A 114,976-nucleotide genomic window follows, 5' to 3' on the forward strand; every position below is an offset into this window, starting at 1 on the left:
GGTCTCGGCTTCTCCACCGACCTCAGCGCTGGAACCGGAGGCGTCAGCTTCCCCGCTGACCCTGGAGCCGGACCCATCGGCTTCACCACACACAATGTGTGTGGCCACTTAAAACCAGTGGTCATCATTGTTTTGTCATGTCAGTGTTTAAGATCTTTTATTGTGGATTTCATTCTCTCACCCTGACCTGAGCAAGACTTTTCGTATCAGACGGTCTGCTTGCTGACCCCTCCATGTACAGAATCAAATCAGAATTTGGTATTGGTGTCTGCAACAAGTCTAGTCTCTGGTTTAATAACCACAACACTGTCATGGTCATCATGGTCATCATCTTCATCCATCATAGGAAGAAGAGTGTCTGGTTTTAGAAGTGGTGAGTGCTTTAATTTTAGGTGGGTGACTTCACCTCATAGCCAGAGTGACAAGCTGCTGTCATATGCTGAGTTGCAGAAACGTTAGAGATATGCAAAACTGAATGGGGAACATAAACCACATAATCATTATCCAAAACAATGGGTGACAGTTTTTTTTTTTTTCCAATTTTGAGAGCAACAGCTACAGCCCTGAGACATCCGATCATGCCAACAACAGGAGACAAGCATGATGCAACAGGAGGATAATGAGACTTATGTTTCTGCACCACGATACCTGTTGCATAACTTTTCCTCTAACAAACCTACAGGCAGAATTCAATACAATTTTATTTGTACAGCACCAAATTAATATATGCATTATCAGTCAATCAATCAAATTTTATTTGTATAGCCCATATTCACAAATAACAAATTGTCTAATAGGGCTTTAACAAGGTGTGACATCCTCTGCCCTTAACCCTCAACAAGAGTAAGGGAAAACTACCAAAAAACCCTTTTATCAGGGGAAACGGGAGTAATTACAGCATTGGTTAGAGTAAATAGTTTGTAGCATGATGGAAGATATATTCTCTCAAGGCACTTAGAAGGTCAAGAAAACCAACAGTTCCCACAATGAGCAAGCACTTTGAAGAGAAAAAAACTCCCTCATTAACTAGAAGAAACCTCTAGCAGAACCAGACTCAATGTGAGCGGCTATCTGCCTCGTCCGGTTGGGGTGGGAAGGGAAAAATGGGGAGGAGTGACTTATAATAAGTGCATTCAACTGAGGGTACAAATCCAGAACAACAAAAATCATGTAGGTACATTAACTTCAAAAGTCAACCACAAGTGCTAAACGAAAGTGCAACTAAACTAGATAATTTTTTAAAAATTGGTTATTGGACATCTTCTTAACCAAGATGTAGTCAGAAGAGATGTGTCTTTAGCCTGCGGTGGAAGATGTGTAGACTTTCTGCTGTCCTGATGTCAATGGGGAGCTTGTTCCACCATTTCGAAGCCAGAACAGCAATCAGTCATGATTTTGTTGAGTGGCTAGTTGAGGAAGCAGCAAGCTGATTGGCAGATGCAGAGCAGAGTGGAATGGCTGGGGTGTCAAGTTTAGCCATGTCCTGGATCTAGACTGGGCCCGATCTGTTTGCAGCACCGTATGCAAGTACTAGTGTCTTGAAGCGATTGCGAGCAGCCACTGGTAACCAGTGAAGGGAGCAGAGGAACGGTGTAGTTGGAGTGAAATTAAGAAGGTTAAAGACCAGTCAAGCTGCTGCATTCTGGATGAGCAGCAAATGTTGAATGGCACTAGCAGGCCGACCAGCTAGTGCATCTCCTGAGGTTGTGCAGCATGTATCTACACTAGCAGGATGTAGCAGTAATGTTGGTGGTAATGGAGAGTGGACTGTCAAACCTGTGTAAAACCCAGGTTCCTAGTGTGGTGTCTGAAATACCATGTGTAGTTTTCCCTTTTAAGGAAAAACTTATCTTTGGGTTTGAGGCCTAAATATATATGTTAGGTCATTAGGTCAAGGCTCTAAGGGTCACTCTAAATTTTAGCCGGCACCTTTCTCTCCCTGTTACCAGGCAATTGTGGAGGGCTCAAGAAAGCCAGGTGTGTTTTCTTTAGATTTACGGCAACTCTCTTATATAAACGAGGAGTTGAAGCTGCCCAGCAGAAGAGATTCACATTGGCCCGGATCTCTCTCCAAGCAGACTGCAGTGCTTGTATTGATGCTGAACTTTGTGTGGCTCATCGGTAGAGCAGGTCGTCCAATATGGGTGGGGGCTACCACAGAGTTGTCAATGGTGAAAGTAAGGTCATGGGTGGGAGAGTCTTTCCCTGGAAGGAATAGTAGTTCAGTCTTGTCAAGATTGATTTTCAGGTGGTGTGTGGACATCCACTGAGAGATGTCAGTCAGACAGGCAGAGAATTGTGCTGCTACCGGTGTACAGAGAGAATAGGAGAGGACCCAGGATGAAACCTTGAGGGACCCCAGTAGTGAGAGGAAAAGGTTCTGATACAGATTCTCTGCAAGTTACCCAGTAAGTGTGGTCTTTAAGGTAGGATGAGAGCAGGGAGAGTACAGAGCCTGCAACCAGATCCTGAAGGGAGGACATAAGTGTTGTGGAAAATCTGCTGATCAATGGTCAACTCATCAGTGAAGAAAGCTTTCAGGAGCCCTTTGACATCTTATGGTGAAATATTTATTGAAGCTTGGCCAAGGAGAAAATCAGAATTCATCCATTAAACATCTGTGCATGATGCACTCATATTCTGAAGTCTGCTTTCCTGCAGTTACACTTAAAACCCCAACAGATCATTTAATCTATGGGTGTGCTTGTTCCTAAACAATCAAATGTATTTTCTAGTTATGGAGACGGTATTTCCTGCTTATGCAGTCTCATATCTGTGATGTCTAGGGAGTAAAGGCTTTGACCTCCGCCAAGCTCTCGCACTTCCCAAACACAACAGCCTGTTGCACTATGCCCCAGAGAGGACAAGAGACAATGTCTATGAAAATTCCATAACAATCCCCTCTTATTGATCATAAGATCAATCCTGATTAGCATTAACCTTAATTATTAAATTTTCAGACTGCCAGGAGCCCCTTCAGAACAGATCCAACATCATGCATTACGAAATCCTTCTCAATTAAACAACAAATCAAGAGAATATACGAATCACAAATTATTCTCATTTAAACAACAAATCAAAAACATTTGAATCACAAAATCAACAAACATTATTCTTTTTATTCTCTTCGCACAATCAGTGGGGTGAATGAAAACCCACTTTTGTACCACCCTTAACACTTGACCCATGCGTTCAGTCTTCTGGCCAACAAGGGCATTTATGAAGCAAACCTTAATTTAAATGATGATCCCCTGAAATACCAAGGCGTTAAAGGAGCTCACGATGGAGGTCACAGATCACATGCACCTACTGACAGAGGCCAAAAATTTCACTTATTCAACTAAAAGTGAAACAAAAAGACCCTGCGCTAACTACTCTACTCTAGACAGGTGCAAAGGCCAAACCTCAATGATGGGGAGGAGAAAAACCTATTTTTGCCCTGTCTGATATTAGATGAAACCCTAACAACTGAGAGGGTGTTAACATGAAAATACTTGATTTCATTAGCAAATAAAACAACTGAATAAACATACTTGATTCAACAACTTCAATCAAAATCAAAACTTAAGCACATTGAACATCATGGCTTCTTATCCTCGCAGCATTATCATTTCAAATTTCCAACCACAACACACATATATACATTTAGGGCTGTTCTGGTTCTGGTCAACAACACTTGGTAGGGACCTTTCCACCTGGTAGCCAGAGATAACTTTTCCAAAAATTTGATTAGTACAAAATCTCCTTCTTTAAAAGGATGAGTTTTTTCGACTCCCTATCAGCCTAACTCTGTGGGTGATGAGGAACATGTATCTGCCATTTAAATCCTAAGATAGCTGACAGACCTTGAGTGATTTTTGACACAAAGGCTGGACCTCTGTTACTATCTATTTCCTGTGGCACTCCATACCTAGGGATCAGATCTTTTAGCAGACATTTCACAAGTTTTCTTGCATCTTCTTTTGTGTTGCAAAATTCTCCACCCATTTTGAGAAGCGGTCTGTTATGACTAACAAATATTTGTAGCCTTGACAACTTGGTACATATGTATATAGTCTATTTGCAAATTTACAATAGGCCCTGATGGAGGTTCTAAATGGTCATGTTTGACTGTGCTATTCTTCTTTCTGGTCCATTGGCATATCCTACAACTATCCACAAGTGTTTGGGAGACTTTTGTGATGCCTGGTGCAAACCATTGCGAGCGAATAACATAATTTATTACCCCTCTTCCGACATGTGCTGGTCCATGATCAATGTGTGCCAGCACATGTAGGAGAGCTTGAGGGCAAAAAGGTCGTCCATCAGGGTGGAGCCACAAACCGGATTCCCTATTAACTGCACAACCTTTACGCAACCAAAGATTTCACTCCCTGTCATCAGCGTGATTTTGTATTGTCACAACATCATTAGGGGAAGGTACTGGAATTTGATTGGTGGGTCGTGTGGAGGCACATTGGTGTACCATGGAGGAAGAGAAAATCCCGCCCTGTTTGGCTGCAGTGTCAACCATTGCATTTCCTCGTGAAACAGAATCAGATTTGTTAGTGTGAGCAGCACATTTAACAATCTGAGATGGACGCAAAATAGCATCTAACAAGTAATTTATTAATTTGTGATGCTATAGTGGTTTGCCAGATGATGACATAAAGCCTCTCATCTTCCATAATTGGCCAAAATCATGAGCGGCACCGAATGCGTAGTGTGAGTCATTGTAAATAGTAGCGACCTTTTGGAAGCTAGAATACAAGCTCCGGTGAGGCCATATAGTTCTCCCGCCTGTGCTGAAGTTCCATGGGGGAGAGCCCTCGCTTTGACCACTTCCCAATCATTTACTACTGCTTATCCAGCCAGATGTATCTTATCAGATGGTCTGCTAGCTGAACCATTAGTATAAAGAATCATATCTGAGTTGTGGATTGGTGTCTGCAATAGGTCTGGCCTTGGGGATGTACACATGTCAATCATGGCGACGCAATCATGCTCGTCATCTGTGTCAGTCAATGGAAGGAGAGTAGCTGTATTCAATGGAGGTGAGTGCTAAAAAGTTATGTGGGGACTGGAAAGAATGATTGCCTCATAACCTGAGCGATGTGCTGCTGTCATGTGTTGTACTACACAACAGGATGGAAACGAGACTCATGTTTTTGCACCTGAATGCCCGTGGCGAAGCCATCTCTTTCATTCACATGCAGATGGAATGGCTGATGCAGACCCAATGCCAGAGCTATTGTGAGAGCATGCTTCAGATCTTGAAAGGCTTTGTGCATGTCATCCGTCCACTGCACCATGGGAGGGGCTGAATGCAGTGTGGCAGTTCGCAAAACAGAGTCCATAGCTGCATACTCAAAAATCATTGGCCTGCAATAGTGAGCCGTCCCTAGAAATAAGACCAATTCTTTCTTGGTAGATGCTAATGTGGTGGCAATTTCTGTGAAACAAGCACAAAGTCAAACACTTCTTTCTGAAAGTTTAATTCAGCATCTGCAGATGGACTCATCAGTACACATCACCTGAATGACATGCACAAATGAGCAAAGAACACAGGAGAATCTGTGTTCTTATAACTCTCTGCCCCCTCCCACTAAGCATGCAAAGGTATTTATTACCCTCCTGTAGTTTCACTCAGTGGAGGAGACATCCTGTCCATTTGTTTACATGTTCTGTGGATGACCCCCTCCTGTGAGACCCCTGGTGTGAGATCCCAATCAGAGATACCATGAGACACCATAAAGTTTTGGTTTCTCGAGGCCATACAACTCAAGTCTCTTAAGCCACCATCGTAAACCTTAAGGTTGCCCTTTCAGATAAACAATTTGGTGAACCATTTGGTCAGTCATCCACATACATGTCTGCTCATGCAATTACACATTCACAAATGTAAAATTTCCATTACATTTCCCCCCTTTGAGCATTTCATGCTCACTAAACAACTATCATTTTTAGACAAACGCATCATCTTGAAATTGAGAATTTCATTCTAGATGAGGGCCCGGAAATTTAACATATCCAATTGCATTCTTGATTAAAGTACACAAATAGTACACAATCAATACACCAGACCAACAACACTTAAATACAAACAAAAATCTGAATCGATGTCAAAATTCCAATGACACATTTTTCACATTTAAAATTCACTATGACCACCAATTCCATGCTTCAGGAATCTGTGTGTCCTTGTTCTTTCCCTCAAACAATAGGCAATTTAAATGAAAAACAATATGCATCAAATTGTCAGATGTATGTATGTGCAGCAATCAGATCAGATTATGTGACCAACACCTCCTTGGCTGGTGAGCATAATGTCCAAAGCCATCCTATTTCGCAGAGCCACATTTCTGAGGCCCTGAATATTGGGAGAAACAAAAATGAAAACCCAACCCCCACTAAGTACAATCCCATCTATTCTGTGTGTGTTGTTCGCACATTTCCCCACCATGGGAAGAGTCCCTCAAATCCTTTGAAGACACTTTCAATGTGGAACACTCATATCTTCATAATAGTGAGTGTATGGAAGTAAGTGAGGTTAGGTCTCTCATTGATGATCTTTCCTCGCAGTTGTCTTCATGGCTGCATACCATGAATTGACTTCAGGCTTTGTCAGTTCAAACAAGAGTTTCCATTTTTTTTTTTCCTATGATGCTCAGTTTAGTTTGGTGTTGTTCTTCCTGCCAAGGTTTCACCTGCCATAGCAATGTTGGCAGGACGATGATGACTGTGAGCAAGGACAGGGAACACATCTTTTCCCTCGAACTGCATCCCAGTCGTCCCATCAGGTGTCACTTTTTGTCTGTCGGCGTCATCGTTTATCAGCAGCATCACCCTAGCCAACCCCCTAATCAATGTGCCGCCTCTTCGTGAGATTGGAGACGTGTGGTCCTAGAGATTTCCACCCCCTCCTTGCTCGCGGACACAAAGCAGTTGAAGGCTGAGGTGCACTCACTGACATCAATGCACGCTGTGTTCTGAAGAATCCACTCCTTGCTCAGGAACCTCCCTGCAATGGCTTGCAAACATCCAAGTTGATCTTTCAGCAGCCTTCACTGCCATCTATGGATTTTGGTAGGGCTTCCTTCACCTATCTGTGGATCTCAAAAAGCATAGGGGACAGGTTGCACAATAAAACATTTCCCTGAGCAGTGCCTTTGCAACTGCTGAAGAGTCCTGTTTAAATGTGGAGAAACACACATGTCAATAAAATCAAGACAGTATTGCTTTCCCTCACTTTGTTCTTCCATAAAATCCCTCAAACAGTTCACTTTATATAATCTGGATTCCTCTTTGTATGTTATTATAGTACCAATTATATAACTCTAATGAAAATTTAAAAATAATTTGTGAGTAATTTGTGAGTTTGACAATTCTTTTGTAAACCAATATATCTGTATCTCTTCCTACATTTGGCATCCCCCCTTTGACACTTGGTTCTGACCATGTGTCAACTATGAGGAAACAGATATCTTCCTAAACAGGATTTCCCATTTGTTCCAGACCAAAATGTATGGCCACCAAACAATCCACTTTCCTTCAAACAGTTATTTTTTGTTTGTTTTTAACTGAGCTGCCCTTATCTGCAGCTCCTGTAAATCTGTATTTAAATGTTAATGACCCATCAAATACATTAGGTGTTAATGACCTATCAGATTCAGAAACGCCTCGGACAAGCAGACTGTGCTTTGCTGCAGCTTTTGCAGCAGCTTCTGCTCTCACATTCCCCTGTGAAACTGAAAAGTCTTTAAAAAATGCTTCACATTTGCAGACAGCAATTAGTTTGAATAACAACACAGCATCAATCAGAACAGCAACCAATGTATGGTAGGTAATGGGTTTGAGAATTTACCTTTAGCCAAAAATCTGCCAAATCATATACCACTCCCAATGCATACCTGCTACCAATGTATATGTTGACACCTGTCACTTACATATTTGCATTTCTCAATCAATGCAACCAATTCTGCAGCTTCTGCAGAATAATGTAATGAGTGATTCAGCCAAATTTGTCATACAAAGTTGTAACGTCAAAACCCACTTAGCTTCTACCAGTTGCTGGATCTTTTAATGCTGAGTCGTCCACAAACAGCTTCATATCTGCATTTATCAGCTGTACTGTATCTGAGTCACTTAGCTTTTGAAAAGTGTTCAGTCTGACAATAATAAATTCCACAGTCCTAATTGCATTTATCACTGCAGAAATCTTTTGTGATTTACCTCTAAACCTCTGATTAAATTATTTTTATTATTGGGATCAGATGTTTTTTTTCCCTTCCCATAACCCCTTTTGGTCCAAAGTTCCAAAACTTTCAATACCAATTGTTTTTGTTCTCCTTTGCTTAATAGAACATGGAGATCAGAATTTGATACCTTAAACAATTTGTCCAGTGAGTCAATCTAAGCTACTGAGACAACACAGTGATTACTTTTCTAGTATAACCAACCTAACCTATCGTTAATCTTTAATCTAACTTTCTCTATCACATTCTTTAACTACTTACTCTAACCTTCTCTACCATCCTTTGTGTTAGCATAACATCTGTAATTACATCTGGGTGAGTACCTCAGCATCTCACAAGAAAGTGTTACTTACAGAGGTGAGGGAAGAGTTCAGAATCTTCCATTGATATGCATATATCAAATCCTCTAGTTACATCTAGTTACGCCTTGTGATGTTAAAATTAGCATATTACTCAATGAACACATCAAATCTCTACCAATAATATCTATCAGCCAGCGTGGTGACAACAAAAATTAATGTTTAAAATTTCCTTAACCTCATTTTTTTTTTAAAACAATGGTACAGTGTATCTCTCTATCACTGTCGTACCTGTTGCTTCAATTGTTTTAAAACATCTCTAACATTCATTTTTGGAGTTATAATAAACTCTTCACATTTAATGACTGATTCTGTTTTCACCTGAATCTACCAAAAATGTGATGTCTTTACCATTTACTTTGATTGTGTGTTTTTGCATATATGCATAAGTTCTAACAGTAATTCACATGGTGTGCGTGTTACAGTGCTCTTACGAATTTGGTGAGTAGGTTGAAACTTTCTCTCTGTCTCCGCGTCTGCACCAGATGAATCCTTCACTGTCCCCAGCTCCACCGCTACTCAATCGCACTATGTGTATTGGTTCTCAGGGCAATCCCTGATCCAATGTCCAATTTTGCCACATTTGAAACAAGCGTCAGTTCTTCCACGTCCCCTTCCTCTCCCTCCATGACCTTTCTTGTGCCCGCAGACTTGGTTTTGATATGCTGCCAGCTGTGCCATTCGCAGTCCCTCTGTCAACTGCATTGCCTTTTTCTTTTTCTTGCTGTTCAAGAGTTTTTCTGCATGATCAGCATGACCCCATGCTGGATTCACCATTCTCCGCTCCTGTGCAGAGACGGATCTTGCCACTTTCGAATACTGAGTCCCCATCTCAGTCATCAGCAGTCTCTGCTGTTCAGTGCTGGTTCCAGTTGCACTGCATACCGCTCCCCCACTTAACACTTGTGGGAGAGATGAAGTGGTAGGTTCTTTCATATTGGTGAATGTCCATGGTCTGTAGATCAGCTGAGTGTTTCCATCTCCTGCAGCCACCTCCACCATCGGTGCTTGCGGGGTTGCATTCAAATCATAAATTGCCTCCTTCCCGGTGCGCCGTGGAGTATGTGCTGCCAGATATGGAGTGGTGCATGATGGAGGCCTGTCCACCTCCTCTGCTGCAACAAGGTCGAGGTCTGGATGGAGGTTAGGGACGGCTGGAGCTGCCGCCTGCGCCCTCTGCACCGGTAGCAGCTGAGTGTCCTGCTGGTCATCACACTGCACCGCTGCTGGCTGTGGTTGTCCTCTCGGTGGAGCTGAGTCCAGATCAGGGTCTAGTCGGACACACTGAGACTTGGAGATTAGTTCAATCCCTACCTTTTGTAAACTGTCCCTGATATTCACTTCAGTTAACCAAAATTCACACGCTCCAGTACAAATATCCCTACATTTCTTTTTTCCTTCTAATTTGTCCTCACTAACTCGTTCCTCTCTAACTCTTTCCTCTCTAACTCTACGCTTACCATCACTTATTAACATATACTGAACATTAAGAAAAGAAAGCTGAAGTGGATTAGCATTTTCCTTATCTTTCTTTCCTTTACCGATGTTTAAACCCATTTCTCTAGTAGGTTGTCTCAGCAGTTTTAACACAACTCTTATTTATCAATTTAAACTCCCAATTTGTTCAACAAAATACAAAATTTGGAAGACCAAAGTTATGCTGATATGGGAAAAGACATTTAGAAATTCCCTAATTTATTTTAATCCGTTCTTTCTTTTTAATTTCCTTTTGTTAAAAATTTGTTTTTAGGATTTTAATTTTAGGATTTAAGTCTTTCTTAATAACCTCAAAAAGCCAAGTCCCAGTCACATCTCCAGTGCAAAACTCTATTTACTATATTATATCATAGTTTGTTAAATCATGAGCTCGACGTCAGAACCCAATATAACAAGTGTACTAAAATCATCAAACACTCCGTATATTTCTATTATTATATATCAATACTCCTTAACTCTGTGACCTCCTCTCAGATCACCAACCTGTTTACTCTAATACCATTTCCCAATTAACTATGTGACCTTCTCTAAGATCACCAACAGGCTTATTCTATAGTAACTCTGTGGTCTCCAAGACCACCCGTGACCTCCAAGATCACCCGAAGCTTCCTTGATTCTACATCGGTTCCAAACCTTGCCATGCAGACACGTCTGTCACTCACCCTGTGAGAGAATCGTTTCTCTTCTGAATTTGTCTTCCCAGAAAGACAGTGTCTCTGTGCTACTTGGTCCGCCGGATCACAGCAGTGAGAGCACTCTTTGGTTCTCAGGCATCAGGCCCTCACGTCTCTACCCTCTTTTGTCAGGGAGGTTGAGGTCAGAGTCCCAGACTCCCTGCGCAGTTTTACCTTTCAGCCTTGAGATCCAGAGTGTCCTCTCACACGAGTGATCCTGCCGACAACGCCAAAATTGTGGTGGCAATTTCTGTGAAACAAGCACAAAGTCAAACACTTCTTTCTGAAAGTTTAATTCAGCATCTGCAGATGGACTCATCAGTACACATCACCTGAATGACATGCACAAATGAGCAAAGAACACAGGAGAATCTGTGTTCTTATAACTCTCTGCCCCCTCCCACTAAGCATGCAAAGGTATTTATTACCCTCCTGTAGTTTCACTCAGTGGAGGAGACATCCTGTCCATTTGTTTACATGTTCTGTGGATGACCCCCTCCTGTGAGACCCCTGGTGTGAGATCCCAATCAGAGATACCATGAGACACCATAAAGTTTTGGTTTCTCGAGGCCATACAACTCAAGTCTCTTAAGCCACCATCGTAAACCTTAAGGTTGCCCTTTCAGATAAACAATTTGGTGAACCATTTGGTCAGTCATCCACATACATGTCTGCTCATGCAATTACACATTCACAAATGTAAAATTTCCATTACACTAACCAGCAGTTTCACCCTCTCTGGTGACAGAAGGCACTGTCCATCCCTCAAAACATGACCCAAGTACGTGATCTCAGGCTGGCAAAATTGCAGCTTAGCCAGTGATGCTCTATGGCCACACTCAGCCAGTCTCTGCAAGAGCAAAATAGAGTCAGTTCGACAAGCTTCTTTTGTCGGAGAAGCTACTAGGAGATCATCCGCATATTGCATGAGAGTGGATCCCCCTGTCAGGTGAAGATTGTCCAAGTCCCTCTTTACTGCTGCTGTGTACACTGTAGGGCTCTTGACAAAACCCTGCACTAACCGTCGCTATGTGTACTGCTTGCCCTTATATGTGAATGCAAACAGAAACTGGCTATCTGGATGCAATGGTATGGAGAAAAAAGCTGAACTTAAATCAATGACTTAGCAGTACGTGGAGCTGGATGGTAACAAAGCTAAAATTGAATTTGTGTCTGGCACAATCGGAGCTGTGGGCACTACAATGTTATTAATAGCTTGCAAATCTTGCACAAACCTCCATTCATCTGGACGATTTGCTTTTGGGATGGGTAGAATGGGTGTGTTACATGGGCTGGTGGTTTGAACCTGCACACCTTGATCCAATAGAGATTGAATGACACCTTTAATTCCTGCAATTGCTTCGTGAGGCAAATGGTACTGTCTTATCATTGGTAGCTTAGCATCATTCTTGAGTGTGACTTTATGTGGCGGAGCTGAATTTACAAAACCCACATGATTTTTATGTCTGGCCCACAAAATGGATGGAAACTCCAAAGGCTCTGATTGTCTCTCGTGCCCTATCCTGACAGCGGTGTAATGTGCAGTTTTAGGATAGGTCTGCGTCTGTGTTGTTTTTGGTGTCACTACATAGATAGATAGATAGAGTACTTTATTCATCCCCGGAGGGAAATTAATTAAATTAAATTAAATTACATGCTCTGCTTCAGCATTGTGTTCCGTGTTAAGCTCCTCCTTCTCCTGTGTGGCTCTCTGTTCCTCTGATTCTGACTCAGAAGTCTCGCTGCTGTCTTGTGCTCTTGCACCTTTTGCCCTTTCTTCTAGTCCTGCAGCTTTTCTGTCTCTTTCCCTGTCAGCTTTGCCCCTGCCATACATCATGGCTTTAGCACATGCTTCCAAATAATCAACATGTCAATGCTTTATTTTCATAAGCTCAATTGCTCATGTCTGTAACTCTGCCTGAAGCCTCGGCATATGACACTCTGTCACATTTTTAGCACTTTGTTCCACCATTTCTCTCAGTTCATCAGAACCCCATTTGTTGCCTTTGCTAACTCTGATTCCACATCGCTGATGAGCTACTGTTAACCACCTTTGCATACACTCCTTCATGTATCCAAAATTCCAAGACGGGTCACCAACATTAGGATTAACATTCATCTCAACCATCTGCAGCTTCTCTTTTTCAAACGACCCTTCATATGGCCATGCACCATCCGTCCATTCACACAATAATGAAGAAAGAGGGAAACCATGTTCCCATGCCTCCTGTCGACCAACAATTCCAACAGGCGTTTGTGGAGAAAACCTTGCTTTAAAATGTGATGTGGGATCTGATGTGGGTGTGTGTGCACCTGCTTCCGCCTGTGGCTTATCAATGACAGGTTGACCTCTCTGTTCCATATTACTATCTTTTTTTGTCTCAGATAAGTAGTTACATTTTTTCATAAATTTTGGTGAATTCCTTTGTTCACTTCCACTCACTGCTTTGGATGATTTTCACATGCACATTTAAGACATTATACATCAACAGATATCAATAAAACAAGTGGTGGTGGTCTGAAGTGAAAAAAATGGACGAAAGTCTGATTGGGTAAATTTCAACATATTTATTTTCAAGCCAATTAAAAGTAACACACAGTTTTTTAACAATCTCGTCAAACATAGACATGGCAAGAACAAAATATAATATGAATTTACCACGTCTTAGTTGTATTGAGATCCTGTTTGTGACCCCAATTGTTGTGGAAAACCTGCTGATCAATGGTCAACCCATCAGTGAAGAAAGTGTTCAGGAGCTCTTTGATGTCTTATGCTGAAATATTCATTGAAGCTTGGCCAAGGAGAAAATCAGAATTCATCCTGTCGATCGTGATCCCTGTGGTAACTTTTCTGACACCTCCTGCTTGAAACCCAAAAAGCCAGAAGGATCGTGAGGCCCCGCTTTCACGGTCTGTTTTCATACTGAAAATCAAGATCAAGCGAGCTTTTGCCCTTCTGCTCTACCAGTCAATCTCCGAAACTCTCTGGAATCACAGGCTGGGGCTGCTCCGCAGATCAGCTGTGTGTTGGTTGTCTGCAGTGTGTATGCTACTGGAAGCGGAGCTGCAGGTTTATCTACTGCACTTCCTTCAATACAAGTTGGATTATGTACCAAACTAAATGTCAGGACTATGGCACGAAGACCTGCATCTTCTGGTCCATCGATAACAATCAAAGCCCTGTTAGAACAAATTAATGGATTCAGAAAGTGAAACTCTTAAGTGCTTTTACTTTGAAAAGTGTTCAGTAAATGTTGTAAATACATTTGTGACATAGACAGATAAACATTGTGGTTCACAGCAGAATAAACAGAGAAAATTATCTTTCAACTGAGTTTTAATGTTTATCTGATGAATTTATGTCACAAACATAAATGGTTGCAACACTTTCTGTAGGTGATTCAAAATAAAAGCACTTCAGCATTTCTGTTGGCAGAATCCATTCTTCTGTTTAAAAAGTTTTTTTTATTGTGAAATATTTGCAGGAGTTGAAGATGCACAGCTTCATACTGTATAGTACTGTTATATATTTGAGTACAGAGGACTACTTTTTTTGTTTTTTAAAGAATATTTTTGGGCCTTTAATGATGGCACAGCGAGGGAGAGACAGGAAGCAGGGGGCAGAGAGGGGGTAGTAAGGGGCTGGCTGATGTGGGAATTGAGCTGGTGCCCACTGCAGTGAGGCCTGTAGCCTCTACACATGGGGTGCTGGCACAACCCACTACACTACCAGGCACCCCAACAGGACTCAGGAGGACAGCACCTCCTCTGCATAACATATTGTTGCCTTTCTTTGTGTATATTTATGCTTGTATATTCAGCCTTTAAGAGAAATTGCAAAAATTTATTTTTTAGAAGATATCAGGGTGGTAGATCTTGGCTTACATTTGGAATTAAAAAGTGATCTTGGGCTTGAAAAGGTTGGTGACCACTGATCCAGAAGGTTGACCACAGAGGAGAGAGAGGCTGATTTAGCAGTGTGAAGTTGCTCAGAGACAGCAAGGAGGGCAATCTCAGTTGAGTGACCTTCCTTGAAACCTGGTGAGGATCAAGAAGGTTGTTCTGGTGAAGATAGAAGGAGAGTTGATTGAGATAGCACGCTCAAGTGCTTTGGAGAGAAAAGGAAAAATAGAGACAGGGGTATAGTTGTTTAATTCAGATGGGTTGAGGGTGGGTTTCTTCAGGAGAGGGTTTGCTCTTGCCTCCCTCCAGGAAAGTGTTGGAGAAGGAATGGGGTCAAGGGGGCAGGTAGTTGGGCAGGAGGAAGTTACCAGGGTAAGAATATGATTGGGAGACAGTGGGTTGAAAGAGGAAAGAGAAGGGGATGAAGATGAAGTTGATGGAAAGGTAATTACAGAAGGTGGGTTGGAGAATGAGGAGCGTATGTCATCTATATTTTTTGTAAAATCGTTGACAAGGTGGCTTGGTAGAAGGGTGGAAGGAGGAGGGAGACTGGAGGTCGGAAAAGATGGAGGAGAGTTTTTTGGGGTTGGAAAATGAGGATTATATTTAAGTGTGATAAAAGGGAGCATATATAAGGTGAGAAGCATATACTGAATAAGGCAGAATGGCTACCCGTTATTTTGTCTTAGGTGGAGGCATATTATTCATGACTTTACGCCAGGGACACACCAGAGGAAGAAACGCAGCAAGTGAATTTCTGGTCAGTTGAAGGAACTGGAGATGTAGAAATAACATTCAATTGTAAGTTTTCATTCAGTAGTTGATGAACAGATGTTTGAATTAACCTCTCACTGAATATCTACACCTCATAAGGTAGCATAAATTTAGAAAGAAAAGGATAATGAAGGAGCGGCTAAAAGCATGCTATAGGCAAAGTATGAATGAGTTGACTTAAAACTTTAGGATTGGATGCTGTCTGTGCCTTTGGAATGATGCCAAAGTTCTGTGTGTCTGCGTAAGGTCAGCTGCCGAAGTTCTCTGTGTGTGTGTGTGTGTGTGTGTGTGTGTGAGCTTAGAGCGCTTGATTTAAGTGTTTTTTGTTGCTGTGTTGGTTTAAATTGAATAAAGCACATGTGGGTTGTGGTTGAGTAATAAAGAGATTTACTATTTTATAAAATTAGATATTTTGTTTTTTAATCTGTTAAAGAACATTCATGAGCCCTATTGATGATAAAGGGACTTTATGATTTGGTTAATTATATGAGCCTTTTTTGGGGACGTTTCAAATATTTAATAACCTAATGAGCCTCTAAAGGGGGGACTAAAAATTGGCTAAACATGAGCCCATAGGAAGGACGTTTATAATTATAAGAGAATAAGAGAAGTAAAGAAATCAGTAAGGATGTTTTGTGTGCATAAGAATGGATAAAACAAGAGAGTACTGGGAAACACTGACTGTGGATAATAATATACTATTAGAATATTTGAGATGCTATTAGGGTGAAATAAACTAAATTTATATATTAATGATGTTTGGTATGTGACTGTGCGCTGATGTTTAAAAGGTGGATGACATCTGTTATAGATAAAACAGATCTAAGTGTTGGCCAATGTGTGCGAATCATATTGAATTGTTATTGTGCTGTTATAAGGACTTAGTGGGTTAAAGATACTAAATTCCTCTCTGTTTTTTCCCTTATCCACCTATGGTGTGTGAGGGAGAGAGAACAGAGAAGAGAGACACAGACATAAGCAGAGAAGCTGTTCAGTGTGTCCCAAGGAGCGATACTTGCTGTGTGCAGCTCCTAATTCCAATCTGATCAAGGCCAGTGAGGTTTTATCCGCAAACTTTAACCAATACCTGCATTTGAACAAATGTATGTTCACTCATTTATAGCCATTATTGTTGATATATATTAGTCTTCTTTGACTTAAATGCTGTTATAAGGGTGTTTCTCAATTTGGGGGGTGTTAGAGATGTACCTCAGTAAAGTGAGAAGATAAATTGAGCGGGTTGGGAGATCGTTAAAGTGTCACTTTTATAGTTATGAGTTGGTTGTGATTGATGCTTGTGTGACCCTTCTTATGTTTGTTTGATCTTTTTAAAACATTCAGTGGTAGAACATCTGGCTTTGTATGGCTTGTTTATGAACTTCTGTCACTTCTCCAGCATCATGTGTTTCTCTTACACTAAATTGGCTTAGTTAAACTTTCCACATTGCCTGATATTCATTAAGCAACTTGAGACTCTCTGAGTTGTTTCTTTTTTAGGCAGAAAACTATTATTGAATACATTAGACTGATTTGAACAATCAGCTTTTGTACTTTTACATTTTTACGTTTAGTTCATTAGTACATCTATCTGTCTGCATATACATGACATATCCAACTCCCACTCTGGGTTCGGGAGGCAGACACCATCTCAGCATTTAAAGTTAAACTTAAAAGGTTCCTTTTTGATTAAGCCTATAGTTAGTTCTGGATCAGGTGAGTCCTGAACCATCACTTAGTTATGCTGCTATAGGTCTAGATTGCTGGGGGAACTCCCATCATCCACTGAGCACCTCTCCACTTCTCTCTGTCCCCCCACATTCACTCATTTATTTATTTTAATACATGTCAATGCCTATTTCAGTTTGTACTCCCATAGTCTCTCTCTCTCTTTTTTCTCTCTCATTTCAGATATCTCTGACCCCGGAACCTCAGGACAACAACCTCTCCTATTACTAATTACAATATCACAGTAATTCACTCTAGTGGTCATAGATGAAAAGAAGAGTTTAGAACTCCAAGTTGTTGGGGAAGCAACTAGTGTTAATACATTAACTGAGACTACTACTATAGCTACGGCTTTGGAGGGGACGAATACTACGACATCTTTGACGTCTACAACATTTTTGGCAGACCATAATGATAATATCACCTACACCCTACAGGGTTTTGTGAACAAAACCATAAGAGGTTTTGACTTTCTGTCAAATACTCAAAGAAGCCACAGATTGACATTGGTGAAACATGACATGGAACTTGACTACATTTTGGCCAAACAAGGTGGCCTGTGTGTGGCTTTAAACTTGACTGGTGATGCTTGTCACATTCTGATTCCTGACAGTTTTGAGGAAGTGATAGTAGGAGGAGAACTGGTGGAAAGTGTTTTTAGATATAGAGTGGAATGATAAAAGGGTGGAAATGGAAAGTGTGACTCATAATTGGGAACAATATGATGTTATGAATTTTAAATTTCTATGCATCTGTTGTTTCTGCAAAATATACTGTTTGGTGTTTTCTTTTCTTTCCTCCTAGAATGATATTGGGGGATATGCTGAAGGGATTAAGACACTCAAACATGGACAATAAGAATGGACTGAAGGACTCTGAGCAAGGACACTGTGATAACATGTCCAGAGTCACCAAACCATCGGCACTACACTGAGAGTCGACGCTACGAAGGAGCTGCAGTGTGATACGTTCTTATGTCTTTTCTTATATATTTGCATGTTTTTGAAGTCTGATTATCTGTGATAATGCTAATGATAATCTTAGTAAAATATAAATGTTTGACTTAGCTTTTTAGTTTTCTTTTATTGCATGAGTAATACTTAACTTCTATAATATTTTCTTTTACAACATTTCTTGAAGAATGATGTTTCTTGTTACTAGGTGAATATATTGGGACCTCAGATTTTTTGATTGTTTTGATGTCTAGGGATATTGGGACTAGGCAAGGACAGGTGCATTGGAAGGTGCGATGGGTCGACCAGCCTGAATTTGGACATCAAAAAATATTTTTCAAAGCTTGTTTGGTCAGAGGAAATAATAGTGGACAAGATAGACTTAAGGCAGAGGGTCAGTACTTTAGCAAGTATCATCAACGTTAAGAAGACTTTTTGAGAGCAGTAATCTTGTCTTTTTTTTAAAAGCAGGGATATTGACATCTGATGGAGGATAGCAGGGAGGTAGGAGGAATTGAAGCTTTAGTCAAATGCAGCTTGAAGCAATTGACTAAGTTTGTGGGAAAATGTCCTAAAAAAAATCTTGAACCTTGACACTTTCAATTTGCATACACTTAATAGGTTTTATTGTTTCATTCAAGGTAATAGAATTATCTATTGTCTCTCCTGAGTCTACATTCACAGTGGGAATTTCTAGACTTTCATAAAATGCATCCATGTGATTCAACTTAGTTGGATGTTCAGATTTATGCAGTTTAGAATAAAAGTCGTGAAATTTGGTCGATAACTTGCAGATGGCAGATGCATGTCTTAAATTATGGGCAAGGGCTCTACCATGCTTCTCTCACTGTTCATATGGCATATGTTTGGCCTTTAGGAGCACGTTCTGCTTGTCTAGTTGAAAGCCTGTCGAACTCTGACAGATACATAATGCGTGGTAACATGAACTATATCCACATCTGAGATGAGCTCCAATAGTTGTAGTTGTCTGTCTATCTGTGCTTTACGGACAGAGACATTATAGGAGATAATCTGACCTCTCAGACAGGCTTTTAAGGTCTTATAAAGTAAAGATGGCAATGTTTCTCTATTTGAGTTAGTTTCCAAAAATATGTCTATTTGAGTACTAATGAAGGTACAAAAGATAAGAGGAGTGAGTTAAATCTCCAGTGGGATCTATTGGGCCTATTGTTAGGGAAAGTCAATTCCAGAGTTTAAGCAAATTACTCATAATATAATATTACTGTAGATGTTTTAATTACATGGACCAAAGTAAGTAAAGTTTTATTCAGAAATAATCTATACGTGAAAAGCTATGGTGGACAGGTGAAAAGAAGGACAATTTCTGTATCTGTATTGCCATGGGTCAGACATCGAACATGACTAAAAAACTATTTCTGCACTCTGATTTTTATGTTGTCGTTCTTTCAGAAGACCTATCCAATAGAGGATAGGATAGATCAGCTGATGAGTGTCTCAGTGTAGTTTAGATGACAGAAATGTATTCATGAATTGAAAGTCATCCTAGTTTGAGGCATAAAACACAGGCAAGAATCACAGGTGTGTTAGGGAGTTACAACTGCTTCCTATGTGTTGGCCAACCTGCGGAGGACTATGTCACAGTATAAAACATTAACTTTGTTGTTGCCAGTAGGGGGCGCTATGACTATGAAGGTAGCACTATGTATAGACACAAGGTATTAATGTGTGTTAATGGGTGAATGTACTTTGTTTTTGGTTAAGATGACAAAAGGTGTTATTTAAAAGTACAGTCCATGCTCATAAGCTTGGCTGTTACAAACTAAATATGGATCATTTTGACAGAAAGTAGTAACCATCAATTTGTTCCCCACACAATTTGTTTCTTCCATTTTGAAATTGCAGTTGCTAAACACTCCTTTCTTTTTCTGTCTATCAGGTTGGTGATTCGATTCTTAGCTCTTCCAGTCCAGATGCTGAAATGTCCTTGGGCGAGATGACCAATAGATAGAAGCGTATATTATGTATCCATACTGGCAGATTGTGTATCAAAAACATTGAGTATTAAATCTGTCCTCAAAATTATGATGTCAAGCACACATTTATTGCCAAAAACTTTAACAACAACCAGTAACATAAACACAACAAGATAAACATGACAGAATGTCAATCAACATGTGTATGAAAATAAAGATATAACAATTACCAAGAATAATACATGAAGTTGCATGTCAGCTTACTTGGCTAAACTTTAAATCTTTTTTATTTTCTCCTTGCAGAGAGGTGATTGCACGTTCCACTGCCTCAGCCGAGAAGCTCTGAAACAAACAACAGACAGGGAAGACTGGGATCGAACCACCAATCTTCTGGTTGGAGGACAACCATTCTACCACTCACAGCCACCTCATAATGTAACAAACTCAGTTTGATATGTCTAATAACTAGGGGTGTAACGGTACATGTATCTGAACCAGTACAGGCCTTTCAGTTCAGGAGGCATGTGGGGGGGAATGCAATCACGCCAGGGTCGAGGGTTTGTGGGGGCTATTCTCATTTACATAGATGGTCGATGAACAACCAACATACAATACAATATGTACAGCAAATTGTTTACATGCTGTACCTTGATGGATATTGATTGTACTATTTTTAGCCATTGTTAACAAGGGTTGAATAAAAAGAAAAAACAAATCTGTTTGTTTTCTGTTCCTTGTTTCTATTGTACGGAAAAACGTACCGAACCATGACCTCAAATGCAGGTAGTTACTGAACAAGGAGTTTTGAGTACCGTAACACCCCTACCAATAACTAATACATTCAAAGTAATCTGCATAGAGAAATACCACCAATACTGTATGACATTGACACACACACATCAGCATTTACAGGGAGACATTCATTAGCTATATCGGTGCATTACATTACTCTTTAAAACTACATGAGAAAAATGTGTCTCAATTTAGGGGCTGCATCCATACGAAGAATGCGAAGGGCGAACCGAAATGGTCTGGTTTACAGAGGGTTTCTGTTCATTTATTGCCTTGCACAGCTTGTCCCACCCATATCGCTGTTGCTTAGCTACAAAGCTGAAGTTGGACATGATGAACGTTGTAATGCCCTTGTTTTTCTTAAACGTGCGTCAATGGTAGGGCTGTGCAGCCTCTGAAGGATGTAGACCCTGAATTGAGACAGCTAAACTGTGACTGAAAAATAGACTTTGAGGAACCAGAGACAGAAATAGCTTCACTTACTGGTGCTCATTTGGGTACACATGAAGAAAATTGGTCTCCCTAACAAGACCTGTCAGGACACAATGGAAACAGATTGTTAACCTTATTTGACTGATTGTTTTTGGATCTGGCAGAGAAGTCAAATCTTTGTTTCTCACAAGAATGAAGAGTGCATCAAAAATAGAAAAAGACAGCAATAAATCATATTTTAAAAAGTATTAAAACCGATATTAACATTGACATTGTTACATACATTAATTTGTAAGTTGCATTGTCTCTTTTAGAGTGCTGTTCATGCAAAGTAAATTTAAGTCCAGAGAGATTATAGTGACTGATTTGTCAGGGAGGATGAAGAGGAAACAAGGCTTCAGTAATCACAAAGATTTTTTGTCCCATGATGATGACTGATCAGGTGATATAGATTCTATAGATGTGTGATCTTGGATCTTTGGGCTGAACTAAGTTCACTATTACACAGATCAACCGACGGAACCAAATCATGCCAGTACAAACACAAGCATATAATAATCACCCTCAGTCACTATATTATCATCATCATCAGCAGCAGCAGTGTATTTTCTTTATTCATGACATCACTGCTGTCCCATAAAATCGCATCACTAATAAAAACCTCGATATCTGTGTCAGAAAGTTTTGGCTCCTCTTCTCATTTCTTGATGCCATGACTCACAGTGGAAACCCATTGGTTAGCAGGATAATTTAATATTCATGAGGTGCTTTGCATTGACCATTAGTGGTTGAATGTAAGTGTGTAAAGGGCAGAATATGAGGCAGATCCATGTACAAAAGTTTCCAAGTGGATTTTGATTTATAAAGTGAATATTGTGTTCAGGTGTACGTGTGCAGTTTTATAAATCAGATTTTTGCATATGCCATTTTCCACTTTTGTGCATTTGTACACCCAGTTTACAAGGGACATTGGTGCAGCTATGTCATCTGCCATGATGTCACGGAGGCAGATTTGGGTGCGCAGACAACTCTACCCGAAAATATCAGGAAAAAACTGATCAATACGCCAATTGTGCCAGCACACGCATTTCATCCTGATTCCCATGGTGTGTTAGATAAGGCTGAACAGTCTCTGTGTACCAGAGAGTGTGTGTGTACAGCGCACGTTCACCAGGGCTGTGACTATAAACCTAGGGGCTCCCAGCATCCCCACCAATCATCCTGGTCTCATAAAGAGCCATGGGTGTATGGCAGGTAACAGGGTACAGGATTCACAATCTCTGGTGACTCCAGACAGCCATCACAACTTGGACGAGGGTTTCATCCCTGTCTTTCAGCTAGAGATGCACTCCAGAGGAAGTGCTTAGGGATGGGGGGACGCCCGCTGAAATCCATTCCCAGCTACATCTGGACAGTTGGGAAGAAACGGTATCAGACCCATGGGTGATGGCTACAGTATCCAAGGGGTACAGAATTCAGTTTCAGCGGTGGCCCCACCCTTTCTCTGGGGTCCGTATGACCATGGTCAGAGACCCAGTCCAGGCTCAAATCTTGTCCAATTTTAAACCTTCTGCAGAAGGATGCAATTATGAAAGTAGATCCAAGTGAACAGCTCACTGGCTACTACTCCACATATTTTCTCTTGCAGAAAAAAGATGGCAGAATACATACCATCTTAGACCAAAGGCAGTTAAACACCTTCATAAAGGTACTGCCTTTCAGGAATGAATACAGGTCATACATCAAAAATGAGGAATGGTTCACCTCGATAGATCTGGAAGACGATCTGGAAGTACTTCCATGTGCCCATGTGCCCATGTGCCCATCTGTCCAGACCACAGACACTTTCTTCGGTTTGCAGTCCAGGGGCAAGCCTATCAGTTAAAGGTCCTGCCATTCGGCCTTTCCCTCTCACCATGGGTGGTGGTGGGGGCTGCCTCGTCTCCTCTCCTGATTTTGAGAATATAAATCCTTCCCTACCTACCTGGACCACTGGCTGATTTGTTCTCCATCTCTTGGCCAAGTTGTAGAAGATACCAAGAGGGTGTTCTCACATGTACAGTCCATTGGTTTCAAGAACATTGTGAATCCTGCATCCCAAAAGTGTCCTAAGATCCGATGAAATAAAAATTTGGTGGTCTGGGACGGATGTGGCCACTTTCTTTTGCTTTGTGAACACAAATACAATCTGGGCCACATATAAAGGATGATGACCTGCAACAGCTACACAATTAAAGATATGTTTATTTATATTTAGCCTCAAAAAATCAACACTAGTCATCATATAATGACTGATACTTTTGCCAGTCATACTAAAATGGTGAAATCTCTCTTAAGCAAAGAAGTGAGATCTGATAACAACTCGTCACAGGAGAAGCATTCAGGACGCATTCAATACGAGGTGTGAACAGACAAACGTATTGCTGACCACTTGTGATCGGCTCTCTCAGGATGGATGTTAATACCAGGTCTCAACAGAACCATTATGTATAGACATTACAGACGGGTATCACTATTGAAAACTGATATCATATTGTGATGACAAGGATGATAATGTCATATAATTTTAATTGTTCCTCGTTTGCAGTGTTACATATTTATTTTTACCATTTATAAGCCTAGAGTTAAACTTTAATTTATGCAACCCAAAACAAATAATACAAAACAAAAAAAATCTTCAATTACATTCAGATCATATTTTACCCAAACCATTAGTGTTTCCCATTAATTACTGGCCCATATAGTCCCACCACAGTTTAATGATGAACCGAAGTTCTTTACACAAAGTTTTTTTAAGTAGGGCTGGGGTGACGTGTCGACGTGATCTACATGATCGATTATGTAAATACACAAACTTGCGTAATGTGCGTCTACGCACTGTAATGAAGGTGGCTGCGCACAGTCAAAGCATGGACTTTACTGAAGATCAAGCTAAGGGACCACAGCGGACCAAGGTCCAGACCAGACTCAGACGCTGTTCTATATGGACCCAGGCCTGTTATTAGATTCTGACAGAGTTCTGATCATACCTGTGCATGTTTATCAATCTTTACAGTAGTAAACCTGGCAGCACACAGTAGAGTTTACTTCTCTCACTGAACAAGTGAAAGTGGTAACAAAGAGATAAGGTGTTAAAGCTGGTTAGTTGTTGATATTTGTTGAGATTGTTTGTATGTGAAATGTAGTGATATATTAAGAAAAAAGAAGTAAAGGGGAAACTCAAACTACATCTTTTTATTAATTTATTCTAAAATTAAGCACATTATTTTAAGATGCCTTTTTCATAAGCTTTTTAAAAAAAATGCAAACCTTGTTTTACTTAAAACAATAAAAGAACATTTATTTTATTATTTTATTATGAGAGTAGCCTCCAGTTCAGTGTAAACATTTATAGTATTCATTGTTGAAATACTATTGAATTGTACTTTATTTTATATCAGTCACTTTTTGACTTCGTACAGACATTGATACAACTACTAGAGTACTTCAAGATTATTTTTCAAAAGTCTGCTAAACTTGAATTTACACTGTGTATTTCTCCAGAAAGTTACTTGAATTTTACTTTGGTGATTAAGAGGCAGGGAGAACCACACAGCCAGCCCCAGTAGGCCTAGTGGCAATTGTTACTTTTGCTAGTCAGTTTCACCTTTTTAGAAAGTTCTTTTCAGTTTATTTTTTATAAATTACTATTTTTTTTTCATTCATCCATTGCCCATGACTCTTTTCCCAGGGTTATTTGTATATGGGAAGCAGCTGGTTTCTTAAAAGATGGTTGGATTGTGTTTCCTGTCATAAGCAGTGTGTCTGTTGGGACTCTTGTTGTGAAGGGCCACCAACGGACGTGGTTCTGTTGTGGAGAGAGATTAGTTGATGAGTAAAGAAGAAATAAATAGACATTTGTCTTGGTTCACTCATCACATCACCTATTTTGGATTCAAAACGGCAAATTTCGCCGAAAGGTGAGTGATTTTCATGCCTGCATCATATAGGGCAGGGGGTTCTAAATGTGCCATTAGCAGGCGAAATCCTTTGTCTTCTACCACAGAAAATGGCTGGTCATCAAGAGTGATAAATTCCGTGATGCTGTCATTCATTGCTTTAGCCTGTGAACTGTATCTAGCAAACTTCCTGCAGCTCTGGTAGGCACGGATGTATGACGACATGAGTGCGGCCAGGCGTGCTTTGTTTATCGGAGGTTTTATAGGCTATGATTTCCAGTTCCGATAAATAAACAATAATATAAAATTCCCATTCTGGGCTGATAATATATCAGATATATTAAACAATATTAATCAGATATATTAGACTAGTCCGGGATTGATAAAGCTGATTGGGTAATTGATAAGTGTTTGTTTTCTTTTGTTGAGATAGTCTGCGGTGGATGTCGATTGGATCTATCTTAAATGTAACATTACACAGCTTCCTCGGACTAGACAGTCCTGTTCAAGTCGCCATGAGCCCAGAAGATAGGTAGGAAAAGTTTTGATTAGGCAGGATCTGAGGAAGTTTGTTGTTGTTAAGACCAGAGTTAAAACTGATGTTTGCTGGTTGTGTGAGACATCCGGTATCAAAGTTTATCAAGTTTGCCACTGGTAGGTGTGAACTGTTTGTGGCTGCTGAGCTAATTTGGCTAACAAAGTAATTTGGCTGTACAGTTGCATTAATGACGTTGAAAGCTGTGAGCTAGTTTTGCTGTGTGTTTTTTCTGGGTCAGTATGGCAGCCTTTGATTTGGAGGAGTTTGTGGCCAGTTCGATAAGTGTAAAAAGAGTGATTTGCAGAAAATAATAGTGTATTATAGTATCCCTGTTTCAAGTTTGCTTGCTAAAGGGGAACTAAAAGCTGTTTTATTAAATAAGTGTAAGTAAGTGTATTAAGAGGAAGGTTTTTCTTGTTGGCAATGATGTTTTGATGCGTAAGTGGGTTGCACATACAGGTAAGGCAGCAGTTGATTCAGGTGAGGACAGTTTACCAGAGAGTTATTAATTTAATTATATACATCTGCTCTGATAGGAGCTGGTGCACCTTTTTCATAACGACTGCATATTATTTATAATGCTACACTTTTCTGGGGCTCACTTCACTCTGTCTATTTTTCTCCTTTCTTATCTCCCTGCTGTGAGTATCTCACTCATACTGATGGACTTGCTGATTTTACAACGAATGGTGTAAACCTGGTGAAGGGACTTCTCTATAGTGCAGATATCGAATGGTTTTCTGTAGGGCTTTGTCTAATACACTTCTGCTGGTCCAGCTAGCTGGAATAAGATATCATACTGGAACTTCCCCCAAAAAATGTGAAATTATGATTTCACTTTCTCACAGAATGTTGCAACTATAAATGTGAAAAAAGGGGTGGTGTTGATACAAAGTATACTTTTCATCATTCAGTTTACCTTCACAAATTATGATTAATTTACAGTTGAATAATTGTTAATCTATTTTTTGTGCCTTTGTCCATAGTGTGATTGTACATTGCACAAGATTTTTACATTTTCACATTTCTGTCATACTTTACTGTCATCGGAGTAACTTACTTGTTCCTTGGTCACTGAAGATTGCGCTGACTCCTTCATCAAAAGTTAAATTGACACTGCCACCTGAATGACAGGGCAAAGGAAGATGGAAAGGGGGGTTTAGGTTGGGTGTCAAGAAGAGGGTTATAGAAGTTTTTAAAAAATTGAGTAATGAAATGAGTATATCTGCACCTTGGCAATTAGATAAAGATTAAAGGTATTATGTGTATGTAAATGTACTTTACAATTTTCCAATATTTTAAGTTTAGATATCCACACAAAACCATTTAAAGTTGTACCTTTAGGTGTGCTGATGGCTCTGTCATTTACACCTCCTTGAGGAATCACTGGACACAAAGACATAATACAGGTCAATCAGGATAGATTGCTTACACTGCCAAAGACACAAATGTTGGATGGATATATATATATATATAACCAGTTTCTCTGGTCTTGCTATTTATTGGTATGTGTTTGAGAAAAATTAAAAAAATTGTTTTGTTCTATTAACTACTGACAACATTTCAAAAAAAATTGTCATTTAGAGCATTTCTTTGCAGAAAATGACAACTGGTCAAAATAATAAAAAAGATGCAATGTTGTCAGATCTTGAATAATGCAAAGAAAACAAGTTCATATTCATTTTAAACAACACTGTACTAATGTTTTAAAGAGTTCAGAAATCAATATTTGGTTGAAAAACCTTGATTTACAATCACAGCTTTTATGCATCTTGGTATGCTCTCCACCAGTCTTTCACATTGCTATCCTGGCGCAAAAATTCAAGCAGTTCGGCTTTGTTTGATGGCTTGTGACCAGCAATCTTCCTCTTGATCACATTCTAGAGGTTTTCAATGGGATTCAGGTCTGGAGATTGGGCTGGCCATGACAGGGTCCTGATGTGGTGATCCTTCATCCACACCTTCACTGACCTGGCTGTGTGGCATGGAGCATTGTCCTGCTGGAAAAACCACTCCTCAGAGTTGGGGAACATTGTCAGAGCAGAAGGGAGCAAGTTTTCTTTCAGGACAACTTTGTATTTGGCTTGATTCATGCGTCCTTCACAAAGACAAATCTGCCCAATTCCTGCCTTGCTGAAGCACCACCAGATCATCTCCGATCCTCCACCAAATTTCACAGTAGGTGCGAGACACTGTGGCTTGTTGGCCTCTCCAGGTCTCCATTTAACCATTTGACAACCAGGTGTCGGGCAAAGCTGAAAATTTAACTCATCAGAGAAGATGAACTTACTACAGTCCTCTATAGTCCAATCCTTATGGTCTTTTGCAAACCTCAGCCTGGATCTTCTTTGCTTCTCGTTGATGAAGGGCTTTTTTCTAGCTTTGCATTATTTCAGCCCTGCCCCTAGGAGCCTGTTTCTAACCGTCCTTGCCGTGCACTTCACCCCAGCTGCCGTTTGCCATTGTTTTTAGAGGTCACTTGATGTCATCCTATGGTTGTTGAGTGACATTCGAATGAGTTGGTGGTCATCCCGGTGAGTGGAGAGTCGTTTTGGTCCTCTGCAGCTTTGTTGTCCTTAAAGTCTGCTGCTTGACCTTGTTCTCATGAACCGCCGTCTTTGAAATGTTAAGGATGGAAGCAACCTGATGCTCACTGTATCCCTCTGCCAGTAAAAACAGAATTGAAGCCTTCTTTTCCTCACTCAAAACTTGTCTTCAACTCTTTTGGCATGGTCAGTAGTCACTTTTGTTTATTCCACTAACTTCTGAGGTATTACTAGCACTGTTTCTGCCATCCAGCTCGTCCTATTGCAAGAGGATAGTGATGACCACAGCAGTGGTTTTTATACTTTTCTTCATTAAATAAGATTTGGTTCAGGTGATCACCTAATCAGTACCTCATTAAGTAGAATCAGGTCTGCCTGTATTGGAATTCAAAAGACACTGGAATGGAATGGTGGGCCATACACGTACAGATGCTGATTTAAGAAAAATTTGGAGTGGTCTCTTAATTTTTTCCAGAGCTGTATATATATATATATATATAATCTTTGGTCATCAGATTAAATTGAAAACTATGCAAACTGTGTTCTCCGCGCAGTTAGAAAAATCTTAATCTAATCTTAGTCTAATTTCTCTGACGTTCTCCATTACATGTGGCATCTATTGCACTTCTGTCTGTCACTCACATGTGGCTCTCTCTCAGGCTTTTTCCCCTGCTAAAAGTTTTTTTTGTAGTTTTCCTTACCCTTGTTGACGGTTAAGGGCAGAGGATGTCACACCTTGTTAAAGCCCTATTAGACAAATTGTGATTTCTGAATATGGGTGTGGCGGTGGGGTATGGTTAGGGCGCCAACTGCTGGACAACAGGGAGGAGTGGCTCAGCCGGTGATCCGACAGCTGGGCAGAATCAGGTAATCAGGGCAATCAATAAAAGCATGCTTGTAACCTGGTTCTGCCTCTTGTAGTAGGCTGGCGTCCCGAGACCCCGAGAGCGGCGGACGTGTGCGTGTGTGAGCGGGATTGAAGACCCACCGAGACGAAGTGAAAGAGCAGAGACAAACATACATGTGTGGGTGGGTTGCCAAGGAAGGCAACGATAATAAAAGACTTTACGCCAGCCATTCTCTCCTCCCGTCATTCCCCGGAGTGGGCCGAGTATTCCCACAAGTGGCGCCCGAACAGGGACGGAGAGAGGAGAATGGAGGGACAGAGCGGCTGGGAACAGGCAATACAGTGCCTGTTGGCGATGCAGCAGCAGCAGACCCAGGCACTCACAACCATCGCGGCAGAACAGCGGGAGGACCGGGCTCTCCTGCGGGAGTGGATCCAGCGTCCGGCCACCCCGCCGCCAGAGCCGGGGACTAGCTCCCGGCGGCCGCCGGCGGTGTCCCTCCAGAGGATGACACCGGAGGACGACACCGAGGCGTATTTGGACCTCTTTGAGGGCACGGCGGAGGCCTGCGGGTGGCCGGAGGAGGAGAGGGCGGTTCGTTTGCTGCCGCTGCTCACCGGTGCGGCGCAGCTGGCCGCCCACAGTCTGCCGGCTTCCTCTCGGCAGGACTACCAGCGGCTGAGGAAGGCAATCCTGGACCGGCTGGGTTGCACACCGGAGGGACACCGACGCCGGTTCAGGGACCTCACCTTCGGGGAAGCCGGCCGCCCCTTCGCCTACGCGCAGCAGCTCCTCGATGCGGCGGGGAGATGGCTCCAGCCAGGGCACAACTCGGCGGAGGACGTCGTGGGGCAGGTGGCGCTGGAGCAATTCATCGCCGGCTTGCCCACCTCCACGGCCAACTGGGTCCAGTGCCACCGCCCCGCTGACATGCAACAGGCCATCATCCTGGCAGAGGACCACCTCTCCCTTCCCCGGAGGAGTCAGAAGGAGGAAGCCCGGCAGCAGGGCGTCCCGGCGGGGCGTCCCATACCGGCCCCAAGGAAACGCGTTCCCCCACCCCTACCCGGCGGGACGTCTCCGCCCGCGGGACCGGGGAATGCGAGAGCAGAGGCTGCTCCTCGGGGCCCAGCCTACGCGCCGGGTCGACCGGCACCATGGGGGGCTCCTCAAACGCCGGGGCAGGAGTGCTGGCGGTGCGGCCAGTCGGGCCACTTCAGGCGGGAGTGCCCGCTGATGGAGGTGGGGCAGCTGGTCAGGGTGGCCGGGCCGCCAGCCTCTTCCCACGGCCCGGGAGAGACGTACCATATACCGGTATGTATACAGGGGGGTACACACCAAGCTCTGCTGGACACGGGCTGTAATCAGACGATGATCCACCAGCGCTTGGTTCGAACGGGGGCATTGATGGAGGCATCGTGGGTGAAGGTGAGGTGTGTGCATGGGGATATTCACGAATACCCAGTGGTGACTCTGCTAATTTCATATAAGGGAAAAAAACATAGAGTCGAGGCAGGGGTTAGTCCCCGTCTCACGCACCCCCTGATTTTGGGCACAGATTGGCCGGGGTTCCGGGGACAGGCGAGAGCGGCGGTGGGGGTGCGTTCACGTGCGGTAGGGAAATGTGAGTTGTGTGCGGTGCTCACCGGGGAAACAGAGCCCGAGACTGTCGGGGGGGCGGCGGGACTAGCGGAGCCTCGCCCGGAGGCTCCTCTAATCCCCCCGGTGAGCCCCATGGACGATTTTCCACTCGAACAGTCTCGGGACGAGACCCTCCGCCACGCTTTCGATCAGGTGGTGAGTATTGACGGCTCCGCTGTTTCTCCGAACGCAGCACACTCTCACCCACACTTTTCGATCATTAGGGACAGGTTGTATCGTGTGAGCCGTGACACACAGACAGGAGAAGAAATCACCCAGTTGTTGGTGCCGAAAAGCCGTCGGGAAATGGTTTTCCAGGCGGCTCACTATAACCCCATGTCCGGGCACCTAGGGTATGAGAAGTCACTGAACCGGATAATGGCCCGCTTTTATTGGCCGGGCATTCGCGCGGACGTGAGTCGGTGGTGCGCGTCTTGTCGCGAATGTCAGCTGGTTAACCCGCCGGCCACACCAAAAGCGCCGTTGCGCCCTCTTCCACTGATTGAGGTACCTTTCGAGAGAATTGGCATGGACCTCATCGGGCCATTAGACCGGAGTGCACGGGGACATCGCTTTGTGTTGGTTCTAGTGGATTACGCAACGCGATATCCCGAGGCAGTGCCGCTGCGGACCATCTCCGCGAAGAGCGTGGCGCAGGCACTGTTTCAGGTTATCTCCCGTGTCGGGATTCCGAAAGAAATCCTGACGGATCAGGGCACCTCCTTTATGTCACGTACACTACGCGAGCTGTATGAATTGCTGGGCGTCCATTCAATCCGGACTAGTGTTTACCACCCACAGACCGACGGGCTGGTGGAGCGGTTTAACAAGACACTAAAGAACATGATTCGTAAGTTCGTGCACGAGGATAGCCGCAATTGGGATAAATGGTTAGACCCTCTGTTATTTGCAGTGCGGGAGGTTCCCCAGTCCTCCACAGGATTTTCTCCATTTGAACTGTTGTTTGGCCGGAAACCTCGGGGCGTCTTGGACCTGGTAAAAGAAGACTGGGAGACGGGTCCGAGCGCTTCCAAAAACGAGATTCAGTACGTGCTGGACCTGCGAGCAAAACTCCATTCACTTGGGGTATTATCACGGGAGAATTTGCTCCAGGCCCAGCAACGTCAGCAGCGCCTGTATAACAGAGGGACGAAACTAAGAACATTTGATCCGGGAGATAAAGTCCTTGTATTGCTCCCCTCCTCTAGCTCCAAATTACTCGCCAAGTGGCAAGGGCCCTTCGTGGTCACACGACGAGTGGGGGAGGTAGACTATGAAGTAGTGCGGTCTGACAGGGGTGGGGCCACACAGATCTACCACCTCAACCTCCTTAAAAAGTGGAGAGAGGTGGCCTCTGTTTCTCTGGCTACCACGGTGATCGAGAGAGATGAGTTGGGACCGGAGGTATCAAAACCGGATTATTCTGCCCCGGTCAGTTATGACGACCATCTCTCGCCAAGCCAGAGAGCAGAGGTTGCGAAAGTGCAGCGGCGGTTTGCCGATGTGTTCTCCCCCTTGCCAGGACGCACTACGCTCATACACCACCACATAGAGACCCCCCCGGGCGTGACGGTGCGTTCACGGCCCTATCGTTTGCCGGAGCACAAGCGGAAAATTGTGCAGACGGAGCTTCAGGCCATGCTGGAGATGGGGGTAATAGAAGAATCCCACAGTGACTGGTGTTGCCCCGTGGTGCTTGCGCGCAAGACCGATGGGTCAACACGGTTCTGTGTGGATTATCGGAGGGTGAATGCGGTGTCCAAGTTTGATGCCTATCCAATGCCCCGGGTCGACGAACTCCTGGACCGGCTAGGCACGGCTCGCTTTTTCACGACACTGGATTTGACCAAGGGCGACTGGCAGATCCCCTTGTCTCCAGAGTCCAAGGAAAAAACGGCCTTCTCCACTCCGTACGGTTTGTACCAGTTTGTCGCACTTCCGTTCGGGTTGTTCGGGGCCCCAGCCACATTTCAACGCCTCATGGACCGGGTTCTGCGGCCACACTTCGCATATGCTGCAGCCTACTTAGATGATGTGATCATTTATAGTGAGACCTGGGAGCAGCATATGCGGCAGGTGGGGGCGGTGCTCGAGTCCCTGAGGCGGGCGGGGCTCACGGCCAACCCGAAGAAGTGTGCGGTGGGACGGAGGGAGGTACGGTATCTGGGGTACCACTTGGGGGGCGGACAGGTGCGGCCGCAGGTAGAGAAGACCGCAGCGGTTGCGGCCTGCCCAGCGCCCAAGACGAAAAAAGAGGTCAGGAGGTTTTTGGGTCTGGCCGGTTACTACAGACGCTTTATTCCAGCCTTTTCAGAGCTGGCCAGCCCCCTGACCGACCTGACCCGAAAGGGTGCCTCAGATCCGGTCCAGTGGACGGAGCAGTGTCAGCTGGCGTTTGAGAGGGTTAAGCTAGCCCTCTGTGGTAAGCCACTGCTGTATACTCCTAACTTTTCTCTCCCTTTTGTCCTGCAGACAGACGCCTCGAACAGTGGGCTGGGGGCCGTTTTGTCCCAGGAGGTGGAGGGGACCGACCGCCCCGTACTGTATATTAGCAGGAAGCTGGTTCAGCGGGAGAAGAGTTACAGTACGGTGGAAAAGGAGTGCCTCGCCATTCGGTGGGCGGTCGGGGCCCTCCGCTATTACCTCCTGGGGCGCCCTTTCACCCTCTGGTCGGACCATGCCCCGCTCCAGTGGCTCCACCGCATGAAGGATGCCAACGCGCGGATCACTCGCTGGTATCTGGCTTTGCAGCCATTCAACTTCAAGGTGATCCACAGGCCGGGTACCCGGATGGTCGTGGCCGACTTCCTCTCCCGCTCGGCGGAGGGGGGGGGTGGGCTTGCGGCCGGCGGGATCCCGGCCTGAGTCGGGCGGTGGGGGTATGTGGCGGTGGGGTATGGTTAGGGCGCCAACTGCTGGACAACAGGGAGGAGTGGCTCAGCCGGTGATCCGACAGCTGGGCAGAATCAGGTAATCAGGGCAATCAATAAAAGCATGCTTGTAACCTGGTTCTGCCTCTTGTAGTAGGCTGGCGTCCCGAGACCCCGAGAGCGGCGGACGTGTGCGTGTGTGAGCGGGATTGAAGACCCACCGAGACGAAGTGAAAGAGCAGAGACAAACATACATGTGTGGGTGGGTTGCCAAGGAAGGCAACGATAATAAAAGACTTTACGCCAGCCATTCTCTCCTCCCGTCATTCCCCGGAGTGGGCCGAGTATTCCCACAATGGGCTATACAGATAAGATTTGATTGATTGATTAATTATTCCCTCTGATGTGAATGAAGGTCACAGTTGCATTAACAGACATCCTGCAGGCACTCCTTTTATTCAGGGGGTTAGAAATTAACTGAGAACTATGTATATGAAATATATGTGCAGTTTAAACCACTTAACAGTAAAGACCCAGGCCAAGATATTTGCGGGAGCTGCCAGCAACATTCATAGAATTACTTCTCTTTCAGTAATCTGTCTACAAAGTAAAAGCACATTTGTTTTGTTTCCTGAATTACAGAGCTTTATTTTGAAAAGTTAAACTATTTTAACGTAAATTCAGATTTATTTTATGAAACACATTGACTATTAAATTGGTGCAAAAAAAAGAAAAATAATCTGGTTGATCATGAACTCACAATGGCTTTATTGCAGATAAAACAGAGGTCTGTACTATGAAGCAGGATTTGCGCTTATCTGTTTTTCAGTCCTATGAAGCTCGTTTACTTCTTATCGGGGGTAAATCACCATGGTAACTAATGCTGAACAGCTAACCTGCTCTGGAGAAGGTTAAGTTCAAGATAAGAGATCAACTCCTGTAGATATTCAAATTCTCAATTAACCCCATAGGTTATTATCCTCCCAGTTAGGGAACAACTATATTATTTATAAGAGAAGGTATTCATAGGAAGACAAAAGTAAGAATGTGGTTGAAAATAATTAATAATTTAAATTCTCCCTACCTTTCTTTTTCCCTTATTTTTCTCTTAATCCCCAGTTTATATCAGTGATGATGATGTATTGGAAAGCTTTCTTACTTATAGTGATCTATAGTTAGTCTTAACATCTTGAAATTTAATGTCCCAGGGCTAAACTAAACTAAAAGACTGAAATGCTTGGAATATTTAAAACATAAAAATGTATTGGAGGATATTGACTCTACTAACCCTGCACCAGCTTCATGCAAAGTTTCATCCTCTTGCATATAATAAATAAACAAAACCTTCACTTCTTTTTATTCTGAAGGACCAGAAGACTGTTATGTCATGATATGGGACATATGACATATATTTTTGACTTCTACCTACTCTCTCAGATATGCAAGCCCCCCTAACTAGATGCTGCCAATTACCTTAAAAGAACACAAAAAAAATATTTAATGCCTAAATTTAATGAAATGGATGAAATTCCTTCTCTCTCAGCTATGGCACTTCCTCCTTGACTGTAAAATTTTCACTCAATTTTTTTCCCATGGAGACCAAATCATTTCTTAAAAGGGTAAGGACCCTCAAGAATTCTCTAGTTACCGACCTTTATCTATTTTGAACTATGATCTTAAACTGTATGCAAAAAGTACTTTCTAGAAGACATGATTCCTCCATAATGTCTCTGATTCACCCAGATCAGACATAAGGGTTGTTTAGCCTATGACAACATACACCACTTATTACATACAATTGAGACTTCCTCCAATGTGCTTCCCTTGGCAGTCGTATCGTTAGATGCAGAAAAGGCGTTTGACTCTCTGGAACTATAGTCAGCTTTCTACACTCGGCTGACAGAGAGCTCATTCTACGCTCTGTACAGAACAAAGCAGAGCTGATTTGGGATGGCAACTGCATCATGATCTTCCCAGATTTCTCCAGGGCCTATCAGGTGAAACATGATAAATTTACGGAATGCAAGATGGCAAATTTCCCCATTGTGGGATTAATAAAGGATTATTTTATGGCTGTATGGGCTTGTAACATGACGCAAGGGAGATGAGAGGATCAGGGAGAGGTCTACCCATGGTAAATTTCACACACATATACAGGTGCATCTGAATAAATTAGAATATCATGAAAAGTTCATTTATTTTGATGATTCAATTCAAAAAGTAATACTCATATATTATATAGATTCATTACACACAGATTGAAATATTTCAAGCATTAAATTCTTTTAATTTTGATGCTTATGGCTTACGGCTAATGAAAACCCCAGATTCAGTATCTCAGAAAAGTAGAATATTACATAAGACTGTTGGGACCTGGTATCTGTGAACCATAGTTGGGCCTACATGTGTAGTCAAAAGCCTGACCACATGTCTCCTTTGCTCTGGAGACAAAGGAGAGCTTCCAGAACTCAGTCTCCCAGGGTGCTTCATCTTCACACATAGGTGGTAAAACTGCTGGCACAACTGGCCACAACACAAGGTCTGACCAGCAGATGCACAACAGGAGCCACAAATCAACAAGACCACTTCACTGGACTTCAAACAGCTCATCCAAAAAGGACCTTTCCCTCTTTTTCATGGACGGGTAACACAACTGGGCTTTATTATTACGCTAGGCTAAGCAAAGGACTGTTTAATATTATTTCTATTTCATGTGATGTTTATAAGTTTGACTTGTGTTGTTGTGATATTTGGTAATATGTTATTTGAAAGTTAATGTTAGTCCTGTTATGCTGATCACTTTCTTTGCATGCATCGAACTACTTTCTTTAACCTGGCACCAACACCTCACACACTCATCTCCACAAACTTAACACACATGTGATCTCAGCCACATGGTCTCACCACTCCAGGGGGCCTTTTGTCTTCATAGTGGCCAGACGCCATTTTGAATCTCACGCACGTGCGCGCATACTTGCGTACACATCTGTATATAGTTAGTACACCTTTTATTAGTTTGTGTGTTTATACTTTTATTATTCTCTTAATTAATGTTTTTATAAGTGTGAATTTTGACAACCTCTACACTGTCAAGAACTGCATATCCTTCAACTTTGCTAGCTACTGATGTGGTAATTTTGGTTATAGTTATTTATTTAATTATTAATCAGAGTTCCAAATTTGTAGTCAGTAATTTCATGAGACTTATTCAATAAATTGGCTATCTTTTCCCTTCCTTTGAAAGGTGGTGCCCCGATTTATATTTTATCAGTTTAATTATTATTTAATATTAATATTTCTCTGATAGCCACATTTATTGAATGCCCAAAAGCACACCATTTAATGGTGAAGGAAAGTACATAATGGTACCCCGCGCAAGGGAAAGTACATAATCACAACAAGACTAATAAGACAAAGGATTTTTAATACAGAAATGTCACCTTGAATTGCTGCATCAATGCAGTGTGGCATGGAGGCGATCAGCCTGTCGCACTGCTAAGGTGTTATGGAAGCCCAGGTTGCTTTGATAGTGGCCTTCAGTTCGTCTGCTTTGTTGGATATGGTGTCTCATCTTCCTCTTGACAATAACCCATAGATTCTCTCTGGGGTTCAGGTCAGTTCAGAGTCCATGTCAGAGTTTGCTGGCCAATCAAGCACAGTGATACCATGGTCATTAAAGCAGGTATTGGTACTTTTGGCAATGTGGGCAGGTGCCAGGTGCTGCGAGAAAATGAAATCAGCATCTCCATAAAGCTTGTCAGTGGAAGGAAGCATGAAGTGCTGTAAAATTTCCTGGTAGACGGCGTTGACTTTGGACTTGATAAAACACAGTGGACCAACACCAGCAGATGACATGGCTCCCCAAATCATCACTGACTGTGGACACATTGGACTTGGATTATGTGCCTCTCCACTCTTCCTCCAGACTCTAGGACCTTGATTTCGCATTTAAATGCTAAACTTCCTTTCATCTGAAAAGAGGACTTTGGATCACTGAGCAACAGTCCAGTCCTTTTTCTCCTTAGCCAAGGTAAGACGCTTGTCTCTGGTTGAGGAGTGGCTTAACATGAGGAATGCGACAGTTGTAGCCCATGTCCTGGATACGTCTGTGTGTGGTGGCTCTTGATGCACTGACTCCAGCTTCAGTCCACTCCCTGTGAATCTCCCCCAAATTCTTGAATGGCCGTTGCGTCACAATCCTCTCAAAGCAGCAGTTATCCCTGTTGCTTGTGCACCTTTTTCTACCACACTTTTTCCTTCCACTCCACTTTCTATGAATATGCTTGGACACAGCACTCTGTGAACAGCCAGCGTCTTCAGCACTTACCTTTTGTGGCTTACCCTCCTTGTGGAGGGTGTCAATGACTGTCTTCTGGACAACTGTCAAGTCAGCAGTCTTCCCCATGATTGTGTAGCCTACTGAACCAGCCTTAGAGACCATTTAAAGGCTCAGAAAATATTTGCAATTGTTTTGAGTTAATTAGCTGATTAGAGTGGGACATCATGGTATTGAACTTTTTCAATATATTTGAATTTTCTAAGACACTGAATTTGGGGTTTTCATTAGCTGTAAGCCATAATCATCAAAATTAAAAGAAATAAACGCTTAAAATAATAACCAAAATATTTCACTCTGTGTTTAATGAATCTATAATAGTTTCACTTTTTGAATTGTATTATCGAATGAAACAAATTGTTCCATGATATTCTAATTTAACCAGATCCAGAAATATAATGCAATTATGCAATTATTATGCAAAATATATATGCTCTGAATGGAGATTAACCACCGTTTGCTGATTTGGAGGCAAAAATATGAGAAGCCGGAGATTATAATAATAATAATTTGCAATATTATTTATATCATGGTCACTTACTTTTGAAATATTATTTATATCGTGGTCACTTACTTTGGCAATATTACTTATATACTTTACATTACAATACTTTTTATATCATGCCACTCTATTTCCCCGTTGTGGGATGAATAAAGTATATCTAATCTAATCTAATCTTAGACTCAACTCTAGATCGCAGGACATCTCGAGCTGCAGTGGCATTAAGGCATATGGTCGAGGCCTTGGGTTATATTGATGTGCGACGGGTTATCAATCCAGTCCAATCCAAGCTAGAAATTAAGGAGGACCCTAGAACTCAAATTAAACGATTTATAGAAACAATTAAACCCACAGCACCTTCTACTGGGACTACTTGGGAAGCTCTGAAAGCAGTGCTCAGAGGCTGCAAGAGCTATCGACTTATCTCCCTTATTCCACTAAATACAAAGATCTAGTCAAAAGTCCTGGCAAATAGGTTAGAAAAGGTAATGACCTCTCAAGTGGGTACTTCCTTAAACAGCGAGAAGCTGTAATACAAACAAACGGTTACACATCTGCATATTTTTAATTGGAAAGGGGCACGGGTCAAGGATCACCATCACCCTGTTGTTCTGCCTGGTGATGGAGCCCCTGGCAGCTGAAATTAGGTGCGATGAAAATGTTCCCTGGGTAACATGCATTGGCTATATCTACAAACTGATTAACACCCATTAACACAATAATGTCCAAATATATTTTTCGAAGCAGGCAATTTTAAATGGCCCAAAAAAGGCTTAGGCCCAGTCCCATTTCACCCCTTCTCCCTATTCTGATCCCTGTTGGGATGGAGGGGGAGGACCAAGTGATAGGGCTGTCCAGGCCTAGAAATGGGAGATTTTTCAGACCCACCCTTAAAATTAAGGGCTATGAGAATTTCCCAGAATGCCTTGCGAATCACCAGCAAGATGGAAGACCCACAAATGTAGTATTTTCTCATTAATAAGGATTTAAAAATTATGATAATAATAGTAATATCTTAGTTTAATATTGTTTCAATGTATTATGGTCATTTTTTCACAACAACCTTAAAAAAAACAACATCATTAATCCTGCTTGATACTAGATAGTATTTTTACATAATTTCATGTTGCACCAACCCCCACATTGAGGATAAACGCTGCACTTGATTTCACTAGCATATAGCAGCTATGCTACTGAACTTAACAGCTCCTCTAATAACAAAGCAACCTTGTTAAACTAGAATGAAAACGACTTCATCTGGTAGATAGCAACACTTTTACTTCCAGTCCGCCAAAAGCACAAAACAACAACTTCCGTAAAATAACCTCCAACTCCTGCTCACATTCGCTACTTCCTCTTTTGGGTTTTTCACAATAAGAGTCCCCGAACATAACAATTGACAGAACATAATTGAGACTTAACAATCCTGACATGGGAAGCAACCAAGTATGATAATTGGGAGACTGCAGCAGTCAGTTATAAAAGGCGACTAAACTTCTATTCTATTATCAAGCCTTTAACCTGAGACATGTGGCCCATTGGGCGCTGCCACCTGAGAGAGCACCATCATGGCACACTACAGAGCAGCATGCATCAGCTCCTCTCCTCCTATTACACTGCTTATCCACTAAAGACCCACCCAATTCTAATCCGTCTTCATACTGTATTAAAAAAAAAGGACAGTGATCCGTACCTAAATAGCACCTAAAGTATTTGGCTGAATCCAAAGCTAAGAACTGATAATAAAAAAAACCCCTCTCTTTCCTCATTTTCTACAAATACCTATGCCAATGGGGGGATAGATGAAAACAAAACTGAAAAAAACATAACATGCCTCTTTTTCTCTTTCAGTGGTGTCTCCTTACCAAAACCTCTCCAGTTAGAATTCAAGATCTGCGTCACGTATGGGTCCTATCATTTCTAATACACTATCCATATGGCACAGTATAGGAAATCATATTTCTTTTGATTGTAAATATAAATTATCACCCATCTGGCAAATTAATGCACTTTCATCTGGGTGTACACCTTTAATTTTTCTACCATGGTCTAAACAAGGCATGCATATTAGGGGACGTTTTTAACCATCAGGGTGTTCTCTTATTCCAAGATTTAATGGAGGATTATTCTCTGCCAGGCTTTTCATGTTTTCATCTGAGTCCAGATATGGACTGAGGTCCACATTCTGACCTATCTAATAAAGCTTCGAGAGAAAGCACCTGGAGGTTTTCAGGACTCTGGTTTGTAGAGTTGGCAAGTTTGGCAATATTGCACGTTTTCTCACATCCATGCTTATGTTAGGACAATATAAAAGAGCTTGCAACCTTTTGTACGTTTTGTATCTTGAGGATAGAGTATTGTCATACTGGAAGGGTAGCTGTTGGCATATGAAAATTGGACTGTACACCTTGTATTAGGTTAAATGAGGTAATTGCACCACTCTGAATTATTTGTCTTTGAACAGAGTGAACTTAATATTCGCATTTTTGATCTCCTCTCCTGTTTCAATGATTTTGTCATACAGGTTCTGGATAGTTGAATCATCTTGCTGGGCTTTCGTGACTTGTAGGTGCTTAGAGGGGTCTCTCTTGGAGTATAGCACAGCTGCACAAGTTGCGGATTGGTGTTGGGGAACATCCAGTGCTGTATTGTATTTTCCTTTAAGATATTCTACCGAAAAGGAGATTTACTGGAAGTGAAGGACCGACCACATCAGTCAAGTGCTGGGCTTATGCGTCTTAAAACCCAAACAAAAGACAAATTATTCGTCGCCACTGTAAATGTCAACCTTCCAAGTAGTATCTTCTTTTTTCCAGAGCCCAGATAAGACATTGGTGTTCAGTTGTGGAATAACTTTGCTGGTTCAAAGTATGGCTGGCGAAGGCGAGTATCTGTTCTGTTCCCAGCCCAGTCTGCTAATCCAAGAAGGATCCCAAGCCCACATCGCTGGCATCAGTGTAAACAATGAATAGGAGTTAGTGTTACTAAGGATTGGTTATAGAAACCAGTTTCTGTTTTAGGGCCTCAAAGGTTGCCTGACATGAAGACGTCCACATGAACATGGCTCCTTTCCGTTTAAGGGCATTGAGTGGTTCAATACCTTCAAACAGTGGCATTGAGGTCAGCAGAGAGAATCAAATTGAACTCCAGCAGCAAAAATAAAGTGGCCCAGAAACTTCAGGGAGGTTTGGAAGAACTGACTCTTCTTCATGTTCACAGTAAGGTTAGCTTCTTGTAGTTTGTCAAGAACTGCTTGTACATCATAACTGTGTTGGTCAAATGAATTTGAATATATGATGATGTCATCCAAGTATGTCTTTTCCCTCAGCCTTTGTGAGGTGGCTGGGGCATTCTTAAGCATTACTTTTCTTGGCTGTCTTCATCCACTTACCAATAGGAACTACAATATTTCCTGGATGTCTGGTATGGAATAGGCATCAATGTGAGTAGCAGTATAAGTGTTTTAGGTACCAAAACAACTAGAGCAACATACGGAAGGGTTGATGGCTCAATTATGTAATTTTCCCACATTTTCTCCACATTCCATCTGATGACCTGAAGCTTGGAGGGGGAAACAGGATAGGGCCTCCACTTGATGAGTATCGTCTACGTGAGGACGATTTTTTGTGTGAGAACACTGGTACACCCCAGTGTTGTTGTGCATACTTCTGAGTTCTACTGTAATTGGCATAACTGATTCCTCACAAAATTATTGAGGTGAGCTTTGCAAATGCCAGACTGTACAATATCGTGAGATGGAGGCAGAGGAACCAGATCAACAAGGCTATGGCTGAGAAGTAGGCGAGCCGTGCAGGAAATTCAGCATTATAATGGGGAAAAAAAGGCTCTGGGCATCCAAGATGAAACAATGTACAATTACAAACAATGTCACTAATTAAGATTGCACAATGATGGTCATTTCACACCCCAGAAGTTGTCTTCCTTCTCCAACTACTAGGTACAAGGGTCCCCTTTTTATACCTTATTAATCAGGGTGTATGATGAAGGATGGTGGCTCATTTCGATGGATCAATGGTTTTGATCCAAAGCACTACTTGCAAGGAAGTGAAAAGGTGTTTTGCACTCAAGGACCCTCTGAGACAGAGGAGGTTTTGGCAGCTTGTTGATGTGTTTACAAAGGTGTTTGCACCCAAGGACCTTCTGAGACAGGGGAGGTTTTGGCAGCTTGTTGATGTGAAGGTCCATTAACCCTGTTAACTCTCCACTCAGAGAAAGTATGATTGGATGCTTTCCTTACATTTTTTTCACTACTCATACTTCCTTCTCGGTAGTTGGTATATGTATGTATGTTTGCAAAGCTATGCTTTCTCCCACTCCCTGAACTCTATTTCACAACCTCTCTGCTAGTTCATCCTCAGTCATCTGTGAGGAAAGCAGGACGGAACTGTTAATGGAATTCCTTCCAAGTATGAGTTTTATGACAGCCTACGTCCCACCAGTCTCTGGCAGTACCATGAAGAACATTGCACAGGGTGGCAACGAGCTACTCATTTGTGTATTGATTGAGTAGATTGAGAGCCAGGAAATCTTTAAAACTTTACAGGTATTGTAGTGGGTCAGATATATACACCCATAGCAAATTGTGAAACCTAATCAAAGAAATTACAACTTAAAATACCAGTGCAAAGTATTGCAAGTATTTGTGCATACTAAGGTACTCAAAAACGTTTGTAATATGAAAATGAATTTCAAAATGGCAGACTTCCAAGCCAACAAAAAGTTCAGAACACGACGTATAGCAAATTTGAAGTCAATCAGATAAAATATTTTGGAGCAGGATTTTGTAGCACATGTGACCTGATTCAACTGCAAGATTTGGAGATGGTGGTGGAAGCCATTTTACCACAACCATATATAAAACCCATTTTAGAAATAAATGTTTGTCGTTTCTAATTCTCTGTTTTCTATCTATTCTCTACTTATTCTCTTGTTCCCATTATGATTCATTGATGGAAAAACTAAACTTAACCCTGACAATAATCTGAATAGTCTTTAGTTTATTATCTAGGGCAGCAAATATATTGACATGCAGAGCATGAATGCATGGTGCATGGAACACCATTTCATGTTACATTAGCCTATCAAATTGTATAACTATAGCTCAAACAAGGTGCGGGGGCTATTTTAATGAAAAATTGTGGGTGGAGCTGTTGAGCCATTTTGCTTCACTTGCCAAAATTGTCCTTGGGGTGTGTTTTAACGTCATGACTCTCATCATATATGTCAAGTGTGAGACGAAGTGGATTATGTGCACTGAAGCTTTTCAACAACATGGCATCACCAACATGTCAAGGCTTCCCTGACCAGTTTTGAGGTGGATTAAATGAAAAAGCTAGGCATGGCATGTCAAGTTACAAAACATTCTACTAGTATTGAATATTATCATATGGATCTGATGAGAGTCAACCTTTCTCATACAAGTGAAGTTTGAGGCTGACTGGGCAATATAGGTGGACATGAAAACCAATTCCTTTTTTCTGGCCAAACATCCCCAAAATGTCCAGCCTTCTGTTGGTTGTGGCAAAGAGTGGTAAGAGGATTTTTTGTGCATCTTGGCATGATACATGTGTGCCAAATTTGATTTCTCTAGGCAAAAGTAAATTCCAATTCCAGTAGGGTTTTGTTACAATAATAATCTCAACAAAACAAATAGGTATTTCACACCTTCTGTGCTCGGGCCCCAATAAAAACATTAATCCTGTTTGATTCATTATAAGGCTAAATGTAATTTTGGAAAAACGAGACAAGCATACTGTAGTCATTGGAAATGTAATTTGTTCTGTGTATGGATTGTTTTTCAATCAAACTAGAAATACCGTTCCTCCTATACCAACATGTCACATTGGGAAATGATTCATAAATAAAAAAGGGACATTAACGAAAAAACAAAACAAAAAAAACACTGGCATGTTTAGGTGATATCTATAATTATCTGCAATCTGGTGAAGATCCAAAAAACAAAATGGATCTAGTGAATTTAAAAGTGGTTGAACTGTTGGGCCTTTGCTGAGGTATGGGATCTTAATTCTCTTCTAGTTAGTGACTATTTTCAGATTTATACAGATTAGAAGGAGTAAATATAGCTAATGAAGCTATAAGGACTTGTGGGGGAAAATTTTGTTGGCTCTCTGTGATGTGCACTATAAAGGACTTCAGCATTAGCTTCACTTTTCAGATCTGGAGTTTACGTGTCTTTATATATTGTCTATTGTTTTTACCATAAGTTAAGGCAGTAAAGAGCAATATTGATTGTGTGACCTATCACATACTTGCTCATATCTCAAGATGCCTTTGAGCAACTGTTTAAACTGATTGGCTAGAGGCACATATGCTTACAAAATATTAAAATGTATTATGGTCATCATCAAACATCCTTACACTCTTATAATGATAGTTTCAACATCCAGTGTGTCATACCTGTCCCTTCCAGAGCGATAAACTTGACATGCTCCTCTTGCCTTGATCTGTTGGTACGTCTGATAACACACACACACGCGCACACACACGAGAGAGAGAGAAAGGCAAACCAGAAAAAGCTATTTAACCATTAACTGACAGCAACAATATGGGTCTAACAAATAAAAGGCACCAAACAAAACCCATGGCATGTGGAAATGTTGCCTGGTAGCCTGCCTGCATGCTAATGGATGTTCTATTGGTTATGCTTCTATTCACATTTAAAAACACAAGCCATCTTACCTACTCTGAATACAATAAAATAATACAATAAATGCCCAAAAAATAAAGTATTTTAAGTGACTTTTCTTCAATGTCCAAGCTGAACATTACAGCTGTATATTTTAGACAGATTTCCTTTTTAAATGTTAATGGAACAGTTGCTGTTGGAACAATTGAATACATTGGATGTCTTGCAAGAGTCTGTGATTAAACCCTACCTGACAGTTTGTGACAGTCTCAGAGACAGAAAATCTGGACGTGGTGGTTGTGGAGTGGCAAAGCGAACTGGGAGAAAGGGCCTGGACCTGATCGGAGAGTCCCAAACAGAACCCTGAGAAAAAACAACAACCATTATGACACCTTGACTGCTAATGGTGAACTCAGAGACACTGGCTGTCAGTGTTATTATGTGAAAATGCACAGCATCACACTTTTGTTTTTCTTTCCCTTTTCTCAATTTTGTGGGCTTTGGTTGGCTTTTGGTGCAATTATGGTCTTACTGCTGCAGGCAGGAACGACCTGCGATACTGCTCATTTAGACACTTTGGGTGAATCAGTCCGTGGCTTAGGAAGACCAGCGGGTTATCCACTAAGCAGAATGTTGGCGTTCAATTACCAGTCCTGAAGTGTCCTTGAGCAAGACACTACACCCCAAATTTCCCCTGATAGCCCCTGATACCAACAGAGCACTGGGCAGCTCCTTCAGTAAAAGACTGATCCACCCAAAGTGTTTAAATGAGCAGTATCGCAGGTCGTTCCTGCATGCAGCAGTAAGACCATAATTGCAAAATTAATTATAAACGGCAATATTCATTTATATAGCATATATTTATATAGCATCTTTATAGACTTGATTACCACTCAAACTGCTTTTTATTGCCAATTATTAACACGTTCATAAATTTCATACACAGGGCAGCACTTTTTCTATGAGGGGCAATTCAGGCTTTAGTATCTTTCCCAAGGAAACCCCACATATATGTACACAATCTCACACTGTATATATTCTGCATATATTCACTGTAGGGCTGCAGCTAAGGATTATTTTGATAAAAGATTCATCTGTTGATTATTTTTCGATTGATTAATCAGATAAAAGAAAAGCTACATCTTACCCTTTCCAGTTTATTCGAAAAAGTAACCTTTGTATCTTCTTGTACAATGCAGTTTTTTTATATGGATGTCAGACATTTGCAACTTAATTATGATGATAATTCCAGTTTCAGAAATCTAGTTTAATTCTGACCAATCAAATATATCAAGCTGTGTTAAATTCAACTAAAATCAAGATAACTTAGATTAAATTTAAAATACTCACTATGGTGTGGTAGTTCTTTTTCTAACTTCGTTCAGTGTTTCACTATGGCAAGTGTTCACAGAACATCTGTCATTGACAGACAGGTCACTGTCTGGCCCCGCCCCCTCATACTACCACAGCCGACCCGCCCCTCTCAACTCATTCTCGCTTTCTTCCTGTGAGGAACGAAATGAAGCGCCCTCAGCTAATCTAGCCAAGCTAGCCTGGACACCCACTTAACAGTTCATAGACGACCCGTAGAGGATTCACAACGCCGAACGCGGCTCCAGGTTCAGTCTGGATTGGCCGAGTAAGTACCTACACACGGTCTTCTGAGCAGTGTCCGCGTCGCGACAAGCAGCTCATTAGGCTAACCAGTATTAAGTTACTGGAGTAGCCAACAACTGTGTTTACGTAGCATCAGGCTAACGCGTCAAGGCGAGCCGTTAGCTGGCTGCACCGTGTTAGCTCATTGGTGTAGTTGTAGCTGGCTTTGCTGCTGCAGCTGAAGCGGTGAGGGGAAGACAGTGGGGAGGCAGGCCACAGAGGCAGACAGCTGGTCAGCAGGCTCAACAGAACCAAAAGCCATTGGGCAAACGCTCCCTCGCGGCAGCAGCAGCAAGAAACCGCACCCAACACCCCAGGTGTGGGAAGAGGAAGCAGGCGCCCTGACAACCCCAGCTTCTCCCGCCCCCGTCCCATGAAGAAAAGAAGGGAATCAGGGGTGAATTAAATCCCCGTAGTTCACGGTTCAGAGACTCAGGCAGTTTTCTGTGGTCCAGAGGTCTCTATGTTCCTCTCCCCTCGCGTTCAAGAGGAGGAGAGTTGGGGACAGAAGGTAACACAGTGTCACCAAGCACTTTCACTCTGTGTAACAAAATAAAGTTCACACGTGGACGAGGTCGAGTTGTTTTCCCCAAAACAAAGAGAAAATTAAAACAAAGACAAACACTGTCATGCCCCCTCCATTCCCACAGGGGGAGCTCAGGCTCCTCTGTTGGGACATGGATCCCGCCAGTCGCTGTGTGACAAAGCGAGCGTGTTACCTGCCCGGGCAGCGAGATGACTCATGGATGAGTTTATCCATGGGTTTTGTCATCTATATCTCAGGGGTACAGATTACAATTCGCTATGAAACCACCCAGATTCAACAGCGTGTTGGCTTCAGTAGCCAAGGGGGCTGCAGCTCGAGTTTTACAGGACAAAATAGCATCACTATTAAACAAACAAATGATCAGAGCCGTCCTGAGCGAGGAAGCTCAGCAAGGTTTTTACTATCGTTACTTCCTCATTCCCAAGAAAGAGAGCTCATCCCTTCGCCCCATTTTAGATCTCTGCGTGTTAAACAAACACCTACGCAAATACATGTTCAGGATGTTGACACACAAGGTACTCTGTCAATCAATCCGTCCGGGCGATTGGTTTGTTATAATCGACCTCAAGGACGCATATTTTCACATTGCCATTTATCCCGCACACAGGAAAATTCTCAGGTTTGCTTTTCAGGGCAAAGCCTACGAGTGTCAGGCCATCCCCTTCGGGCTGTCATTAGCTCCGAGAGTGTTCAGCAAATGTGTGGAAGCAGCACTGTCTCCATTAAGGAGCAGCGGTATCAGAATGTTTTCGTACATAGATGATTATCTGATATGCTCTCACTCGCCGGAACGAGCGGTCAGAGATTGCGCTATGGTGATAAATCATCTTGGGGATCTCGGGTTCAATATAAACTGGGCGAAGAGCCGAGTAGAGCCCGCACAGTGCACAGAACACCTGGGTCTCAACATAAACTCTCTCCCTTATCTCGTCACGCTATCAGAAGGGAGGTTAATATCTCTGACACAGTGCCTCTCCCTCTTTAGGTAGGGAAATTCAGGGTCATTCAGATCTCCGGCTGTGGAGAGACAGGGCAGCTCTCGCGGCGGAGGTTCCGCTGGGTGCGGCGGCGTCCATAGTAACCATGACAACGGACACGTCCCTGTGAGGATAGGTAGCAACCATGCTGGGCAGAACGGTGAATGGGATCAGAGCCTGGCTCATTCTCATATAAATGTTCTGGAGCTTTGGGAAGTGTTTCTAACATTGAAACATTCCTGCCTTTTCTCCAGGGTCGCCATGTCTTGGTAAAGACCGCATGGCACTAGGGGCTTGGCCCGTGCGAGGTGGTCTTTGAGTGCTGCAGGCCTGCCAGCGCAGGTCATTGACACCATTCAGAACGCAAGAGCCTCCTCCACTCGCTCTCTTTACAGTGGTAAGTGGCAGGTTTTTGAGGAGTGGTGTGGATTGAAGCACATCATCCCTTTTCAGTGTTCAGTGGTGGACCTTCTGTGTTTTCTTGCAGGATTTGGTGGACGAAGGAAAGGTTATCCATACGGCCTTCCTGTTTATAGTTTTGTACCAGGGCTCACCAAGGTCTGTTTGTGGCCCAACCCAGCCTTCGTGCCTCAAGTGGTGGAGACAGGTTACAGGTGTCCCACAGTGGAGCTGTTGGCTTTTCACCCACCTCCATTCTCCTCAGTGGAGGAGAAGAAGCTTAACACACTGGGCCGCTCCCCATAGAGGCAAGCCGTTATCCCACCAGAGGTTGTCCCACTGGATTGTGCTGGGCTACGCCCCATGTTTTGGTAAGGTTTTTACAGGCTGGATGTCTCTGGGCCTTCTGTAGCACAGGCGGTGCTAGAGGCACACAGACCAGGGTCTGCATAGCAGCAACTGCTGGGCCTTAAATTGTTGAGGGCTTCGGGAGTGGTCTATATCTCCCATTGTGAAACACCGAACAACGTTAGAAAAAGAACGTTGGGTTACTTAACATAATCCCTGGTTCTTTGATAACAGAGTGAGGTGTTTTACCATCACGTCCCTCCTCGCGTAGACACGTGAAGAAACCGGTCTAGAATGAGTTGAGTGGGGCGGGTCGGCTGTGGTAGTATGAGGGGGCGGGGCCTCAGCAAAGCTCGACCTGTCTGTCACTGACAGACGTGTCATTGGAGCTTCCGTAGTTGGTCACGCCAAGGTGATTTCCATAATGAAACACCTCACTCTGTTATCAAAGAACCAGGGATTACGTTAAGTAACCCAACGATATCATGATATATATAATTGAAGTGAATTGTTGCTACCTAATCACTTAGTTCAACTTCAGGAATGTCTCAAGAACATCAAGGCCTGGATGACCCAGAGTTTCTTACTTCTAAATTCAGACAATCCCTGTACAATAAGAATGTACCAAATTGTCCATTCTCATGAAAGATCTGTCATCTATAACTTGGTTTTCAGCAGGATCTCAGATTAAGTTGATGATAGGCCTCTGTCTTATATCTACCCTGTCTTTTTCTTCCTATCCCTTGAATGTTTTTATTTTCATGTCTGTTTTCAGAGAGAGAGAGATCAGAGCTTGTTCATGAAGCAGCAGGTCAGAGAGTGATCAGCTGCTTCATGATCTGAGCAGAAGCTGCAGTTGGTTTGTATCGAACTGGAGTTTCTATTTCCTCCTCTACTCTGACCTGCTCTCACTATAACTAATAAACACTCATCACTAGTTATCAGGACCTGATCACTGCATGAAGTAACTCAGTGTTTTAATCAAGAGTTTATGAGGCTGCATTTAAACATCGTAAAACTAAGTCATCCACATAATGTGTGCGCTCAGTACAGCATTGAGAGGTGACACACACAGTCAGGACCAGAGCGACACAGATTCATGATCATACACCATTGTCAAATAACCAAACACATGATCATCATCTAAATAATCCCAATATAAAAATGGAAAATATTGGACATGAACTAGTTGTGTGAGAACTGGCGCAACACTTCTTGTCAGTCTCTGTTCCGCGGACGCGCTCATGGAATAGTCCATTGTAAAGGGGGTTGCAGAGACACTAGTTACTTTTGAATTATAGGCATTCTGATGTTGTTTTAGCATATGGACTATAAAAAATTAATAAACGAAAAGTTTAACAAAATCTTAACCATAAATTTATTAGGTTCTTTATGGGGGGCCCCTGGTAGTTCGGGGCCCAAGGTTATTGCTGACGGTTGCCTAATGGTTAAGTCCACCTCTGGCTAAATGATATGTAATGTAATGAAACAGATACCATCTCTACATTTAAGGTTAAACTTAAAACCTTCTGTTTTGATAAGGCCTATAGGGCTGGATCAGGAGAGTCCTCAACCATCCCTTCGTTATGCTGCTATAGGCCTAGGCTGCTGGGGGAATCCCCATCATGCACTGAGCACTTCTAACCTTCTTTCTGTCTCTCTGCCCCCATATTTATCTATTTATTTTCCTGCATGTCACTAAATTTGTGTTTGTTCTCTTCGGTGATGTTGTGCTGCTGTTCCATGTAAGATCAGCTTTGTACATTTTGCAGTCAATGGTGTCTAAAGACTTCAATGAAAAGAAGGGAGAATGCTAACCACATGAACTAAACAAGGCACGGGACTGGCTGGTTTATTGCCCCCACCCTAACTAGATGCTGTAGTGCATTACAACAGACAACTAAATGATTACTAAATTAGTTGCCAACTATTTTTGTGATTGAAAAGATGTTGCAGCCCCAAGCCACTGTAAAAATGATTAGTATATATTTTTTAATTGTTTCCTTGTATTTATATTGCATGTTTACTTATTATTACTTTACTGATTTTATGACTGTGCTCCTTGCTACTTTAACACTGCAAATGTCCTCATTGTGGGGCAAATAAAGGATTATCTTATCTTCTCTTCTCTTATTTGTGATAGAAAAAAGATTTTGTACTTCATCCTGGATCAAGGTCGAGAAGTGCTGGAAAGTCATGTTGCAAGTTGTGGGTGAACAGGACTTGTTTCTATATAAAATCCTGAGTTTCATTTGAATTTTTTATATATATAAGTGCCTCAATACAGGGTTTGAAGGTGAATTTCTCATAAATCCAGATTCCTAAATATTTGTAGTGTGGGACTCTTCGCTTTTATCTCCTCCCTTGTGCAAAGGTAACACATGGACCGACTTCCATACTTAAGGAATTTTAGCAGTTGAGATGGTTAAATAAAAAATATGTGTTATATGCTCTGAAAGCCATATTTATTTTCACCAATTGCTTTGGAATCAACTACTAGAGGAGCTACAGTAACTGCTCTAGGAGAAAGGGGGTCGAGTGTAAAAGAAGGGTTCATGGTTTGCTGCATGAACAGAATTATTATGATTAGCAGGAGACAGGCTTACAGAGCTATCCTGGTAATTGAGTATGATTGAAGAAATTGCAGATCTTTTACACTTATCTTCAAAAAGATGCAAAGCAAAATGCTTGTTAAAAGCTGTAGATATCTCTTTTTCCTCAGTGAATGTACATTTTCTGAAAATTACAAGGGTAGGAAGAGTATGTGAGGATGTGTTTCGCCAAGATCTGGAGATGGACGTTAAGTAATAGTCAGATTGAACCAATATGTCTATTTGTTTCTTAGATGTCTAAAGACAAGCCAATGAGAGGGATCACTAGAATGTCACTTGGGACCACGCTTTGTTTCTTAACTGGAACAGATTTGATAAATCAGAGGTGAAGCAGGGACTGGATCTATATTTTATACTTATCTTCTTTAAGGGAGCATCTTTGTTACTTAATTGAATAGACATTTGAAAAGGGGTGTAATGCTAATTCTGCATCAGGCATTTCTATTGTTTAGGAAAGGCTGCTATATTGGAGATCGCAAAAAAAAGGCTTGTTTATTAAAATTGAGATTGTAATGAGTCCTTAAACATCCAATTCTAGTTGAGATCTCTCATAACTGTAACTTCTGAGGGCATGTAAGGAGTTAAATTCTTAAAAATATCAGCAACTGTCACTACAGGAGCAGAGGACAAGCAATATAGCCCAACAACTGGGAAAAGGGCATTTTGACTTAATTCTATTATCTAATATAAAAAGTTTGCTTTGTGATAAATGACCTAAAAGACACAGACTCCTTTATATTATTTCTATTATTGCTACTCCACCACCCTATGTGCACCTATCACATCTAAATAAATACAGACATTTATATGGATCTCATCATACCCTGTTGACTTTTTTAAAGTTTCTGAAAAGTCTAAAATGTCATGATTGTTGCTAAATATACAAATATTAATGTAACCCATTTTGTTCACAATGCCACCGATACTGATATCCCTCCACATCTTGAAATAAGAATAAGTAGCAGTACCGTTATCCTGCCACAGGGGGTGATTGAAATAGTCAATCACTTATCTACACCAGGGTTGGGGAAAATATGTTCATACGATCCTTTGAAGGCCATGCTAAATTATTGTTGATCATTAACACATATCACACCAGGGATACAACTTTTTACATTGGTTGCTTAATTAGGTTTTAGTTCAGGATATTTTATTGTGGATTTGCTTGGATATGTGCAAGGAAACCTCTAGATATGTGCATTGGTGCATAGGCACTGCCCCCCCCAACATCTGCTCCCCGGGCGCTGGCAACAGCAGCCCACCGCTCCAGTATATGTGTGTACATGGCATCTGTCAATGCGTGTTTCATCCAGGTGCCAACTGGATGGGTTAAATGCGGAGAACAATTTCATGTATGCATGTAAAAGTGTTAAACGTGACAATAAAAGTATATCTTCTTCTTCTAACTAGGGGTGGGCATTCGATTAAATTTTCAAATAATCGTAAAAAAAATTGTATTAATTAAAATACATTATTTAACTTTTTATATATTAAAAATGCAATGAAAATACAAAATACAGCGTGATTTTCCTTGATGAGATCTTTATTACGAGAAGAACAACTCTTGTGGCAGTTAAACTGACGTTCAATGGTTAAACTTGAAGATGTGCGCTGCGGTGCTCTAAAGCAGAGCAGCCTGCAGCTGCGAGCTGCAATCTTAAACACAATTGACCCTTGTTTGTTCCAAAATAATAATAAATTAAAAAAAAAAAAATCATGTTAAACAATAACTTAACCAAAAACATAATAATACTTAGGTCTGACAGGTTTTGTCAAAATGTAACTCAAAAACTATCCAAAAGGCACAGAGTCTCAAAAGAGGGTGAGAGAGATCAATTAGGCTACTTAACAAAGCCTCATAAAAATAACTAGTAGGCCGAACTCACAACTTCAGCACCAGTCTACTGATTTTTGTTGATAAAGATAAGCATGTTAACGTGCTATGGGGTCAGACGCGACCGCAGCCTGGTGACCGTCAGTCCAGCCGCCAAAAACACCCGCTCTGTGGGGACTGACGTTGCCGGGATGCATAGGTACCTCTGTACATTATTCGCAATATTCGAGAATTTCATCGATAAAAAAAATAACGTGATCGAAAAAATTCTTAACGATAAATTTTCAATTTGTCGATTAATCATGCCCATCCCTACCTGTAACGATAACAAATTTTGTTGGACATTATATTGTCCAACAAAATATTGTGATGAATTATATTTTTGTCATTATTTTGAAACTATTTTAAACAACTGATAATGCAAAAGCATAATCATGCAAGCAGGCTACACAATTTTAAAAGGGCAATTAACTTCATCCTTATGCATATGCAATCTGACATTTCATTTAGAATTTAAAAAATAAAAATATGCTAAATACATAAAGCATGAATTAAAAAAAACACCCAACCAAAACAATAAATAAAATTGACTCTGGCTCTGTTGACAATATGAAACATTTGGCACAGGATATGTTACGAACTCTGTATACAGGATGGTATGGTTATGATATAAATTAGCTTTTAGGTTAATTAGTGTATTAGGTTAGTATTCCAGCATAAAATGTAGTCTCGCGGCCAGTTTTTTGCTTTTTATTGTTAAAGTGTATATGTGAGTGCTGGAGTGTGGAGGGAGGACACTCAGACAGAGAATCTGCCACATTCCCAGAGGAGATCAGAGAGAGATCAGGTAAATGTCACACGCCAAAATGTACACGAGGGCGAGCAAGGAAAGCTTTAGTCACACTGAACAGATTTCTGATCACATGTATGTATTTTTTTGTGTTTATGAATTGCCTCTTGCCGAATCAGACAATCTAGCTAGCTGCATATGGCCCAGAAGCCAGATATAACCCTGAACTACACAGTGGCTGCCTACTACATTCTACTTTTTCCCACCACAATTTCCCACTGAACCCAAATATTTTTTTATATTTACCGCGAGCTACCATGTGCTCATTCCATTTTTACCAAGCATGCTGACAGTCAGACCTCACTGCAGCATGCAATGCAGTTCTCTCTCTCAAGCAAGAACTTATCTATCAACATATAGTCTGTATACCTGTCAGTCTGAATCTTTTGTGTGTGAGAGTTACGTTTGTGCATTTGCATCTCAATATGTTGTCTGCCAAATGAAAACTGATTTTCAGTACTTCGAACTATTTATATAAGTTCAAGTGATGTCACATATCTTGTATTGTCTAACAAAGCTGAAACAGTCAAATAAAAATAAACAGTTTATCACACATATACATATATATATATATATATATCTTCCGCAGAATATGTAAACATAAAATCAGGATGTCTCCTCCACTGAGTGAAACTATAGGAGGGTAATAAATACCTTTGCATGCTTAGTGGGAGGGGGCTGTGAGTTATGAGTACACAGATTCTCCTATGTTCTTTGATCATTTGTGCATGTCATTCAGGTGATGTCTTATGTGAGTCCATCTGCAGATGCTGAATTAAAGTGTTTGACTTTGTGCTTGTTTTCACAGAAATTGCCACCACAATATATATATATATGGTAAATATGCATTGACTACAAATGAGCTTAAACAATTTCAGAGTATTCTGACCTGTGCAGTGGGAGTTTTAGCATCTCCTGTCAGGGTGCAAATTTCCATCTGTTCCTCCATTTCTCTCTCCTTCTCAGCTGTCCTCAGAGCAAACTCCACCTCAGCCATTAGCTGTTCGTCACCAGAGAAAAACTCTCTCACCTCATTACGGTAGTCCTGCATAGTTACCTGATTGGAAAAAGCATAATACATATAATACTATTACTTTTTTCCTCAACCTGATCACTTGCTAAAAAAGCAGGGATACAGCCTATTACCACAGCAGTAGAGTTACAGTCAAATCCTGATGAAGTAAATTTATATTTAAGGCTGTAGAAGTACAGTTAAGGTACAGTGTGAGTTAAACTTTCCCAGCCTGTTTCCAGCTAAAAGCCATTACAGAGCAGGAAGCCAAGATGCAATGAAGTGGGACTTGCAAATCATTCAACATGCCTAACTTTCTCACACAAAACCACCATTTGGGGCGATAAATAATAATAATTAGGAAATGTCTTCACCTTCCAAACAAACCGCTTTGAACAAAACAAGAGATATACAGTTTGGCGCAGAGGAGAAGTGGATTTGAACTGGTCATATGAACTCATCAAGCAATGACGAATAAAAACCCAGGCTCAACTCAATAAAACTGCATTTTTCCCTCTCACCTGCCACAGACTAGTGTTTACAGTGAGGGAGTCTTTTACTGGAGGCAAAGGCACTCACACGTGATTAGGGATGAAAAAGTTACCAGTTTCACAGTTAACCATGATGAGTGTTACCATGTGACATTTTAATTATAATTAAAACTGATGATAGTGTAGTGTAAAGATCATGGTAAAACTATCCAACCACAAGGGCATGCATTTTCTGACCCACATAATCTCCTGCAGTGCTTTTCAACTAGGGCTGCAAAGCAGCACTGATAGGACCTGAGCACTTCCGACTCTCGACCTTATGCAGTCGCCGAGGGGGGATGGTCGGGGACCAGAAGAAACGGCTGTGTGTTACGTGCGTTTTGCGCACTGTGGGAAGGATAAACGCTTCACTTCCTGCGTCCGTCACACAAAGGCGAACCACGCCTGCGAAAATTTAGGTAAATCAAATCAAAGTTATAAAACGAGGATAACTTCCTGCTGCTAGTATACACTATCACTAGATACATACTTATAGATCTGTTCAGGTCAGGGCTCTGATAAAGTGTGACCACTTTTAGGCCAATTGGACAATGTACAGTGGAGATAAATACAACTTACTGTTTCATGTCGAATCAGTAGGTGTACGCTGTGACGATGAGTCAAATTGGAGCTGTTTATGCCTGGACTGTGATCATTAGTTTAAATTTTGGTGCCAATTGGACAATGAGCAGTGGAGTTATGAAAACTTCTTCTCCTTTGGCGAAGGATCAACCTTCGCTGCATCTCAATGTTTACACAGTTTGTGAAATGTAACAAGTCTGACCATGTTCTTATAGCTTGTCTGAGCTCATTTGAGCTGTATATTGTAAAGCAGCAAGCAGCAGTGCATTAATGTATTAAACATGACACTTCCTGTCGCCAGCAGGTGGCGCTGTCACAATGAATCAATATTGACATATGGATCTGTTCAGGGTGGTACTGTGATCGATGGCGTTTGATGAAAACTTACAGTTTCCATAGCATGTGCCGTGCAAAAAACAAGACATTTTCTGTTGGCACCAGGGGGCACTGTGATTTTGAGTCATTATTTCTATGAAGATGTCATCAGGCCGGGACTCTTGTCTTACATCTCCAGTTTAAAATATATTGGACCATCTGTCTCCGAGATACAACAACCTTGTGTTTTGAGTGTAGTCAAACTTTGACGCCACGTCAAAATCAAATCCTATGATGTTTCTGATCCTAGTTTTTAATTTTGGTGCTGATTGGACGGTGCACAGTGGCGTGAAAGACTATGACCTATGGGTAATATTGTCATATTGAGCAGTTCAGGTCTGTACTCTGATTTTAGGTTTAAATATTTGTGCCAATTGGAGAATGCAAAGTGGTGTTAATAACTGATGTTTTTAACACATCAGTTTCAATAGGTCCTGAGTACTGACAGTGAAAAACTACATTTATACAGAACCTTTTAAAACAAAGTTACAAAGTGCTTTACACGATTAAACAAATAAAGGCAACTATTTTTTTTTTATCAAAATGGCCCTCCCCCTATTTAAATTGTCCTACCAATGTTCCTAAACAAAAGTCAAACCTAAAATTTACAGTGATTCAGCAATGAAGTAAATCCAGCCGCTGAATAACTCACTGTTCCACAATGAACTGCACAGATAGCTGTAGTGATTCTTATAGTGGTGGAGAGGAGAATGTTTAACAAACTGCTTTAGACTCAGACAACTCCACTGTCACAAGGACAGATTCAGGAAGTCATTCCTGCCATCCGCCATCAGGTTCTATAATAACTCCTTGTAGCAAAATAACAACTGATGGTTTAACTTCACTACATTAGTCTCCTATTCCCATCTGCATTGTAAATTGAATTTATTCGCTGCTATTTATAATGACTGGTATTCAATATCAGTAGATGTTATTCTCGTAGATTGTATATAGTAGCTAGTCTCTTCTGCACATCAATATATCACTTACTACCTGCACTGTTTTATCACTTTATCGCTGTACCACATCTACTCTTGCAATGTTTTATTGTTTTATTGAAACATTCAACTAGTCTCCTCTGTTTTTAACTTAAACTTTTAACTTTGCCTCAATTTAGCTCTGTCTGAACAACTCAGTCACCATGAAAACATTTTTGTCCTTATTGCACATGTCTGTACTGCTGGAACAAAAGAATTTCCCCTCAGGGATGAATAAAGTATGTCTATCTATCATCAGCATCAGACGATTGTTCAAACAGACAATGGTTGGAAATGGAAAAGACATTTACTGAGCCAAGTCTGTACTACTGCATAGCAGAGTAACACAATGGCATTAATACATTGCTGAAGAAAAGAATCATTTTAGGTTTATGAGAAATCTCTCATCATGTTAAATAAACCACATTTGTGTTACACCCAGACTGATTTTGGAGACTGCACCCCTTTTTTCATGTAACTCATCACAACTCGGTGTTCCTTACCAGGGAACCCCCTTACCTGCCTTCAAAGCTATGTGAACATGAATTACCATGTCTGTACCCTTTGTTCACAAGCTGGGACAGTTAGTCAGTCAGTCCCCCCAGAAAAGGGGATGCCCTTTTCCACTATATAACTGTCGCCCTGCCCTTCACTCTGGGTCAGTCAGCTATCTCAGATCTGTTCTATACTGTATTTTTTGTATACAAAATGCACAGAAGTCATAATTTACAACGGTAAGAAAAAAAATAGATACTCATATGTCACTGACAAAAACAAGATTAAAATGTGTACAGTGACATCAGGCATACATCCTCCACATGTCTATGGTGTGGTCTCACCTGCAAGTAGGCCATGAGGTCTCTGAGAGCAGGAGAGCGTTTCTGCTCCAGGAGAATCTTGAGGGTAATGATGAGAGGAACTGTGTTCTCTATGAAGGCCTTCTTCTGTACCTGTGGATCCAAGTTCAGAAGTTCTCAAATTAGCTCACATGAAATCTGGGCACAATTTCCTAATAGAATTTAACAGTTGGGGCTCACAGGAAACCTTTGGCCATATTACGATTCCATCCACCGAAACGTGTAATATAAGGTTAATTTTCAATATCGATAGTACAATATATTTTTCGGATCAACTACTCCTTTAAACTGTCAAGTGTGCATCTTCACTGATGTCATTGGCAGATCAGATGAAAGTCTATGCTTTTAACAGATTACTGTGGAGGAGGAGGAACTACACCCTCCAGCAAACTGCTACAAATCAAATGTGAAACTTTTCAAGAGAAACAGGCATTTTGAAAAGACACGTGTTAATTGTGAGCAACCTTGAATTTTTTAGTTGTTAAATCAATGAATCAAATTGTATTTGTATAGCCCATATTCACAAATCACAATTTGTCTCATAGGGCTTTAACAAGGTGTGACATTCTCTGCCCTTAACCCTCAAAAAGGGTAAGGAAAAACTACAAAAAAACAAAACATTTTAACAGGGGAAAAGAACGGTGAAACCTCAGAAAGAGACACATGAAGGATCCCTCTCCCTGGACGGACAGTGCAATAAATGCCACGTATAACAGAGAAAATCAGAAAAATTTTGTATTTACAGCACTGATTAGAATAAACAGTTTGTAGCATAATGGAAGGTAAAATAATTGAGGAATTATTGTCTTTAATGGTAACACTTATTAGGGAACACATATTAACCATTAACTAGTTGCTTATTAGCATGCAAATTAGTAGCATATTGGCTCTTTATTAGTCATTATAAAGCACTTAATGCTTTATTCTGCATGACCTTACTCAACTTCCTGTCTTCATTAGTTTCACCTGTTTGTCCTGAGCCACTTGTCTCTAGTTTGTCACTAGTTCAGTGTATTTAATTTTCTGTGCTTCCCTTGGTCTTTGTCCTTTCGTTGTCATATTATGTCTTCCTATGTGGTCGTCTCACCACCCCGTCGTTGTATCTCCTCCCTCAAGTAAGTTCTCTAGTGTCTCCCGTGTTTTTGCTGAGACCATTTTTGAGTTTACTGTTATTTTGGATTTTGTTTGATCTCTTCCTTTGAACCTTTTGTAAGAGCCCTGCCTTAATTATTAAAGGACACTTTTTGTTAAAACCTTTTTGTTCTGCATTTTCAGGTCCACCTGCTTCTCTTACCGTGACACTAATTTAGTGAAGCTAATACAGGAGAAATATTATCTATTTTCCTGGTTCTTGTCAGGAAACAAGCATTTTGGACAAGCTGCAGAGTCTTTAAAGACTTACTGCTAGAGCCTGATAATAAGGAGGGCTGGATGTAAGAAAGGCTTGGACTCATTTTTCTGCATCTTATTTGCACACATTGGAATCAGGGCGGTTCCATTAATGCCAATTAACTGTTCCAGTCTCTGTAATAACACTTAATGATCAACAGTGTTGAATGCTGCACTAAGATCCAGTAGGACAAGGACAGACACAAACCCTTCATTTGAAGCCATTAGAGGGGTTGTGTAAAGTTAAAAAGAATAACTGGAGATGAGTAATAAGAACTGACAGAAAAAATTAAACAAATCCCCTTTTCAGCCACAAGACGCACATAAATGTTAGAAGAGTCACAGCTCATTGCTGCTATTAAAAGTGCATCTTGCATAGTTTTGAGATAGAGATATTACATTATCAAGGCAAAAGATGTGTTTGACCTTTGACCACCAATTTATAATCAGGTCATCCATCATTTAAAGTAAATTTTGTCAGATGTATTGAAAGGACTCGATAGGCAGTCCTCAAATTCATTGAAAGGTGACCTTCGACCCCCAGGCACCAAAATCAAATCAGTTAATCTTTAATAGAAATGTGCTTTGTGAGGTCAGTGAGTTTGACCTTAGACAACCAAATTTGGCTCAGGTCGTCCTTGAGTTCAGGTGAATCATCATTATTAATATTATTAATTGGTACTGCTATCATTGCCCCTGTTGTTATTAAGACCTTCATTACATTTGGAAGAATCACTATTGTTCTTATCATTATAACAACTAGTCCCAACAGTGATGACAACAATTTTTTCCTTGTCTCTAGCTCTCTCTTCTTTCTCCTCAATTTCTCAACACAACCGGTTGAGGCAGATGACCAACCCATTGTGAGTTTTTTTTTTTTTTTTATTAAAAAATGTTTTAACTCTGCTCCTATACAGATCAAATTAGACTGAATTAAATAAAACCTTACTATCCATCCCACAGTAAATTGCCAAGCATTATGTTTTTTGCATTACATTGAATTTTATTGTGCTGATTTTGTTTTTTATTACACTGCATCGCAATAGGGGTTTATTATATCAAATTACCTTAGTGGTGGCCTCATATGTATATTCTAATGCATCAAGATATGTATTACACATGCCCCAATGATGGGGAGATCCACATCCCTAGGGTGCAGTCACGAGGGCTAAGCAAACTGCTGGATAGTCTGTGAATATCTAAAATGTTGGCTGTCTGCATTTTAAAATTCAATGCGCTATCTGTATAAACACAGAAAAGATGTGTGTACATTTCTGTTTAAAAAATCTTATAGACACTGATTAAGTCGAGCTGAAAATAAAAGGTAACTAATAAGTTATGCGACATTACATTTGCTGCTGACTAAAAGAATGCAATATTTTTAATTGATAACAGTTTACAGGTCACTTTATCAGAATTACTTGCCTGGGAAACCACCTTTTTCTGAGCGGCCTGTAGAACTGTCTTAGCCATTGTGGCCATGTTCTCCTCCTCTGTTTCCTCCCCTGCCATGACACCTGTTGGAGCAGATATGGCCTGCAGCTTCATCTCCTTCAGGCTCAAAATGTTGAAGGTCTCGGATAACATTTCAGCACCATCTGTATCCAGAGGTAGCTCTTCATCCACAAAGCATGCTGGACAGAAAAGGGTAAAGAAAATTTACAAGAAAAACCAGTGACTTTTGTTATACACAGCAGCAGAAAGAATTTTGACCTGACAAAGTTAGTTTATATTCCAAATCCAAACAAATGCTTACCTAAGACAGTCTGGCTGATCTTGTTGGTAATGTGAAAGCGCTGGGCGTCTGTGAAGTGCTCCAACAGGAAGCGGTAGATCTGAAAACGCTTCTCACGGTACTGAACCCCTTTCAAGGAGAAATGGAGCTTTCCACTGCATAGAAATGAGGCAATGAATGAACAAAACAAACTGAATTCCCTTTTCAAACCCTTGCATGAATTGTAACACAATACATATGTTTGTTATTCGTACAATCTCTCAAAATATCACAGAAATAAAGACAAACATGAACTGGGTAACATAGATGATATTCCTACAGCTTAATACCTCTCACTTTGAGGGAACTTGTTGTAAGTGTTGTGTTTGCTGTAGGAGTTGAAGAAGAAAATGCACTCAATGAAGTGCTGGCTGAACATTTCTGGGTTCTTCTTCAATAGCAGGTGGAGCAGGCAATATTCACAGAGACTGTGAAAGAAAACAGCAGGCACTTCAGTTTGATATTCTAGTGGATTTCTTTATTTGATTCAAGCTCTTTGAGTTGATTTAACATGCAATGTGCAGTGACCAGGGCATGCACTCATAACATTTAATAACAAAGTTGCAGCATAGTGTATGATCTTCATCTGGTACATTACAATAGTAATAAAAACATTTTGATATATAATGTCCCTTTATACTTGTGAATATTACCTACATCCAAAATAAATACTGATACGATTTTGCTATTATGTAACAGATACTCCAATTTAAGTTAGTACCATTGTCATGTAGTATGACAGCTTTTTTGTTGGGTTATTTAAAGTAATTTTTCAAAATCATACATCACGCAAGTATGGCTGCATTGGATGCTAAAGGTCAACAGGACCTTGCTTTTAACTTTTCATCACAGTTGGTAATCTTGTACTCAACATAGTTTTATCTGATGTTTATAGATTGCTAAATGATGTACTCAGTCATCTCTCGAGCTGTACAAGTTATGACTTACCTGGCAATGGCAGGGACTGGGTCGACCAGTACCACCATGAAACGAAAGAAGAGTGAGCCCTTCCATTTCACAAAGTCCTCCTAGAAAAAAAACAGAGGGTTACAAATAGGGCTGCTTGACAATGGTAAAAAAATCATAATCACGATTATTCACTGACTTTGGAAACATCACACATTTATTGACCTTTCAAGAAAAATCATTTTAGTGTCTCCTGTCTGCAGGAGTGTGTTTGTGAAGCTCTTGACACAAACTGACGATCAAATTTTTTATCAATTGATAGTGCTGGATCATGAATCTGAGTGCTTCAGTTACTTCAATCCTGATATCCTGGCTGTGCATGCCACGTTATGTCTTGAGTGTGTAACAGGTGAACTACATGTGCACAAAATGTTTGACTTATTATACGTGTTTAAATATGTGTCTCATTAACAAACAAAAAGTAGACTTCAAGTACTGTACATGTCCTATTATAAGTGTTTATTGTGACAGTGTAAAGTGAGCATAGGTGAGCAGGACAGTGAGGAGGGAGGAAATGCGGTACGGTACAAGGATACCTGGCTTTTAATGTGCATTTGCTGCAAAGATTTTGCAGCTGCAGGCCGCTGTAATGTCGTAGTGTTTAGTTGAGTATACTGTATAGCCCGACTTTTATTCTTGCTTGCTCATTGTAGGAACTGTTGGGTTTCCCTATATTAAATAAGATTTTAAGGTCTTGACCTTCTATGTAAAGTGCCTTGAGACAATGTATATTAAGATTACGCGCGATACAAATAAAATTGAACCGTCGGACTCTGATATAGTTTATGAACACCACTGTTGTCACAAACGAAGACTCAAGAGAAGGGTTAACTGCGGTACGCCTGACCTCACTGCAGAACACACATGTATTGACTCAGCTGACTGCCACATTGGGAGGTGCGTGGAAAAACAAATAATAATGATTGCCTAATTAGTCCAAAAGATTGTGTGTAGAATACAAAAAAAACAGCCTACTGATTACAGCATGCGCATTTTTGAACTGGCATTTCACTCAGCCACAGTATAAGTAAAGGCCTTTGTAGGTCTACTTGACATATAATTACATGAGAATCTTACATTTCATTTTCAATGTGTAGAGTAGAATTTATAGAACAATTCCCACCTGGAGCAGGTTGGTCAGCGTTATAAGAGCCTGCTCCCTGATGACAGCTTCATTGTCTCTCAGACAGGCAGATATGTTGGGGATGTAATGATCCACGATGGTAGTGTATCGAACACACAAATCACACATGATCACCACCAGATTGTTGCGCACAGCAACCTCTGTGCCAACCTCCAGCTCCCTGGCAAATACTGGCAAGTACTTCTGGACTAGTTCCTCATGCTGTAGACACAGTTTACCTAAACCAGACAGTTGCCACAAGAGCAGAAACATTACATGTATGATGAGACAGCAAGAATAAATGGAGATCAAGGCAATTTCGCAATAAAGGTTCAGTGTGAAGAATTTAGTGAAATCTAGTGGTGAATTTTACAGCTGAATATTCCTCCCCTCCCCTTCCAAACATTAAAGAGAACCTGTGGTCAACTTAAGTTGCAATGAAAACTCAAAAGGTTTTAGTTTGTCCAGTTTGGACAACAGAAAAAAACATGGCGGCCTCCACAGAGAGGACCCCCCCCCATGTAAATAAAAATGACCCATTCCATGGTAAAGAAAACAACAATTCATACAATTTAGATAATTACACACCGGTGAAAACATCAGTAGGATAATTTTATATTCAATTTCTGCCAAAAATTCCTTTCACCCATTTTACACACTGAACCTTTAAGAAAATGTTACACAGATTTGACTTAAAATGAAAGAGAAAATGAGAGCAAAGTTTACCTAAAGTGATGACTGCGTGGGCTTTGACTCTAGAAGGGAGAGAGTTTGCTTTGAATTGGGAAAGAGGCAGCAAGGCTTGCAGTTCCTCCTGGCACTCTGTCAATAACCAGCATAAAGAAAAAGTCAGTCATGTAAACCATGTTAACATACAATAGTTGAAAGTCCCTTACCGTAGAGCTTGACTTGATTTATGCATTGTGCAAGATGTTTGGAAAAAATGGTAGAGAAGAGATCAAATAGAAATGTATTGTATGTATGATTCGTGTTAGATTTTAAATTATTCTAAATTATTTTTATAATTTGCTGTGCCTAAAAAACAAGAAATTAGAGCAGCTTTTGGAAATTCAGAATATAATCTGCATTGGAGCTTAATTAAACAGGTCTATATATCAGCAAAGAGTAGCTTATATCACAAATACTAACTTGTCATACCAACTTGTCACCACTTTACCTGTTTTTAAATCATTGCTTAAAACACATTTTACAGAAATCCTTTTTATACCTAAAGATGATCATGCACAGTAAATGTACAGAATTGTTAAACTAGCTCAGAGGACAATTTAAAAAAATACCTAGTCCAACATACAACACTTTTGATGAAACAAAGGATCTCAGGAATTTCTATCAAGAATGTTGAACAAGTCAATATTAGTGTATTAGTAACAAAAACAGCTAGTATCTGATGGGCCTGCCAGCTGTGGTCATAGGGTAACACCATGCTGAGGGAAGCCATCAAGCAAAAATGTTCTGATACCACCATCGGAAATGCTCTAATTACTGCCAAAAATAGGCAAGAATGCAAATATATATACCAATCCGATACAAACCCTTTATTTTACAAATGATATTAGTTTGACCTAGAATAGGGGGGATATTATTTTCCCAGAAATCACTTCTGAAACTGCAGTTCTGAAACTGCTGCACGACCACCAGACTGACTGCCAGTCAGCCTACAGTTTTTAGGGTGACAAAGTGATTTTCGGTAGTGTAGTATTAGCTATAGCTAAATCAATAAATTAGTCAGCGTGTGTACATAAGTAGGGAATTTTTTTTCTAATTTTATATACAGGTACCCTACCACTTGGCCCTACCCCTTCATTTTGAGCATGGCCGGGAAGGGGTAGTTTTGTCCCATTTCTATGTGATCTAGGGGCAAAGGAAGAGGAATCGAGACAGGCCCAAAGACAAACGTGTGTGAGAATGTGTGTTAACAAATCCGCAAGGTTCCAATTAATTTTCTCATCCATTCTCCATACCTCCCAGTTTGTCAGAATGTATTGTGAGGACAGACTCCACCAGCAGCACAGTCCTTTTGCCAACTTCAGCAGGGCAGTGAAGTGACACCACACCAAGCGTGTGGAGATGTTTAACCTTGAAGAGAGACATTTTTTTATTATACAAGAAGCACCACTAAATGGTACTGACCAGGGATGATGTAGGATATTGGGTCTGATGTGGACAAAACTGAAACCCTAAGTCTTTTACAATGACAGCAACAACTTCAAACTGATTCCTGACCTTAACCTGCAAGGAAAAGCAGTATAGAGTTAATTCCCACCATCAGCTCCTCGTTGAGGTTCTGGGCTCCCTTTTCATTCAGGATGATGGATGATAAATAACCCTCACATAGTGACACCAGCTCACCGCAATGCTGATTCAGAAATGCCTGAAAAAAGAAAGCAAATAATAACACTACTACTATTGTTACGCAGATGACAACCAGCTGTGCTTATCTATGAAGCCTCATGAATCTAATCACTTAGTAAAATTTCAGGGTTAAAGCCTGGATGACCTATAACTTTTTACTTCTAAATTCAAACAAAACCTTAAAAAGTGACAAAAGTGTTATTTTCAAGGCAGGTCTGGGCCTGCCCAATTCTTAAGGTTCCTGGCGCACCTGCAGCTGACTTCCTGTTTCCGACTAATCATTTCCTCCATCTAAGAACCCAGGTCATCCCTCTACTCAGTATTGGCTCTTACAGTTTTTATCTCCCTGCTTGGGTTGCAAAGTCATACACTGTGTCTTTGCCCGTCTCAGAGACTGATCTTTGCGTTGATTAGTTTGCATGCATTGTTCAGTGATCACTCTCCTGGCTTCCACCCGTACAATGCCGCATTGCTCATTCTCAGCACGTTACGCACAATGGCCACGTCAGAGACTTCCTGTTTCCACCAACATCAACCTGTGCTTGAGAAGTTGATCAGATTGTAATATTTTATTTGGAATATGGGTCGCTGGGCTCAGTACATATGTACATAAAAAGCTACTCCACAATTCCACAGCCAGGATGGTATCCACATTGCTCCCCTTGTATTGAAGATTCAACAATCAACAGCAGCCTCCTGGGTCTGTCACTCCACAGATACTATTCCCAACCAGTTTACGACAATAAATAGGGATGTCAGACTCTTTTTATTTTTTAACATTCTAATTAGGAAAAGATACTAAATATTATCAGTAAGAAGGCAAGATCTCCAACCTGAGTCTGTTTGATGTCATCACTACAGCTGAGCTGATAAAGAGTCTCCACAGCAGCACTGATCACCTCTAGAGCCAAGTTGAACGTTTTCAACCAAGACATCAAATCATCTGGTGAGAGATAAATTTGATAAATTCTAACATTTGCTGAATACAGTTAATTTTCCCATTATGTCATACCACATCACTTACCAACAATCCTGTCCTTGGTATCTTCATTCAAATATGCAGCAATATTTCCTATCACACACAGGATGTGACAGCAGGTTGTCACATGTGTGTCCTTTGAACTAAGAACAAAAATAAATGCACAATAAATGTATGTACTGTAAGGGAATTCTTTCCAGAAAATTAAAAATGAGCTTAAAGTTCAGATAAATAAATTTGTCCCTCACACCTGACCATGTGGTCCCAGGCTTCCAGGATCTTTCCATAAGGCAGAATGGGAGACAAAACAACAGCCTTGGAGAGAAATAGCCAGGCCCCATCGGCATGATCTGCCTTTGTGTGTGAGATGAGGTTGGCGATGAATGTCGGTGTGAACTTGTCTTGTTTGGACCAGATGGTGAAAGCCCTGCTAAAATATGGGCTTGAGTGCCAGGACAAAAATAAAATCAGGAAAGGTGAGATGACAATGCTCCAAAGCTATTTAAGGTCAGTAAAAATTGAAAAGACTGCTGCAACTGAGTTATTGTACAGCATTCATTTCAACAATATGACATGTTCTTATTATTTATTAATGAAAAACTGAAGTTGGTCCAACCTGAGATTCTGGCACTTGTGACAGAGCATGCACAGGAGGTCCCAGGTAAGCCTCTTACTGGTATCCAGGTGGCAGCTGGCAGAGTATGGCTTGACCTGACTGAGCAGGAGCTGATCCAGAGCCTCCAGCGCCTTGTCCTGCACTGAGTTCTCAGAGTCTGCCAAAGCTGGCACCACACCCTGCAGCCATGCTTTTTGCACCATACTGCATTCTGGTTTAGCCTGGTGGTCAAGGCAAAAAGAAAAACATTTAATAACAAATTACTTTTTGAAATATGTATTTTTCTTGTCATTAGATTGTTTGACAGCATGCAGATTGTTATTTTATGCAGCAAGAGAAACAATATCCTGTTTGACGAATGACAGCCCTTTTAGCATTTTTTTGTGTGTTCTGTGCCTCTCAGAGTTGCTAGCTGAGACTCACCAGAAGTAGCTCACCCATACACTGCAGGGCCTTCTTCCTCACAGACACAGCAGGGTCTCTGCAACGCTCCGACAACATAGCCAAGTTTTCCCAGCTCATGGGGATCACAGCATGTCTCAGGAGACTCACCAGGGCCTAGGAAGGGACAACAGAGCAAAGTAATTTGTGCATGTCGTTTCACCACTGTCTTACTGCACAGAAAGCCACTAAAATGACACTGGTGGCTGAAAGCTCGGCTCCAGGTACCTGCAGTGCTGATTTCCTCACGTTAATCTTGGAGTCTTTCACACGTTGCAGGAGAAGAGTCGTGTTCTCTCTTGCTGCATTGAAAATATATATCAATTCACATATCTTTTAGTCAAGCTCAGACTTTGAGTGTGTATAATTGATGGAAAAGAGGCATTATAACGAGAATAATGATAATAACACCCATAATTGAAATAATTTGATTAATACACTTGGATTTGCTTGTCTCACCATTACAGCCAAAGCTGTCAGTGCTGCTGATCTCCACAGTCATGAATGGTAGACTATGGTAGGTTTTCTGCTGGGACGTTACACTACCTAAAACATAAACACATCTATTAAAAACACCTACACTGCAACACTTCAAAAAATGTGTGCTACAGTGCAACAGTCCTGGGTATCTAGCATAGCTTAATTTAAATGCACCTGGCTGAACTTCATAGCACACCATCAAGTACAAAGAGCAGTGAAAGCTTAATTTAAGACTTTTTTTAAAACTTACTTCAAAAGCAAATTTATCCACATTTATATCATTTCTCTGGGTAACAGCATAAAAGCAATAATCTGAAATCAAGTGTGTGCGTGTGTGTAAAATAAAGTGTTGATAGATTTTCTACAAACATGTTCACAAAATGAGGGATGGCTGAGAAAGGGGTTGCACCCCCCTCTTACCCCTACAAATCACCCTCTGCATAGAAGCAAACACCATGCTGGGGGAATTATAAAATGTTTGACCTGTTTGTTGTTCAGATTCTTTGCACGCCCATGTCTTGTACTTTGTCTCCCTCTTGAATGTGGCTTTTGCATTTCCTGCATCTCGCTAAACCCAACAAGAAACATGAAGATCACCACTTCGCAAAGTGTCATTCAACCTCGTTCTAGTTAATCCTTGGCCAACATCTAAACATTTTTTGTCTTTCCCTGCTTCCTTGTCCGTCACCCACGCTCAGCCAGCATCTCCATTGCTCATGGTGAACACACTTAAATTAACTGAAGTCAGCGTGCCCAGTTAGTACACACAGCCACACTCTTCCTGGAACTCTTTGTTTGGAGTGGATCTGTGCCTCAGGACCACAGAGTCTAAGTATACTTTGTCTGCACAAACTGTTGTTGATGATGGTACAGTTTGCTATATTGCGGTGTCAGCACATTCTTCTTTTGTATTAAATAAGAAAGATTATGCTTTTTCAGTTTTTCCCTCGAGTGTGTTAATTCAGTTATTTTGTATGTAAAAGATCAGTTCTCAGTAAAGAGAGCTCATATGCCCCACAGAAAACTGCTCCTGCAGCTCTTGAAATAACTTGTCAGTTGTCCAATACGTCTTTCTTGTATAATGCATGTGTAGAAACTGCTGTGTCACAGTGCCTGACAAAGCCGGATAACAGACGAGAGCAGAGGCTAGAGTTTCCTACAAGCACTGGAAGCAGTTCACCGATGACAACCGAGTGGGTCAGCAAATCAGAGCAGACTAGGCTTTATCAGGAGGGGGGTGCTCAAAGAGACAGGAGCTTATACCAAGCATTTCACACAGAGGTTGAAAGGAGTTGATGTCAAAAATCTACATGAATCTAATTGTGAACCGTGTGTTCCGTCCTAGTCCAGGGTTTATGATTATTAGGGGCCTAGTGTAAATGTACGTATTCTGGAGTTATTGGAAAAAGGTGTGGCAAAATGTCTCAACAGCAGCCCCTGAAATGCAGCATTTCCATCTGGTTTAACCAATCTCACGAAATTCGCTACACATGTGTATCATGATGAGACAGAAAGAGAGGCCTGAGGCATCAATTTGATTAATGCAATAGGAAGTCGGACATTTTGGATTTAGGGGCCATTTTACACGTGTATAACACCTCCTAGACCTTTAATCAGATCAAATTCATTGAGTGTCATTTTGACTCGAATTTTGAGTTTTAATCACAGGGCGTGACCGTGGCGTAGCGTCAAGTTTTTATGAATCGCCATCAAAACACAAGGTTGTTGTATCACAGCAATGCATGGTCCAATTGAGTCCAAACTGGACATGTATGTAAAGAGTCCCGGTCTGATGACATCTACACAGAATTCATGATTGAAAATCACAGCACCCCTGGTGGCCACAGGAAATGTCTGTTTTTTTTTTTTCTTGTTTTCTCCCTTTCCACCACATACCAAAGGTGCTCTATTGGATTAAGATCTGGTGACTGTGGAGGCCATTGGAGTACAGTGAACTCATTGTCATGTTCAAGAAACCACGAGAAGATGTGACATGGTGCATTATCCTGCTGGAAGCAGCCATCAGACGATGGGTACACTGTGGTCATAAAGGGATGGACATGGTCAGCAACAATACTCAGATAGGCCGTGGGACTTAAACAATGCTCAATTGGTACTAAGGGGCCCAAAGTGTGGCAAGAAAATATACCCCACACCATTACACCATACAAGTATAAATAAATGGTTGTATTTATATAGCGCTTTTCTAGTCTTGAAGACCACTCAAAGCGCTTTACACTACAGTTTGCCATTCACCCATTCACACACACATTCATACATACAGTGCATCTAGAGTAGCACTTTTATTTTTGTTGTTCTATGGGGCAATTCGGGGTTCAGCATCTTGCCCAAGGACACTTTGGCATGCAGATGGGAAGACTGGGAATCGAACTTCCGACCTTACAAGGCAGGATGGATCCATGCTTTCATGTTGTTTACGCCAAATTCTGACCCTACCATTTGAAAGCTCACAGCTGAACTCGAGACTCATCAGACCAGGCAACATGTTTCCAATCTTCTGTTGTCCAATTGTGGTGAGCCTGTGAGAATTGTAGCCCCAGTTTCCTGTTCTTAGCTGACAGGAGTGGCACCTGGTGTGGGCTTCTGCTCCTGTAGCCCATCTGCTTTAAGGTTTGATGTGTTATGGCTTCAGAGATGATATTCTGCATACCTTGGTTGTAACAAGTGGTTATTTGAGTTACGGTTGCCTTCCTATCATCTCGAACCACTCTAACCATTCTTCTCCGACCTCAGACATCAATAAGGAATTTTCGTCCACACAACTGCCACTCACTGGATATTTTCTCTTTTTCTGACCATTCTCTGGTTGTGCGTGAAAATCCGTTCAAAGTCACTTAAATCCCCTTTCTTCCCCATTCTGATGCTCAGTTTGAACTTCAGCGAGTCGTCTTCACCACGTCTAGATGCCTAAATGCATTGAGTTACTGCCATTTGATTGGCTGATTAGCTATTTGTGTTAACAAGCATTTGAACAGGTGTGCCTAATAAAGTGGCCTGTGACAATATTGACTCCTCGTCACAGTGCCAACTGCTGGTGACAGGAAGTGACATGTTTTATACTTTAATGCACTGCTTGTGGCTGTTTAACAATATAAAGCTCAAATAAGCTCAGAAAAGCTATAAGAAGATGGTCAGAATTATGACATTTCCTCAAACTGTGTAAACATTGAGGTGTGGTGAAGGTTGATCCTTCACCAAAGGAGACAAAGTTATAATAATTATTATTATAATTTTACAACTTCAATTTACATAATTGTTTTCAATTGTACTCAAGTTATATATCTGCAACACCATTCTGGCTAAAACTTTATATAAAGTACTGTAGTGGACATAGATAGACAGAATTCACCAGAGAATGTGGTTGTGGTTTACATTGTATTTGATTTGCACTATGGGGTTTGCACTGTTACTTAATCCTGTAAGGAGCTGTGGGGGTTACCATGGTAACGAGGGCACCGGGAGGAGTTAAAAGCGGATGTTTTGCCGACACTCGGAAGTGCTCTGTATTCCAAAAAGTTTGTAAATGAACACACATCAAGAGTTGCAAGAAACGAGAAATCTCCCGACTTATTTATCCCATCAAATCCTACAGTACCTTAAATTGATACTGTATCTGTATGTTTGTTATAAAAAATCTGTAATGCATATAAAGAGGGCATTGTACAAGACAACAAAGCAGTCGCTTTAAAATAAATAGCTGGAAAGATAATGTGTCTTTTGTCTTTTGATCCAGTTAGTAAAACATTTTACAAAAAAATGATCGACAGATTAATGGTTTATCAAAAACTTGTTAAATGCAGCCCTAATGATGTTTACCTCAAAGCATGTTGCAAATGTTCCAGAGTTACATACTTAAGCCATTTGGCATGGTTGGTTGCTTTAACTCGATGAATACAAAGTGATTATTATACATCGGGAAGAGGGCCAAAACGAAATAAAACTATAATTGTAACAAACCAGAATTATCCTTTACAAGTAAGTTGACAAGAAACAAATAATCTGTCTGGTTAGGGTTAGGTCTCCACTTTAACTCAAAATGTAATAAAGGAAAACTTTTACCTTCTGTGGTTTCACCATCCAACAATGTCTGGGTTCCAGCTTAACAGAAGCGTAGACACGTTACTTTAGTGGAAATATGTCTACTAAAACAGTTTATGATTTCAACAACTCTTAAAATATATGCTCTAACAATTCAAATATAATCCCCCATGCTATCATGCATATACAAAAAGTACTGTCTGAAACAGGTACTACCCTAAGCCCCAAAACTAGCCAAGATTATTCACATTTGAATGAATTTCATACAAAAAAACATTTGGTGTTGTGTTTTTTTCTCACTGGCAGAGAAGAGGTTGTGGACAGCCCGGGTGACATTGAGTGAAGGCAGCTCCAGACACTGGGCCAGACAGGAAAGGGCATGACCTTGGATAGTGGGTGATTCATCCAACTGCTGTGCGAACAGCATGTTCTGGATCAGAAATTTGTGTGACAGGAAGCAGGCAAGCTCCGGGTCCAGACACTCCCCCGGCCTCCTCTCGGGCTGCTCTAGCAGTACCATTACCACATCCATAGAGAAGAGTCGGCACACCATCTACACAGAAGGTTTCTCATTAAAAGGTTTGTAGATATCAAATATTTAAAATAAAAATGCTACTATCAACATCCAACCAATGTTAAACTAGGAATACTATATTTTATGTGTTTATCTAATTTTATAATATCCTTACGAACTTGAAAACAAGAGTAGCATCTAAGTGGAAGCCTGGTTAATTTGAAATTAGTTACAAAAGTCACGTTGATGCAAGAAGTAGGTCTTTTGGCGCAACTGCAAGGGATATGAAACTAATATTATTCAAAGCTCTGGAGCAGCAGTAAAAATGCTATTAATTTAAAACTTAATAGTCATTAAATTAAGATGCCACTATCAAGTGAAAAAAAATCAGGACAAAACACAGGGAGCATATTAAAAAATTATCCAACTGCAAAAGAGAAGATTATCTTGTGAAAGCTTATCTTTGTTTAAATGTTTTAATACTTTTGATTCATTTTGATATTTGAAATTCTATTTAGACATGTTTCTCTTTCAGTGTATCAAAATAAGACATGACTATAACATGCTCAATCAGATTCCATTAGTGTATTTAACTGACCTATTGCACCCCGCCTATTGCAGTTAGTAAGTACTGAATTTGATGTCATATCCTCAGGTGTCCTGATAATTTACTAAAGAATCTAGGTGTAGCATGTCATAGTACAAACCATGGTACTTTCTGTCACAGCTAGGGGGCGCTGAGACTATTATAGTATATTGGAATATAAATGATTTCAGGGCAGGACTCTTATCAGACATATGAAGTCTGTGATTGAAGCAAAAACATGGAAGTTACAGCTACTTGGACGTTTTATGGCGAGACATCGAAATTTGCCACACCATGTACATGCCGTGATGAACAAGTTTCATTGTATGGTATTACCAACTCTTTTAGACTCTCCTGAACAAAATTCACATGCGTCGGGTACATGGGCATGCCACAGAACACCAAATGTAAACATGTATTATATTATTATATTTCCTCTTACAGCTAGGGAGCATTATGATTATTAATATTGAGATAATATTGTACAATCATATGGATCTGTTCTGGGCAGATCCATATGATTGTACATGTGAATTTGAGACAGATTGCTCAAAATACAACTTTACATAGTAAAGTCCCGAACATGGCATTTCCCAAGATTTTGTCACAAATCACACCAAAATGTCATGTTCAATCCGAAATGGCCTGATAAGTAGACCTAACATAAATGACAGAATACATCTTTGGGAAAAATGCATTTAACATTTTAGTTGGCTTCAATGCCTATTCCACTAACCCGGAGGAGGTGGGACTTAGGACCAATACTAAGTATCATGTTGTCCATCTTTGTATACAGTCTATGACTGGGATGCATTACCTTTGAGTGTCTGGAAAGGTTGAACAGCCATTTGATAAAGCGGGCATAATCTGTGCTTATCATCTCAGATGTCAGCATACCCACAGCTTGGGCTCCATGGCTCCGAAACTCACTCTTTTCCACCATCTAAACATCCACAGCAGAAAAAGGCTATGCAGATGCATCAGCTAATAACAATCTAACAGCAAACTATTCGAGCAATACATTCATCACGTTTGATGTGATGTCCTCATAACTTTAAAACAGAAATAGCTGAGATTGGCTCTGAACTTTACAGTAATAAATGCAAGCGTGTATTTGCTGGATGATTCACCTGGAAGCAGATATGCTGCAGGAGGATATGCAGGAAAGGTAACGCCAGCTGTTTTAGCTCATCCACAAGATGACTGAAAAGACATAAATTATGTGCAAAGTAATATATACATTTTTGACATGTCTGCAGTTTAACGGTCCAACATACACTAAATAGTTAACAAAGACCAAGTGAAGCATTGGCTTTTTATATACTATCCATACAGATTTCCACATATCCATATGGACATGGGACTAGTTCATGTCACCATTTTCACATGCTCAGGATAATTGTAATGTGTGATGCAACTAATTAGATACAGACAGGCAGTTACCATTAAGAAATCATGTACTGGTGGCTTTATAAAAAAACAGTGATACATTATTTTAGAATTTAACATTAAAACAAATTTTTAGCATGCCTCAGATTTTGATGTGACAGACTGATACTCATAAAATATACATTTTGTAAAGCTAAAGAATCCCAAAACATAATTACCTCCATTTAGCAATGTTTTGACAGGTCCTCATCGTGACTCATGAAATATTTTTCAGTCAAGCCTGCCATTTTAAAGTTATGTATTGACCCACACTTAATCACATAGCAATAAATCAGCTGATGTGGATACATGAACCAAGAAAATTATAACTTTATGCCACAATGCATCACTTGGTTAAAATATCAACAAAATTACTATATACAACGTAGATAAGTAATTTAAGTGTTTGGTTTAACATTTGATCAAATCACAGCTGTTTACCAAACAAAATGTATGGCAAGGTCGCGGGTGTAGAGGATGGCCTGGCTGAGTACGAGGAGGGAGGGCTTGCCTCTGTTGCCTTTATTCATCATCAGAATCACGTAGAGAAGGCAGTGGAAAACCCTCCGCAAGGACTGTAAAACAGTTTAGATTAGAAACATTAGAAACACATTTGTTAGAACACATTGATATCTGTCATGCCTCATTTTTTACCAGAATGGGAAAGTCAGTAGATTGCCATTTTGAGTAAGTATACTAGTATTTTATTTCATATGAAATGTTTTTTTTTTTTTTCATGTTTTATATTTTATTTGTCTTCACTTCTAGAGCATTTGTGGCATCAATAATTGGGATTTCGATCCCTGTCTCCCCCATTCTGCATGCCAAAGTGTATTCAGGCAATATTTCTCAATTTGCTTTTCGAAAAAATGCTGCACATGGTCTCTCTCTCTCTCCCTCTCTCCCTCCCTCCCTCTCCCTCATTCTCTCTGGGATCCAGCTGCAGCAAAACAACAGCAGTGGTTGGAGAGGCCTTGAAAACCATCTCTGGCCACAAGAAAGCTGAGTCCCAGGCTGCAGGGGGATCAGAAATAAGGCAAAAATTGTCTGAACATGTTCTTCAACAGGTTTGATCAGTCACCTGCCCCTTCCACCATCATGCTAGCCCAGCTGCACCCCCTAACAGCTCTCCCTGTACACTACACCACTCCCTCCTCCTCTATCCACCACATCGCCCCACTGCTCCAATCTGTCTATCACAACAAACTAGGTGAGAAAAGAGCTTATGGAAATTGTCTTCAAATTGAGCCTGGTGCTGGGGAGTGTACCACAGCTCTGGAAGACCTCCCGCGTGGTACTGGCAAAGCCTCACGTACCCAAAAGACCTCAGCAGCTACAGGGACTTAAATCCAACCTGATAAAGATCTCCGCCTCCTGGTTAGACAACTGATGGACCAATCAGCATGGCATCAGGGTGGATGACGCCTGCATCTACCTATAACAAAGAGCTCTTTCTCATTTGGAGAAGCCTGGGAGTACTGTGAGAATCAATGTTCTTTGATTTTTTTCAGTGCTTTCAACACCATTTAACCGGCACTTCTGGGGGACAAACTGGAGCATGCTGGAGTGGACCTCTACCTCACATCCTGGATATTGGACTACCTGACCAACAAACTCCAGTCAAGATGTACGAGGGCCTCACAGGGAACTGTTAAGGGTCAGTTCCTCTTCACCCTCTACACTGCAGACATCATCTACAATACACCATCCTGTCACCTGCAGAGGTTCTCTGATGACTCTGCGATTGTTGGCCTTATCATTGACAAGGACGACAGGGAATACAGAGGATATGGTGGCAGCTGATCATGGACTATGATTCCAACAAGAATGATTGATTGATGCCTACTAACATATTCCACCATTAATGTCAATAAAATATGGGTTATAAAATATATTGATTGATTTGATTTATTGATTCTATGTTGAACTCGCTTTGAAGTACATGCATCAGGGAAAATCAATATATGCACGGATGTTCTAATTTCCTGTTTTGTCATCATGTTGGTTCATCTGTGGTCATGGGTTGTTTTGAGCCCTGTTGCAGTACTTACTCTGGTCTCTGTTCTTTAACATCAAAATCCCCTTTGTTAACAATTAACAATGTAAGAATTTTTGTCATATAAAACAAGGGCAAAGTTCTTTCTAAAAGCCAATGGAATCACAAAACTTTGCTTGGCCTGAACTTGCCCTGTATATCTTGCTTTTCATCCATGTCTTTGTGAATGGCAGGTGATTTCTGTGTCACTACAAAAGTTTATTAGATTGCAGTCACACCAGAGCAGGTGGAACAAAAGTTTCCTATTTTTGCAGCTTGAATTTGGTATTTAGTGAGATATGTTGAAATAAAAATCAAACAAATTTGCAAGTTGTGGCGCCACTATGATTTAGTATTAGATTTTACTTCTCTCTGGTTTCCGTGTTTTGGTGAGCAGAGCAGCTCCAGGCCATAGAAAGCCATCTCAGGAACACTTCTCAGCTTGGTGATATCTCTGTGTAGAAATAACACAATTACCATCTCCTCTTTCATGTCCTAGATATATTCTTTAACATGACAGAGCAAGATGTAAGGAGACTTACTGTACAACAGCAAAGTCAAAATGTCCAATGACCGGCTCAAAGTAAAGCAGCTTACTGAAGATCTGCAAAGGAAATCGACAATGGGTTTTTTTCCTATCTTTATTCAAGACTATGTTCTTTCAGTTTGGTTGTTGATTGTTTTCACATTCAGATTTTGTAAGCATTTCATCTGTAAGAGTCCCAAACAGGTAGTTACTATATCCAGGTTTATACAATCCCACCCTCCACAACTTTATTACCTGTACAGCACTTCCCTTCATTCAAAACTTTTGGAATAACAACAAAAAAGCTGTGGAGGGTGGGAGTACGTGGCCATGGTTAAAGTAACCACCCAAGCAGGAACACCCACGAAGAGAGTAAAACAATTTCATTTGTCAACACTACACCTGCTATTCTACTGCTTAGGGAATTTTAACAGAGTTGTTACACAAAAAAGATTTGAAAAAGGAAAAGCATGATTTTGAATGAAATAATTACATATCCAAACATGAAATCCATTAAGTCCTGCTCTCAAACCGAAAGACCACACTCTTGAATAAAGATAAAAAAAATAAAAAAAACACTTGTATGAAGTGAGGGTAATAGTGGACCTATCGTTACCTGTGTGCAGTTGCTGGCACTTTGTGGTCTGTCTTTGAGTGGAAATGTCTGCAGGAATCTGAGGAGGCTTTGAACGAGAAGATATACAGCATCTCTGATCTTCAACAAGTCCATACCAGAGAAATAACGCTCTTCTTCCTCCTCCTCCTCATCCACCTCCATCTGAGGATAAAAATAAGCACCATCATTTCCAAACATTTAATTTAATTATAATACATATCATACATTTGGTACATCTGTGCAAGATACAGCAATGAAACAGCTAATCCATAACCTAAAAGATAGAAAGAAAGTAACTAACATCATGGCACAATATCTAGAAAATCTTCAGATAGATTAAAATCAAAGCAAAAACGTCAACGTGCAAGAAGAAACTATATGTGAGAGTATAAAGTTTCAAAAGTAGCGTCATCACATCATATAATGGTCTCATTGGTTTGAGTAGTTTCTGTCAGAGGTTCATACCTCTTGAGTGCCTTTTTGCTGCAGTTTGGAACGTTTGCCGTCTGCCTGAGAAGTCTTAAGGCCATCCCTCTTGCGCTTTTTTCCAGAGTCATGAGGCCAGCAGTGAGAGCTCAAGTCAGAACATGTGTCCAATAAAACCTCATGGAAAACTTTGTTGGCGATGCTCCCTGGAAGCAATAAACACAAATAGGAAGTCAAATAGAAAAACAGCCCAGAAACACACACAGAACATACAATTGTACAGCACTATGAAAACATAAAGGAATACTTTTTGTGTATTCAATAAATCACAATCCATTACTTGCCTATAGGGCTATATAAATACAACCATTTACCATTTATCGAAGTATCTATCTGTTGAAGTTTAACTTTTTGATTTTTCAGTCCTATGAAGCTGGTTCACTTTTTTACCAGAAGAAATCTCTGTGACAACTGTTAATCTGTTCCAAAGCATTTTACAATTGTGATAACAAATCAAAACTCGTCAACAAATATGATACTATGGGTAAATAACACAAGCACATCTGCAGGAAAGATTTGCAGGTTATACTGGATTTATTCCAAAGAAAAACTATTTTCAAACAAATTTTACCTTGTTACCAAATTAATAATTAAATAAACTAGGGCTGTGAATCAGCACTGTGCAGGCCCAAGCACTTGCAAACTCTTAACCTGATGCCGGCGTGGGGGAGGGCAGACCCAAACCCTGAGAAACGGCTCCGTGTTGTGTGCATTTTGAGCACCCCGGAAAAAAAACGCTTCACTTTCTTTTTTGTCATGCCAAACATTACCAATCACGCATCACAGTCTACGCATTCAAGTGACGAGCATAGGGTGAACATTTTATGTAAATCAAAATTTAAGTTGTAAAACAAGACTTTTTTTCTAGCCATTAGGTGGCAATATCACTACATACAGACTAATAGATTCCTTCAGGCCTGGACCCTGCATACACCCCTCTCCGGAAACGAGTTCCCATTACGACCCGGACTGTTACCACATGGCCGGAAGATGCCTCCCATCAGCTACAGGACTGCTTCAAGAAAACCGACTGGGAGGTTTTTGCACACCAGAACCTGGAGAACCACAATACAGCAGTCGTGGATTACATCAGGTTCTGCACGGACAATGTCACCAGGAACAGACGTATGAGGATTTATCCCAACAGAAAGCCCTGGATGACTAAGGAGGTTCAGAGCCTTTTGAAAGCCAGGAACACTTCTTTCAGGTTGGGGAATACGGCACTCTACAGTGCTGCTAGAGCCAACCTGAAAAGAGGCATCTGTGAGGCCAAGGCAACATACAGAAGGAGGATAGAGGACGAGCTCAGGAGCAACAACACCAAGCAGGTGTGGAAGGGTGTCCAGCACATCAGCAGCTACAGATCCAGAAACTACCCGCCCCCTGGAGGGAGACCCTTCACTGGCAGAGGAGCTGAAAGTCTTCTTTGGCCGCTTCGAGGTGACACCAACAGCAGCTCCATCACAGCCGCCTGTCCACAGCAGCCTCACAATCATGGTAGAGGAGTGTGAGATGGGGCAGGTGATGAGGAAGGTGAACCCAAGGAAGGCTGCAGGACCCGACGGTGTGACGGGACGGGTGCTGAAAGACTGTGCGGATCAACTGGCTGGAATCTTCACCAGGATTTTTAACCAGTCTGTGTCTCAGGCCATTGTCCCATCCTGCCTTAAGTCCTCTACCATTGTACCATTGTACAGCCTGAACACCAGCTCACCACAAGGTGGTGTGCTTAGCTCATTCCTCTACACCCTCTACACCCTCTACACATATGACTGTGTCTCCACCAACCTCAGCAACAAGATCGTGAAGTTTGCAGATGACACAACCATGGCCGGACTCATCTCGGGCGAGAAGAGTGAGCTGGCATATAGGGGCGAGAAGGGTGAGCTGGCATATAGGGACGAGGAGGAGCGGCTGTCAGAGTGGTGCAAAGTCAACAATCTGCTCCTCAACACCACCAAAACTGGTTATTGACTTTGGAAAAAACAAAACCGACATCCATCATCAGCGGGGCCTGTGTGGAGAGGGTCCCGGTGTTCAGGTTTCTCGACATGGAGTTGGAGAGCGACCTTACCTGGAGTACCAACACCAAGGAGCTGCTGAAGAAGGTGCAACAGAGACTGTATTTTCTGTGAATCCTCAGGAAGAATTGTCTCCCCCAAGATTTGCTCCTGGCCTTCTATCACTGCTCCATAGAGAGGGTGCTCACGTATGGACTGTGTGTATGGTACGGCAGTAGAACATCCTCAGAGAAGAAGGCGCTCCACAGGGTCGTTAGGGCAGCAGAGATGACAATAGGTTGCCCCCTCCCCCCCGGAGCAGATTTACATCTCCAGATGCCGCAGGAAAGCAATGGACATCTCAAAAGACTCTTCACACCCCGGTCATTGTCCCTTCCAGCTCTTGCCCTCAGGCAGGAGATACAGAGCAATGAAAACCAGGACAAATCGCCTAAAAGACAGTTTTTATCCCAAAGCCATCATGGCCTTGGACTCCAAGGTGCAATAAAAATTAAAAATAAATAAACTGTCCTTGGCCATACCCCCTAATTTGCAATCTGTGTATATACATATATATTTATTACCAGTACAATTCTGTTTCATCAATACAACTCTGTCTATATTCTATTCTTTTTTTGTTTTAACTTTAAATGAGTCAAGCACCTTTTAATTTTGTTGTAACATTTACAGTGACAATGACAATAAAGACTTATCTTATCATGTGACCGAATTTTAGTGCCGATTGGACAATGCACAGATGAGTTATGATAAATCCCTCTTTTTGGCGAATCATCAAACTTTGACGCCATGCCACAGTCAGACCGTGTGACGCACACTGAAAAAATAAATTTTCATCTGACCACATGTGTACCGATTTTCGTGTAGATAGTGAACAAGTGAAAGCAAACTCAGGGGCTGCATTCTAGGTGGAGTTCACATCAGTTTCAATAGGGCCTTCACACTGTCAGTGCTTGGGCCCTAATAATAATAATCATTTTAATAGGGCCTTCACACATAAATCACACAACATCGTGCTCAGCAGGATGATGTATATGCAAATGCTCATGCAGATTGGTTGTGTTACAGTCTTTTGCTGCACTACACATTTGCAAAGAGTTACTTACCCCAGTACATAGGTGCACATAAGCACACACAGGCACAGATATTTAATCAATCAATAGTTGTTGGCTGGACTGACATTACAGCATATCACCCAACCCAATTCTTAAGCAATGATTTTGGGGGCATTTGGGAGATTTAGGGGCAGCCATTACAAAGGCTGACAAGCTGACTTAGTCTAGAATTTCTAGATTTCTCAGATTTTTTTCACCTGGGATTCCCAGCAGCAGCAGGTAGAGTGAGGCAGCGTGCAGGCTGCTGACTCTCTGTTGGGTATCTGCCACTTTGTCTTTTCCTGTTAGGACAAAGAAGGACAGCACAGCCACCAGAGTCTTGACTGACAGCCCGTTCTCCACCAGAATCACCCAGAAATTCTGCAATGCAACATGAGATTAATTCAGCATTTAAAGTTGGTACCACATACTGTAAGAACCCTCATAGAAAATGCATCTTCTAAAAAGTCAAGCCAAGATAGCTAAAATCAAAATGATCATGTGGGAAAAAAACAGCAAAGTGTGTTGTAGTCAGTTTTTATGTGTCACTGTAGGAACATATTGTGATTGTACACACTGTACATGAGAAATCAGGCAGGTACTGAAATGTTCCAATCAAGAGAGTCTCAAGCAGGAAGGGCTGTCGGGTTCCCAAAGCTTCTCTAGTTCTCTGGCTAGTAGTAGCTTTCCTACCAATAGTAGCAGAGCTGCTAGGATCTGCTACACTCTAATTAGATTAAATGTGTCTAGAAACGCTGACATCTTGGCTGGACTTTGAGAAATTTGGGGGTTGGCTTCTGTCCATCTTTGTTTTTAGAGGGATTTTGAACTTGTAAGAAAATTTTGGCAAGAATGTTGATATTGGAAAGAACAAAAGACTTGTCAACCTATCTGTCCTCTGCTCTTCTTTGTATGTGAGGCCAGGAAAGAAGACACGCACAATAAAACAATTAAGACTCACAATGAGAATTTGGGGTTTCTCTGGTTTTAAACATTTTGGACAAGAGTAGAGCACAGTTAAATAAAGTAAAATAGGTCTTGTCTTTTTTTTTTTTTTTTAACGAAGAATTGAAACATATATCTTTAAATCACAAGCACAATCCCTCCCCTAACAGTAAAAATGCTGAACTGCCTGTATAACCCAGTAAATGAGCCACACATTTGAGCGCTGTGGGACAGAAGACAGATCAGTTTTACCTGTGAAGTGCCAACTCTGCTGACAGATTGCCAGTCAGCAGCATAGGTCAGTAAACATTCATAGAGGTTTCGGAAGGCCTCATCTCCACTGGCTGTCAGTTGTTCTTCTATGGTGTCATCGAGTGGTTTTCTCTCTATGAATTCTGAGTCCCAAACTGCATCCACCCAGGCTGAAATTTAAAAAAGTTATCAATTAATTCCAGTTACTGTTGATTAAGTCATCAATTATCAATCAATTACCTATGGGAATTCAACACTATAAGAGACAAGATGTCATCATGATGAATAAGATAAGAGGAATTAGATGGATGCTAATACTTGTTTTTATGACAACTGAAGGCTGAAGAGGGTGAGGTGAGGGGTATTCAGCTGCAACATGCAACTGTACCACTAGATGTCACTAAATTCTACACACTGTACCATCAAATTGACTGCAAAAACTATAAAAACTGACTGCATCTATATAGCGCATATGTAGTTTTTACGGCCACTAAAAGCACCTTACAGAACAAGTCACTTTCACCCATTCATAGAGCAGATATTTTTTGTCATTTTCACAGCTTTCCGAGGGAATTATGCATGGATGAAGATGGAAACTAGAATAAGCATGTTGAACCAAATTTGAAGATATTCTCTCTGAGATATCACATACAATAAAAACATAACATACTTTGTTAGGCCATTTTAACCTTGACCTTTGGCTACTAAAATCAAGTGAGTTAACCCTTAAAGCCTGAGGTGGAGCTAGGGCTGGATGATATGGGAAAAAAATGTTATGATCATTTTTTTTCACATCAGTCTATATCGATATTGCGGCAGCGGAAGGGGCCATGTAGCACACTACAATCCCATTCAAGATATACTGCCACACTACAACATGGCCGCCGATGCACATGATACAACTCCCAGATGCCTCACCACTCACCCAGGTGTAGGTGCTTAAGCCATCTAATTGAGGCAGGACTGGAGAGCTGCAGAGAAGAGGAGCAAAGGGGCAGACAGCACGTAGCTGGAAGGAGCTCAGAGAAAAAATTAGACTGGAGAACTACATGAAGTACAGAACCAGACCGAGAACTATTCAGAGAAAGAAGACCCTGTACATTCTTGTGGACATTCTTAGTTTAGTTTTTTTCTAATGCTGTTCAGTTTAAGGAACAGTATTTAGTTATTGATCGATGATGTCAGATCATGAGTCCAGATTGTTCTGGTCACTTTAACTCTGATGACCTGACGTCACATTACGTCTCGTGGTGTGTAGCAGGTTTAAACATGTATCTAATTAACTCTGGAATGAATCAAAAAAACACAAAATGAATGTCCTGTATGTGTCCTAATAAATTGTGATGGTATTTATTGTTTAAGTGTAAAGTGGCTGTTCGTGTTGTCTGTCAAAACATGGATGGGACGAGTACTATCAACGTTATACCAACCTGTCTTAAATTTCTATCAAGGATAAGTTATATTGAGATAATTATCGCCATCCTTACTATAATTGCTGCCCTAGGTGCAGCACACAAGTCTAAACTGAATGAATGTTAAATCAGTGTAGAGAGTACTGACCACTGTCATAGACTTACTGTCGCAGTCTGATTTTTTAAATGAAAACCATATTTGTAAATTACAGCTACTTGTAAAAACAGTAACAGTCTACAATACTTTTAAAGCAACATCTTCTGTCCTTAACGCTCCACAAAAAAATAAAAAAAAAACTATTTACAGGGGGGGAAAAAAACACAGACCTCAGAGAGAGCAACATGTGAGGGATACCACTCCCGGGATGGACATGAGTGCAATAGATGCGGCGTCTAACCACATCAACAAAATAACAGTATTTATGGATGAGAAGAAACAGTTTGTAACATAATGGAAAAGTGTGTTTAATGTTCAAAGTATTTATACATGAGAAAATGTCTGATAGAAATGTAGGAAGCAGAAATTACAATTAATTAATTTTTATAATTAATGAATTGAGATGGTATTGTCAGTAATGTAAAGTATGTGAGTATTGTATGTCCAGCCGTCTTGTAATCACAGTCCACAATCAGCTGCAGGATCCACCACCACGATCAGTGTTTCCCGCAGAAAATTAGTCAGGCAAGGTGGTGAGCAAGGGGGAGGGGGCGTGTAGTTCCCACGGCGACGACAGGCATGCTATCCGGTTGTAGGATTTAGCTTCTTTCCCGATAAAAAAAAAGAAATGTTGGCCTTGCCACGCAGTTACAGCAGATGATAGATGGCTTAACATATTTAACCTACAGATGCCGCTATTCCGCCTCATTGCGATGCGGCCTTATTTTAACCTACTGTCTATGCATGCGGGGATGCGGAATATTTATTTATTTATTTATTTTCGGGGGGACGTAGTCAAGGCGGGGGGCCATTGTTGTCAAGGCGACTGCCTTAACTATAAAGCGCTGCGGGAAACCCTGATGATACACATCCCATCATCATGATCGACTACCACTATCAGGATCATCCCCTCACCACACCAGACCATTCCAAGACAGACAATGTTACTATAGATAAAACATGAAACATCTATAGGGCTTAAACTATTTGACTAAATCAATTACTGAAAATAATTTCTTTGTCTCAAAGCTTTGTTTAATACATATACTGCCAGAGATATCTGCAGATGGGCTCTCATACTGCTCAGTGGCCACTGTGTTTCACTGTGTTTCCCAGTGGCCACACAAGCTAAAGTTTCCCAGTGTGAACAGTTTGCCCATTTACTAAAGCATAGTGGGCTGTTTACTGTTTTTTTAAGTGATTACACCTGTATAATTAAAAATAATCTTCAATATTGTGTTTAGTATCAGCGTTGTTAGTTCACAGCTTCCTTTTGTCCTGAATTAACTGGACTCATCACCTGTATGTGTGCTTCTGTGCTGACGTAACAAACTGCGGTGGATCAACACAAAAGTATTTATTATCCGATTGCTTGATTAATGGATGGAATAATCTATATAATACTCAATACTTGAAAACACATGAACACAACAAAGTCGAAAGGAAGTCTTCACAATTCAGGGAACAGGACCTTCAGAGGAGCAGGTGAATGAAGAGCAGGTGAATGAAAAGCAGGTGAAAGAAATTACTTTATGCTAACTTTGTTACTACAGGGTTCTTGCCCCATTTTAAAAGTCAAATTTAATGCTTTTTATGGCCTCAATTAATTTAATTTAATTTATCTGATAAATGTAGACACATTTTTCTGATAAAAGAGGTCATGAGGACATTAGAAGACATTTTTAGGGTTCGAGACTGCAGGTCCAGAAACATATTGTTTTTACTGCGGCTTGTTATTATTATTAGGTTTCGAGCCTGCAGGGCTAAAACCCTATTGTTTTTGCTGCAGTTTGTTATAATTCTAATTTGGTGTCTGCTGCCTCTGCGCGAATTCCTGTGAGTTTTGAATTTTACAGAATTGATGTGCATCAACTTTCTGTCAAACATGATCTGAATCAACCCCATCGTGGCGCTGTAATCAGGCAGCGAAAAAAAATGTTCACAGGCGATGCCTTTCACACCATTAGTCATATTGACTTGATATTTGATACACCAGAAGTTTGATCCCTAGTCTTCCCATCTGCATGCAAAAGTGTCCTTGGGCAAGATGCTGAACCCCAAATTGCCCCATAGAACAAAAAAAGTTCTGCTAATAGATGTACTGTATGAATGTGTGTAAATGGCAAACTGTAGTGTAAAGCGCTCAGAGTGAAATTGGCCATAACTCTTTATATATTTTTCCAATAATTGTTAAACTATTCAAAAGTTTATATTGTAAAATAGGGGTGTTTAAGCATTTTGAGTTTTGCCCATTCGGAGCACCAAAATACCAAAACGTTCTATTGAGCTGCTTCTTCTTATTTAGCTGCTTTTTTCTAATTAAGCTGCTTTCTGTGGTCGGCAGTGGCTGAAGGGGTAGAGTGATAGTCCTCCGACGAAAGGTGACTCAATTCCAAGCCCATGCAAAACTTTCCTTGGGAAAGATGTTGATTCCTGAATGTCCCCTCATCAACGTTATGGCCGCTAAATGACATATTGTGTGCTGCTTCCTCTAATTGAGCATATTTAGGCTCGAACCCGCTCATTGCAGATTGCGGTTATATTTTAAAAATATAGTTACATTACAGACACACATTATTTATGTGAATGTAAGTATTATATATATATATATATATATACACATACATATGTGTATGTTCTTTTTTGTTAATATCCTGTTCATTTGCAATCATCATTGTTGTTCTTGTTGTTGTTTATTATACTATTATTAGTCTGTTTGTTTATAAGTTTGTTTGTTGTACAACCCTACGGTCATGTCTGCCAGTAAAGCTTCATTGACTTAAATGTAAAACTAGTTTTCAATCACATGACTGTGTGCAAATTTCCAGTGCTCACTTATCTGTTACATACACCTCACGACCACACAAGAAAGTTCTGATTTGTCATGGCAGGCATCTGAATAAACATGGTTCACCCTATTTGTTGCCTAACATCTGTTTAAGGAAACGTCCATCTTATCTGGTGATTGACACAACACAGGTAGAAGCTGCAGTTGCAGACTCAAGATGTTATCTCATACACACACACACTCACAGTTTACTTTTGTGAGTAAACAGACAGGCTTTAATTTGATGTGTTAAGCTTTCATGTATTTTCCACTCACTGCTTGTTACAGTTGACTTACATGGTTTTAAACGAAGAAATGGTAAATTTTTCTGTAGAAAACAGTTTGGATTTGACTATAATTTGTTTTCATTTGTTTCTCTAATGCAAGTCCTATTCATCTATTTGTTTTCAAATTATGATTTGTCTGAACTGTTTCGAGTGTGTTGTTAACAAAGTAAATCTAGAAGAGTAACTAAACGTTACATTACTGAACGTGTAGTCGATGCACTTCTTTTAATTTTCTCTTCTGTCAGATGAGTGCATGCTTGTTTGGAGCTGTCAGTTGAAGGATTGATTAGAGTCCCGTGTCTAACTTGTATTTAGTGATTGAGTATTTCATGTTAAACGGAGTGTGTATGTGGTAGAGATGCATTGTTTTGATGTTCTCAAAATGGGTTTAGCTTTGCTGTTTGTCAATCCTTTCCTTACATTAAGGCAAAGCTTGGTCATGGCGTGTACGTTATTGAACTTTTTAAACATATTCTCGACCACACACACACGACACTAATTTAACAATCACAGCTCGACAAAATACACTGACGCCCATAGTAAAAATAGGCGTAGATGCCCCACTTAACACAGAGCACACAAACAGCAATGGCAGGGGTTTTGGTTTGGCTCGACTCAATGACAACTTCAGTGTGTCCCCCTCCGCGGCGCGTATGCCTATCGATGCTAAATGTAAAGCGGGTTACTAACAGGTTAAGAGACTCCGAATGATTACAATAATATTTTATGTGTAGAGGAGGAAATGCTTCCACACTTAAACGTCTAAGTCCGTTGTGGAAATCTCAAGCGTTATGTTCTGTCATAATAGCATGTCTGTGTTAAATAATATATAGGATCGACCTTCACTAGCTGTACATTGTTCACCTTTAGCAGCATCAGGTGTTTGAATATGCCTTTCTTTGTGACGAAGGGCTTAAATCCCATACAAAATGTATTATACTTTTAACGCGAGTTTTGACGAACGCAATATTTAATGGATACGACGAATCTGCGACTTGTATCAATATCGAATATCATCAATTTGTCCCGATATGCTCAAATGCTAACAACTATCACCAGTTAACGTGTATCACCAATTTATCTGAATCACCAGCCGTAATTACAGCTTCCAGAGCAAACGGTATTGACTTGATGTGTGAATGCAATTCTTCCTGTACACCAGTACCATGTAAACGGCGCCATTAGAACCCAACGCGAACAAAAACGTACCGCCATCGAACAAAAAGAGAAGGGGTGCAAGATATATAAAGTTAAGACTTACCTTCTGGTATTTGATGCAGTTTTAGAAACTGCAGCGCAGAGATCAACTCCATTTCGCTTACACTTTGAATCAGCCCGCCAGAAATGGACTTCTTCTACTTCTTTTTACTTTTATTGGCGGTTGACAAACAACCATTTAGTGCATTACCGCCACCAGGTGGTGTGGAGTGTTGATCAAAAGAAGAGACTTTCACACATGCGCAGTGAAATAGTAAGGGGCGCGATCGAATAGTTAATTTGTACAAACCAACTCCACCCGCTTAGTAACACTCATCATTGTTCTGAAGTAAACAGAGACAAGAGAGAATTGTAAATAAGCGGAACAGAAACCGGAAGACACTCAATACCAGCATAGAAACTCTACCGCCTATGGCGTTTCGACGGTGTAATTGCAGCGCGACTCATACAGATCTGGAGAAACATCCTCCTGCAGAGCCAGAGAGCCATGGCTTATGGTTGGTCCTTAAAGAACCAGCACTGAGACATTTCATTTGTTTGCTTCTTCTCATTTGGGGATGCTTAATGTCTTGTTTCTCAGTTGGGATGTCATTACTCTATGGCGAGTAGGTTTTGTGTTTATCTTTCATATAAAGAATAAAATATCACAGGGTCAATTAAATGTATTAAATGACTGTTTTAAAACCTTACCAAAAGTAAATGCTATATAGACAGTGCAGGAGGGAAACAAGAGATTAATATATATAATTGCCAAACCAGGCAAGAAAAGCCAGGCAGAGCTGTCCTTATGTCTGACACAAAGCATGGGAATGTGAATGAAGGGCAAATTAATGGTGTGCATGTCGCATGAGTGGCTAAACTCCAGTTTACTGTACTGTTCATTGAATACAATAGAATACAATAGAGTGTTCATCAGTGACCTGTCCTTTATTTTCATAAACTTAACCCAAACCAGGAAGTAACAGAAGACGGTTCAGACTCTTCTTTCCTCATTTAGATGAGAGACATATGTGACTGTCAGCACGAGTTTGGCTCACTTGTTAACTCTGTCAAAAAAAGAAAAGACTGTAAGGGTTTTTAGTTTGTGAGAGTTTGTGTTCCTTAAGAACCCGATGTTTATCAGAATATCAGATATCCTTTTTATTTTTTTAAATGAAATAAAATAAAATTTTTAAAGAAACAGCCAGAGAGCCCCCTCAGTTCAAGATGTACATGCGTATAAGCGATTCCCACTGCCCCCGTCACAGGCATACTAATGCGGTGAATAACACCGCCCCCGTTTCAGACTTACGCATGGGCAAATCCCAGAACCTAACCTAAGACCTACGCATGCGCCACTAGTTTGACATGCAGTGAAGCGAACTCTAACATTATGCTAACAATATATATATATTTTTTTTTTTAACAGCTGTATCACTAGACACGCAGATGAAATATATATATATATATATATATATATATATATATATATATATATCATCTGCATATATATATATATATATATATATATATATGTTTTTTAACTTTACACTGATTTTGTGCGCTTTTTAAAGGAAAAATAAACTTGAAGAGATTTTGTTTGACCTTCATTTGGGCCCACAGCCATGGTAATCTTTATGGAGTTACAGAGTGTTGCTTAAAGCAGTTTACTGTTATGACACCAGTTTATTTACTGGTCTATCATAAAGTACTGAAATAAATTTTCAGCCTAGATGATGTTAATACAATACTAAATGTTAAGTTTCCTTTTCATAGTGGAAGGGCATTGCAGGACACATGAACTTCATAAGCTTGTATTAATTCAGTTTAATGTAGTTTATGGTTTGAGTGTAGATTAGGAAATGCAAAAATATTTATTTATTCAATGGTTTTTTATGGCTATTTATGTTTGGTGGATTTACAAATGACAAACCAATATTACATGAAAGGGCACTTTATTATTATACTTTTACAGTTGTATACCTCGTGCATACATGAACCGAGAGATATATGCTGCCTCAACTCCATCCACGGGCACTTTCGCAACGACTGGGGCCCTTCTTGTTTTTATTGTTTTTGCAACCTATTTGCAAAGTATTTGTTTCACCATGGAAATAATAAAAATAAAAATAATGACTAGGATAATAGACACAATTTAAACCTTAATCCTTACATTGAGGAAAAATACAAACAGTATGTTTATTACATTGGGATAAAAGTTTGGGAACCCCTGATATTAAAGTGAGAGTAGAATATGAACTAATCTCCAAAAGGCATACAATTGAAAATGCTTTTCATCATCACTACTCATCACGTTTGATAAAAGTCCCGACCTTAAACACATCTAGATGTAAATATTGCGTAATAGTCTTTGCGCCCCCTACTGGCAACAAAAAAATATGTGTTTTAAACTGTAATGTACTCTTTCGAACAGGATAATCATTCAGAAGACCCTTTAGACACCGTCCCAGCGGCACATTCGTCCATGTATGAAAATTGGTAGGTATATGTATTATAGGCAGACTTGGACCCCTATTTTAATTTGCAGATGTTGATTGTAATGTACATGTTTTGCTTGTTTTTTGGTATTTGTAGGCATACTACTTTAATGAACTCCTCCTACAGAATAATATCAACTTCAAACAACCTCAACAATAAAAAATTGTGCTAATGGTAAGTTTACATGTTTGATGACCTGACATCTATTTACATTACATTTTAATTTACATAAACATAGCACCACCTACCACTAGTAATGATACTATATGTCACAAAATAATTATAATAATAATTATACCATATTTTATATCGTGCTTACAAAATATAAATATCCCTTTCCTCTCCCCTCTTCTCAAAACACTTTTTGTGGATTTTCTTGCATTTTTTGGTCCATTTGGTGCAACAAAACCTGACATTACTAACATGACTACCATACTAGCTTACAAAAAAATTTGGCTATGGCCCCAAAACCCTGGATTTCTCTAAAGTAAGAAAGTGTCTTGTTGCAAATTAATTCAAATTCAACTTGTCAGAGGAAGAAATTGCTATTTTCCTCCTTTCAGAAATGATATAGTTTCACTATAAACCCAACATCTGACTTCTAAAATGACACTCAGGGCGCATACCTCAGCCAACAGTCATTATAAAACCACATTTAACTTCAATATGTCCAGATTTTTATGTGGATCTGCACCAAATTGCACAATCTCATTAGTAGCAATGCCTGTTTTCTTTAATCAAGATCAATGAATTTTTCTGCCAAAATGTTTAAAAAATAAATCTCACAATGATTATGAAAGAAGGAAGAAAAATCCTGACAGGCAAACAAAATGAGAACATAACATCCTTGGTGGATGTAACTAAAATGGTGCTCTGAGAGTGCAGAAATCCTATATTTCACCTTGACAAAGCAGTGCCTTCCATTAATTATGCAATCTGGAGCAGGCCACCATATTGTTATTTGGCCCACTTGTTCCAGAATGTACCAAAATATATTTTTTAATCTTCTCATAATCTCTAATGTGGTGTTTTGCTCTTTTGCTGCATCACATGGCTATGTGCAATGGTGTTTGCAACACTATTTACAGAATGCTTGCTCACGTATGGTAAAGTCCCTGTTGTTAGCATCCACACAGAATGTCAGACCCCCATGGTCAGACCTCATAGTTTATGCTGCAATTGTCTGTGCACCCACAAGTGGCATGCAATGCAGTCCTCTCGCTCATGTGAGAACTTGACCTGTTGGAAGGTCAAAATAATCTCCTTTCCTATCCTGATCCCAATAGAAAACATCACGAGGTCAAGGAAAGACATGAAGGAGAAGCAGTAAGGAGTTTTTGGAAAGGATGACCGCAGTGTGAAGAAAATCCTACTGCACTGCATTTTTTTCCCAAGCCAACCATTTAGAACTGAAGATACATACACTGACAAACTCTGTGCTGTACACCTACAATTAGAGAATAGTTTCATGCCCAAGACAGGATGGTCTCATTGTATACAGAGCAAAGATTAAACCATCAGTTACTTATGGAAAGTAAATGTGCTAGCAGGACATTTATTTATTTATACATCCAGCTTTTATAAAGCAACACTTTTGCTCCCCTGGTCACCACCTCTAATTGTACCTGTCTATTGTTAAGGTGTTGAGGATATAGTGTGGTGGAAAAACTGTTGCAGGTTGGAAAACTAAAACACTGAGCTCAAAGAAGCTAGAATGTTTCACAGCACTGAGTGGAACTGAAAGTATGTGATACTTTTGTGAGTTTGTAACCAAGTGCAATGCCCTACACTTACATTTGGTACCTTGTTAATATGACATTTATTATTTAATGTTTAAAGCCAAGTAAACAAACATAAGAAGAAAACTTAATTTTGTATGTGTGCAAAGTTTGTTCATCAATTTGCATGTTTCCATCAGTCTGTGTTGCTCAGCTCCATGGCAACAACCTGTATGTAAAACAGGCATGCAGCCCAAATTCAAACATATTCAAATGATCCCACATCATGGTTTGGTCCTATGGGGAACCTTTTTTTTAGTAATCCCTGTCACAAAAGACTTAAATCAAAGACTAGCATGATTTACACAAACACATTTTTGTCCTTTGAGGGCGAGAGTGGATGACGCTGTTTACCACCTTGGAGGCTTCTGAATAATTTCTCTAGTGGCAGGAGACTGAAGAGGGGGTGTGAGAGCTTTGCATTTATATATACAAAATGTATGCTGGTAAGTATGAAAATGTATCCTAATTTAAGTTCAGCATGGGATATATGGAGGAGGATACCAGTTGCCAATTACCAAAGGACTTACTGACATTGACCAGTCATTCATCTTGAGAAGAAATAGAAATAACACCATGTTTTAAAGCTCAAAATCAGTGCCCTAAAAAAGAGAAACAAAAGAATAAAATGAATATTTCACCTAATTTTTTAATAAATAAAATAAAGACTGAGTTGTCCACTTTCAGGCGCATTTTAACAGCTTAGGACCCAAAAACAAAATTGGTAAAAAGGAAAGGCATTATTCATTCTTGTTTTCATCACATTTATTAATCCACATAGTAGACTGTTTGTTATTTCTGTTTTTATTTTATTTATTCATATTTATATAGTACATATCAGGAATGCTTTTTTAAAAACATTTTTTCCTACTTTCAATAAAAGCAAATAAACAACCACACAAAATTTTTTTTGTAAATGTGCCACTTAGTTTGTGTGGGGACTATGTTGCACAAAGCATTCTAATATTGCGTTTAATGCTTTAGATTACAGCCTACAACATGCAGCAGAATTAGTCTAGATTTAAGATATAGCCTATTGAACTAATGGTGTATCTGTACCATATGTGCCAATACTTATATGTAGGCACTTGGGAGAAAAGTTATCAAATAAGGGGGTAACAATTTGGGATTTTCTTAAGAATTAAAAAAAAATCACTGTAATTATTATTTAACTACTTGGTACCTATTATTTTATGATGATGTCTTAGATTATAGCACTAGTATTGTTTAGTCAAAAGACTATATTAAAAATGGTAAATCTTCACACTGAGGAGCTGCAATGCATGTCAAACACAATTTCCAGGGAGAAAACTTTCATTATTGTCTTCAAAATGTAAATCATCACCAGCCATGGTCACAAAGAAATAAGAGAACCTCTATGATTCAAGTTTGACGATGAAGTACAAAACAGCTCAGACAGACTTCAGAGGCAGACAGTAGTGTTGAAAAAACTCTGAAATGTTGACCTTCTTAAGTAAATGCACAGGTGTTCCCCATTGTTATTTTAAGAAGCCTGCCCCAAAATGATAAAGAAACAATGTAGTAAAGTGGTTCATCGGTAATAAGTTCATTTTGATATAAATTACATCCGATTTATTTAAATTATTACTTCATATTCTGAAATGTCCAGAGTTTCATTCAGTTTTATGCCATTTGGTACCCTTTAATAGTGATAGAATAAGTTACACATTAACTACAGTATACATTCTGTCTTTGTTGACAGAGAGGGCTGATGAGTTTCTGAAACATAAATTCAATCTTGAATATGTACTTGTATACAATATAAACTGGGAGGGTGAGAAATTTAGCACTACACAAACCCTGTAGATGAACTAATACAGTGGTCTGAAGAGCTTGAGTCAGGGGGACATCATTCACTAGTAAAAACTAGAGAAGATGCTAAGTATGTGTATTTTCATACTATCAGTTAAATGTATTTATTTTGAATCACACACACTGACACAGGTGTTCTCCACTCCGGATCATTTAAAGAGACTTTGGGTGCGCCAGGAAAAAAGACGTGGGGGTGTGGTGGAAATTCTTGGTGAGAGAAATAAAAAGCCTTAAGACAAAACTGTTTTTGTCAATTTATGTAAGCAGTAAATACAACAGAGAAACATAACATAGGCCTATATTCAGCTGGTTCTTGGTGGACGTTGTGAGGAACATCCATCATGTCTGTTCTCATCATCTACAGTCTACTTATGTCAAGGGAGCAGAACAGGAATACAAAAACAAGAACACTAGTGATGAGGTGCTTTTATTGACTGGAGAGTTTGGGATCACAATACGCTTCTCCTACAACTATACAGCACTGTGTGTCCTAGATATCAGAGTCCCTTCATGGTCCTCCCAGGCAACACACGTCCTAGGTCTGTGGGCAATCCTTGTCACGTCAAGTTCAGGTTTATTGAAGTACCACTTGTTGAAAAGCTGGTCCACCTGCTCCTGTTTTGTTATCCCATGAAGTCTCTCCTCTTCTCCATCCTCCCACTCCTCTTTGGAGCTTCTGATGAAGGGTGGATGGGGATGAAGGATTATAGTGTCCTCCCTGATGTCCTCAAAGAACTGAACCACACATTTCCGGGCAAAGTCACGCGCATGCAGTACACAAGTTTCGTCAAAGAGCTTCTGCTCCATGTCGAGGTAATTGCTCCAGTAACGTGTCTGCAGGAAGCTGGCATTGTCATCAAAACAAGGCTTGATGAAACGTCCCAGTGATCCCAGTACAATCAGGAAGAGAAGGATAGACCAGCCAACTGCCTAAACAGTGTGAGAATATTTAGCTACAAAAGGGCCACAAAAGCCGTCAGTGGTGCAATGACTGTGACAAGCCCACAAAAGGCTGTCAGTCAGCTCTAATGGTTCCTGACACTCCCACATGTGTGCATGCAAACACCTTATAAAAGCCCAATCAGCTATGACAATGGTTCTTTTACAAAGGACTCCATCACTGCAATCTCAGGCGCTAAATCTATGGCTTAGAATCGGATATGAAAGTAGAGCTGTCCACTTGTGATATGATCCCTCTGGGTAGATCATGATCACAAGTCTGAAAGGGCAGAAGACACTGAAACCCAAATTACTGTCAGTGCTGTCAGTGTGTTAATTAGGGCAATATTTTTTGCTGTAATCCTGACCCTGATCTGGTTCAGGGTTTATTTTTTCCCATACGAAATTCTTCATGAGGAAAAAAGTACAAAGATGTGTATGTAGCCTATTGTAAGTGGATGCATGCTGAGGGTATGACACCTTACTTGTGAATAGCAGCGAACATAACGAGACACTGCTTTGCGGAAAGAGCTGTTCCTGAAGATAACATCCTCCTTACAGGGGACTTTTGCCATGATTTTGATCACATCCTGTTCTGTATTGTTGGGCAAACCTGAGGACCCATTATAAAATATACAGACCAAATTAGTATCTGTGTACAGTATAGATTGTTGTTCTGACATTTATTTAACATGTGGGGATATACAGATACCTGAGAAGAGTGCAGGGTCTACACTCACACTGAAGGCACAGATGAAGATCTTTCCATCAAGCAAAGTGACCAGGATCCACACCATTGGGGCCAGCAGGGCCCTCTGGATTATGGCTGAGAACAGGTACCTGCAGTAAAACATTCTACAATTGCAGTGAGGGAAATCTATGTGGGAAACACTGTAACATTATCAAAGGCATATGCCAGAAAATACTGTACAATCACAAATGCAATTATTTTAGTCAGTGTGACTGCTGCTGTGGTCTGTGTTTTCAAGGTTTGTGTAGTGCACTCAGCAACTGCTGAATCAACTCAATTCACAGAAAGCTAGCATCACCAGTTCACATTATTTTGATTATTCAGATATGTAATTGGCCCAGAACTCAAGGTTTTAGCTGTTAAAAGCACAATTATATTTTATGTAGTCATTATACATTTATTAAAATCAATCAATCAATCAAATTTTATTTGTATAGCGCCTATTCACAAATTGAATTTGTCTCATAAGGTCAACAAGGTGCGGCATCCTCTACCCTTAATAGTTAGGATTATATCTCAGGACATACAGCCTGCAGCAGATGTTAGTCAATAGAGAAAATGGTTTTATTCCACCCCTCCTTAAAAAATCAGGACTACAAGGCAGGTGAGACAGCACAACCAGAGGTTTGCCTGGATTAACTCAGCATGGAGACAGTGAGTTGGAAGCTAGTAGGCCAGACTGTGTACTGCTTGAACTGGATTGCTCAATCCTGGAAACACAGAGGCGGCGGGGCGTGCATATACAGTATGCACGTGCCTGGCACACATCTATGAACATTGCTGAGAAATTGCGGACTGTTTCATCTGTCAAGAGGATTTACAGTCTACATCCATCCAGAAGCTTATGCTAAGCTAAGACTGACTAACCTCCATGATGTCACAAAGGAACTGCCATGTTCTCATCGAGGTCTGTATTTGATCAGTATTTATATATCGCTTTTTTTCTTTTCTTTTTGTCTTAATGACCACTCAAAGCACTTTACATTTCAGTTTATTGTCATTCACCCATTCACACACACATTCATACAGTGCATCTATGGATAGCACTTTTTCTATAAGGAGCCAACTAAAGGAGACAGTAAGCTACCAGATAATGTTTATTGCAACATAGCGAATGCTTACAGAGCATCGCCCTCTCCCCATCTCAGCCAGTCTGACCACATCACTCTGTTCCTGACCCCGGCATACAAACCCCTCATCACCAGCATAAAGCCCACAATATGGACTGTCAGAGTATGGCCATGGGGAGCCATGTCGGGACTATAGGACTGGTTGATCTCTCAGACTGGTATGGCTGGGGCAGCTGTGGGCAGCTGTGGCTGAGGGGTAGAGTGGTTATCTTCCAACCAGAAAGTCAGCTGTTCAATTCTCAGTCTTCCCCATCTGCATGCCAAAGTTTCCTTGGGCAAGAACTGAACCGCTAAATGGCCGCTCATAGATGTTGAATGCACTAATTGTAAGTCCCTTTGGATAAAAGTGTCCGCCAAATGAGATGTAATGTATTGTACCTTAAGCCCACTCACAACAACTACATGGAATTAAACACCTATGCCCCCACCTTTGTTGACTACATCAACTTCATAAACAATGTTACTTTCTTACTACTTATTTGCACATACTCCAACCATATACCACGGATGAACAAAGATGTTCAGAATCTGTGATGGCTTATAAAATATTTAGGTCCAATGTAAGCAATGGCATAGAGAAGCAAAGTGCTGCTACAAAATACAGACAGAGGAGGATTTCGACAGCTCGGACTCCAGGGCAGGGCATAAAAGCAAACACCTGTCTAACAAAACTTGCTGTCACACTCCTGAACACAAAGCACCCCCCTGTCACAATCAAATAAATAACATTTACAACATTGATGACAGTACAGTGTCTAACATTAATAGATATATCAAAAATTTAAAGGGCTATCTCTAGTAGAAAAAAAGGTAAGGAAAGTAGGAAGCTGATCTTTCAGAAGTAAATGTATATTGAAATTTCCACTCAATTTGGTCTACTAATAATTTGAAACACAAATCTTCTGACTGTGTAATATTGTAATATTTGTAGTTGTGTAGGAATGTTTTTTTACAATTTTTTTTAGTTTAGCAGGCTGTGCTATAAGGTCATAATAAATATTTGTTTGTGCCTTAAAAGACTGGATTTAATGTAAATATTATTCATATGGTAAAATGTGAAATATGGCCAGAGCAGCAGTGGGTTCTTTAACTGCATCTTATGACTGAGAATAGACTGAGGGAGAAAATGTACTGTACATGGCTTTCACCTGATATTGTTGAGCTTTGCTTAGTATCAATGATATTGCTGCAATTAACTGAACTTACATTAATTGGTAATAATTAAACTTTTGACTCACTTTACCACAGCAGGATTTTTAGATCTGTTCCCAATGGGTCGCATCCACTCTTCCGTCATGATGCCTGCATGTTTGTTGACCAGGACCCCAAGAAAAAACAGTATGATGGGTGGGATGATCATCACTCCCAGAGAGTAGATTTTGTTGTACTGAGGAAGGCATGGGCAATTGAAGTCAAAGCTGGTGTAGATCTTGACGCTGACCAAGGCCAGGAGGATACAGATCCCATTGGAGATTGACTCAGAGTTGGACTGGAAGTACTGCAAGACTAACTTCAGACGCTCCATAGCTTAAATATACTGTTGAAAAAGATTGCAGAGAAAGATGTTGGAGTTTCTAATTCAATTCACAATTAAAACATAATTTGTATGACTTTTCTGCAGCTAATATTTTTTTAGCTCCTGTAAAATATGACAATAAGGTACTTAAAATTGTAAAACTTCAATCCTACCTCAGAATGTGATCCGAATTTTTTTAAGAAAAGTCTTGAATCCACAAGTTTACAAATTAAGTAGCTTTTATGTGAAGATACCAGCTATAGAGTGAATCCTGTAGTGACTAGTCAGTTGCAGAATGCATGAATACACCTTTGTGGCCACACCTTAAGGAGGAGCCACAGCAATTACCAGGAAGACTATCATCTTATTCTATTGACTAACTGACTGGGCCCCAAAATAAACTTCAAAGTATATGGGACAGCATGCACACACCACCACCCTCTGCATGTAATGACAATATAAATGTGTGGAGGTGGCTTTGTCAGGGCACCTCATGCTGAACTAGGGAGAGTGGATTGGCACATCTGAGTCAAATTTGCCAGGTACTCTACCTGGATTAAAATGCAGCAGAAAAAGCTGCAAACACATGAGACAGAACAGATAGAAAGACACATGAGCTGCCACGACACCAGCGTAAATTGCAGGACAATTTATGTTTACATTTGTAACATGTTTCTCAGTAAATGTTGGCAGAAAAAGACAGTTATCAAATAATACATATAATAATAAAAGAAATGAATGAACTTGCATACCTCACCTGCATGAAAGTACTTCTATTACAGCATTGTTAACCACAAGCAAGATACTGTGTTTTGAGTTTGGCCTAAACAACTGGATCCCTAGAGCTTGTTTGTCTTATACAGATACAGAGAAAAGACTTGTCATCTTAATCATTTGGCATTAAAATCAAAATCGCCAAAACCTTAGGAAGGGTGCAGTGATTTAACACCATTGACAATGTTTAACAAAGCTTATTAAACAACACTATCAGGAAGAAAAATACACTTGTATGATTAACATCAGTTTCAATCTCAACGACTAGTTTCACAAGCTGGGAGCCCTCAGGATTCAGCTTTATTTATTTTCTGCAGGAATGTGGTCAGATTGTCAAGGTATGGTTGGTATTACTGTTGCCGTAGCTGTTAAAAGCAAAACACTGTCTAGTTTGCAGATCAGTTTAAAAGCATAATTCTACTTCTGACACAAAAAATATATTGGCAATTTTGGCACGGTGCCAGAGGACTTAAATTACCTCCAAGTCATGTTTCAGATTGTCAGGAGAGCAGTTTTAAAGTGTCGGCACAGAGGTACCGTAGACAACGACGAGGGTGCAAGACCTAAAACATCTCTTTTCACAGTCATTTAGACACACAATGAGGCTACATTTTGCAGCAGGCTTAGCATTGCTCAGCTCGATGAAGGATTGGAATATTGTGTGTTGTGTTGTTTTTGTCAAGTCTGGCTTCAGTTTCTAAACCTACCACATTTAAATGAGATCTTTTGGAAACTGGCTCTGGAATAGCAACACCTGAGACACCAACAGCTATAACTAAAGAAGTTGGTTTATAAACTAGCCCACAAGTTTTAACTGTTGAAATTGGTTTGTTCATTTTTGTATTTGGAAAATCAAATGTATCTTTACATAAAGACCACTCTGATATATGTGAATGCTGTCAGTAGTTTAGTAGTAGCAGTAGTTCAAGTCACAAGGCAGTTGTAAAGAGTATATAGTTGTGTCAGCCAATAATATTCTTTGAGCACCTAATTGGATATGGGGCCTTGCTGGTGGTGCCCATAATTACGATAACAAGTTCATGTTTCACAAAGAGCCATGTCTCTGACCATGATTTTAGGAGCTGATGTTAGGCTTAATCTCTTTTCAGAGGAATCTGTGTCTTTCTTCATCTGCATAGATTTGTAAATCTGCAAAATTTAATTTCTCCCCGAGCACTCTATCTTGGGATTTAAATCCTTTTTTTTGGTTAATAATCTCTTCAACTATTGTTTCAAAAATACTCTCCTAAATGACAAGTAGAAAAGCAGTTGACACATTTATCAATAATTATGTGTGCAAGCACCACTAGGCTGGATTTTCAAAATAACAATCCTGGATGGTAATAAGGCCTGACCAGGAAGCCTGAAGGAAGCTGGATTTTCAAAATAAGAGTCCTGGGTGGTAATAATATCTTACCAGGAAGCCTGATGGGGGCCTGATTTATAAACTAAAAGCACCCAACTTGTAAAATTCCCCTGATAGTTACAGGATGTTACCAGGAAACCTGAAAGGAGGCTGGCACAGTTTCTTTCTCTCTCACACTGAAACACCCTCTCTATGTCTCTCTCTCTCACCAACCTGGATCATGTTATTATTATGCACCTTTTATAAATTTCTGTTTCAAGTCAGCATCAAGCACTAGGCACACATTCAAAATTTCGTGAGAGAAAATCTAATCTAATCTCCACAGCAGCTTTCCTGCTCACTGCCTCGAATTTCTTCTGGAAAATGTATGCATTTTGCTGCATTCATGGTTAAAGTGTGTCCTATTAAAGGTTCAGTGTGTAAGATTTAGGTGATCTGTTGGCCCAAATTGAATATAAAATAACTCTCATGATGTTTTCACTAGTGTGTTTCATTAAAATTGTAAAAAAATTGGTTTTCTTTACCCAAGAACAGGTCCTTTACACTTAAATACTTTATATTTACATCAAGGGGTTCTCTCTATGGAGGCCGCCATGTAGTAGTCCAGACTGGACAAACTTAACACCTTTTGAGTTTTAATGACAACTGAAGTTCACCACAGGTTCTCTTACATGTTTGGAAAGGGAGGGTGAGGTGAGGGGTATTCAGCTGCAATTTCACTACTAGATGTCACTAAATTCTACACACTGTACCTTTAAACAAGATGGATACAATGCAAATTTCCAAAACACACAGAGCTAATCTAAACAGAACCTTAAAACAATCTTGTATCTGTGTAATACCATAAAAGTAATGCTATTCTAAAAGATTAACATAATAGCATTATGTTATATGTCAATAACAACATTGAATGATGATTGATAAGTAAGAAGAAATGGTTACAGTAATGCCAAATAAAGTTTGCTAAATCTTGGCCACTCCAAGTTTGTTAATTTATGAAGTTCAAAGAAGTAAATACACCTATCGAAGCAGACATTTCAAATGTTAATACACTAAAGAAGAAAAATAATCTGTAACTGAGTATGCATGTATGCAATTTTCAAGGTTAATAGCAAGGGATGTTTTTTAGATTTAGATTGGCCTAAAAACACAATTCACTGAATGATACAAATCTTTTTTTTTTTTATTTATTTTCTACACCATAAAATACAGACATACATGTTCTATACATGTTCTACAGACATGCATGTTGTATTACAAATGAATGTCCTTGGAACAATGCTTTGTAATAGAATATGAGGGGATTGAGCTCAAGTAAACACCATGTGACAGTGTACACACTGCATAAAGCAGTCTTCCTAATATCAGGAAAATCTTTTGATTACAGTGACTACAAATAACCAGGTAATAACCACACTTACAATCACTGTTGGTTTGAAAAGAAGATCATAACTGAAAGCATAATGTGACTGAGCCTTCATTCATAATAAAATATAGCGAGTGAGGCCTCCCCCTCGCAGCTCCCGCAGACGCTGGCAGTGTCGAAGCATGTTCAAAATCCCTTGAAATCGTTTGTCCACCTTCATTGATGTAAATTCCCGAATGTCATCCTCCACCACAAAGTACTGACCTGCAAGATATTCCAACACAACTGTGAGACCAGTTTTGTGTCATATACAAAAAAATTTAACCTCTGTATCAGGTCCTTCCTTAACAACTTTTTTTTTATGTCAATGTTTCAGATTTAAAAGATTCTCAGATCATCAGTTGGACAATGCAAATATCCCATTTCAAAAAGACCATGAATATGAGTGGATGTATTAGAGAAAAAGCAGATACAGTATATGATTTCATATTTGGATGACATTATATATATCTCAGAGACTTGTCTAAACAAGTATAAACCATAAATAATGACTTTTTATTTAGTGTTTGCTATATTTTGGTGTGCCTTAAAAATATATTTTGTGTCACAGCACAGTTTCCTTATGTTGCAGTGTGGAATGTTGCCTCCTGCTGAGGATGATGGATGGATGAATGAATGAATGAATGAATGAATACAGTGGGTACGGAAAGTATTCAGACCCCTTTAAATTTGTCACTCTTTGTTTCATTGCAGCCATTTGCTAAAATCCAAAAAGTTCATTTTATTTCTCATTAATGTACACTCAGCATCCCATCTTGACAGATGTAGAACTTTGCAAATTTATTAAAAAAGAAAAACTGAAATATCACATGGTCATAAGTATTCAGACCCTTTGCTCAGTATTGAGTAGAAGCACCCTTTTGAGCTAGTACAGCCATGAGTCTTCTTGGGAATGATGCAACAAGTTTTTCACACCTGGATTTGGGGATCCTCTGCCATTCTTCCTTGCAGATCCTCTCCAGTTCCGTCAGGTTGGATGGTGAACGTTGGTGAACAGCCATTTTCAGGTCTCTCCAGAGATGCTCAACTGGGTTTAGGTCAGGGCTGTGGCTGGGCCAGTCAAGAGTGGTCACAGAGTTGTTCCGAAGCCACTCCTTTGTTATTTTAGCTGTGTGCTTAGGGTCATTGTCTTGTTGGAAGGTGAACCTTCGGCCCAGTCTGAGGACCTGAGCACTCTGGAAGAGGTTTTCTTCCAGGATATCTCTGTACTTGGCCGTATTCATCTTTCCTTTAATTGCAACCAGTCGTCCTGTCCCTGTAGCTGAAAAACACCCCCATAGCATGATGCTGCCACCACCATGTTTCACTGTTGGGATTGTATTTGGCAGGTGATGAGCAGTGCCTGGTTTTCTCCACACAGACCGCTTAGAATTAACGCCAAAAGTTCAATCTTCGTCTCATCAGACCAGAGAATCTTATTTCTCATAGTCTGGGAGTCCTTCGTGTGTTTTTTGGCAAACTCTATGCAGGCTTTCTTCCACTGAGGAGAGGCTTCCGTCAGGCCACTCTGCCATAAAGCCCAGACTGGTGGAGGGCTGCAGTGATAGTTGACTTTGTGGAACTTTCTCCCATCTCCCTACTGCATCTCTGGAGCTCAGCCACAGTGATCTTTGGGTTCTTCTTTACCTCTCTCACCAAGGCTCTTCTCCCACGATTGCTCAGTTTGGCTGGACGGCCAGGTCTAGGAAGAGTTCTGGTCGTCCCTAACTTCTTCCATTTAAGGATTATGGAGGCCACTGTGCTCTTAGGAACCTTGAGTGCTGCAGAAATTCTTTTGTAACCTTGGCCAGATCTGTGCCTTGCCACAATTCTGTCTCTGAGCTCCTTGGGCAGTTCCTTCATCCTCATGATTTTCATTTGCTCTGACATGCACTGTGAGCTGTAAGGTCTTATATAGACAGGTGTGTGCCTTTCCTAATCAAGTCCAATCAGTTTAATTAAACACATTTGGACTCCAATGAAGGAGTAGAACCATCTCAAGGAGGATCAGAAGAAATGGACAGCATGTGAGTTAAATATGAGTGTCACAGTAAAGGGTCTGAATACTTATGACCATGTGATATTTCAGTTATTCTTTTTTAATAAATTTGCAAAAATTTCTACATTTGTCATACTGTCAAGATGGGGTGCTGAGTGTACATTAATGAGAAATAAAATGAACTTTTTAGATTTTTGCAAATGGCTGCAATGAAACAAAGAGTGAAAAATTTAAAGGGGTCTGAATACTTTCCGTACCCACTGTAAATGAATGAATAAATGAATGAATTAATACATGAATGAATGAATAAATGAATGAATGAATAAATGAATGAATGAATGAATGAATGAATGGTTTACCCTATGGGGGATTACATTCACAATTATATTGATTCCCAATATAAACAATTGAGGTAATAACTATATTGCAATAAGATAGCAATTTCACATGGGTATTCATTCATGTCTGAACTCAATACTGCAAACAGATGTCCAAATGAATTGCCAAAATCCATTATTCACAAACAGTGACAACTAAAGTTAGTGTACCTTTTGTAGCTTTCGTGTCCTGGTCCTTGAAGCGTTGGTGAAGTTTGCGTGCATGATTACTCAGAGTTTTCACTGACTGATGGAGGACCTTGTACTTGGCTGTTACAGCTTTGTTAATGCTCTGCACCACAGCATTAATATGATCATATGAAACACGTCCTTTCATGTACCTGAGAGGGACGGACACACAAGAACAGAAACAATTGCATTTAACATCCACATGTAGATCTGGAAAAAGTCAAAACGAATGTATGCTTGATCAAATACTAACAACTACAGTGCTAATCTAGAAATATGTCTGTGTTTATTAGACAGCTGAAGTCATAACAATTAAGAAAACACAGAATTAAAAACAACATGCAAAGTTGAGTCTTACACAGTTCTCTTCTATAAGAGCAGTCATCCACCAAAAAAACCCACCCCACTGTGTTTATATTTTGTGATAATGGCCTGCACAAAATTTGAGAAAAATAAAAAAAAATTGCACCCGAGTCAAAAATGTTGATTGTGCATAGCATCCCTATGTATGATACTCAACATTGTCATCCTTCTGAAAAATAAATTAGGAAGTAGTAAATCAGAGGAAGTAAGCATCATGGTACAACAAAAAAATAAAACTTCAATCTCAGAAAAATTTAACTACATGTATGCAACTACCATGTACTAAGATACTGACCTATGCTTTGATACAACCTCCCAACTTTTCTCACTCACTCACTCAAAAAATTACTTTGTTAAATAACATCAGGAACAAACCATGAAAACACAGAATTTTCACTATGATCCACAGCTGCTGATCAAAAGGCTGGTTGTACTTTATATTTACCCATGGGGCGGGTCCGCTCTACGGAGGCAGCCATGTTTTTTACAGTAGTCCAAACTGGACAAACACGCTATTTATGACAACGAAAAGTTTATTTCATGTTTGGAAGGGGAGGGTGAGATGAGGGGTATTCTGCTGCTCCATGCAGCTTCACCACTAGATGTCACTAAATACTACTACTGAACTTTTAAGGGCAGAGGATGTTACACCTTGTAAGCCCTATGAGACAAATTGTGATTTGTGATATACAAATAAAATTTGATTGATTGATTTTTGTTTGTACAGTGCTGGAGTTTCCTGTGTCCTCCCTCCACACTCCTGCTGATCAGCTCTCACTTAAATTAATAAACACAAACACTCATCACAAGTTATCAGGACCTGATCAGTACATGAAGTTTAATTAGTGTTTTTTGAATTGCTCCAGAGTTCATGAGGCTGCATTTAAACAAGAAAAAATCGTCAACATTTTGTGCGAGCTCAGCACAACACGAGATGTGATACTCACAGCCAGGACTCAGTGTTAAAGTGACAGGAATATCCGGATTCATGACCCGACACCATTAATTAGTAACTAAATACATGCATGTAAGTTTGTCATCTAAATCAAAACCATCTCAATAAAAGATTGAACAAATGAACATGAACTAGTTCATTTTTGGAACTGTGAACTTAGTTCAAAATTAAAAAAAACTATGAACATGAACCAGTTCAATTTCATTTGTATGAACTGAACTTTGAACTAGATTTTTTTAAGTGTGAACTGGCACAAAACTGATCCCATGGAGTGTTGGCAAGGATAATGAAGCATTGAAAACTACCTCTAAAATGACAATGAAACAGGACCGACTTCTCCATAAAACAAGAACACACAGGGCACAGAGAATCTAAACTGAGGATGCAGTTAAGACTTTTGCTGCGATGAAGGCCCGCTGTATGCACTTCTAAAAGGTAAACTTTATTTGCTCTCTAGTCTTTCATGTATTTCTTGCATATTTGTTTGGCGCACATGAGAAAGCGGTGTATAGGAGAGATTTGCACTGGTATGATTTAGTTTGAGGTGCTGAAATTGGATTTTATTGAAAATAGCTGTATTTGCTGCCATGACTCATGATGTGGATCCGAAAACGCCCATATTATGCATATTTTAACACTTTTTGCACTTTGAGCACACTAGTGTTGCACTAGATTGCACTCGTGTTGTTACTGGTATGTTGCAAATAGAGGGACAGTAAAATTATTGTTCACTTAAGCTTGCTCTTTGGGTGAATCCAAGCTTTTACAAGGCACAGCCACCTTCCTTGTGATGTTACACAAATAGACACATTTACATAATTGATGAACTTGATAACTTTGACTTTTTTTTTTAAACTTCCCATTGAATGTGAACTCTGTAATTGGTCTGTCACCAGTTGACATCTGACGGTGTTGACAAAGTAAGAGTTCACGTAGCAGCCATTTTCTATTCAGCTTGATTCTAGTTACAAACAGAACCTACTTCAGGAGAATAAAATGATCTAAACATTTCTAAAGAATTTCCTCATAAATTGGAAGCAGTGTTTTCTTTTTATAAAACAAGCTATTTTTAATCATTTCAACATTTGTATCCCTTTTTTAACACATGAATGATTGAACCCTTCTCTGTGGACATGCTGTTTTAGATGTAGTGGGGAAGACAGTAAGTGTCATAGATTTGATATAATAATTATTCAATTAAATTGAAGGAGATAACTCTGTTGAATACATTTGAGTAATAATCCCTCATTACATCTACATTTGAAAATATTTTCACTTTTAAACCTAAATACGTTTCAACTGCTGGAGGTGTTTTGTCCCATGCCTCAAGAATCAGTAACATATCAGTATGTGGCCATGTTAGTACTTAATTTAACACAAAGGCTGCACGATTTATTGTAATAAAAGCCTAATCCCAGTTCACAGTTCACACCCATCTGCAATGTAATTTCTAAATGACCAAAATCTGCAGCATTTCGAGGCAGGAGAGCGAGTGAGAGAAAAAGCAGAGAAATGTTTTTCTAAAAATCTAAAGAAAACCCAGCTGAAGGTGATGAGAATCAGATAAACAACCCCACTGTGATGTGTGACGGAAGAAGATTTTACCTATTTGAAAACAGGTTTATCACGTAGTGTTCAGTGTTGACCTTGTGTTGGTGGCTCAAAAAAAAAATCAATATATGGACACTTCAGATTCATTTTGAAACAGCAACAGGTCAGTGAAAGGCATAACCATGTACATTACATCGATTTTAATAATATGAAACAAACTGCACGTAGTGGTTTTAAAGTATAACTGTTACCGGACATGTACTGTGGAGGAACTCTGCAGAATTTGGAAGGGACTTTCTCGTCAGTTTGCCTTTCAAACTTCCAAAACACAGCAGCAGATTCTCTGCTGAGATGCGTTTATAACAGCAACAAATCCTCTGCAGGATTCAAGTGAGGGGTGGTGTAGCAGTTAGAGATAGGACGTAATGTATTAATTACGCTGCAGAGATCACACGTTTTTGTTTGGCACCTCTGCACCAGTGCCAATTCTAATTACCGCAAACTCTCTTCTGCAGACTTTATACTGTAGGGCCAGACAGAGAAAGTCTGCAGAAACTCTGGATGCTCTCACTCAGACATTTGTGTTTACACATGCACCATCTCTTGAGTTCACTGCATGTCTGAAAACACTTTATGTTTCCAAAATGTCCAAACATGTGCTAGATATCATTAAGAGATACTTACGGTGGGATGTTCTCAAACTCTGGTACAGTGATAAACTCCATCTCTTTGATGTAGCTTTTGCTGGTCTTTTTTACATTTTCTGGTTGGACAAGTTGAACATCTGCTGCTTCTTTCTTGTTCAAAACAGGTTCAGTTCCACTGAGAGACAAAACAAAGATTAGAAAGTCAGTGCTGGGGGTTATTTTTTAATACTACATAGTAGGGGTGTTTGATATTGACAAAAATAATATTTCTATATTTTTGCCACTGGTGAAGCCTGGCTAGCCAGGCTCTCTGTCCGGAATGAGTGGGTGGGTGGGTCGGAGAGACAGAGGGAAGGAAAAAGAGAGGGGAAAGGGTGAGAGACCCTTGTACATCGTTAAAGGTCTAGTGTGTAGAATTTATTGATATCTAGAGGTGAAATTGCATGTTGCAGCTGAATACTCCTCATTTCACCCTCCCCTCCCAAACATGAAAGAGAACCTTTAGTGAACTTCAAGGTTTTAGTTTGTCTAGTTTGGACAACAGTAAAAAACATGGCGGCCTGCATAGAGATTACCCACCTCCATGTAAGTATTAAGTCTTTAAATTTAAAGGGCATGGTAATGAAAACAAATATTCATAACAATTTAGATGTTTACACACCAGTGAAAACATCACTAGGATTATTTTATATTCAATTTCTGCCAAAAATTCATCTAAATCTTACACACTGAACCTTTAAAACAACAATTAAGATATTATCGTAGATTATAAATAAAGCACACCCCTACAACATAGTCAAAAATAACTGCATAGTCCATGTTTCTAAGAGGTGAAAAATACAGAAAAGTAATAGCTTCTACTTTATGCACATACTGTACATGGAGCTGCAGGGGTGAGCTCACTGATGATGTGTGATATTGACTATCAAACTTCAATTCAATTTTATTTGTATATTGCCAAATTAGGGCTAGGCGATATATAGAAAAAAAAATGTACGATAATTTTTTTTCTTATCAGTCAATATCGATATATATTGTGGTATAAATCAAATCAGCGTCACTGCACTGAGGCACATTACTCTGCGCAGGTCAACAGGAGACTCTGCTGCTCTGAGAAGGATCCTTAGAACTGATCTTTATAAAAAAACGCTGAATTCATATTTATGTTCCTTAACGGGGGCCTCGCTTCTTCTGCAACAATGACGTTAAAATACCACATTGATCTGAGGGAAGAGTTTCTCTTCTTTCAGCAGGAGTGTGTGTGAGTGTGTGTGAGTGTGTGTGTGTTTTTCTCTGTCACTTTTTACACAAACTTATAATCACATGGGATATTCACCATCTAGTCCTATATTCTAAAATAGTTATTAATCAATGATATGAGATCATGACACCGGATCATTCCGGTCACATTAACACTGATGTCCTGACTGCGCATCACATGAAGTCTTGTGTTGTCTAGCAGGTTTAAACATGTGTCTCATAAACTCTAGAGCGAATCAAACAATTACAAAGTAAAAAACAGTTCTGTGCTGTCCTAACAGGACGACGTGACCTTTAAACAAGACAATCAATGTATTGTCCCCTGAAACTGAGCTTACATTAAAGACTGTATTGCTAGTACTAATTGGGAGATTTTTAAAGGTGCATCCACATATGAGGACTCAGACAAAAACATAGAGGAGTATGCCACATGTGTAACAGACTACATCAGTACCTTCATTGAAAATGTAGTGCCCACTGTACAGATTTGCAGATATCCAAATCAAAAGCCTTGGATAAATAATAAGGTACAACACATACTGCTTGCTCGCTCCACTGCTTTTAAATCAGGCAATGAGGAGGAATACAGGCTGGCAAAATACAGACTCCAGAAGAGCATCAAACAGGCCAGAAGACAGTACTGACAAGAGCTGGAAGGTTTCTACTCTGCAGCTGATGCCAGGCAGATTTGGCAGGGCTGAGAAACACAGACACAGACTACGGTGGCACTTATTCAGGAATAACAAACTATAACACCTCCTTACCGGATGAGTTGAACATATTCTACGCTCGCTTCGAACAATCCCATCCGACACAGAAGTCCTTAAAATATGGAAAATACAACCCTGAGGAAAATCAACCCCCACAAGGCCTTGTGCCCAAACAACATCCCAGGAAGGGCCCTCAGGGTATGTGCTATAGAACTCACTGATGCCTCGCACAGTTCTATCCTGCTTTAAAAAGACCACTATCATCCCGATCCCCAAGAAAAACCCAGTAACCTGCTTGAATGATTATAGACTAGTTGCACTTACACCCATTATTATGAAGTGCTTCGAGCAGGTCATACTGGGTCACATCAAATCAATCATTACCTCCACTGGACCCCCTGCAGTTTGCATACCAGTCCAACAGATCTACTGAGGATGCAGTTTGTACTGCCCTGCACACTGCCCTCTCCCATCTGGAAAACAAGGACACCTACATCAAAATGCTGTTCATTGACTACAGCTCAGCATTCAACACAGTCATCCCTGCCAAACTAACACTGAAACTGTTAAGCCAAGGACTGAACCCCCTCAGTGACTGGATCTCAGACTTCCTCATCTGCCGACCACAATCTGTCAGGATTGGAAACACCGCTACCGGGACATTACTCATGAACACTGGCACCCCTCTACACACACCACTGTGCTGGTGACACCACAGTCCTGGGTCTCATCAGTAACAATGATGAATCAGCCTATTGCAGGGAGGGGGAGGACCTAGTGCTGTGGTGTCAAAAAAATAACCTGACGCTAAATGTCAGCAAAACAAAGGAGGTGAATGTGGACCTGAGGAAAGGGAGGAGTCAACACACACCATTACACATTGGTGAGACTGAGGTGGAAAGGGTCGACACCTTCAAGTTCCTCTGCGTTCACATCAGTGAGGACTTCACCTAGATCCACCTAGACTAAAGCCTAGTTTATGCTTTTGCATCGCATCGAAGCCGTAGCCTGACGCGCACCTCCAAAAAATCCTAACTACGCGTCGACGCGGACCGCAAGCACTGTGATTGGTCCGTTCAGAACGTAAGTTCCGGCAGTTGCTTTTTCCGGTCTTTCTTCCTCCTCGTACAGACCACATCCGCAAACGTCTTTTCTGTCGCCTGCGCTTCAACATTTGCAATATAAGCATTTGTTCTACAATATAGATGAGCTCCAACTCCAAATACAGCGGCTCCACCTCAGTCGCCATTGTTTACTGTGATCGAAAGAAAAAGCAAGGATTCGGCTATAACCCCGAAACCACACAAACACACAGCCACACCCCCCTAGCAGCATGGCGGTGAATTGCAGAGCAACGCGTTCCCTCTACGCAGAACTTCGAATGCTCAACGATGGCGTCATGTCGACGCCGTACCTACGCCGTTGACGTGACGCAGAAGCATAAACTAGGCTTAAGTGAATACCCATCAAGGCATTCTTGAGATATCATGTTCACAGAAATGGGATGGACAAAGGGATGGACACAAGGACAGACGGACAACAGGAAAACATAATGATACATAAAATAATAAAACACATGCTTTCCTCACCATGTTGGGACTTTCTTCATGGGCATGTGTGCAGGTATGTTGTCCTTCATGTGATGGACATCTTCCACATCCTTCTTGAATACCTCCTCAAGTTTCTGAAACTCAAACAAACTATTTGTGTCATAGGGCTAGACAGTGTTAGGAAAACATGCGATAACATTGTTTAATATCGCAATGAAGATACGACATTCCATGGGTATAGACACAGGGATCATGGACAGCTCCACAGCAGTGAGGAGGGCCACAGCCTAAGTACACCTATAGAGTTCATTTGGGGTCTTTTTAATATATATATGGACCATGAAAAGTGTCTCGTCAACATGTTGTGCTCTGTACAACACGAGACAAGACATGAAAAGCATGACTCAGTGTTAAAGTGAAGGAGCGACAGATTCATGATCCGACACCATCGATTAATAACTAAACACATGATTTTATTTTTCAATCTTAATAACTGCATCATTTGTCTTGTTACATGTATACAAATACAAACCGAATGTTAAATGTATATATCCACCTTCTGTCATTTATCTTTCCGTTCCCACAACGATATACAGAGAAAATGGGGATTTTTCAGGTATATTTACAAATGGTGATTAATCGTAATTAATCCACAGCTACCCTGTGATTAAACTGATCAAAATTTTGATTTTTTGAAAGCCCTACTTATATTACATGAGTGTGTAGCCTCTGTTTACCTTTAAATGCTTTAGTTGCTCCTTCTGCTGGCCTACACGTTTTTCAAACTCCTCTAAAAGGCTCTCCAGGGCAAACAGTTCTTGTCCAAGTTTCCTATTTTTATTTTGAGGCAATTCTACATGAGAGAGACAGAGAAAAGGGACCACATTTCTTTATCAATGACACTGTACACAAAAAAACAACAGTTATGTGTCCTGTCTTAAATAAATCACTGCTTCATACCAACAACTGATAGATCAACCATGCGTTGTAAGGATGATATCCTGTCATGAATGTGAAGACTGATATCCTCCAGCTCACTCATTTTCCTGAAAAGGGGCAGAGCCATTGCATTTACAACAGTACTTTGCACATTGTAAACTGCTACTTTAAATAACGCTAGCTAAGTAGGTGTACCATTGCTTTCCATAGAAATAACAACATAAAGCGACATGAACCTCCATAATAACAACCAACACAGATGGTAAAAGATTGCCTTTCCGAAGTCAAGATCATGCTTTTTTTTAAAAACAAAACAATATCGTTTATAAAAGTGAAGTTAGCTGACAGCCAACAGCTACGTGAGCTAAAGCTATTATTTCATCACAAACATCTGAATAGTCATATCTCTGAGACAAATCAGCAAATACAGAGCTGCACTATCTATGCCGTAAACACAAAATGAAACGGTAAGTTTCATTCGTGGCGCTTACTCTGCCAAGTAAGCAACCACCGCCGCGTTGTTCGTCTTCTTCGTCGTCTTCTTCGTCGTCTTCTTTTTGCTGTTTACTGGCGGGTGGCACCTAACGTTAAAGGTGCATTACCGCCACCTAACATGCTGGAGTGTGGGTCAGAGTGTTTGGTCTGCGGAAATACATACAATAAAATAATAATAATAATAATAATAACAATAAATAGAAGAAAAAAATACATTACTGGAACTTAAAGGTACAGTGTGTAGAATTTTGTGATATCTAGTGTTGAAATTGCATGTTGGAGCTGAACACCCCTCACCTCACCCTCTCCTTCCAAACATGAAAAACAACCTGTGATAGCCTTTAATTGACATAAAAACTCAAAAGATGTTTAGTTTGTCCTAGTGAAAACATCATGAGGATTATTCTACATTATACTTCTGACAATAGTTCCCTTTCACCCATGGACGAAATTTTGATTTTAGAGGTGGGGGGGACACAAGTATTTTTAATAAAACCCAAACTCTTTCAGTTTACTGTGTTTTCTGGCAGTTCTTCTAGTTTTCTATTGTTACTAGGGATGCACCAATACCACTTTTTTTAAAACCGATACAACGCACAAGCATCTGATGGAGGAGTAACTCGCCTCTTA

At 40.4% G+C, this 114,976-nt stretch overlaps 3 protein-coding genes across 4 annotated transcripts; all 3 read right to left on the bottom strand.

Moving 5' to 3' along the window:
* Positions 1–20,180: 20,180 nt before the first annotated feature.
* On the bottom strand, positions 20,181–89,692 carry ncapd3 (non-SMC condensin II complex, subunit D3). Of its 2 annotated transcripts, XM_069514347.1 has the most exons (36): positions 89,385–89,692; positions 83,441–83,610; positions 82,462–82,624; positions 79,111–79,277; positions 78,646–78,807; positions 78,046–78,107; positions 77,870–77,957; positions 75,910–76,043; positions 75,171–75,243; positions 74,858–74,983; positions 73,241–73,493; positions 72,962–73,000; positions 68,861–68,947; positions 68,630–68,703; positions 68,384–68,518; positions 67,961–68,181; positions 67,595–67,786; positions 67,390–67,487; positions 67,199–67,308; positions 66,277–66,384; positions 65,975–66,089; positions 64,719–64,814; positions 63,993–64,231; positions 62,852–62,931; positions 62,194–62,331; positions 61,886–62,019; positions 61,555–61,763; positions 58,723–58,833; positions 55,297–55,464; positions 45,435–45,547; positions 44,956–45,014; positions 27,113–27,160; positions 26,835–26,897; positions 23,283–23,406; positions 21,350–21,398; positions 20,318–20,416 (listed from the first exon to the last, which is right to left on the bottom strand). In XM_069514347.1, exons 1-35 carry the CDS (start codon positions 89,434–89,436, stop codon positions 21,389–21,391), a joined length of 4,221 nt encoding a protein of 1,406 aa, XP_069370448.1. In that variant the 5' UTR covers positions 89,437–89,692; the 3' UTR covers positions 20,318–20,416; positions 21,350–21,388. The 2 variants fall into 2 exon arrangements, with proteins under 2 accessions (XP_069370449.1, XP_069370448.1); XM_069514348.1 differs by lacking the exon at positions 23,283–23,406 and having other exon boundaries at positions 20,181–20,416.
* Positions 89,693–95,672: 5,980 nt separating this feature from the next.
* On the bottom strand, positions 95,673–99,897 carry calhm3 (calcium homeostasis modulator 3). The gene is made up of 4 exons (XM_069514415.1): positions 99,489–99,897; positions 97,082–97,209; positions 96,855–96,982; positions 95,673–96,360 (listed from the first exon to the last, which is right to left on the bottom strand). Exons 1-4 carry the CDS (start codon positions 99,773–99,775, stop codon positions 95,902–95,904), a joined length of 1,002 nt encoding a protein of 333 aa, XP_069370516.1. The 5' UTR covers positions 99,776–99,897; the 3' UTR covers positions 95,673–95,901.
* Positions 99,898–103,064: 3,167 nt separating this feature from the next.
* ska1 (spindle and kinetochore associated complex subunit 1) lies at positions 103,065–114,480 on the bottom strand. Its single transcript, XM_020081637.2, has 7 exons — positions 114,343–114,480; positions 113,873–113,958; positions 113,650–113,765; positions 112,952–113,046; positions 109,430–109,567; positions 105,859–106,028; positions 103,065–103,536 (listed from the first exon to the last, which is right to left on the bottom strand). Exons 2-7 carry the CDS (start codon positions 113,952–113,954, stop codon positions 103,388–103,390), a joined length of 750 nt encoding a protein of 249 aa, XP_019937196.1. The 5' UTR covers positions 113,955–113,958; positions 114,343–114,480; the 3' UTR covers positions 103,065–103,387.
* Between the last annotated feature and the right edge of the window lie 496 nt (positions 114,481–114,976).

Source organism: Paralichthys olivaceus, chromosome 18, assembly GCF_024713975.1.
Source record: "Paralichthys olivaceus isolate ysfri-2021 chromosome 18, ASM2471397v2, whole genome shotgun sequence".
Lineage (NCBI taxonomy): Eukaryota > Metazoa > Chordata > Actinopteri > Pleuronectiformes > Paralichthyidae > Paralichthys > Paralichthys olivaceus.

Bases quoted from the DNA above. Each gene is read 5' to 3' on its own strand.
- ska1 (XM_020081637.2), bottom strand. From the start codon at position 113,954: ATGAGTGAGCTGGAGGATATCAGTCTTCACATTCATGACAGGATATCA. The intron at 113,047-113,649 runs GTAAACAGAGGC...TTTGAGTTTCAG, and splicing joins AGCAACTAAAGCATTTAAAG to AAACTTGAGGAGGTATTCAA. The intron at 106,029-109,429 runs GTAAGTATCTCT...CGTCCCTCTCAG, and splicing joins GAGTTTGAGAACATCCCACC to GTACATGAAAGGACGTGTTT.
- ncapd3 (XM_069514347.1), bottom strand. From the start codon at position 89,436: ATGGAGTTGATCTCTGCGCTGCAGTTTCTAAAACTGCATCAAATACCA. The intron at 55,465-58,722 runs GTGAGACCACAC...TTTTCCAATCAG, and splicing joins ACCTCATGGCCTACTTGCAG to GTAACTATGCAGGACTACCG. The intron at 26,898-27,112 runs GTACAACTTTAA...CCTGTCATTCAG, and splicing joins AGCCATCAGCACACCTAAAG to GTGGCAGTGTCAATTTAACT.
- calhm3 (XM_069514415.1), bottom strand. From the start codon at position 99,775: ATGGAGCGTCTGAAGTTAGTCTTGCAGTACTTCCAGTCCAACTCTGAG. The intron at 97,210-99,488 runs GTGAGTCAAAAG...GTTTTACTGCAG, and splicing joins AAAAATCCTGCTGTGGTAAA to GTACCTGTTCTCAGCCATAA. The intron at 96,983-97,081 runs GTATCTGTATAT...ATGGGTCCTCAG, and splicing joins AGACCCTGCACTCTTCTCAG to GTTTGCCCAACAATACAGAA.